At 37.5% G+C, this 141057-nt stretch overlaps 15 protein-coding genes, 1 long non-coding RNA gene and 3 pseudogenes across 19 annotated transcripts; 10 read left to right on the forward strand and 9 right to left on the reverse strand.

Annotated features, from left to right (window-relative positions):
- Window positions 1-3825, forward strand: part of LOC125585118 — a 10076-nt pseudogene extending 6251 nt beyond the window's left edge.
- Window positions 3826-6378: 2553 nt separating this feature from the next.
- Window positions 6379-7170, forward strand: LOC106453482. The gene has a single exon (XM_013895728.1). It carries the CDS (start codon window positions 6379-6381, stop codon window positions 7168-7170), a length of 792 nt encoding a protein of 263 aa, XP_013751182.1.
- Window positions 7171-8315: 1145 nt separating this feature from the next.
- On the reverse strand, window positions 8316-10532 carry LOC106454721. The gene is made up of 8 exons (XM_048755465.1): window positions 10347-10532; window positions 10204-10278; window positions 10044-10139; window positions 9867-9947; window positions 9690-9782; window positions 9185-9447; window positions 9033-9117; window positions 8316-8963 (listed from the first exon to the last, which is right to left on the reverse strand). The coding sequence occupies exons 1-8, from the start codon at window positions 10530-10532 to the stop codon at window positions 8316-8318; spliced, it is 1527 nt and encodes a 508-aa protein (XP_048611422.1).
- Window positions 10533-10586: 54 nt separating this feature from the next.
- Window positions 10587-12716, reverse strand: LOC106453480. Its single transcript, XM_048755466.1, has 3 exons — window positions 12674-12716; window positions 11513-12438; window positions 10587-11237 (listed from the first exon to the last, which is right to left on the reverse strand). Exons 1-3 carry the CDS (start codon window positions 12714-12716, stop codon window positions 10587-10589), a joined length of 1620 nt encoding a protein of 539 aa, XP_048611423.1.
- An 11300-nt stretch (window positions 12717-24016) lies between these two features.
- LOC125585790 lies at window positions 24017-26030 on the reverse strand. Its single transcript, XM_048755467.1, has 4 exons — window positions 25606-26030; window positions 25258-25442; window positions 24358-24849; window positions 24017-24105 (listed from the first exon to the last, which is right to left on the reverse strand). Exons 1-4 carry the CDS (start codon window positions 26028-26030, stop codon window positions 24017-24019), a joined length of 1191 nt encoding a protein of 396 aa, XP_048611424.1.
- Window positions 26031-26248: 218 nt separating this feature from the next.
- On the reverse strand, window positions 26249-32656 carry LOC125585119. Its single transcript, XM_048753631.1, has 2 exons — window positions 32062-32656; window positions 26249-31975 (listed from the first exon to the last, which is right to left on the reverse strand). Exon 2 carries the CDS (start codon window positions 28395-28397, stop codon window positions 26280-26282), a length of 2118 nt encoding a protein of 705 aa, XP_048609588.1. The 5' UTR covers window positions 28398-31975; window positions 32062-32656; the 3' UTR covers window positions 26249-26279.
- Window positions 28968-29067, forward strand: LOC125586724 (annotated as a pseudogene).
- Window positions 32657-43018: 10362 nt separating the features above from the next.
- Window positions 43019-43816, reverse strand: LOC106453478 (glutathione S-transferase T3-like). The gene has a single exon (XM_013895724.2). The coding sequence runs from the start codon at window positions 43814-43816 to the stop codon at window positions 43019-43021; it is 798 nt and encodes a 265-aa protein (XP_013751178.2).
- Window positions 43817-48502: 4686 nt separating this feature from the next.
- Window positions 48503-50113, forward strand: LOC106451148 (auxin-responsive protein IAA13). Of its 2 annotated transcripts, none has more exons than XM_013893011.3 (4): window positions 48503-48972; window positions 49175-49558; window positions 49632-49693; window positions 49784-50113. In XM_013893011.3, exons 1-4 carry the CDS (start codon window positions 48752-48754, stop codon window positions 49822-49824), a joined length of 708 nt encoding a protein of 235 aa, XP_013748465.1. In that variant the 5' UTR covers window positions 48503-48751; the 3' UTR covers window positions 49825-50113. The 2 variants fall into 2 exon arrangements, with proteins under 2 accessions (XP_013748465.1, XP_013748464.1); XM_013893010.3 differs by having other exon boundaries at window positions 48505-48972; window positions 49172-49558.
- Window positions 50114-52396: 2283 nt separating this feature from the next.
- Window positions 52397-55687, forward strand: LOC106453477 (receptor like protein 23-like). The gene has a single exon (XM_048753632.1). It carries the CDS (start codon window positions 52935-52937, stop codon window positions 55590-55592), a length of 2658 nt encoding a protein of 885 aa, XP_048609589.1. The 5' UTR covers window positions 52397-52934; the 3' UTR covers window positions 55593-55687.
- Window positions 55688-56527: 840 nt separating this feature from the next.
- On the reverse strand, window positions 56528-61866 carry LOC106454719 (histone-lysine N-methyltransferase family member SUVH2-like). Its single transcript, XM_048753633.1, has 2 exons — window positions 61064-61866; window positions 56528-60189 (listed from the first exon to the last, which is right to left on the reverse strand). The coding sequence occupies exons 1-2, from the start codon at window positions 61132-61134 to the stop codon at window positions 58359-58361; spliced, it is 1902 nt and encodes a 633-aa protein (XP_048609590.1). The 5' UTR covers window positions 61135-61866; the 3' UTR covers window positions 56528-58358.
- Window positions 61867-67210: 5344 nt separating this feature from the next.
- Window positions 67211-69092, forward strand: LOC106451147 (tyrosine-specific transport system 2). Its single transcript, XM_013893009.3, has 2 exons — window positions 67211-68865; window positions 68980-69092. The coding sequence occupies exons 1-2, from the start codon at window positions 67451-67453 to the stop codon at window positions 69056-69058; spliced, it is 1494 nt and encodes a 497-aa protein (XP_013748463.1). The 5' UTR covers window positions 67211-67450; the 3' UTR covers window positions 69059-69092.
- A 1690-nt stretch (window positions 69093-70782) lies between these two features.
- Window positions 70783-81110, forward strand: LOC106451145 (myosin-10). Of its 2 annotated transcripts, XM_013893007.3 has the most exons (42): window positions 70783-71729; window positions 71800-71925; window positions 72048-72191; window positions 72298-72443; window positions 72534-72690; window positions 72768-72826; window positions 72912-73071; window positions 73146-73295; window positions 73352-73488; window positions 73579-73725; window positions 73824-73925; window positions 74215-74272; window positions 74369-74470; window positions 74561-74598; window positions 74695-74821; window positions 74909-75079; window positions 75161-75292; window positions 75385-75494; window positions 75611-75671; window positions 75784-75961; window positions 76030-76235; window positions 76318-76437; window positions 76528-76626; window positions 76733-76945; window positions 77173-77325; window positions 77422-77571; window positions 77642-77812; window positions 77890-78029; window positions 78111-78228; window positions 78311-78331; window positions 78409-78483; window positions 78556-78726; window positions 78821-78973; window positions 79052-79228; window positions 79338-79691; window positions 79769-79839; window positions 79914-80010; window positions 80092-80148; window positions 80249-80305; window positions 80424-80504; window positions 80596-80672; window positions 80757-81110. In XM_013893007.3, exons 1-42 carry the CDS (start codon window positions 71727-71729, stop codon window positions 80869-80871), a joined length of 5184 nt encoding a protein of 1727 aa, XP_013748461.2. In that variant the 5' UTR covers window positions 70783-71726; the 3' UTR covers window positions 80872-81110. The 2 variants fall into 2 exon arrangements, with proteins under 2 accessions (XP_013748461.2, XP_048609591.1); XM_048753634.1 differs by lacking the exons at window positions 70783-71729; window positions 71800-71925; window positions 72048-72191; ... (6 more) ...; window positions 73579-73725; window positions 73824-73925 and having other exon boundaries at window positions 74561-74603.
- A 16634-nt stretch (window positions 81111-97744) lies between these two features.
- LOC106454718 (probable indole-3-pyruvate monooxygenase YUCCA7) lies at window positions 97745-101636 on the forward strand. The gene is made up of 3 exons (XM_013896834.3): window positions 97745-99423; window positions 99651-100022; window positions 100229-101636. The coding sequence occupies exons 1-3, from the start codon at window positions 98710-98712 to the stop codon at window positions 100451-100453; spliced, it is 1311 nt and encodes a 436-aa protein (XP_013752288.1). The 5' UTR covers window positions 97745-98709; the 3' UTR covers window positions 100454-101636.
- Window positions 101637-101750: 114 nt separating this feature from the next.
- On the forward strand, window positions 101751-105554 carry LOC106451144 (chaperonin CPN60-like 1, mitochondrial). The gene is made up of 17 exons (XM_013893005.3): window positions 101751-101976; window positions 102191-102215; window positions 102303-102434; window positions 102556-102715; window positions 102825-103096; window positions 103186-103290; window positions 103375-103461; window positions 103573-103662; window positions 103760-103840; window positions 103939-104007; window positions 104087-104164; window positions 104283-104378; window positions 104472-104571; window positions 104658-104761; window positions 104847-104952; window positions 105042-105120; window positions 105220-105554. The coding sequence occupies exons 1-17, from the start codon at window positions 101939-101941 to the stop codon at window positions 105356-105358; spliced, it is 1761 nt and encodes a 586-aa protein (XP_013748459.1). The 5' UTR covers window positions 101751-101938; the 3' UTR covers window positions 105359-105554.
- LOC106363314 (putative F-box protein At2g33190) lies at window positions 105417-108067 on the reverse strand. Its single transcript, XM_048753635.1, has one exon. It carries the CDS (start codon window positions 107523-107525, stop codon window positions 106407-106409), a length of 1119 nt encoding a protein of 372 aa, XP_048609592.1. The 5' UTR covers window positions 107526-108067; the 3' UTR covers window positions 105417-106406.
- Window positions 108068-115113: 7046 nt separating this feature from the next.
- On the forward strand, window positions 115114-116557 carry LOC106454717. 2 transcript variants are annotated; one of them, XR_007322011.1, is made up of 2 exons: window positions 115114-115943; window positions 116089-116557. It is a non-coding gene; the product is annotated as an uncharacterized LOC106454717 (long non-coding RNA). The 2 variants fall into 2 exon arrangements; XR_001290001.3 differs by having other exon boundaries at window positions 115114-115636.
- Window positions 116558-119397: 2840 nt separating this feature from the next.
- On the reverse strand, window positions 119398-121360 carry LOC106454716 (putative cysteine-rich repeat secretory protein 35). Its single transcript, XM_013896832.3, has 2 exons — window positions 120803-121360; window positions 119398-119861 (listed from the first exon to the last, which is right to left on the reverse strand). The coding sequence occupies exons 1-2, from the start codon at window positions 121133-121135 to the stop codon at window positions 119418-119420; spliced, it is 777 nt and encodes a 258-aa protein (XP_013752286.1). The 5' UTR covers window positions 121136-121360; the 3' UTR covers window positions 119398-119417.
- A 248-nt stretch (window positions 121361-121608) lies between these two features.
- LOC106453472 lies at window positions 121609-123602 on the reverse strand (annotated as a pseudogene).
- Between the last annotated feature and the right edge of the window lie 17455 nt (window positions 123603-141057).

Genomic DNA, 141057 nt, shown 5'->3' on the forward strand with positions numbered 1-141057 from the left:
CGTGTAACTCGTGATGGCAGGACAATCACATGTGGTAACTGTAGAAAGGTTGGACATAACCGTCTCACTTGTAAGAATGCGGCTTATGTGGTTGAAGGTCCAAAACGCAAACGTGGAAGACCGTGGAAGATATATGTGAGTATATAGTCAATATTTCCTTTGAATATGTACATGCTAGCACTTATGTTTCTTATTTAACATAACAGGCCGATGGAGAAACAAATCCAAAGCAACCAAAGAGACAAAAGAGAACACAATCCCAATCTTCCATCAACACACATGTTGTTACTTCTTCATGTCCTGAGGCATCAACAAGACCATCCTCGTCTATATCAACTGATGCAGCAACAAGACCACCTTCTACTGGTCGTGGCCGTGGACGTCCTCCAAGAAAAGGACAAGCACGTAGAGAGGTCGTTCCTAGGGGCCATGGAGTCTACATAAGTCCATTTACAAATAGAGTATTTGAAGTTTATGGAGAGATTTCAAGAGTTATAGGCTCTTCTTCTAAGGAATGAATGTGTAATTTCTACCTAAAGTCTTCTGTCTTTTGTAGACAAACACGTAGAGAAGTTGTTTTCGAATTTCACTCGTTGTCTTTTGTTTCAAAACTCTAGGTATCATGCTTTGTCTTCAGATGTTCACTTCTAATATATTTTTTGTGGTTAAACTTTGTCTGCTTTTACAAACACAAAACAAGAGAACAAATTCATATTATAACAAAGCGTATGAGTTATGACTAAGGACACAAACAAATAAGAGCAACAAGACAGACAACACTTATGACCAACAAAACAAACACAATACAAATTGTCGTAAAATTGTCTACTTCTCTTTTATAGCCACATGTTTTCAGTCTCAAGTTCTTGTCGCATCATCGTCTTCTTCTCTTTCATAGTTGCAAGTTGTTGCTAGTCTTCACAGAGTCACAGCTAAAATCTCTTGACAAAGGAAGAAGATAATTCTAATTCGTTATGCTTTCGCGAAGAGAAGATTTCAGAAATTAGGATTTTTAATTTGGGGAAATCACCATTCTAAATGACACCGTTTTAGACAAAGATTAGTTTTAACCATGGTTTAGAACTAAATGATTAATTTAACGTTTTGTTTACGGTGTTTATACTCTCGTTAATTGTATTAACCATTCCAAGTAAATTGATTACATGGGCTTTAGTAGATGTATTAAAAGACTAAAATAATTTAGATTATGTATTATTTTGGTCACTTTATAACTTCGTGTATTAAGTTGGAAATTATAATTAAAGTTGTGTATTAATATGGAATTTTCCCTAGTTAATTTACTTTTTAGATCTAATTGAACAAGACATTAGCCTCTGCTGTGTATCATATAAAGAGTTGTAATAATATCTCCAAGAATTGACAACTCGATCACAATCAACCCATTTGTCTCCTCCTAATATAGCAAACTCGTACAAATCACTACTCTCTCTGTTTCATAATACTTGATGTTTTGTTTTAGTGCACAAAGATTAAGAAAACTACATTTTTCTAAAAAAAATATTTTAAAGATATAATTTTAAAATATGTTAACCAATTGTAAAAAAGACTGTAAAATCTAATTGGTTGAACAGTTTTCAATAAAGTTAAAATTAACCTTAAAATCTGAAAACTTCATGTAAATTGAAACAAAATAATCCTTCTAAAACATCATCTATATTGAAGCGGAAGGAGTACTAAATAATATAACGCATGTTCCCTAATCTAATCTTCCTCTCTCACAATTTCTATACAGCAAACCCCAAAAATGGATCCTAGAAGTGACTTTTCTCCTCTCTCTGCTTCAAAGATTAATAAAAGCATTGAGGGAAAAAAAGAAAGAAAGATAAGAAGCAATGGCTAATACTTTAACCATACCATTCAGAGATTAGCCACCAAACGATAACAATCTAATGATCTATCCAATGGAGAACCCTTCACACCTTAGGGGTCTAACCAAGAACTCGTGATTCCAATTCCATATCCCTTTCAATTCTCCTGAAACTCCGACCAAGATTTCATCTAATGACTTAGAGAACACACGTTGATTGTTGTCCGCAAACAATGTCCATGTTTCCCTCGTTCCAATTACTAGAACTCAACATAATCTCCGCACAGGAACTAGCTCCCGTCTCCCGTAAAATGAAGACTTACGTAAACTCACCACGCGCGTCGACTACTCCGGCGGCGCGAACCCAACTTGGAACGACAAGTTCGTTTTCCGAGTCAGCGAGGATTTCCTCTACGCAGATACTTCAGCCGTGGTAGTCGAAATCTACACCTTGCATTGGTTCCGCGACGTTCACGTAGGCACAATCCGCGTCCTCATCAGCAACCTAATCCCGCCAAATCGTCGACCTGGATACCGTAGCAACGACGAGTATTGCCATACTCCACCTCTCGGGATGAGATTCGTGGCGCTTCAAGTTCGCCCTTCGCCGGCCATCTGCTCGTCCTCAGGGGATATTGAACATCGGTGTGGGCATCCTTGACGGATCTATGCGAAGTTTGCCGCTTTACACGCACATGGACTCGTCTGCGGTTGGTCCCAGAGACATGCTAGGTGAAGAGGATCCGCATTTGCAGCATATGCATCTTAACAGCTTCAAAGGGAGCTTCAAGAATCCGCAATCTCCGCCATCGAAACAGTACCAATCCGTAGTCTCGAAACCACCGTTGCTCCGCCGAACGAGGAGTGATACGAGTTCGATGGTTGTTTCCGATCTTTTGAGTAGAGCTGAGCGGAGCCGTGTGGCTTATACCAAACCTGTGAGCATCAATTCGGAAACTATGCCTACTACGTTGGGACACCACACGACGACGACGGATTCCGATGATAACAAGTCTTCTTATGAGACTCCTAACATTCCTAGGGAGAGATACGATTCGTTCGAGCTAGATTTCGTGGATCAATTAAGCGAGAACTACAATGTGATGCCGCCGAGAAGCGAGAGATACGACGAGTCGCCTTATCCATCGTATCATCATTCACGCAAAACTCCGAGAAGAACGCCAAAGCCGCCGCCGAGGGACTATGATCGTGGCAGCAATCGCGCTTCCCCGTATTTGTCGAGATCGAACATCGTCGCGTCTACTCCGATCAGATCTACCATGGTTTCATCTAGTCCTATGCGATCCACATGCGTTCGATCGACTCCAAGGAGATCTAACATCCTAGCGTCGACGCCGCTACGATCTAACATCGTCGGATCTACTCCGATCAGATCTAACATGGTTGCATCCAGTCCTATGCGATCTAATATCGTCGGATCGACTCCGATCAGATCTAACTACAGATCAACACCGATGAGATCTAATTTAGCAGGACGATTGATTTTAACCGAATCGGAGTTAGTTCCGTCATCTTCAGAAGTAGCGAATAAGAAGGCGAAAGAGAGATCGCAAGCCAACGACACCGAGAGTTCGATCCTCAGCGAGTGGAGCCTCGAAGACGATAGAAACATTGAAGGTCTCCGCTCGAAACTCGAGCGATGGCGGACGGAGCTTCCTCCACTTTATGATCTCGGATCAAGTCATCAGAGCAGCGATGTAGGGAGGGAGATTGTTCCTGTATCCGCAAACGGAGGCGGAGGAAAAAGCTCGAGGCGGAAAGCTCCGACGGTGAAGAAGAAGAAGAAGCATAACCGCCGTCACACCGAGGGAGGAAACGGTCTTTTCTCGTGTTTTAGTAATCTCTGCGGTGTTGAATGCACTTTTGTTTGTGGAGGCGGGTCGGATCATGACGGGTCGAAAAAGAAAGGTGGGTCCAAGCGTCTGCCTCCTCCGCTGATGATTTGAGTTATTTGTAAGAAAAATTTACACTCTAGGACACATTTCTATTTTTTATCTATATGGTGGGTCACTTTCCACTACAAACACACTTTCTCAACTAGCTTCTTCCTTTTTTGTTTCCTCCCAACCCCTTCCCAACTAACTTGTTTTCCAATTGGCGGGCTTTTCCCCCCAGCCACACATTTCCTCACATTGTCAACGGCTGAGATTAATTATTGGGAAAGCAGATCTAGACAAGACATTCACCTGCCTTGAATCAGGACCATTCGATGAGTGGGCTCTTTTCTGGACGGCTCAGATTAACCTCTCCTCTATCTCTCTTCTTCCTCCCACTTGTGCGTTTTTTTCTTCGGTTTGTTGTTCATCAGCCTTGATAAAAAAACTGTGCTAATCAACACGAACCCCCACTGATTATCACTCTATAAAACTCGGTTAGTTAACAAAACTTTGATTAACTCTTTCCTTTACTGCTAATTGACTTATTTGAAGATCCTATCTTCCATTGTAGGTATCTTCCATGGCGGACCACGTTATGGTTATCGCCGGCGAATGGAATATGTCCGACGATGGCAGTTGGACATTTTCTATCGACAAACATCACATGTCAAGGATCGTATCTCTCGCTCCCACAACGACAATTGAAGGAGTATTTCCCCAACATTGAAGCTCTCCCCTCCGCCTCTCTGAGTTATTGGCCGCCAAACACTAAAGAACTCGCTACCGGAATCTCAACCCCCCCGGTCATGCTGACACACGATGGGTCTATATTGTATTTCTACCGCCATTTTGAAGCACACAAGGGAATGAATCTGTTTGTTACTTTCAAAGTACACCCCGAACCAACTAATGCGAGCCAAGTAGCTGACAACCTTTTTCCCTTCACCACCCCAAACCAACCTATCCAAAAAAGCCATTACCTTTTCAACCGTTTTTCTAGCCCCCACCCTCCTTTGTCTTGTCCCTCCCCACCATCTACAGCCGCCTCAAAAATTCCATGTTTCTCTCTTTTCCCTGACGCTGATGTCCTCGAAGATATCCCTACCAAGCACACCAGCACACCAGCCCCATCTAAGAACTTTCGCTTTTCAGTTTTCGACGAAACTGTTTCATGTGGTGACGAGATGCTAGAAGAGATGTTCAACGAAGACCCAGATAACATTCCTGACAGCTGGAAGACCGATGAAGAGGAAGAGGAGAACGTTTCAGAGAGTGAACTGCCTCCTGACTTTGAAAATGTCCAACCTCGTGGCTACGATCACGACTTCTGGGACTCTTTGATCGACAAAGTCCTCGGCGGTTCTGATGTAGCTGAAGTCATGGCTGGCATCCATGTACCGAAAACTGCTCCACACATCATTCAAGGGACCAGCACTTCCGATTCGAAGTTTGAACCTAAAGAAACTGGCGTTCACAGTTTTCCACATGTACTACCCAATCCGTTGTACACGGGGACAACTTCGGACATTCCTTCTAAAGGCCCATCTGTACAACACCCCTATGCGTCCAGGTGTACAAACACCACAACGTCGGCGCACAAACGTCCACCTGTACAACAACCTTCTACGTCCAGGGGTACGCCATCCCTATTGTCCACCAACCCCCCCATCCCCCCCCATACCCCCTCCGACGCGCGAGACTAGGCCACTATCAGAGATCAGTGACGAGGAATTTGACACCCCCCACTCTTCGATGACCTTTCATATGAAGCCGAAGATGTGCCTGACTTGAATCTCGACGATAGTGATGACGAACCATTTGTTGGAAAACTCTATGCAACCAAGCAGGACTGTCAAATTGGCCTTGCTATCTACGCAATCAAGAAACAGTTTCATTTTAGGCAATCCCGCACCACCAGACGTTCCTTCGTTCTAAGCTGTTATCATACTCATTGCGATTGGCGCATACTAGCGAAAGAGCTTACAAATTGTGGCTACTACACTATAAAAAAGGCCCAGCTTAATCACTGCTGCACCATCGATACCCGCAACCTTTACAGGAAAAAAGCCACTTCAAAAGTTATCGCACATGTTTACCGTTCCCGCTACAGCGAACCCAACAACAGTTCTAAATCTATGCAGCTGCAGCTGCTTCTTTTGGAAGATCTCCGCATCTCTGCTTCCTATATGAAATGCCACAGGGCAAAGGGACAAGCTATTGATGATACTGTCGGGAACGCGGAGGATTCTTTTCTAAACCTTGAGTCCTATTTTGAGCGTCTCAAAGCTACCAATACCGGTACTGTTACTGCTATAGATACTGAGCAGGATATTGAAGGTAACAAACGCTTCCTATATGCCTTCCTCTCTTTCGCTGCATCTATTCAGGGGTTCCGCCGTCTACGCCATGTCTTCATTATTGACGGGACTCATCTATCCGGCAAATACAAGGGGGTACTACTCACTGCTAGCGGTCAAGACGCAAATTTTCAAGTGTTCCCTTTTGGCTTTCGCGGTTGTTGATGGTGAGACCGAGCACGCATGGACCTGGTTTCTTTCTAAGGTTGAAAGGATAATTGCTGACTCTACTGCTCTCTCCATTATCTCTGACCGCCATTCGTCCATTCTAAAAGCCCTGCGAGAAGTCTTCCCCATGTCCCATCACGGAGCTTGCATTGTCCATTTGATGCGGAATGTTGTGTCGCGATACGAGAACAAAGGCTTAGCAAAGATAGTTTGTGAGGCTACATTCTCTTACTGCCGCAAAGATTTCGTTCTCTGTTTTGGGAAGATCAGGCAAGCCAATGCAGCCTACGCCACTTACCTTGAAGGCATTGGTACGTCCAAATGGTCTAGGACTTACTTCCCCGACAATCGTTACAACCTTCTCACCAGCAACATTGCTGAGCAGCTCAACCATGCTCTTACCAAGTCTAGGCCTTCACCTATCATCGAGTTGTTCATGTTTATTCAGCGAATGTTAACTCATTGGTTCTCTGCGAGAAGAACAAAATCAGCTAAATGCCACGGTTTTGTCACACCGGAGGTCGAGAAGGTGATGCAGACACATATTAGGCTCACAAAAGGCAGCAAAATTGCAAACATCACCGATTGGAGCTATCAAGTTAGGGGGCTGTTCGGTCAAGCAAACACTGTCTCTCATGAAACAAAAGTCTGTACTTGCCAAGTGTTCCAGAAACTCAAAATCCCTTGCGGCCATGCTCTGTTAGCTGCGGACTACATTGGACTCTCCTATGCCCAACTGTTTGGAGATTGCTACAAGACACAGTCATGGATCGACACCTATGCAGGAGTCATATACCCTGAGGCCCCCTTGGGAGATCACCCAGTAGCTGATTCGATCACAATGCTCCCCCCCAGACTCGCCGACCATCTGGACGCCCCAAAGATAAGCGCGTTGCATCAACAGGAGAGATCCCGGTAATCTTTCTTTCCTATGCTTCCTATTGCATCAATCCTTGCCTTTCACTCATATAATACCCTTTCGCTTTGTCTTGCAGCCCCCAAAGAAGAAAAAACTTATTCCTAACAAATGTGGGCGATGTGGCCGTACCGGTCACAACAGAACCAACTGCATTATCCCCATCTGACTGGGGTGAATCCTATATCCACCGGAAATTACCTTTTGGATAGCGCATTCACCCCCCAAGAGGATCCTTTTTGTGGTTTTAGTTTTTGGGATGTAATAACAATTGAACATGTATTGAGTGTTTTGCGTTCGCTACAACTTTCACTACTTCTTTTCTAGTCCGCGCATTACTTAGTTCATCTGGGCTCTACACCTCAACACGATTTCATGTCCAACTGGATATCTATTAAATGTGTACACCACCTGCATCGCTTTACTACTTAAATTGCCTCATATTAAAAATCTGCATCGCTTTATACTTACTCCACCTGTACAACCAATGATAAGCCATAGCAACAAACCAGGTCCATGCGTGCTCGGTCTCACCATCAATGAACTTTGTAGAACTCAATTAGATTGCTAGTACAAAGCGCATCGGTTTTACCTGCCTACACGTTATCCACTTTCTTCATCCAGGGACTAGACCTCTACTGGTTACCCTATTATCCATGTGCACTTTCCTTAACTCAATACATGTCCACCTGGATATCTACTAGATGTGTACACACGTACCATTTACCCTACTATCCATCCGGATAACCGGAATTGTGCTAAATGTCTAACACTTGCCATCTTCACTTGGCATCTTCACCTGGCTAGACTTAATCCACCTGTACAACCCATGAAAAGGCATATTGGTAGACTCAATTTGATATGTTGATACATGTTAGCCTGTCTAAACTTAATCAACATGTACAACTTAATTTGCTTGCTACTACAAACGGCATTGGTTTTAGTTTAGACACCTTGTTCACATGTTCAATCAATGTCAAGGCACACCTGTACGACCACATACACCTCCAAACAAAACCAACAGAATAACCCAAATCCAACAAAATTATATAAATCCAACATTCAACATAATTATATAAATCCAACACGTACCCTTACACGTCCATATCATCCAACCAATAACAACAAAATATAACCAACCAAGCTTTTCAGTTCATCTCATCACCTATGTAAAGAGGAACAACCCAGTCCTTGTACAGGTCCATCGCAAACTGCTTCCTAATCAGGTCCACTAGATCATCCGTCAAGCCATCCATCCTTGGGTGTGGGTTTCCTAAAGCATGGAGCTCCATGAACTTTATAGCAACAGGCCCACAATCACCACTCCGCCTATTCTCGTAACTCCCCCCCATTCTTTCCACTAAAAAATGTTCATAATTGTATGCCCCTTCCACTGGTGGTGGACATACCTTCTCTACCAAATACGGAAGCATCTGTGCTACTGAATCCAACAAACCACGCACTGCTCCCATATCCTTCAGTTTGGGGTTAGGATCAAGCACCAGTACCCTCCAATCAGTCAAACTAATGCACAGCCCAACCCAATGGTTCCCATCCCAAATCATAGGAGTGTACAATGTGTCCACATCCTCTCTCCATCTCTTTCCTTCCTTTGTTAAGAAGGATGACAGCCTGCCATCACCAACCACCCTTCCTTTGTTGAACTTTGCAGCATTGAAAGAACGCGCTTTCCCTTGCAGATGGGCTACAAACCATGGCTTAAGGAAAATGCATCGCCTCTGTCTCAGCCTTTCGTCATGTCTCACCCCCACGTAATCTATCAATGCTTCCATATGCTGCAGCAAATCAACAAAATCATATTTGCCAAACATTTCACATAAACAAAAGCTACAATGATTTTATACCTCTGTTGACACCCATTTCCGAGGAGCCGCCAAGTCCAGAAAAAACTGATTTTCCAGATTATAACCCCCTGCATTAAGATGGAGCCTGCAAGAAGACACCTAAAAATTAGCAACATCATCCCGCTTTCAAATCAGATGGATATGTTACTTACACTTTAGGATTCAGAACCAAAACACTTTCAAAGAAAGCATAATCAGGATCCTCCACCTCAGGAACGAGTTTATCCATCGTAAATCGTTCCTTAGCCAACAAAAGGGATGCCAAGTCGGCTTCCTTCTCAACTGGCTTATGCTTCTCACTCCTAGGGCATGGAGAAGAATCACTTAACTCCACCAATGTTTCCTCTCTAGCCAACATCTTATCCTCAGCACTTTCACCCTCGTTTCCACCTTCAACCCCATCAGCCGCAGCCACCTAAACATAGCAACACCCAAACACATTTCAGTTATAAACTCAACAACACATACCTAACACTGTACACATGTACGCATATTAGACATGATCCACATGTACAACTACTACACCTTATCCACGTGTACACCTACTACACCTTAACCACACCTTCAATTATTTTACTGTGTTCCTTACGCAACCTAAAAAACTTTGTGCACTAGTATAGCCTATAAAGTTTACAACACAATCGTACTGAGGCTTACCTCGCATGTTGTCCCCGCAACATCTCCCTTCTCCTCAACAGCGACATTTACTAATCCCTCGCTCCCACCAACATTTTCAACACCCTGCAATGCCTGGCCCAAAAAAAAACTCAACAATCACAACAAAAGTTCAACTCCCCCATATTGTACACATATCCTCTTCCTGAGTTCACTTACACCATCCTCCTTCTCCTTAAAGCGCCCCTCCTTAACAGCTTCCTCCTCTACGGCTTCATCCTTCTCCTGATGAATTGTCACCTGCATCACACGTAAACAAAAAGATGAAGATCAACCACCAAATGTTCACCATTCGTATTCGTACAGATGTACACATTCATAACAAAATAATTTTACCTTCTCAACCTCCGTTTCTCCCACATCTCCCTTTTCTTCTGCAGCTAACTTCTCCTTAGATTCAGGCTCCTTTCCTGATGTCTGGTCCTCACACACCTACAAGTTATCGCACTTACATCCATATCTTAAAGTAAACCCCACACCAACTAACCAAACTCACCTTCTGAACAGGGGAAGTAATCAAAGCATCCCTTGTGATAACTCCCACGAGTTTATTTAGTTCACCAAAATCATGCTCAATAAAACACCCATTATTAGAACGACAAAACACTCCAACGATGACCTTAAAAACAATCAACTTACCACTTCAGTGCCAATCCCTCCACCATCCCCGTCATCTCCTCCTAAGGAACCAACATCATCATCCTGCTTAACATATGACAGTGGGTGAGCATTTGCTACAACTCCCTCCCCACATAAGGCTTTGTTATTCAATACCTCATCTTCAGTTACGTAGAAAGTGTTGCTCCCGCTCCCAAAAAATATCATTGTACCCTCTTTGTCAACACCCCCGGTGTATACCGCTTCTAGTGGAACAACATCTTATTCCTTCTTGCCAGGCGGGTCTGCCACCAATTCTGGTTCAATCCCCTCCAGGCCTGGGCCATCCTGCAAGGGAGCAGTATCCTTCAAACAGTCGTCTCCATCCTCATCGCTGCTACAATCAGAACCAACAGGAGGACTTCCGTCAAACAACTTTTTTGGCCCTGTGCCCCCACGCCTGCCCTCCCTCCTCTTCAATCCGAGACCACTCAATTTACTGGTAGAAAACTTGGATTTCCTCTTCGCCAATAGTTTCTTCAACAACCTACCCTGCTTCCCAACTACCTTCTCCAAACTCGCAAACCCTTTGCTTAATTGTTCAACTTTAGCCTGCAATTCTGCAACATCATGTCCTCCGCCAGGCACTTTTCTGCTGAAAAACCTACTAAGCCTCCGTTGCTTCAGCGCAGGACCTTCTTGTTCTCTGCTTGGATCCCTAGATGGCTTTCTCTTCTTGTCCTTTGTTGCTTCTTCGTGATTGTAGATTGGCTCCTCCGCGTCACCACCTACCCACTCGCCTTTGCTGAATTTATGCCTAGCCTTCACTAAGCCAACCATGTACGCCACTTTCCTGTCCAATATCTCACAGTCAAACTCCCCCCAACCGTCCTCTTTATCACCCCTAGGTTCATACATCGGCTGCACCGTTAGCTGTAACCAATCAAACATACAGACATTATACATAGTTGTTCATGGCAAAACACTAAACAAAGAAAAGTACATTTGTACAATTATACATAGTTGTCCATCCAAACATTATACATAGTTGTCCATACAGACGTTATCCAATAACCAAGCACACATGTACGCTTCTGCATACTATCCATTTCGTAATTCGTACTCAGTCGTACAGTCGTACAATTCACAAATACTATCCAACATCAGCGTCCACACAACCAACCAACAAATATTAACGAACCACTAACCTTTGGGTCATGCTCAGCGTGTAGCACATCCACCAAGCCCAACCCCGTGTGTTGAGGTAGCTTCTCCCCGTCATAAGTCAGCAATGTCTGCTCGTCATTCCCCCCAAGGCGAGCAATTAAGCCTGGTATCGCTTCAAATGCCCACAGCTGCAGTGCCCAAGGGAACCCGACCAGGACTTTGGTCTCCTGCCGAAGCTTCCTGCAGAATGCACCATTCGGATCGTCGCATTTACCAATCACCTTTGCTGGCGGAATCATGCTGCTTATAGTCCACCAAAATGACTCCCGGCCCCACTGAAATGAAAGGAATCGATCGAGCTTCTCTAGACGCTTAACATGCTTCACAGACGGCTTCGGTTCCTGATTTGTAGCCAGCAAAACTCCATCAACTATGATTATCAAACACAACTTCAGCTTCCGAGTCGGTGGCATCTCCTTATCACCTGCAACCATTGCAGCCACTTCTGCGATTGTTATGTCACGCCTACCTGCACCCAAAAGTCTGTCCCAGAAAACATAATCTCCTTTGGGTGGCCGCGCCTTGTCGTCAACCACGTACCCCTCTTCAAACTCTCCACACGGAAGACCCGTCACATGCCCAAATTCGGCCAGTGAAAATCTCATAGGGTCACCTCCAAAAACAGGCCACAACTCTAACATTTTCTTTGTTACAAGCTGCCTCGTTAGCAAACCGTGAACTAACTTCGCAGAGAAAGCACACCTCCTCACCGGCAACCTAAATAGAGATCCAAAGCAAGATCCTAGCAGCCTCTCCATTTCGTCGGTCCCTTCCAACACATCTCTAACCAGTAGAAGGTACTCCAGTGAAGCATTCAAATTGAAGCGTTTGCTCGGATATCTGTCAGTCGCAAATAATCGAGATGGTAACTTCTGATTCCCCACCACCTCTTCTGGATGCGCTATCTCTACAAAGAGACCACAAAAGCAAATGTCAGAAACCAAACGGTTAGAAGATGCAAAACAAGTAAAAACACAATCACACTCTAAAATTAACTCATTAACTAAAACAACCAAACCTATTAACACCAATGCACCTACTGATAACAACAGCCCGTAACAATTAGAAAATCTACTAAAATCGACCCAAATTAGAAACCCTAATCCCTAAAATCGAAGTCGCGGCTAGTCACAAAAAATTACCTTTTCCCCCAGACTTTGCAACCCTCTTCTTTCGCGACGACATCCTCCTCTAGATTTTCTGAACCCCGTTAGACCGCCCGCCGCAGAAAAACCAAATCGTTGCCTATCTCCGTCCTCGCCTTCGCGTTTTACTTTTACAGACGATACCGTGTAAAAAAACTAACCGGAAACCCTTGGTAAAATAACACGGGCCCGTAGGTTTCTACAAAAACTAAATTAACTTACGGTTCGCGTCCGGCCTCCACACTCCGTTTTTTTTTTAATTTCAAATTACAAACCAGACCAACCAGTTACTGAAAACATAATTACACAAATGTCCACGCTTGGTTACGCTTTTTTGAGGGCAGCAAAGTCTTCAACCTTGAAAAAGTGCCTCAGTAGCACTAAGTGCTCTCCCATGTAATAAAATCACACAATGTGACCATATATGTTAATAACTCTATTTGTAATTATTTTTACATTTTCAGATTTAGACCAATTAATATGTCAAAACAAAATAGACTGACCAATATCCTCTTGTTTTTGGGAAAGAATGTGAATGAAAAAAAATTGTGAAAATTTATTCAATGTTATTTTAAATGTCACAGACAAAATATTTTATGGTCATTTTTAAAATTCGTTTTAAAATAAATAATAGGAAGTGAGAATGTTCTTAGAATAATTTATGTATTTTAACTTAGCATCTAGACTTGATTGTGATAATATTTTAACAAACTTTAGTTAGTTAATTAAAATTCAATATTTTTTGAAAATGTGAACCATTTAAGTATAAATACATGTTAAAGGAAATTTTCAAAGACATCTGGAGTTTTTATTTGAAGTACTATTTACTGTTTCTTATATATTTTAATATTTTTTTTAACTGATGAGTTTTTTATTAGATATTTTGCATCTTATTTAAGACATAAATATTGATATGTCTTGATGAATTAAAAAAAAAACCTATCCACCAAAATGATTTGTGACTTAAATAAAAGACTAAACGGCGCCGTTAAAGTAAAAGGCGTGTGAAAAAAATATGTAGAAAGGGTGAGAAAGGCCATTTGTGTCTTGCACGCACTGAACGGGTTAAACATCCGGCCGGAGACCATCGAACAACGTGTCGTTTTAATAATAGAAGCTTTGGTTTCATCCACACGCCTTTGTCGTTTTGCCTCCCTAAAATGACACTCTTTTTCGTCTTTCACGGTAAATACTTCTATAATTTTTTTTTTGTTTTTTTTTACTTCTATACTTATATACTTACCGTTAATTCGTTACATAATGAGATCTCTTGCATAATTTCTCTATATGGATCTTGTAACTGGTAAAAGTTCAAGAATAGTGTTACAGTGAAATGATTCTACAGTCTTTATGGATTGAGTTACCCTTTCTTTTTTTTTTTTTTTTTTTTTTTTTTTTTTTTGTCACGGACGGTCTCCGGAATCCCAGAGGACTCGAACCCAGGTGCCTTGGGATCCAGTTCACTCTAGTGTTACCACTAGGCTATTCTGTCCCGGCGAGTTACCCTTTCCATTCAACTGTTTTATCGTATTGTCATTTCAGTAATATAACAGAATTGTCACTCTACTGTTTTGCAGTTAAATATTTTTTTTACGATTCTCAAATATTACTACCCTATAATCATGTTCCTTTCCTAGTTATGCATTTTATTTTATTTTACATTCCATCGTTCCATAATATTTTTTGTCAAAGAAAAAAATTAGGGAACGATGGAATGTAAAATAAAATAAAATGCATCAGTAGGAAAGGAGCATGATTATAGGGAACGAGTGTTTGGATCCATCTACCGTACAATTTCCTCAGTTGCCGGTGAGAAAATGAAACATGAGTATGAATGCGGTTTCTCAAAGGGTAAAAAAGAGCTTATATTCTTTAAACTCTCTGAAGATCACTAGAAGGGGATAATACTGGCTGGAGAAAGGTTGATACAACTATAGGCCCTGGTCAATAAGAGATATATGAGGCCTAATTAGTAATTAAATAGACTATATGGTGAGTTCATAAATGGTGGGAAAAGATTTTTGCGTTGTGGGTAGAAATTATCCGGGAGATGCATTGATGCGATAGAGAGAACTATATTCTTATAATTTTAATATATACTCCATCCGTTTTATAAAGTTACATATTAAACAGAAAACTTTTGTTTCAAAAAGATATATTTTTTGCATTTTCAATGTGTATTTTATTAACTAATTGCAAACTTTAAAAAATTTAATTGCATTTATTGAGTTTTTATTGGCTTAAAATTATGAAAAAAATAGGAAAAAAATTTCTCAGCTACACGAAGTATAAACTAATATGGTGGAAACTATCTCAAATATTGGAATATGTCAATAACAACATTAATACATGCCACATATACAAAGTAAAATTTATAATGGTGGCAACATCATAATCGGGTTTAATTGATTTTAAGATTAGTTAATAGGGTCATTTTGTAATTTGATAAACTTAAATCAGATTAACAAAATCCGACCCGACCTAACCCATAAACCCGAGAAGATTTTATCCCCAAATCGATTTCATTACATGTTAGGGTTCATATCGATTTTTAAAACAGAGAAAGACAGAGAGAAAGAGAGATGAAATTTGGTGGAGGATCAAGCAATAAGCGAAAAAACAAGGCAAATGAACATACAACCGAATAGAAACAATTTATCTACACTGAGATTGCGTCACTGTGAGCAATAAAATATCACAAGAACATGGTAAAATACATTTATTGACACTCTAACTTCGATAAAATCAAGTATACAAGCAAGGGTTATTAATTGACTGCTTCATCATGACCCTCTTTCTTCGATTCAACAATCTGCATATGTCTCTTAAATCTTAAATTGACTCTCTCTCTCTATCATTTTTACTTCATCGTGACCCTGGAATCGACTCCCTCTCTGTCTCATGAAGATCGATTTCCCTCTATCTCTCTCAATCTCTTTCTTTTCGAAACCCCTAATTTTTTTATTTGAACCCTAGGTAAATCAATTTGGGGAAAAATAATTATGTTGGGTCGGGTTTATGGGTTGGTGAAATGGACTTTTCAAGGGTCCAATAATCAAATCATCATAGTAATTGAGATGTCAATCCATTTCTAAGAGTTTTGAATCAAAGAGAATTCATGTTTTCAATTAAGCTAAATGCAATCAATAAGATGAGATGATTCAATCAACTAACAAGTTTCAAGAACAACTAACAAGAAACTTTCAATCAAATAGATAAAGGAGGAATCATGGGCATAAGATTTTGATTTCAGATGACTAAGATTTAATCTAAAATGACAAGGTTTCAATCAACACATTCCCCTAAGTCTAGATATCAATTCTAAGCAAGTTCTCTTCCAAGATAAAAGCTCATTTACTCTCATGATCAAACATCAAATTCCTTTGGTTTGTGTCAATCAAGCAATCTTTAAGAATGGATCATTCAATTTTCCTAACTCCCCTAACATCAAATCCCTTTGGTAGGGCAAGCTAAGAGCATGTTGAGTTGGCTCAGACATTTCATCGAACACCTTCCGGGCAATGAAATGTCTAGAGTTCTAAACCAGAATGGCCAACTCTAGCTTACCATTAAGATCACTCAATCAAGCAAGGAAACATATTAATCTACTCTAAACATTCTAGATCATCACTTAATCATCCTAACTCATGAATCCAAAGATGACTACTCACTCATTATCATGATAAACACTAGATCATTGGTTGATCAAAGTCTAAACATGATTAATGATCAAAGCAATCAAGTAAACACAAGAGAAATTGATCAAGATTAGATCTTTCACCTAAAGGTGGCTTTTTGATTAGATAGAAAACAAGATAAGATCCTCACATTAGGTTTAGAGAGTATTTATATGACTTCTAAAACCTAATGGGCTCAGTCAACAACCTGAAAGGCCCAAATAAAATAGAAATTTTTGATCAGAAGAAGAGAAACGCGCGCGGGTAGGTCAGGTTGCTCCGCCAGGTCGCTTTGCTTCCAGAGCGGGTGCTTCACCCTGCTGCAGGACGTCGCTCCAGATGTCAGCTTTGTTCCTTCGTTTTTACGCGCGGGCTGCAGACCTCGCTCCGTCTTGGTCGCTCCGACTCTCAAGAGTTGTCGACTGGGTGTTGGTTCGGAGCGGGTGCCGAACCCCGGTGCAAGAGGTCGCACTGGCTTCGTTTCGTCTGGAGCGGGTGTCGTAGGTCGCTCCCATTGCCCGCTCCGGTGCTCTACTCGCTTAAACAACACTTTCCAATCCCTTTTTGATCCCAAATGCTTACAAGTAACTCCAAGAACTCCAATGGACACTCCAACACCTGATAAAGACTTATACAATGCAAAAAGGAAACTAAAATGCACAATCACTAATCTAAATGATCAAAACATGCAAGAATGAAGAGTTAAAACAAAGCAAATGTGCAAGATATCAACTCCCCCACACTAGACCTTTACTTGTCCACAAGTAAACTTTCAAGAGCAAAAGGGAGAGAGGTTTGGAAATGGGAACTCATTACCAAAATGACACTTTCTAGCCATCAACTTATCATCCTAAGGAAAACATAGCAAATACCATGAGCAACTTTCTTATTGCACTATAGTTTCTCAAGGCCTATCAAGACTCTTTTATCTCTACACAAGGCACATTGTCATCCAACCAACAAGTTCCTTAGCCAACTCTCACATTCATTCACACACACACACAAGGTGAATTCTTGCAAATGAATATTTGATCTCAATCATTTGGTTTGGTGAGAAAAAGTGGTCTAATGTGAAGAAAAATGGGTTTCAATTGCATCATTTATAGTGGCTCACACTCAAGAATAGGAGCAAGATCATTATGCAAAATTTATCTAAGAAAAGGAGCAATTCATGCATACAATGCTTGTTCTCATCATTCTACCATTTTCCTAAGTAGCTTTAAGTTCTACCCTTCCTTTCTTTCTTTCCCAAACCCAAAATATTCTCACTTTCATCTCTGACCCAATGAACTCTCCTTTCTTTCCTTTGATTTAACCAACTAGGGACTTGTTCTTCTGAAATTAAACCTTAGACTTAGCTCTCTTCTTTTCTTTTCCCCACTTACTTATTGTTTCTTTGATTCTCTTTTCCTTTTTTTTTTTTTTTAGGAGGGGGTTCTTATTGATAATCTAGAGCTTTTCATTTCTAACTTTCTTTGTCCCTAGGGGTTTCTTACTTTAAACACTCTTTTTGGTTCATCACTTTCACTCAATCTCTCTCATTTCCAGGATCAAAAGAATTTAAGCTCACAAACCCAACAAACCATCCTAGAGGCTAACTCAAATGAGGTGCTAATGGTAGCCAAAGATGAGAATAACCCCATTGTCGCTGCTAATACTCTCAAGATTTTGCACATGACATGCTATCAATAAAAGGCCTCACTCAAGCAAATTAATGTTGGCTTCAAAGAATGGTGAGGGTTAATGGGTATGGAGTGTCATTTGGGTTAACGAAGATTTTTACAAATGAGAAAGATAACCCAAATGTGTATAATATCCATGATCAAGTATGCAAATGCCCATATGCAAGAGAGCTTAAGTTCATTAAGCCTTAGTTCATTTGGAGTTGGTTTCAAGAACAATGCCAATCATCAAATAAGCAACAAGTTTCAAGAAGAGTTTTCAAGGCTCGAAGCTTACAAGCTTTTTCAAGAGATGCTTAAGCTACTTGATATGTTTGGCTAGGATGTTAGATTGAGTTCTAGACATGTGTCCTTTACAAGTTATTTCAATCCTAGTTCCCAATGCAAATGAATGCAACCTATATGATCCTAGACATCTAATTTTTTTTTGGATTTTCTATGCAAATAGATGTATGCTCTAGACTCAATCTTAAAAATGCAACTACATGCTTCTTTTTGTTGTTTTTTTTTAATTTTTCAAAAAAAAAATTATTTTCTATGCAAATATGTATCTACAATGCATGTCATAAAACTATTTAAGATGATTAAATACTTGGTACCTCCCCCACACTTGAATCACACAGTCTCTGTGTGTCCAAGAGAGGAAGAGATACCGAAAAGAAAGTTAAATGAAAACAAAACTGGTATATACAATGGTGAGGTGATGGAGTACCTGTATATGCGTCCGGGAAAAAGGCTATGTCCTCATCTCCGGTGTCATCGGGGAAGGTAGTGAAGTATGATTAAGGCTCGCTGGCAACCTCCTCATTGTCGGTTTCGTCATCGGTTGAGGCAAGGGAAGGAGACTTATTCCCGGAGTTGGATTCATGAGCTTCGGGGTTTCGTGCCAGACGCAAGAGGTGGCGGGCAGTCAGGGGAGGTTCAAGGGCTAAAGACGGGTTTGTGACAGGGTCAAAGGGTTGGGGTTGAGGAAATGAGGTGTCTCTAGTGACAAAGTCTTCAGAACTACATCCTCCTACTCCTCCTCTAACCAAAAGATCAGCCACTTTCTTCATAAATTGAGCTGAAGTTTCAGCTTGCCTCTTCACTTTCTTTTTAAGCTCCTTGTACTTGGTCTTTAGCTTGAAGATTGTCATGTCCTGAGCCTTGTTCCATCTTTGAAGATTGCCAATGTGCTCATGAGCTTCACGGAGAGGGCCGTGGGGTAGAGCTATCGAGCACTGAGTAAAGTGGTAGCGAGGAGGGCCATAGATGGGGGTAGCAGATTCCCTTTATGTAGCAGCACTTGGTTCTGCTCGTACTCCACCTCTTACTCCACCCTTCTTTCTTCTAGGAGCAGTCACATGATCAATGGGGCCATGTGATCCAAAGAATTCTGATTCAGCTATGTTGAAGTGGATGATCCCCAGCTTCTCTATGCATGTGAGCTCTCTATTTGGAAGCATCAATTCAGCCATCTTTCCCTTGAGGAAGTATGTGTAGATAACTTTCTCATGGTACCTCCCACTAATGTAAGTAGAAATCCTCAAATAAGGAGCATCAATGAATGATGGTCCTTTGGAATCATTCCCCAAGTTCACACCTTAAGCTATCAGCAGTGGAGTTATCAAACCACCAATTCCAAGCTGAGGAGATGAATCACTTGTAGTCCAAACCCAATCCTTGTAGTACATGAGGCGCTCCACAAAGAGACCAACCATTCTGAAGTCTTCAAATATGTTAGTTGTGGGAAACGTCATCTCATCAATCTCCTCAAACTCTTCTAGTTGTTCAGGTGTGACATTATCTCTAACAGCTCGGTAGAATAACCTCAACTCTTCTTCATTGACTGTCCCCAACTCTTTTCGGGGGTAGAGTGAGTGGACGAGTATCCTGTGAAGATAGCGCACTGCTGGATGTCTGATGGCCGAGTTCTTGTCATGACCAGCAGCATGTGGATTTCCACTTATCACTCTCCAAACACCATTAGGGAGTTTGTTAAATCTTGGGAGAGTTGGGTCCTCATTGTCTTCAAGCCCCATCATTGCTCCTATGTCTTTGAAGCTCATGTAATGAGTATTTCCATTGACCTTAAACTTGATCTTGCCCCACCCTTGTCTCACATGCTCAACTTCATGGAAAGTAGCTTCAAGAGTTGCAAAGAACTGACATGAAACTTCCTTATAAGTAGGATAGACCATGGAATAGAAGCTCTCCATCTTCATGTGTTGAAGCATTGTCCTAATATCTGCTTCGATTCCTAGCTCTTCCATCATCTTGGTGTCAGGGAAGCACGTTGGAACCCACGAAACACCATTAAACAAGTGATGATAGAGCTCATCAGCTTTTGGTGTCTTGCTCTTGTCTCTATCAAGAGAATTCCCCTTTCCTTTAGACATCTTGGCTTTCTTTAAAGGAGCTGGCTCTTCTCCTCCTTCATCCCTAGCAGAAGATGCCACAGCTTTACCCTCTCTCTTCTCTCTTTCTTTTGCCTTCTTCTCAGCCAGAACTTGTTGCCTAGATGTTCTCTCTACTCCTCGTTGACTTGGCTCAGAAGGTTCTAGGGGCTTTCCCCTAAGTGCAGTTTCCCTCTTTGCAGCTGCTGCCTTCTTAGCCTCCATATCTGTTTTGTTTGTCTTTGTCATTGTACCTGTAACATTCAAACCTTGGTAGATTATTAGCAAGAGGTACAAAAGAAGAGTAAACGTGAAGTTATTAATGTGAATTCAATCAATTGAACAATCAGCCTTAGACAAAACTATCACATTGCAACATCAATAAAGAACTAGGTCTAAGTGATAGAGTTATAAACAAAGAATCTAGTTCCTCAATGTTCTAAAGCATGAAAATGACAATTAAGTGTGTTTTCATTGAACAATTGTGCTCGAAATTGAGAGGAATTCCTAAGCAAACTCTAAAACATCCAAATACCTCAATCCAAACAACATTCAAACTCAATGTGGGCAGTTTCGAAAATTTCCAAATCTCAAGAACCCTAATTTTTCAATTTCGGATTCAATTCAATTCTACCATGAAATTAGCAACCCAACATGATATATAAGCTTTCCATAGTTAGATTCACAAGAATCAAGCAAGAAATTAAGCTAAATTTGAGTTTTAATTTCTAGGGTTCATGAACCCATGAAATTCATCTTTGAATCTCCATACCTTGCTTGGATTAGAATGAAAAGATGAATTGATTCAAGAAAATAGATTATAGGGGCGAAAGCTTGATTTAGAAACAAGAATGGACGGATTTGGTTAAGATTTGAGTGAGTTATGGGGTTTTTGGAGTTGGGAAATTTGAGAGAGTGTGTTTGTGTTTGGGGGAAAAGAGAGGAAAACGGGAGAGAGAGAGACGGGAGCGGGGTAGGGTTAGGGAGAAGTCGGCTCGAGTCGTCGGGTATGGGTCGGGTCGTCGGGTATGGGTCGGGTCGTCGGGTTTCGGGTCAAGAATTCATACCTGGGCTGTGTTGGGGTCAAAATCGGTCACGGCGGAATCAATGTCTGAAAGTCCGTAATAATCGGCATGAACGTTTTTACGGAAAATAAATCTTAGAAAAAGATCTATTTTTACGAAGAATCTTGCGGAGAAAACACATTCACGAAAAATCAGAGAAAGACGAGAACAAGGTTGCCGCGTAGCAACCAGCGCAAAAGCTGGTCGCTACGTAGCGACCGATCTCTCACCAAAGCTCGGTCGCTACGTAGCGTGCTCGGTCGCTACGTAGCGTGATCGGTCGCTACGAAGCGTGCTCGGTCGCTACGTAGCGTGCTCGGTCGCTACGTAGCTTGCTCGGCCGCTACGTAGCTTGCTCGGCCCCTACGTAGCGTGCTCGGTCGCTACGTAGCGTGCTCGGTCGCTACGTAGCGTGCTCGGTCGCTACGTAGCGTGCTCGGTCGCTACGTAGCGTGCTCGGTCGCTACGTAGCGTGCTCGGTCGATACGTAGCGTGCTCGGTCGATACGTAGCGTGATCGGTCGCTACGTAGCGTGCTCGGTCGCTACGTACCGTGCTCGGTCGCTACGTAGCGTGCTCGGTCTCTACGTAGCGTGCTCGGTCGCTACGTAGCGTGCTCGGTCGCTACGTAGCGCATAGCGACCAAGCGATCGTCCCGCTCGGTCGCTACGTAGCGACCGAGCGCTCGTCCCGCTCGGTCGCTACGTAGCGACCGAGCGCTCATCCCGCTCGGTCGCTACGTAGCGGCCGAGCTCGAGCCGAAGCTCGGTCGCTACGTAGCGACCGAGCTCAAGCCAAAGCTCGGTCGCTACGTAGCGACCGAGCTCAAGCCAAAGCTCGGTCGCTACGTAGCGACCGAGCGCTACGTAGCAACTGAGCGCTCTTCCCGCTCGGTCGCTACGTAGCGACCGGGCTCGAACCAAAGTTCGGTCGCTACGCAGCGATCGAGCTCTTCCGAACATCGATGCGACACCAGTCCATGCATTCTCGCCAAACCTTCAAATGCTATCTCCCGAAGATCGTAGCAGGCTCAGTCCATGTTTTCCGCTATTCTAACTCATCGATCAAACTTTACGGATTAGAAACCGCGGAAAATTCGTTCATTATCAGAAGAAATCGTAGTAAACGTGTCGAGTCGGAAGACGGCCCAAAGGGACCTAAAACACGACTCGAGGCCTATCCTACGATTTTTTAACCAAAAGCCCGTAAACCACAGCACGGTTTACGCTTGGTCCACAAGGAAGGATAAATGTCAAGTTTCCGCGGATAAATATGGAAGTTTTGAAGATCGGGAAAATGGAATATCTCCATTTTATGCTATGACGGCTTAAGGGCAGAAGAGTAAAAGCGTAAACCGACCTTGGAGCTAGTATATAAGAAGTCCTAGGCGAGGAGCATGAGGGGGAACACTTTTAGACTCAGAACTCTCTACACTTAGAAACTTAGGCTTATTTCTCGACAAGTTCGGTTTCTATGACTGGCACTCAATCACTAGACGAACTCGCCTAGGCAGTTCGATCTCTTGTCCAGCTCTACCAATTGAACTACGTTCGGCTTGATCCTCGAAAGGGGTACGTAGGCAGCCTTTCATAAGGTTCAGTCCGAAATCAATCAAAGCCTTTTAGATATCTTTTTCGTCTTTTGTTATCGAGCTGCGACTCAGCTAGGATTAGGGTTTTATGTTGCTAGAACTAGGTAACTCGCTGACGGCCCCTGCGGCCAAAGCCTTTGCATCCTCTTGTAATGATCGCAACGCTCTTACGCGAATTCGAAATAAGATCTACTTTCTTTGTAAATTCGTTTTATCATGTTTTCTCATATTTTCCGCATTTATTTGGTTACTTGTCGTTGGCTCTCGCAGAGATCCGGGTCCTCTGGAAAATTAGGGTTTTCCTAAGTTTCCTTATTTTACGAAAATCGACAGTGTGAATTTCGGTTCCCACAGGCTGTCGTGGAGCGGCTTCGGTACCTTGCTGCCATGCCCCGCTCCAACTCCGTTTAAATTTTTGGATTTTAACGTGCGACTCCCGCGCCCCCTGCGTCTCCCCGTGCCGAATCGTTGCCTGAACCTTCGAGTCGTGGCGCGACGTCGAGACCCTGTTGCCATCACCTCGCTCCGAACTCGATTATAAACTTTGTTTTGACGCGCAAGTACCAGACCCCGCTGCCATCACCCCGCGCCAACTTTGGCTTCCATTTTTTAGTTTTGACGCGCGGTTTCATCACCTCGCAACACTAGCTCGCTCCAGGTAAGCTAGAGCTGTCGACACGCAGAGCGACCTCTAGACCTCGCTGCGTCACCCCGCGATGAGATGCTTCTAGTCGACCAGTTTACGGCGCGACGTGCTCACCCTCGCTCTAGTGCAATTTAACTTAAAATTGATCCTTCAACTTTCTGGAGACCGGTTTTACCCACAAAACTTGATATGAACTCGTCTCACTGATCAAAAAGTCCTAAAAAGAAATATGTACAAGGATAGTCATGGGATTTTCTCCCAAGTGAGCTTGTTTTAAGTCTCTAGCTTGACTTTGTTCCCTTTTGGCTAGGCGGAGATGGGGTCGGAGAGTGGAATTGAGATTCCTTCCTCCTCTGTTGTGGTTCCCATATAGAGCTTAATCCTCTGCCCATTCACTGTAAAGTCTCCACCATTTTTGTTTCATAACACAATTGCTCCATATGGCCTAACTTCCTTGATCTTGAAATGATCGGACCATCTAGACTTGAGATTTCCGGGAAACAACTTCAGTTTAGAGTTGTAGAGAAGCACTTGATCTTCAGCAATGAACTCTTTCTTCAAGATCTTCTTGTCATGAAAAGCTTTGGTTTTCTCGTTGTAGATCCTTGAGTTCTCAAAGGCATCCAGTCTAATCTCATCAAGCTCACTGAGTTGGAAAAGTCTTTTCTCCTTGGCACTCTTGATGTCAAAATTCAGCAACTTAACAGCCCACAATGCCTTGTACTCAAGCTCAACTGGTAGATGACAAGCTTTTCCATACACAAGGTTGAAAGGTGTGGTTCCCAAAGGAGTCTTGTAAGCTGTTCTATAAGCCCAAAGTGCATCATCAAGCTTGTCAGACCAGTCTTTCCTTTTAGTTCCCACAATCTTCTCTAGAATAGAGTTGATTTCCCTGTTGGAGATCTCAACTTGCCCACTTGTCTGAGGATGGTAAGGTGTTGCCACCTTGTGCTTCACACCTTTCTTCTTGAGAAGACCTTCAAACAGCTTGTTGATGAAGTGAGAACCTCCATCACTAATCACAACTCTTGGAACTCCAAACCTTGGAAAGATGATGCTTTTGAACATCTTGATCACCACTCTAAAATCATTGGTGGGACATGCTACAGCTTCCACCCACTTGGAGACATAGTCAACAACTACAAGGATGTACTTGTCGCCAAAAGAAGATGGGAATGGTCCCATGAAATCAATACCCCACACATCAAACACCTCCACTTCTAGAATTGGGTTTTGAGGCATCTGATTCCTTTTGGTGATGTTCCCTCTCCTTTGGCATGAATCACATTTAGAGACAAAGTCTTGAGTGTCTTTGAACATGTGAGGCCACCAAAACCCAGCTTGTAACAACTTTGAAACAGTCTTGAAAGTAACAAAATGACCTCCATAGGATGATCCATGACAGTGTGTAAGGATCCCATCAACTTCTTCTTTAGCTACTACTCTTCTATAGAGTTGATATCTACAAAGTATGTAGAGGTAAGGCTCATCCCAATAGTATCTCTTCACATCTTTGTAGAACTTCTTCTTGGCATATCCCTCAAGACCCAATGGCTCTCTTCCACAAGCTAAGTAGTTCACCAAATCATCATACCAAGGACCTTTCTCTTCAGTTGCCTTCACTTCTTCAAGCTTCTTTCCAGTTTCACAAACTGCTACTACTGCTCTAATAGCCATGATCTGTTCTTCTGGAAGCCCTTCATCAATGGGGATCCCACACTCAATCTTTAGTCTAGACAAGTGGTCAGCTACACCATTCTCAACTCATGGCTTGTCTTTGATCTCAAGATCAAACTCTTGTAGTAGCAAGATCCACCTCAACAGTCTTGGAAGCATCCTTCTTGGCCAAAAGGTGTCTCAATGCAGCATGATCAGTGTAGACTATGACTTTTAACCCAACCAAATAGCTTATGAACTTTTCAAAGGCATACACAATGGCTAACAGCTTCTTCTGAGTTGTAGCATACTTCATTTGGGCTTCATCGAGAGTTCTACTTGCATAGTAGATCACATGAGTCTTCTTCTCTCTCTTCTGACCAAGGATAGCTCCCACAACATAGTCACTAGCATCACACATGATCTCAAAGGGAAGATCCCAATCTGGTTGCTGCACAATGGGGGCACTAACCAGCTTATCCTTCAATGTATTGAATGCTCCAAGACACTCCACATCAAAGTTGAAAGCAGCCTCCTTGCATAGAAGCTTAGTCAATGGTATAGCTATCAAGGAAAAGTCTTTGATGAATCTTCTATAGAATCCGGCATGACCAAGGAAGCTTCTAATGTCTTCCACTGTCTTTGGAGGAGCTAACCCAACCATCACATCAATCTTGGCCTTGTCCACCTCAATCCCCTTCTCTGAAATCTTGTGTCCAAGCACAATCCCTTTCTTAACCATGAAGTGACACTTCTCCCATTTCAGCACAAGGTTGGTGTCCTCACATCATTTTAGGACCGTGCAAAGATTCGACAAACAAGCAGAAAACGAAGATCCGTAGACAGAGAAGTCATCCATGAACACCTCCACAACATCCTCTATAAGTTCAGAGAAAATAGACATCATGCATCTTTAGAAAATGGCTGGGGCATTACATAGCCCAAATGGCATCCTTCGATAAGCAAAGGTACCATAAGAGCATGTGAAAGTCGTTTTCTCTTGACCATTTGGATGTATGGGGATTTGGAAGAACCCTGAATACCCATCAAGAAAACAATAATAGGGATGATTGGCAAGTCTCTCTAGCATTTGATCAATGAATGGCAATGGAAAATGATTCTTTCTAGATGCTGAGTTAAGTTTTCTATAATCTATGTACACCATATGTCCCGTTATTGTTCTTGTTGGAATTAGTTCATTCTTATCATTTTTAACTACTGTTATTCCACCCTTCTTCGGGACAACATGCACGGGAGACACCCATTTGCTATCTGAAATAGGATAGATTACACCTGCATCTACGAGTTTTAGAATATCTTTCTTAACAACAACTTTCAAGTTGGGGTTCAACCTTCTTCGATGTTCTATAGAAGTCATAGATTCATCCTCTAGATGTATCCTATGCATGCATAAAGGAGGTGATATCCCTTTAATATTATCTAGTGAGTAGCCTATTGCTTTTCTATACTTTTTAAGTTCATTCAAAAGTTTAGCCAATTCGTTTTCATTCAGTTCACTGCTCACAATGACAGGATATGTCTCATTAGGTCCAAAAAATACATACCTTACACCAAGGGGGAGAGGTTTAAGCTCCACTTTTGGTGCTTTTAGTTCACTCCAATCATCTTCTTGGAGGTTCTCTTGTTGATCAACTGAAGCAGCATGATGAACTTCTTGTGGAAGCTCTATGAAGTTGTCTTCTCCACTTTTCTCCTTGTGGCAGTCTAGCATCCTCACATACCTTGCACTCTCCTCATCTTCAATCAATTGAGTCTCTCTATCAACTGTTAGGGCATGTTGAAGAGAGTTCTCAATAGCTAATTCCTCCAAATACTCTTCAGCTAAAGCTTCCATCTCCTCAATGTAGAATGCTTGGCTTTGGGTAGTGGGCTTCTTCATCACCTCCTTGATGTCAAAATGCAGGATGTTCCCTTTGCCAAGATGAAGATTAATCTTCCCTTCCTTAACATTCACAACAGCTCCTGCTGTAGCCAAGAAAGGTCTCCCCATCAAAGGATCTGTTGGTTCTTCATTCATCTCCAACACTACAAAATCTGTAGGAATTTCACAATTTCCAACCATAACAGGGAGATCTTCTAGGATACCAATGAGAATCTTCGCTGAGCGATCAGCTAGCACAAGAGAAAGTCTACACTTCTTGTATTGTGTAAACCCAAGCTTTTTAGCAGTGGAGAGAGGCATAAGGCTCACACTTGCTCCCAAATCACAAATACACTTCTCAAAAGCTAATTGCCCAATGGCACAAGGTAGAGTGAAGCTTCCTGGATCTTCAAGCTTCTTGGGGATGGTTAACCACTGTATAATGTCACTGCATTCATGGGTGAGAAGTACCATCCCTTCCATCTCTTTCTTCTTCTTGGTTACATCATCCTTGAGGAACTTGCTGCACTGAGGCACTAGCATGAAGGCATCAATAATGGGTATGGTGATCTGAACCTCACTCATTTGCTTCTCAAACAAGGCTTTGTATTGCTCCAAAAGCTGTCTCTTGAATCTACCAGGGAAGGGAATTTTTGCTTCATATGGAGGAGGAATGAATGGAGCTCCTTTTGATGAAGTAGCAGCTTCATTCTTGTTCACAATCTTCTTTTCTTCTCCAACCTTTCCTTTCCCTTTAGCTTCAACTATCTTCTCTAAGATTTCTTCATTGGTTTTCTCATCCACAATAACCACATCATCATCCCCATTGATGACCACCTCCCCATCTTGCTTCTCATTATCCCTAATGAGAGTTCTAGGAGGCAATTGTTTACCACTCCTTAGGGTGATGGATTTCATTGTCTCCTTGGGGTTTTGCTCAGAAGTTCCGGGAAGTGATTTCATAGGGCGTTTTGAGTTACTACTCATAGAGGCAAACTGGTTCTCCAAAACTTTGAAGTTGGAAGCAAGGTTTGAGAACTTGTTGTTGAGATCATTGTAGCTTCCATCAACTTTGGTGTGAAGGTTCTTCAGCTCATATCCAATGTGCTTCTCACTTCTAGTTTGAGACTCCAAGATTTGTTTCAGCATTGTATCAGTGCTACTCTCTTGTGTAGTAGAGGTAGAAGAGCTGGCTTGACCTTGTGTAGACTGATTTCCTTTGGAGGGGAAGCCTTGAGAGTAGTTTGTCTAACTTGGTAATCACCTTGTTGGTTGTTGTTGTAGAAAGGTTTTTGTTGGTAGTTGTTGTACTGAAAGTTAGGATCCTTCTTGTACCATGTCTCATTAGCATTCACAAAGCACAACTCTTCTTGACCTTCTAGACCATCAACTTCATTAAGCACAGCAGTCCCTTCTTGTTTTTTCTCACCAACAAAGTTCACCTTCTCTTGTTGAGCTCTATCCAAGAGAAGCATATCCATCTTTTCTTATAGAGCCTTTAACTTTCTCTTGGTGTTTGTATCATCACCTCCACTGCCTATGTTGCTTCTATCATGTTCATCACTGTAGACTGAATCACTCTTAGCCATGTTCTTTACAAGCTCCAAAGCATCTGCTTCACTTCTTCCCAAGAAGAAACCATTGCTAGGAGTATCAAGCTGGCTTCTAAACTTGAGAAAACCACCTCTGTAGAAAGTACTAATCAAACTCTTCATATTGAAGCCATGATGAGGACATTGAGAGATGTAGCTGTTGAACATTTCACATGCTTCTCCAAAGCCTTCAAGATTCCTTTGATGAAATCCATAGTGGTAAGTATTCTCGCCTATCACGTGGGTGACCCGGGTTCGATCCCCGGCAACGGCGCCAAATTTGAAATGGACTTTTCAAGGGTCCAATAATCAAATCATCATAGTATTTGAGATGTCAATCCATTTCTAAGATTTTTGAATCAAAGAGAATTCAGGTTTTCAATTAAGCTAAATGCAATCAATAAGATGAGGTGATTCAATCAAACTAACAAGTTTCAAGAACAACTAACAAACAACTTTCAATCAAATAGTCAAAAGGTATGGTATAGCAGCCTTTCCGAGCGAGCCTCTGGGAAGATAAAGGAGGAATCATGGGCATAGGATTTTGATTTCAGATGACTAAGATTTAATCTAAAATGGCAAGGTTTCAATCAACACATTCCCCTAAGTCTAGATATCAATTATAAGCAAGTTCTCTTCCAAGATAAAAGCTCATTTACTCTCATGATCAAACATCAAATTCCTTTGGTTTGTGTCAATCAAGCAATCTTTAAGAATGGATCATTCAATTTTCCTAACTCCCCTAACATCAAATCCCTTTGGTAGGGTAAGCTAAGAGCATGTTGAGTTGACTCAGATATTTCATCGAACACCTTCCGGGCAATGAAATGTCTAGAGTTCTAAACCAGAATGGACAACTCTAACTTAACATTAAGATCACTCAATCAAGCAAGGAAACATATTAATCTACTCTAAATATTCTAGATCATCACTTAATCATCCTAATCATCCTAACCCATGAATCCAAAGATGACTACTCACTCATTATCATGATAAACACTAGATCATTGGTTGATCTAAGTCTAAACATGATTAATGATCAAAGAAATCAAGTAAACACAAGAGAAATTGATCAAGATTAGATATTTCACTTAAAGGTGGCTTTTTGATTAGATAGAAAACAAGATAAGATCCTCACATTAGGTTTAGAGAGTATTTATATGACTTCTAAAACCTAATGAGCTCAGTCAACAACTTGAAATGCCCAAATAAAACATAAATTTTCGATCAGAAGAAGAGAAACGCGCGCGGGTAGGTCAGGTCGCTCTGCTTCCAGAGCGGGTGCTTCACCCCGCTGCGGGACGTCGCTCCAGATGTCAGCTTCGTTCCTTCGTTTTTGCGCGCGGGCTACAGACCTTGCTCCGTCTTGGTCGCTCCGACTCTCAAGAGTTGTCGACGGGGTGTTGGTTCGGAGCGGGTTCCGAACCCCGATGCAAGAGGTCGCGCTGGCTTCGTTTTGTCTGGAACGGGTGTCGTAGGTCGCTCCCATTGCCCGCTCCGGTGCTCTACTCGCTCAAACAACACTTTCCACTCCCTTTTTGATCCCAAATGCTTACAAGTAACTCCAAGAACTCCAATGGACACTCCAACACCTGATAAAGACTTATGCAATGCAAAAATGAAACTAAAATGCACAATCTCTAATCTAAATGATCAAAACATGCAAGAATGAAGAGTTAAAACAATGTAAATGTGCAAGATATCAACTGGATCGGGTCGGATTTTGTTAATCTGATTTAAGTTTATCAAATTACAAAATGATCCCATTAACTAATCCTAAAATCAATTAAATCCGATTATGATGTTGCCACCATATTAAATTTTACTTCGTATATGTGGCATGTATTAACATAAACATGGTGTAGTTATTGACATATTCCAAGACATGAGATGGTTTCCACCATATTAGTCTATACTTCGTGTTGCTAAGAAACTTTTTTCCAAAAGATAATCACAAATTTTTTTGCAAATTTAATGTGTTTTATTGAAATGCATAAAAAATCTAAAATATGTAATATTTTAAAACGGAGGAGCACTATATTTGGTAAATATGTAATATTTTAAAACGGAGGAGCACTTCATTGCGTGCTTCTTGCGTTTGGCTGCTTTGCTAGCCTTAACACGAGGAGGCCTAACATCTTCCTCGGCAGGCACCTCCTCCGCATGTTCCTTCCTTTTCTCCTTTGCACCATCTTTCGACAATGAGTGTGATCTCCATTTTTGATCAAACCTAAGCTCCCTCCAACAATGTTCAAGACTGAACTTGACATGATAGTCATTAAAGAAGATGTCATGGGCAGCCTTCATGACATCATTCTCATTTTGGCCACTCGCTTGCTCCTTCAAAGCGGCTTCATGGCTTCCCACAAACTTGCACACCTGCTCATTCACCCTTCCCCACCTCTGCTTACATTGACTCCACTCCCTAGGAATGGAGCCAATGAGCAGAGGGCTAGCATTGACATACTCCTCTATTCGCTTCCAAAACTTAGCTGCCTCTCATTACTCACGATTGGATCTTTGCTGGTGTTCAACCAAGCACTGATCAGCACAACGTCTTCCATGGTTGTCCACTTTCACTTTGACGCAGGTTTAGGAACCTCAGAACACCCTAAGTCTATTGTTTGACTGCTCTGGGAAGCTAGTAGGTTAACCAACCCGGGAGAGTTAAGGAAAAAATGATCCATTTTGATTTTCGATAAATGGGTTTAAAATTTGGTTTGTGTTTTCAAATGTGGATTGCCTATGATTTTAAACTAGTTTTAGCTTTGAAAGGACAAAAAATTAAACATACTCTAACTACCAACCATTGATTAAAGTTAATTAGAAAACAACTACTACACAGAGAGCATTCAATAAACATCAAATCAGTTTTTAAAACTCAACCATTCATTATGCTACCAACCAAAACAAAACTACACGGATTTGAAACTCAACCATTCATTAACATTCATTACGCAACTACCTAGTTCAGTTCAAGTTCAACTCTACCTAGCACTCGAACTAATTAAGCTTCAGTGTTACCTTTTGTTTTCAGTCGAAGCAGAGCTTCTCCAAGTCCGCGACCTGCACAGAGAGGTTATAAACCTGCCCAGTGAGGTTATCAACCTCCTGATTGAGGGCTTTAACCTCTGCCTGGACATGGAAACAACAACCTTCAGTTAATAAAAAATGAAGGAAAATATTACAAATTTAAAACAAAATTTTGGAAGTCACTTTACCTCCAGTCTCTCAATCTGATTATTGACCTCCGGCACCCACTTGATCACCAGCTCAACCTCCTCCACACGCTTAGTGAGGCGTTCGATATGCTCCTGTACACCAATCACCCAAGGCTGACGGTAATGAAACCCATCAGCCTTGTTAACAACAAAAACACATATGAGAATCTCGTTTGAAAACAAAAATAAATGGAAAGAATTTAAATGAGAAGAAGCGCTTACCTCGTACTTTTTGCAGGTGAAGAACCGCTTCCCAGGAAGGGTGTCGTAGTCGTCCTTCCCCCGAACCTCGTCAATGATTCTCCCACCACAGGGACACCTTGTCGGAATCCCGTATTCTGAATCAGCCACGTATCCTTGCATATTGATGAACTCCTTGTGCCTCTTTGTCTCTCTTCTCTCTTCTGCAGGATCCATCTGTACCAAAAAAGCTAAGATTAGAACACAATCAACGGTTAATCGAAACTAGAAACTCGATTTCAAACCCTAACTAGAAACCCCCAAATTGATTTCAAATCCCCGATAAACGAACCCTAAATGGAACCCGCATGAAGATTTCAAACCATAAACCAAAACCCTCGTATCGATTTCGAACCCTACATCGAAACCCCCAAATCGATTTTCAACCGAGAACGCTTTCGACCCCAAATCGATTCAATCAAACCGTCAAAGTAGTCGATACTGACCTGAGATCGTCTAGGAGAGAGTCCGATGTCGATTAGATCGAAAAAATATCCGGCTGTCGCGTCGCACGAGAAATCGCCTCCGAGAGAAAGAAACCCTAGCTTTCGAAAACAGAAGAGAAAATGATTCTTCTCACGCGAAACCCTATTTTTCTCGCATTCAACGCGATAACGCGTAGCCACTGCCTGTTCGACGCGTGGCTTGAACCCGTATCATACGGGTTTACTCGCAAGAGCCGGATCACCAATTTAAACCCATTAATTCTTTTCTTTCTAATTTCCGGACCTATGAACTCAAACCCATGAACCTCTTTAAAACCGCTGATGCGGATGCTCTATGTTGGGTCCCTCCTAGATGGAGAGAACCAAGTGGACATGAGACATAATAATAATTCTCATGACCCTTTGCACTGTAGACTCACAATAATAGAGTTTAGAGAGAGAGACAAAAGAGAGAAAGAAGAGAGAAGGAGGAGAAAACTCGTCAGGCTATTTCAAGACTAGTATTGGAGGATCAAACGGAACTTAATCGGGCTGATATTTTGTGGGAAGCGTCTTCAGTCAGTGGGTTAGAGATTCACCGAAGGGATTTGGATTTCAACGGTTGGATCTTCTGTTGTCTGGGTTTTAGTGAAGCTGGTCGTCACAGTTCTTCAGCGAGACAGTCTTGGGTGTTTGGTAAATCCGACGGTGAGATCTTCTCTTCTTGAGCTGAAATTTGGCGGAGGTATTTTTGACTTGTTTATCTTGGATATGTATGGTTGGATTAGTCTCTGGATGCCGGAATCCTTGTGAGCTGAGGTCGTTTGGTTGCTGCCGGTTTTGAAGCTTTGTGTTGCTCTCTTGTTGTTGTTGTTTGTGTTAGAGATAGCTCTTTGTAGCTAGACTCTCTGTTCTGTTCAGGCTGTTGAACAGGGAGGACGTGGTTGTACTCATACCATTTATATAGTGGATTTTTTTGAGTGGACTACGGTCCCGTGGTTTTTCCTTCTCACATCGAGGAGGTTTTCCACGTAAAAATTGTGTGTCTCATTTACGTTTTTCTGCATATTACATCCCGCCATCGTCGAAGTATTTTATTCACAGGTTCACACAAGGTCAGGGGAACACGACCATTAGTATTTCCGCTGCGCCGTGTGACTTTCCCCAACAGAGTGGTATCAGAGCTTCTGGTTTTAGAGCTTTGGTTTTGATAACTTTGGGTTGTTATTTGCTTGTGTGAAAGATGGAAAATATGAGCAGGATGATAGGCTTGAATGGTGCTAACTATCATCTATGGATGAGCAAGATGGAGGATTTGCTCTTTGTTAAAGAATTCCATGTTCCAGTCTTCGAGGAGCAGAAACCTGAGAAGAAGACGGATGAAGAGTGGAAGCTGCAGCATCGCCAAGTGTCTGGGTTGATAAGGCAGTTGGTAGATGATAATGTGTTGCATCACATTGAGACTGAGACAGATGCTCGTTCTTTGTGGAGAAGCTGGAGCAGTTATATGCTAGGAAGACCGGAAACAACAAGATGTACATGATCAAGAAGTTGATTGAGCTGAGGTATCAGGAGGGGACTCCGATGACAGATCACTTGAATGCGTTTCAGGGATTGCTCAACAAGTTGTCTGATATGGGCATCAAGTTTGATGATGAGATTCACGGTCTGTGGCTTCTCGGTACTTTACCGGACTCTTGGGAGGTTTTCAGGATGTCTCTTTGCAACTCCGCGTCGGAAGGTGTTATTTCGATGGATTCAGTGAAGAACAGTGTTCTTAATGAGGAAGCATGAAGGCAGTCGAATGCTAGAAGTTCGCGTTCAAATGTCTTTGTTACTGAGTCAAGGGGGAGAAGTACAAGTAGAGATCCCAAGAGAGACAAGAACAGGAGAAGGAGCAAGTCTAATAGATTTGCTAATATGGAGTGCTACTTCTGTCATAAGAAAGGGTACATGAAGAAGGATTGCTGGAAGTTGAAAAACAAGCAGCAAGGAAATCCAGAAGAAAATGTGGATCGGGTGACTCTCACCGAAGATCAGTTTCTCATTCTTCTTGAGGGTGATGCCATTAATGTCGCATGCCAGGAAACCAGTTGGGTGATTGACAGTGGAGCTACTACTCATGCTACATCACAGCGGGATTTGTTTTCTACCTATACTACGGGTAATTATGGTTCTGTGAAGATGGGGAATGATGCGATGGCTCAGGTTGCTGGCATTGGTGATGTTTGCTTGGAGACTAGTCTTGGTACTAGGCTGGTGCTTAAGGATGTTAAGTATGTTCCAGATATTAGGATGAATCTGATATCGACGGGAAGACTTGATGATGAGGGCTATTTCAGTTTGCACGGTGGTGGTAAATGGAAGCTCTCTCGCGGTTCCTTGATTGTGGCTTGAGGTGAGAAGTCTTCATCTTTCTATTAGATGCAGGCTAAGGTCTCCAAAGATGTTGTTAATGCGGTGGAGAATGATAATGCCATGGAGCTATGGCATAAGAGACTCGGTCACATGAGTGAGAAAGGAATGGTTGTGTTGTCTAAGAATGAGGTGATTCCAGGAATCTCTGGCTTGCACCTACAGAAGTGTTCGCATTGCTTTGCAGGAAAACAACACAGGGTATCTTTCAAGTCTTCCGCACCTTCTAGGAAATCCGAGGTACTGGATTTGGTACACTCAGATGTGTGTGGTCCAATGAAGACAAGATCTCTTGGCGGCGCATCATATTTTGTGACTTTTATTGATGATCATTCAAGGAAGTCGTGGGTATTTCCTATGAGGACAAAGGATCAGGTGCTGGGATATTTCAAGCACTTTGTGGCATTGGTTGAGAGACAAACGGGGAAGAAGCTGAAGTGTATCCGCAGTGATAATGGTGGAGAGTATCTTGGACCATTTGATGCTTATTGCAAAGAGCATGGAATAAGGCATCAGTTCACGCCACCTCATACTCCACAGTTGAATGGGTTGGCTGAAAGGATGAATCGGACGATTGTCGAGAGGATGAGATGTTTGATCTCACAATTAGGCTTATCGATGACTTTCTGGGCAGAAGCTTTGAACACGGTGGTTCATGTGCTGAATTTGTCACCAAGTGCTCCATTGGATGGTGATGTTCCAGAGAGGGTTTGGACTGGTAAGGATGTTTCTTACAGTCACTTGAGGGTCTTTGGGTGTAAGGCATTTGTTCATATTCCCAAGGTTGATAGATCGAAGCTTGATATGAAGTCGCGGCAGTGTGTGTTCATCGGTTATGGTCATGATGAGTTCGGGTACAGATTTTATGATCCCGTTGAGAGGAAGCTCGTAAGCATCAGAGATGTTGTGTTTATGGAAGATCAAACGATTAAGGACATTGACAAGTCCAAAAAGCCAACTCAGATTTTTGAGGGTTTGATCGATACAGAGGCTACTCCTTCTACATCGGTTGACGGTGAGGTTGAGGTTGAAGTTCAGGATAATACACCCAGTGCAGATGCTCCCGCACATGAAGATGGTAGTGGTGATCATGGTGACGATCATGGTGAGACACCAGCTGCTGAGAACCAACCTACTATTGTTAGAAGATCCGAGAGAGGTCTTAAACCGTCGACAAGGTATGATCCTAGTGAGTATGTATTACTTACTGATGGGGGAGAGCCTGAAAGCTATGATGAAGCTTTGGAGGATGAACACAAGGATAAGTGGTTTGGAGCCATGGATGAGGAGATGAATTCTTTTGAGGAGAACCATACTTTTGAGTTGGTGGAATTGCCTAAGGGCAAGAAGGCTCTGCTTAATAAGTGGGTGTACAGAATTAAGCATGAGGATGATAATTTGCCACATCGACACAAGGCTAGATTGGTTGTGAAAGGCTACAACCAAAAGAAGGGAATTGATTATGATGAAATCTTTTCTCCTGTTGTGAAGATGTCATCCATTCGGGTTGTACTTGGATTGGCAGCGAGCCTTGATCTAGAGGTTGAGAAAATGGACGTGAAGACTGCTTTCCTTCATGGTAATTTGGAGGAAGAGATCTACATGGAACAACCGGAAGGCTATGTGCAAAAGGGCAAAGAAAACTTGGTTTGCCGCTTGAAGAAAAGCCTTTATGGATTGAAGCAAGCACCAAGGCAGTGGTACATGAAGTTCAAGTCTGTTATGGGGGAGCATGGTTATGCAGAGACTGATTCAGACCATTGTGTATTTGTGAAGGTCTTCGGTGAGGATGATTTTATCATCTTGTTGATGTATGTCGATGATATGTTGATTGTGGGCATGAACATGGACAGAATTAAAGAGTTGAAAGAGCAGCTCAGTGAGTCTTTTGCCATGAAAGATATGGGTCCAGCGAAACAGATTCTTGGTATGAGAATTATTCGGGATAGAGGTGAGAAGCTGATTCACTTATCTCAGGAGAAGTACATTGAAAAAGTACTTAAGCGGTTTCACATGGACAAGTCTAAAGTGTTGAGTACTCCTCTTGCTCAACACTTAAGACTGAGCAGTCAACAAAGTCCGAAGACATATGCGGAGAAGGAAGATATGGCGAAGGTTCCATATGCTTCTGCAGTGGGTAGTTTGATGTATGCCATGGTCTGTACAAGACCGGATTTAGCCTACGCCGTTGGAGTTGTCAGCAGGTTTCTCTCCAATCCGGGAAGAGAACATTGGAATGTTGTGAAGTGGATTTTGAGATATCTCAGAGGGACTTCTAATTTGAAGATTACATTTGGAGGTAAGAAGTCATTGCTTGTCAGTTACACTGATTCTGACATGTCGGGAGATGCTGATTCTAGCAAATCTACTTCGGGTTACTTGGTAACATTTGCGGGTGGAGCTGTGGCATGGCAGTCAAGGTTGCAAAAGTGTGTTGCACTATCTACCACTGAGGCAGAGTCCATTGCTGCAGTTGATGCTTGTAAAGAGCTGTTGTGGATGAAGAACTTCTGTGAAGAGATCGGTTTCAAGCAAGAAAAGTATGTGTTGCTTTGTGATAGTCAAAGCGCTATTTGTCTCGGGAAGAATTCTACATTTCATTCGAAGTCAAAACACATTCAGAGGAGGTATCATTGGATACGTGATGTGGTTGCTTCTAAGGAAGTGGAACTTGAGAAAGTTCATACGGATGATAATGGAGCTGATATGATGACGAAGTCATTACCGGGGGGAAGCTTGAGGTATGCCGAGAGATAGCCGGAATGGCTGTTTCTTCCATCTAGTCGGAGGGGGAGTTTGTTGGGTCCCTCCTAGATGGAGAGAACCAAGTGGGCATGAGACATAATAATAATTCTCATGACCCTTTGCACTGTAGACTCACAATAATAGAGTTTAGAGAGAGAGACAAAAGAGAGAAAGAAGAGAGAAGGAGGAGAAAACTCGTCAGGCTATTTCAATACTGGTATTGGAGGATCAAACGGAACTTGATCGGGCTGATATTTTGTGAGAAGCGTCTTCAGTCAGTGAGTTAGAGATTCACCGAAGGGATTTGGATTTCAACGGTTGGATCTTCTGTTGTCTGGGTTTTAGTGAAGCTGGTCGTCACAGTTCTTCAGCGGGACAGTCTTGGGTGTTTGGTAAATCCGACGGTGAGATCTTCTCTTCTTGAGCTGAAATTTGGCGGAGGTATTGTTGACTTGTTTATCTTGGATATGTATGGTTGGATTAATCTCTGGATGCCGGAATCCTTGTGAGCTGAGGTCGTTTGGTTGCTGCCGGTTTTGAAGCTTTGTGTTGCTCTCTTGTTGTTGTTGTTTGTGTTGGAGATAGCTCTTTGTAGCTAGACTCTCTGTTCTGTTCAGGCTGTTGAACAGGGAGGACGTGCTTGTACTCATACCATTTATATAGTGGATTTTTTGAGTGGACTACGGTCCCGTGGTTTTTCCTTCTCACATCGAGGAGGTTTTCCACGTAAAAATTGTGTGTTTCATTTACGTTTTTCTGCATATTACATCCCGCCATCGTCGAAATATTTTCTTCACAGGTTCAGACAAAGTCAGGGGAACACGACCATTAGTATTTCCGCTGCGCCGTGTGACTTTCCCCAACATTCTAAGCATCTGATTCAGTGTGAAAGTTGAAACATTAATAAAACACGTAATAAGAAGGTGTCGTCAATTTGTTCGAGAAAACTTGTTTACGTGTTGTAGTCAGATTGGCAGCTGGAAAAACACTTCCTATAATATCTTTACAATAAGTTCAGCTTACATGTCTTCGAGTTATTTATTATTTCCGTCGTCATATATATTACACACATTTTCTTTTTACTACAGTGATTATCGATTATATGCTTTTTTTTTTTTTTTTTTTTTTTTGATCAAATCGATTATATTCTTTAATCTTTGAATCGTGACTACGAAGTTTCTTCAAAATCATGATATTCGCTCGGATGATATACAATATACTAAGCAAAAGTGCATTTTCTGATAAAAGAACAAGACTAATTTTTATGCATATTTTATTCTATAAAATGGTTTCACATCAAATTATTAACAACCTATAACTTTCTAAAATGATGAGTACTAGTGCTTAATCTTACTTTACAGTATACATGTCCTTTTACAATCTCAATACGTTATCAGATAGTTTTTTCTTTGATAACTTACAGTTTTTCTTAGAATAATATATAAGGTTACAAACTTACAATAGGAATGTTACAAACAATCCAATTGTTTTTTTTTTTTTTTTGCTTAAATACAAACAATCCAATTGTTTGTACGATAAATTATATCAAACACACGTATATACATAGATGCATGAAAGCATGCATGAAGTCTGGAATATATATGGTACATTTCGAATGTTTATACTTTTATCACACACACACACACACATATATATATATATTTACAAGCGTGAACTCTTCATCATTTATCCTGAACATTTGATTACAAATTCTATATCGTGAATCTTTTTTTTTTGAAAATCTATATCGTGAATCTTCTTTTGTCTTTTCCTTATGATTCCAAATTATATTAACTTCAAGTTGCGCATGCATGTTCCAGGAGACAAACACAATTCACGGTACATTTGATCGATTATAATTCGTCAGATATAGAAACTTGATTAGTTAAAACTTAAAAGATACACGAACGCTAGATAATGTTGATAAAGCTTTACAGAATACTGTTTCAAAATAAAACGTTTTCTTGTAGTTACCTTATCGATTGCTTCACTCTATTTTCTTTTCACCAGCACTTCGTACAAAGGATCACAACACATTATATATACATGGTGAAACATAAGTTCGCAATCCTTGAATAAAGACTACAAGAAATAGTTCACATTTTGACCACTATATCCGATAACAAACGGTCAGAAACACACTATTTTGTCCAATTTCTAACCATTTACAATCGTCAGAAAAGCTCCGTCAGAAATGAGCTTTAGTTAGAAAGTGGTCAATAATTTTTGACCACATAGATGGTCACGACAAGTCGCAAAAATGTTACCAGTAAGTGGTCACAATGTCCCTGGCCATTTCCTGACCAATTTATGATAATTCTAACCACTTATTAATAAATTTATCTAGTTATTTCAGTTAAATTTATTAATCAATAAAACTGCATTTAAAATACAAATGACTAAATCAAATATAGTTTAGATTTCAAACCTAAATCATTAACTAAATCATTAACATTGAAATAGTTTTAACATAGTACTTACATAAGGTTTAAAACCAACAAATAAAGCTACAAAACGCAAGCATAATAATGTATGCATCTGCATCAAGCAATTCTGACAATTTACTCACAACCTTATGTGCCATAACAATCTTCTCATCTACTTGTCTTCTGTTTGTAATCCGTAATTGTGCTTCTTGGTCTTATACATGAAACTAGCTGAAGGTACTTGTCCTGGGTCTGTCATTGTTCCAATCCAAAACGGTGACCTTTAATTATATGGTTTTCCTATAAATGAGAAGCATAAAAGAAAGAATAAACAAATTTGATAACTATGAAAACTAATTTACCATGAAAACTAGAGTGTTGATTTTTGCCTGGGTAAGAAAAAATTCAATCTTACCTGAATGAAAATTTACTTAAAAAATTCTTTATAATACATAAACCTATAAGTCATTGCAAATCAACCAATTATATAGAAGAAACATTTACATGTTGCGCTCGAGTAGTCATCATCTGAGACTCAGTGTGGATAGAGAGCTTTGCGCCGCTGAAGGTGAGAAGAAACACTAAAAGAAAGCGTAAATTAGGTTAAAGATATCTGATTTTATTAATCCAACCTACTACACGTTTTTTTACCATTTTCTGACCACTACACAAAATGGAAGAAATGGTTAAATTTTATTCAAAATATCTGACCACTTTCTGATCTTTTTCTGATCATTTTTCTGACGATATTAAAGTAGTCAAAACTTGGTCACACATTACTGACCATTTTTGTAACCAGTTTGGTTCGTCGGTAGTTTCTGACCACATTTTGTCCATTTTGTTTAATCATCATAAAATGGTTAGTTCGTGGTCAGAAATAATTTTGACAACCTTATATGGTCAGAAATTTGGTTAGAATAAGCTATGCTTTCTTGTAGTGAAAGATTCACCTGCGTTACACCAAAAAAAAAAGATTCACCTGCGTTTCTAGTAAATTTATGCAATAAAAGGTAAATTCAGGGCCGTCTCTGGCCTAAAACTAGTAAAACTAGGGGTTTACCAATTTAAGGGCATTGATAACGTAAATATCGCTTATAGTCCAGTGGTAAGAGCATGTTTATTGGTAAACCCCACTTAAGGCCCTTAGTGATTTTTTTATTATTTAAGTGAAGTTAAGTTACTTTGTTAAGGGATCCTTAATGTTAGTGGTTTATTGGTAGTATCTTAATTAAGGATTCTTAAAAAAAAAATATTATTAAACATGATTTTATTTAAAAAAAAACAAAGTTAAGTATATTATTTGATACATAAATTTTAAAATAAAACATTAAAACATTAAAACATTAAAACAAAATTACTAAATAAAGATAATACTTTGAAAGAGCCATCGAAACTTAGTTGTTGTCTTGATCACGTCCAAATTTTCTCCAAATATGTTCAACCAAATCACGTTTCAATTGTTGATGCGCTTGTTTATCACGAATTCTTGTTCGAACACCCATCTGATTGGCGATATTTGTAGGGATATCTGTTGAATATGTGAGATCGACATGTGAACTTCCGCTGTCTTCTCCTTGTTGAAAACTGGAAAGATCAAATTGAGTGTGTTGATCTCGTTCATTTTCGACTATCATATTATGGAGTATGATACATGCTCTCATAATCTTCCCGATCTTGACTTTATCCCAACAAAGTGCTGGATTTTTAACAATGGCAAATCGAGCTTGCAAGACTCCGAAAGCACGCTCGACATCTTTTCTGACAGCTTCTTGACATTGAGCAAATAAAGCCGCTTTCGGGCCTTGTGGTAGTTGAATAGATTGGATAAAAGTTGCCCATTTCGGATAAATACCATCGGTGAGATAGTAAGCCAACGAATAAGGATTTCCGTTCACCGAGAAATTCACATGCGGAGCTTGACCATTGATTATGTCATCAAAAACAGGTGAGCGATCAAGAACATTGATATCATTTAATGTACCCGAAGGTCCAAAAAACGCATGCCATATCCAGAGATCATATGAAGCAACCGCCTCTAAAACGATTGTGGGTTTTCCAGAACCACGAGAATATTGGCCTTTCCAAGCGGTGGGACAATTCTTCCACTCCCAGTGCATACAGTCGATGCTTCCTATCATCCCGGGAAATCCACGTACCTCTCCAATATGAAATAGACGCTGAAGATCATCCGGTGTTGGTCTTCTTAGGTACTCATCGCCGAACAAATTTATTATTGCTTCCACAAAATTTTCCACACATAACCGAGTAGTGGTTGCACCGAGCCTGAGGTATTCGTCGACCGCATCAAGCGCAGAACCATATGCCAACACACTGCACTCAGTGACACAAAACAACAACAACAGACACTGCACTCGTGAAACAACACAACAAGAACTGTCCCGACACATATCTTGTGACAATCTTCCACGCTTCTACTCGTGACACAAAACAACAACCTGCATCACAACAACAAGAACATTTAATTAAAAACAGAACATAACATTTCAAGCTTAAACAGAACATCACATTTCAAGCTTAAACAGAACATAACATTTCTAACAGAACAAGAACATTTAAAGTTCAAACAGAACAAGAACAGTTAAACTAAAAAAAGTAAAACAGAACAAGAACAACAACAGTTAAACTAAAAAAAGTACAAATACATTTAGCATAACAAGAACAAGAACGACATTGACCACAACTCGTCTATGACCACAACTCATCTATGAGCTTCTTCTTCAGTGTTTCTTCATAATCTGCTAGAGGCTCTGTTTTTCCTATTAGGCTCTCAAGCATTATCATCTTAGACAACCTCTCTTTCGCGGCTATGTCCTTCTCTCTGATCGTCCACATTGACTGAAACTCATCCAGATTTTTTTCTATTACCACCTTCTTCTTACCACTTGCCTTTGCGGCCTTCACACCAGGGGGACGCTTGCTCTCCGTTGACTGAAACCCATCCACTTCCTCTTCTTCCTCACCCTTCCTCTTCTTCGAGCTCCCTTTAGCAGTAGCAACATCACACCACTTCTGGTCGTTGCGTAGTTCTTTCCAAGCGTGTTCCAGATTGAATCTCTTCTTGTGGTTGTTGTAAAAAATTGTATGTGCAAGCTTCAGAACATCGTTCTCGTTCTGGCCGCTAGCTTTCTCCCTAGTAGCAGCTTCATAAGCACCACAGAACTTGCACACAAGTTCGTTTATCCTATGCCATCGCTGCTTGCAATGTTTAGCCTCCCTCTCTTCGCAGCCAGCAACCAGAGGACTTGCCGCAAAAAATGCGGCAATTCTTGTCCAAAAAGCTACAGATTTTTGCTCGTTACCAACCACAGGATCTTTGCTCGTGTTTAACCACGAGCTGATCAGGACAATATCATCATTTGGAGTCCATTTCCGACGTACACTTTTCCTTGCAGTCGTGGCTCCATCAAAGTTTGAGGCTTCTGTTCCTGGACTATCTTCATAGTTACTAAACGAAACAGTATGTTGACTGTTATAAGGATCCATAACAGAAGGACGCTAAAGAAAGAGAGGAAGTGGGAAGAGATAGAAGAGAACAGAAGTTTTTTGAAGAAAGAGGAGAAACAAGTCGTATGAAGAAAGAGGAGAAAGTAATTTTTTTTATAGAGTATCGAATTAAAGCAAGCATTGATCACAGCCAAAGCTGTCCGAGTGGACTGTTATCTAACACAATAAACACACCATTCATTCCTATCTAACCATCACCTAATCTATTTATTACGTAAACATCAATATGCAAACAACAACCAAAGCAATTTATTACTTAACCTAACACTAACAGAGGATTAAATTCATTTAAAACCACCATCAAGGTACAATGATTTATCAAACTTTAACGGAGGAAAGATTTGGGTGTTACCTGTATGAACAATCTATGGACCTTTGTCTGATGAACTAGTGTGAAGCCTCTTGATCAATTCCATATGTTAACAAAAAAATAACGAAACATATCAAAACTAAGAGCAGGTTTATACACTATCTATGACGATGAACAAAGACCAAAATATACCTAGTTATTAACCGGCACAATCTACCTCAGACAGCCTCTTCATCATTCCACCTAAAGACAAAACAGTGTGAAACAAATCAAAAAAATGACAGGAATGTGTTTATCAAATTGACGATGAAGAAGGAATGAATCTACCAGGATCATGCATCTTGATTAATCCACCTATAGACACAACAAAACAAAAAAACAAAACAATTCAGAGGATTTATTTAGAAAGATTCTCGATGAAGAATCTAAGACATGCAAACTTCAAAGATTGAAACTTAAACATATATATTTGCAGTTATACCTTTCGATTCGTCTCAGCCGCAACAGTCACCGCTTTCCGTCGTCTCACAGAACAACCGATGGAGAGAGATGTCGCCGATTTGCTGCGACGAGAAGAACCTCCGAAGGAGAGAGATGTCGCCGATTTTCTTCAACGCGGAGACGCACCGCTAGAGCCGTCGCCGTTTTCTCGAGCAGAGACACCGAGATGAAGAGATTCGCCATCGAATCGCCTTTCGCGATGAGAGAATACAAACAGAAACGAGAAAGGAGAAAATGAAAACACGGGTCTCGTGACCCCGAAACCGTGCCTCTCTCCAATAGTTTTTCGACACGTGCACGCTAAGGGCCGTGCTTTCGCGAGCTTAATTAAGGGACGCTCCTTCCTTAAATCTCTCTTTTTCTTTATTTTTAATCCCCCTTTAAGCTAACAAACCCACTTAAGCTACCCCAATAAACCTGCTCTAAGGTACCACTTTCTTGGTTGAAAGTTCTCACTTCAATTCCATATATAGGAGCGCGCCAATCTTTATTTTTTGCTTTGGGCAAAAAAATTTACTGGACATGCTTGGGGGGTAATACTTTGAAAAGAATTAACAGACAAGTAAACAATATTTTGAAAGGTATTCCCACACCATTTTTTTCTCAAATTTCAACTCATTCACATGATTGAGTATTTGTTTCTTGTTTCGTACGTATCTGCATATGGTTTGCTTTTACATATGCATGTGGTCTTAGCTTAATACGCTTCTCCCATTTTCTAGTATCATGCATCGTCCTATACTTTGTGGACTCAACCAATAAATGATACATCAATTCTTTTTATATGTTTCATATGATACATCGATATTACTATGCACTAATGGCAGTTTTTAGAATTTAACCCGATACATTCACTTTCTCTCTAATTTTTCAAATATATAAAATGCTAATGCAGAATCGCGGATTATGAATAAAGAAATGTTTCTTTCAATCTATTTTCTTAATTACCTATATATCTAGCAAACCCCACAGCCCACTTGGGTTTCGACTTTATAGCTAACGCAATGTTCGTGCCTTTTGTCCTATAAAGGAACGACACAGATAGCCAAAGAAGCGAAGAAAATTGCAAAAGGAGGAATGAATAAATCGCAAATTTTAAAACTACACGGAATTCTAGAACAAACGTATAATGTGATATATCTTGAAAACATAGAATCAAATATCTGATATTGACTAACTGATGGTTCTTGTAACTGAGAGAATACGTTCGCTTTGAAGATATATGCAGGTGTCCTATAATTCCTAAGAAAAAGACCACATGTGTAACTTTTTTTTTGTTAAAATACAATTGTAAATATGATATCGACATTTTCAAATTTTAACATTTTGTGATTACTAATTTAACATTTACAACGTACGCATGTTATAGTTAGCTTCCAATTTTGATTAAAATGTTACTAGAATGATGATCAAATTTGTTAGAAATGTAAGAGGAGAGTAATTATGATTTAGTAAAGAAAACCATGGAACTAAATTATAAATACGCAACATCTATGTAGTTATTTTCCTAAGGCTCGATCGATTGTCGTTTAGGTGGATTTACGCTATGTTTCAGTATTACCAACTGTGGCTTGGGGAAATTAGTCTAGATTAAGGTTCGGATCACCTACGGTTAGCCAAAAAAATATCTATATATATTTATTTATTTTTTATTTTTTTCAAAATAGACAATCTTACTAAAAAAATACAATATAAAAATAAGAAATATAATATAGACAAATCTCCAAAATAGCACATTTCTAAGTTTATGTCACAAAAATAGCCCTCAAAAACTAAAATGACCAAAATAGCATTTTATCCTTTGAAAAATTTAAATTTTTCTTATTTTTCAAAATCTAAATCCTAAACCCCAAACCATAAACCATAAACCCAAAACCCAACTCCCCAACTCTAAACCCTAAACCCTAAATCCTAAACCCTAAACCCTAAATCCTAAACCCCACCCCTTAACTCTAAACCCTAAACCCTAACCCCACCCCTAAATTCTAAACCTTAAACCCTAAACTCTAAACCCTAAACCCTAAACTCCACTCCTTAACTTTAAACCTTAATGTCTAAATTAATTTACCGTTGGGGTATAAGTGTATATTTATCTCTTTTGATAAAACATTAAGTACTATTTTGGTCATTTTTATTTTTAGAGGTTATATTTGTGACAAAAAAAATTTTTAGTGGTCATTTTTTCATATAATAAAGCTATACTCATTTAGGAGAAAAAGGCTTATGTCAAGATAAGAGTAATTTGCTACTAGATTTATATTTATGGAATTTTGTATTGTTTTTGTATTCTTGAAAACCAAAAAAGTCTATCTTTTATATTGTCCTTTTTTCTTTCTTCAGAATATTTGTTTAGTTGTTCATATTGCGACGGTCATGTTTTAGACCATCGAAATTATTAATTATATTTTCAAAATGTTCAAATTATTAAAGAAAACTAAATTCCCTTTTTCTAACAAATCCATCAATTAGAGTATAAAATATATGTGCTCATTATGTCACTTAGTCATGATTTTGATTGAAAGAGGAATTTTCACACATCAATTGCGATTGAAAAAGTTTTCAAAGGATCATCATAGCATATCAAGAAACATGATGATGCCTAATCTCATCACTACTATTTATTTAATAATTCCTATTATGGAACCAATTTTTTTATTTTCTCACTTTATTTGCTAACGAAACATAAATAAATAAGCAAGGGGAATATACATGATCTAATGACAACTTTTTTATTTTGTTAAAAACAAATACATGGGTATTAAAATGAAACTCAATTGATTAGTGAAGAAAACATATCATATCATTATCACTTGATACAAAATATATAGGTATGCATAAGCATATCAATCTTTAAATTCAAAGATGCTAGAATGACTAAAGACTAAAATGATTAGTCATTCCAATTAGATTTTAACAGATGTATCTCCACTATCTGTATATAGATTGCATTATTGATCCTAATTAAACTTTTCAAAACTGGTTAGCTATGCATGTTCATATATCTGGCAGTTTTGCTTTTAATGAATATGATAAAGCATAACTACCAAATAAGATTTGTATGAATACAAATAAACGATCCATATATGATCATCAAAACGAATACAAATTCTTGCAAAAATAGGAAAAGAAAGAGTGATGTTTTTTTTTTGTTCAAAGAAAGAGTGATGTTTAAACAAAGCTTTCCACAAATTATACAAGAAACAAACAACTGTTTTTCATACTATATAGTTTTAAAGTTTTTATTTCATTTATAAACAAAACAATTAACGGCAACGGGAGCACGACAAGTATGATAATGTCGGGAAGAAAAGTTAAACGGCAAATCTCCAAAATAGCACATTTCTAAGTTTATATCACAAAAATAGCACTCAAAAACTAAAATGACCAAAATAGTACTTTTCTAATTTTATCTTTTGAAAATTTTAATTTTTTTATTTTTCAAAATTTGAAATCTTAACCCCAAAACCTCATTTCTAAACTCTAAACCCTAAACCCTAAACCCTAAACCCTAAACTCTAAACCGTAAACACTAAACTCTAAACCCTAAACCCTAAACTCTAAACCCTAAACCCTAAAATTTAAACCGTAAACCCTAAACCCTAAACCCTAAACCCTAAATCCTAAACCCCACCATTTAACTCTAAACTTTAAGTTTGTGACTTTTGATAAAACATTAAGTGCTATTTTTGTGACTTTTGACCTTGACTGCTAATTTGGGAACAAAAACTTGATTTAGTGCTATTTTTGTTTTTTTTTCAAAGTTAAAATCTTTACTAATAAAATAAAAATAAAAAAGTAAGAAAAGGACTTAAAAGAAGAAAGAATGGCTTTGTTGTTGGTATGGCCAATGGCCACTACCAGACATATGGGTCCCCTTTCTCATCACTCTCTCCACCACCTAATCTCCTTTCTTCTCCTTGAAAACTCTCTCCAGATTTCAAGAAACCCTTAAAATCCTCTCTCTGTCTCTTTCTGTGTTGTTTGTTTTCTTGTTTCCTTCTCTCCTCTTTCTTTGTCTCCTTTGCACGCTCTCAGGTTGTTTTCTTTTCTTAAGTTCTTGACTTGTAAAGTCTCTTTTGGGTTTTGTTGTTGTTGTTGTCTAAATGATTTCTGAGCTTGAGATGGGGAAAGCTGAGAGTGAGCTAGAACTTGGTCTAGGGCTCAGTCTTGGCGGTGGAACGGCGGCCAAGATTGGTAAACCAGGCGGCGGCGGCGCGTGGGGAGAGCGTGGGAGGCTCTTGACTGCAAAAGATTTTCCTTCTGTTGGCTCTAAACGAGCTGCTGACTCGGCTTCTCACGCTGGTGCATCTCCTCCTCGTTCAAGGTTCGTCTTTTGTCATAAAAGTTCAATCCTTTCCTAGCTAAAGATTCTTAGTGTTCGACTATTGCTAGAGCTAGCTCAGTTAACTTACGTAGGAAGAAATGCTCTGTTTCAAATTAGGAGTCTTGTTGTTGAGGAAATAGCTCTTGATTCATTTTGGTATTCACAAGTACTGAGCAGTGATGTTTGCTTTGTGTTTTAGCAGTCAAGTTGTGGGATGGCCACCTATTGGATCTCACAGGATGAACAGTTTAGCTGCAAAGTCGGCGAGGGAAGAAGAGGAAGCTGGTAAGAAGAAAGTGAAAGATGATGAGCCTAAAGATGTGAACAAGAAAGTGCAAGTTGGGTTTATTAAGGTGAACATGGACGGAGTTGCTATAGGAAGGAAAGTGGATTTGAATGCTCATTCTTCTTACGAGAATCTGGCGCAGACACTGGAAGATATGTTCTTTCGCGGTAACCCGGGTACTATCGGGTTAACGGGTCAGTTCACCAAGCCGCTGAGGCTTTTAGATGGATCTTCTGAGTTTGTACTTACTTATGAAGACAAGGAAGGTGACTGGATGCTTGTTGGTGATGTCCCATGGAGGTGAAACATCTTAAAACTTTGAGTCTGATGAATGTTTTATAATGATCTAATTTGTTTTTTTTTTTGTTTTTAGAATGTTCATCACTTCGGTGAAAAGGCTTAGGGTGATGAAAACCTCTGAAGCTAATGGACTCGGTATGTAGACCATCTCGTCTTGGTGTCTCTTATTGTTTTGTTGAAACATGTGATAAAAATCATGGACGAAAACATCTTTGTTATATGCAGCTGCAAGACATCAAGAATCGAACGAGAGACAAAGAAAGTGACAGGTTTAGCTCTCTTTTCCACATTACGTTGTTACAGGTTTTTATTTTGTGGGGTTTTTGAAGCAAGCATAAGGAAGAAACAGAAGCTAGATTGATCATTATCAAGGTTGTGTATGTTTCTTGGTTCTTCTAATGGTTTTTCCTAGTTTTTTCTTTAGGTTTTTTTTTTAATCTTTTATTGCTGTCTTTTATTTTGCTGTTGAGATTTCATCATATACTATGGAAGAGAATGCTCTTTATTTCTTTTACCACACTGTAAATATTTGAAACTTATCTAATATCGTTGTTATGGGTTTTGTAACAAAAGTTATGTTTTATGAGTTCGCTCTTATTGATCCGAGAACCGAGTCTATATCCACATGACATCAAATGGGTTAAAAATAAGCAACACGAAAATCACTCCAAAATTCAAATAAAATGTCAAAGATACTGTCCATTTTAGATAAACATTAGGCTTGTTTTTTTTATTCTGTTTTTTTTTTTGTTTTTGTTTTGGTTCTAAAGACATGCATCGTTCAGCTACTTATGAAACTCAATTCAGTTTTCAGTTTAATTTTTTATTTAATTCAAGTATGTTAGGAACCAACTTATATACGAAAAATTTTTGGTTTCAATTTGGTTATGGTTATGTTTTGGTTTTTCAAAAAAAAAATCGGTGATTTGGGTAATAAATAAATCATGGGTTTAGCTTTTTCCGGATCAAATATTAGATAATTCGGTACATTTTAATATTTGAAATAAAAATTCTTCAAATAATTAAAGTAATTTTAAATATTTTGTATTCAATATATTTGGATAATTCAGTTTTTTCTGGAAATTTTGATTTATAAGTAATATTTTTTTATAATATTTAGTAATTTTAAAACTAAATATAATTACTAGTTTTAGTTTAACTATGTTTTATATATTTATTACCTATTTGGTTCGTGGTTCGATTTCAATTTGGTTTTGTTTTTTTATTTAAAATATATTAGCACCATTGAGATATTTGTGAATGTCGTTTTTGTTTTTGATTCCGGATTTTTGGTTTGTTTCCGCTTTGGTTCTTCGTTCTCGGTTTATCGGTTTCAGACCTTGAATCCATGCAACGTCATTTTTAAACGGAAACTAGATTTGACCCGCACGTCTGTGGGGATATTTTTTATTTTATAAATGCATTTGATATTATTATAAATGTTTTAAATATATAAATTTTATTTTAGTGCTATATATTGCGTTACTCTATAATATTATTGTTTATATTTTTTATTTGGCATTATTAATATATAGTGATTTTAATACATTTTACTTTGTTATTATTTTTATTACTTACGAATATATTTTTGACTTAGGTACAATAAAATAAAAATCTGAAATAATCAAATAGAGAACCGCGTCCAAAATATGTTTTCTCTTTAATTTATACAATTTTAACATAATAATTTTTAAAAATTTAGTTATTTATATTATAGAAATATATATATATATATTTAAGATAATTTATATTTACATGTGTGTTTAAACATATATACTTTAACATATATCATTTTAGTATTTTACGGAATTTATAAGTAAAAACATTATTTTGTTTGAATAATATAGTCCTATTATTTAAGTAAATTTTATATATAGTAGCATCCATCATATCATTTTAGTAAATTTTATTGATATAGTTTTTTTGGGATGTTATGATATTAAGCTTTTTTTAATTAAGATTTCAAAATATCAGTTTACTTTAATTTTTACAACATATATAGTTTATTTTTTTTTGTGGTGCATTGCATTTCAAAAACTTAATTTTTTATTAGCTATGATTTTATCTTTTGTAAAGTTTGAAATATTATCATTTTGAGTTTGAATATTTATTTTCAAAGTTGTATATTTTGTCAAGAAAATTTTAGAAAATTATGCAACTATTTTTGAGTTTGAAAGATTACATGAATTTTGAATTTGTTTTTGCTACTACATTAATACATTATTTTATAAAAAATATTCGAACTTTTGGTAATATTTTCTAAATCTATCTCAATAAATTTTGTTATAATTAAAATAAAAAAATAAATTTATAATTAAAATTTGATTTGTCATTAATATTTTAAATGAATTATTAAAATTTTATAGTTTTCTAATAACATATTTTAAATAGTATATGAACTAAGGGCTATTATATACTATTATATTTTGAATATAATTATTTTTAAGCAATATATTGTTGAGAGTTTCAAAAAAAAAAAAAAAATAACATATAGTTGTAGATATAAGAGTTTAACCTATGTTGATAAAATTATTTTTGTTTTAAAATATTATATAGTTTACTAATTTTAACCCATTTTAATGATGAGTGATAATTTATTCAAATAAAACAATTTTAGTTTTTTTATTTACCTATTTAATATAATTTTGTCATATTTATTCATAAATCACTTCTATTTTTATATAATACAGAATATAATTATAAGATTTATAAAAAATAGTATAGAATTTTATTTTCTTGTTTTAGAGTAAATTTTAATTAGCATTGATTTATAATAATATTATATTACTAATTACGAAATTTATTAATGTGTTATTTTATAAAAATATTTAAATTTTTAGTAAAATTTTGGTTAGATTATTTTTCAACAAATTTTGTTATAGTTAAAATAATAATAGTTTTAATTTATAGTTAGTTTATTATTAATGTAAATAATCAAATATTTCTTATTAACTAGTTCTTTAAGTGGTCTTATTATTACTTGTTAATAGTAGATAAAAAATAAAATTCAAAAAATAAAAAATAGTAGATAAAAAGTAGGATATTAGATATGGAAAGATTTTTAGAATTTAATTCAGCACAAGTCCAGGTCCAAAAGAATGTGTCAAACTGTCCAGCTCCTCACTTTGCCACGTCGGTAGCTTTGAGATTTGTCGAATATACTTGGACCAATTAAGCGTGATTAGTGCCTACTCTCTTTACTTAATACGTTATTAGTGATATGAGACTGATTGGCTCAAAATTTTCTCTAGTTCCCACTACGAAGACTTGAAGAAGACTTGGAGAAGACTCTTTTGCTATAAGTTTGAAGTTTGCGGTGAACCCATGTTATGTGTCTCTTTGCTTAAAACAATATTATTCTTACTCCAAGACAACCATGTCGCATTCGCGTCTTTGTTTACTCTCAGCACTCTTACTCTGTTGTGTCTTTGAAACAAGCTTCTTAACTATAGATGCTCTGCTTGTTACTGGTTTTTCTGCTTGTCGTCCCGATCAGATTGAAGCCCTCGTGCAATTCAAGGAGGAGTTTGATTCCCGTGGTTGCAACCACAACGACTATGTCAATGGTGTCCGGTGCAACAACGTTACGGGTGCGGTCAAGAAATTACACCTCCCAAGTGGCTGTCTCAGTGGAACTCTGAAGCCTAACAGTAGCCTCTTCCGATTGCAACATCTCCGTTACCTCAACCTCTCTAACAACGACTTCACTTCATCTCCACTCCCTTCCGCTTTCGGCAATCTCAACAGACTAGAGGTTTTATTTCTTTCCTCTAATGGTTTCGTAGGTCAAGTTCCTTCCTCATTTAGTAACCTAAGCCAACTTTCCCTTTTAGACCTATCCTGGAACGAGCTCACTGGTGATTTTCCACCACCTCTAGGCAATCTAAGCAAGCTAACTCGACTAAGCCTTTCCGATAATGAGTTCTCAGGAGCTTTGGATCCCAACAACAGCCTCTTTGGGTTGCATAATCTCCGTGGCCTTAGTCTTGCTTACAACTACTTCACCACCTCCTCCTCTTCATTCTTTTCCGGATTCGAAAAACTAAATAGATTAGAGATCTTGTTTCTTGCCTCTAATGACTTCCATGGCCAAATACCTTCCTCCATTAGTAACCTCACCCAACTTTCCATTCTAGGTCTTGATGATAACAGGCTCACTGGTAGTATCCTACCTCTACAGAATCTAACCAATCTCTCAGTGTTAGGGCTTGTCGATAATAACTTCACTGGACCCCTCCCTTCTTATATACTCACTATGCCTTTCATGTCATATCTTGATCTACGTGGAAACCATTTCACCGGCCCCATTGAAGTTTCAAACTCCTCTTTGTCTTCTTCTAGGCTAGAGCATCTGCTCCTTGGGTATAACCAATTTGAAGGTCAGATCCTAGACACTGTCTCAAAGCTTACCACCCTAATAGATATCAACCTTTCTTTCCTAAACATAAGCTACCCAATTGACTTTAGAATCTTCTCGTCTCTCAAATCTTTGTTGAAGCTTGATCTTTCAGGTAATAGTATATCACCAGCTAGTTTAAGTTCAGATTCAAACATCCCACTGCCCCTAAGATACTTAGTATTGAGAGACTGCAACATCGGACGGTTCCCAAAATTATTAAATTCTCTCCAAGACTTGGAAATATTAGACATTTCCAAGAATAGAATCAAAGGGAAGGTCCCTGAATGGTTATGGAAGAATCTTCCTCGTCTCAGCTTCGTGAAGCTTGCTAAAAATCTTTTCGATGGATTTGAAGGTTCAGCAGAAGTTTTAGTAAATTCATCAGTGAACATATTAGACTTGTCCTTAAACCGTTTTGAAGGAGCAATGCCAATTCTACCACTCTCTATCAAAATATTGGGAGCACGGTACAATCATTTCACAGGAAACATACCTCTTTCAATATGCAGCCGAAGCTCCTCTCTTGAGGTTCTTGATCTAGCCTACAACAACGTCACCGGTGCAATTCCTCAGTGTCTAAGCAACCTTCGGGTAGTGAAACTTCGAAAAAACAACTTGGAAGGAAGCCTTCCGGACATGTTCTCAGTGGGTGCCACGTTGCGCACACTTGATGTTGGCTACAACCAACTAACGGGGAAGCTTCCAAGATCTCTTCTAAATTGCTCCTTTATCAAGTTCATAAGTGTTGACAACAACAGAATCGAAGACACGTTTCCTTTCTGGCTCAAGGCTTCACGAGATTTGCAAGTCCTTACTCTCAGTTCAAATAGATTTTATGGTCATATCTCTCCTCCAGATCAAGGTCCCTTAGGGTTTCCTCAGCTACGAATACTTGAGGTATCGGATAACAACTTCACTGGAAACTTGCCAGCAAACTACTTTGTGAACTGGAAAGCACCATCACTCAAGACGAATATATTTGGGAGGATGTATATGACAGACTACGAGAATGGTGACTTTGCTGATGAAGACACGATAGACTTGCGATACAAAGGTCTACACATGGAGCAACAGATGGCCCTTACTTCCTACACAACCATTGACTTTTCTGGAAACAAACTTGAAGGACAGATTCCTGAATCTGTTGGTCTCTTGAAGACACTTATTGCACTCAACTTATCCAACAACGCCTTCACAGGACACATTCCTATGTCTTTGTCAAATGTTTCCAAGCTCGAGTCACTCGACCTTTCAAGAAACCAACTCACAGGGACTATTCCTAATGGACTTGGAAGCCTCTCGTTTTTGGCGTTCATAGATGTGTCTTATAACCAACTCAAAGGTGAAATACCACAAGGAACTCAATTTAACGGGCAAGCTGAATCATCATTTGAAGGGAATGCAGGTCTCTGTGGTCTTCCTCTACAGGAGAGTTGCTTCCACCCAAGTGTGCCACCGATGCAACACCCAAATCAAGAAGAAGAAGAAGAAGGAGTGGGTTTAAACTGGAAAGGAGTGGCTATAGGATATGCTCCTGGAGTGTTGTTAGGATTTGTGATAGGTCAAGTCGTTGCTTCATACAAACCAGAATGGCTTGTCAACATAATTGGTACAAACATACTCAGAACCCGTTAGATTTTGTTTATGTTTTGCATTTTATCTTTAAACGTTTGTCAAAGTAGTTCATGTTTGTGTAATAAAGCACCAAGTATCAATAAAGACTTCAAACATACCTAAAGTATTATATCAGTCCAAGTTGCTACAGACTTGAGTTTGGTGTTCTTAACCGAATATGAATATTATTGCCTATGAAAGAAAAACAAAGACGTGACTCTTTACCAAATACAATGACAATCTGGTTGGCTCAGTAAAAAAAATTCTCCTTAACTTTGAATTTACAAAAAAGATCCTTTTAAATTCGCAGAACCAGAAGAAAAAAAAACTTCAGTTCACTTAATAATCATTGAAGATATCTTAGAACATCCATATATATTGAGGAGCTCTTAAGAGCAGTGTCATCCACAGTATCAATCAATATCTAAAGCAATAGAAAAATAAAAGAAAGACAAATATTGTATCTCATTTTGGGACTTCTAAAAAGCTTTTCAGAATCTCGTTTAGAGAATTCTAAGAAACTCTTCGGAACTTCGTAATGAGTCACTCAACATTAAACAAATAAAAAGTAATCAAAATAAATAAGAGAGGATGAGAAGGAGCGGATTTAAAAAATAATATAATGTGTGGTACAATAAAAAATATAATTAAAATATTAAATAATTTAGTGAATTGGACTTTATTATTTCTTTTAAAAAAATTTACATTAGTCACTAAAGTGTTACATCTTATTTTAAATGAACCATACAAATAAATAATAATTCTCATATTTATGATAATTAATTTTCATAGTTACAACCTTTATTCCTTTTAGTTTTATTAATCTAAGTATTGAAAATTTTAAAATAATAGTAATAATTGTTAGAGTGAAATTAAAATAAATTATAGTTTTTATTATGAAAAATTTAGTATTCAAAAGAAAAAAAAAAGTTTGTAAAAAAAAAAGAATAGTTTTATGTAACAAAAACAAAAGAAAATAAAGAGGAAAATTATTGTATGAAATGATAACAAAAGTGTGTAGAAAATTAAGAAAACAAAAAGAAGAAGAAACAGAAAGAGAGTAGGACGGTTTTAAGGGGCTTCGAACTTGGAATCATCTGGGGCACATGAAACCACTTAAACTAAAAGGGCTAGATATCTTTTTCTGTTTTTAAAATCACAAGAAAGTTATATAATCAGTAAGTGGCACGTGCCATACCTCTTCTTAAAGTGGGTCTGTCCGAGAGGATGAGATGAGAATAGTATCCAAGTGAGAATTTATTTATTTTCCGGAAAAATTCAAATGACACATGACTTTCTATCAATGATTTACATTTTTTTCTTAGCTTAAAAACTAAAAAAATAATTAGCTTATATGAAAAATAAAATAAATATATTAGTGAGATATCCATGGGTCTCTCGCCAATTATAATGTTGTGATAGTATCTTCACTCTATCTTTATTCTGACTCTAAACACATTTTAGAATAAAAAAATTGTCAATATCATTTTATATTTCATTCTAAAAATAGAGAAATGATAATCTGTACAAAAAGTGGAAACAAACCTTTTAATTTCTCTATTTATAGAATAAAATATTTTTATTTTCAAAATTAGTTTTGGTATACAGACTTTGACTATTGACTCTAAGAACATTTCCAACCTATAGTAAAACTTAAAATTTGAAGTTTACTATTCACAACTTCAAAACTATCTTTTTTTTTTGTCTTTACAGTTATTTTTTTCGGTTTTTACAGTTATTTTTTTCATAAATACATATACTAAATTTAATTTAGAATAACTTAAGTAAACAAAAATAAAATAAAATAAGATAAATATTAAGTAACATTAAAATTTGACTCATTCAACCTTATTTGCCAGATATTTCCACCGCAACTCCTCCGGTCAAATTTTGAAAATATCTTGATTGTAGACTTGTAGTCTATCCATGGATGTCCAATCCCATAAATTTCACAGTTCAGATATTTAATTGTGAGTGTATTAGAATGTTCCACTTTGAAACTTTTAGTGAATTGTAGACTATTTAAGTATATGACAATTCTTCAATCTTGAGGTTGATTATGAATGTGAGTTAAGACTTTTTAGTGATGAAAGTGAGTGAAGCTCATCAGTTGTTCCACAGTGATTTCCTTCCACGAGTTAAATGAACCAAATGTAGTATTTGTCTAAATTCTGACATACGAAAACTCTTTGAATTGGCAGAACCAGAAGAGAAACACATTTAGTTCACTTGAACAATCAAACAAAGATAGAGTACACTAATCTGTCCAGATAAATGTCTTTGTTTTGCAGCCAAGAAACAGATGATATGAGAGGCAAAAGCAGAGGAAGCTTTTGATTTGACTTTGATGAGACTTGACTTAAGGCGGAAAGTTTTCAATAGAGGTTTTATCCTTATAAAATGCTCTGATTGATTCAGAGTATTAAACACTCATTCTATCAACAATAATGTGTAGTGGAGAAGGGTTTCACTTTCCTCAAATCAACCAAAATCAGTAATGTTTAGAATCTTAATCACTCTAAAGTTGACTTGATATAAGGACAGTATGTCTACTGAATGTCTTGGTCATGAAAGTGAAATCATACTCTTATGACTTTTTCATACGCTTCAGAAAATAATAAATAATACTCAAAAATATCAGATCAGATGAGATAATACAAAAAATAGTATGACACATTAACTTGCAGAAAGATATAGGAAAATCTGGAGAAACAAATTCAAAAGCTTTTGTTTGTAAGACACAAAAAAAAAAAAAAAAAAAATACAGAAACAAGCTTTGGAAACTACTCAGCCACCGATGGCGAGTCTCTCGTCCACTTCATCGACCACCACATAGTCCAGGCTTAGCTCGGTTAACGGTGAGATGTTCTCCAGTGCAAAAAGCATGACGCGAGGAAACTTCAAGTTGTTATGGTCATGGAACACAAACTGAGCCATCACATTTGGTTCTCTGCTGTGACGAATGAAAGCAGCCACGCTTCTCAGCCTCGACACATCCATTGCATAATCAATTGGTGGGAGAGTAGGATAACTCGGCTGGACGTTATCCGGGTAAACATCAGATAAATCACCCCACAACTTCCAGTTTCCAGCAAACCGTCCCGGATAGACCAGACTCTCCCCGTTCGTCGACAAAATCTCCCCTAGCTCTTTTGTGACCATAATACCAGCATACTCACAGATAAACTCGCCCGCGTGAATCAAATCCAGCGACCTAACACCCCAACCAGCTTCCCTGGTTCGGAAAACCTCCATCTTCTTCCTCAGCCCCCTTTGCGCGACACGGTTGGCGCAACCAGAAGTGCACTTGCAAGTAACCCCGCATTCGAAAATAACGGGTTTCCCTCTCAACAAATATCCATAAGGGCTGTAAGGAAGCTCACCACCATTCTTCCTTACGCATATACAATCATCAGTGCATGAGAGTTTACAATTGCATCCACCGTTGTTCCCTCCTTGAGCAGAAATCACACTACTAATGTCAGATTGCGAGATGTAGCCATAGTTCAGCGGTGAGCGGTTATAGTCAATGTCATTATACAGATACACCGGGACACCCTCGTTTTTACCATAAAGGTTAAAGCTTATATACCCAGCAGGCATCGCAGCCAATGGTGTGTTTCTAAGTGTTAGCGCACGCTTCAGTCTTGCACTCCCCATCTCGGGCTGTCCTTGGATTCTAACAAGTGTAAACTTGAAGATATCAAACCCTGACTTTCTAACAAGGCTGCAATCTGTGATCCTGTACAGGCCGTCGTACACGAACACCTTCGAGCGGACTTCGCTTTTGTACTCTAGCCCGCGAATGACGCGTACCGCGACACCGTGTTGCATGCTGTGTACCATAGCAAGATTCCCACCTTCTAGCTTCTGGTGACGTTGCTGCCCGGATTTGTCCCGACCACCCTGGCCCGAATAAACCAGTTCATCTCCTCTGTCTTCATCGTCCTCGTAGCCACTCGATACGATGATGCTGGTTGCTATAGGCACGCCAAAGGAGCTTCGCTGAGCCGTTGTATAGTCAATTCCGGCTTGTGACTGGCGGTGGAAGCCGAACATGCAAAGCTCCATACGGTAAAAGAATATGTCCCCGATCTCAACCCCGGGGACTGAACCTACCAAGTGTTGGCCCTTGTTCAGCCACAACTCACGTTCTTTCATCAGCCTCCAAGCCTTGACATTGACGGCTCTGCTGGGTTTAGGTCCCTCCACAGTGAGATGAATCAGGAGAGAGTCGTAGATCATTCGAGTCCGTTTTAAGACATACCGGTCAAGTCCCTGGTCGTCCTGGTCGAGCGTTTGAACCACCAGAGCCTGGTGGTTTTCGTGATCCGGTACGGGGACGATCGCGAGGGAGTTCGAACCCTTGTCCGCTTCAACATCTAGTGTCGGAGCAAATGACCATCCAGCGGTGGAGGAGGTTTCGGGGGGTGGGGAATCCGGCATGAGATTAAGGTCGGGGAACGGGACTAGATAAGTCATTCTCCCAAGCGAAGCGGAGAGAGGCAGAGCAGCACCTGGGCTTCGCGTCCGGAAAGAACTTGGGCCACGATCCGAATCAGACCATGCATCATTTCCAGGTGCGTTCAAGTTGTTCAAGGAGTTGTTGTTGTGGTTCCTGTTACGCAGAGATTACAGTGACAACATCCAGATGTTACAACCAGACGAAGGAGGTTACGATTCTTCTAAGGATTTAATAATATATATTCAGATTTTGAGATATTTGGATTATAAAAAAGTAAAAAAGTAAAAAAGTAAAAAAATAATTTAAAATATCAAAAATTATAATATAATAAATTTTAAAATACTTTAAAATATCAAGAATGGAAAAAAATCTATTTATAAGAACATATATATATATATATATGAGTTGTCAAAAAGAAAAAAGAAAGAACAGATATGTATGTTTTAATATCCATAAAATTCCATCAAAAGAACTCTAATGTTCTTCGTAATTTTTAGTTTTCTTACATAATCTAAATATTTTATATTCTATTTATAATATTTAGGTATTATTAATTTAATTATTTTGAGCTATTTTGACAAATCCCAATATCGAGACCACATACCTTGTCATATGGATATGAGTATCAATGTTAAGACATGTTAAACATTTCAATGATTGAATATGCATCCATATTGTATCAGTTGCAAAGGATAAATTTAGATCTTTGAAAGTTTAAATATTTTTTGAGATCTAGAGTTCTTTACATAATATTGAAAAAAATACTTCAGTTTAACATCAGTTCTATTTATAAGGATTCCAAAACTTGGAGTTCTTCTACAACTAGAGTTTGAATAAATGATAAGTCCAATAAGCAAGGATTTAAGATAATTTTTACAAACACTAGATCTAATAAGATGAGATTTGGGAAAATTTTGAAATCGCACCAAACTATCAATCCAACAAGCCCTCCTAAGACGCGTGGTAGCTTGTAGCCACAATTGATTATGAAAATAAAGAGAATCAAAATTAAAGGTTTACTGAATACCTCATTTCTTGAGAAGATGCAAAGCTTCGATTGATTTTTTTTCTTCTCAAGTAAGATTCACGACGGTTCATAAGTATATATAGATTGCATATCTAGTTTTTACTAATTTTTTAATAAGTAGTCAAATTAAAGTAAACACGCGTCGTGTAAATTTTGAAACATTAATGGGCATTTAAATTTACAAAGAAAACAAAAATGTAAATAGTATTTACTAAAGAAATTAAAAAAAAATAGAAAATTAGTATTTAATAAAAATGTAGTTGATATAAAAAATAAAATGTGATTTACTGAGAAAATAAAACTTCAACGATTTATATACTTAGATTCACGACGTTTCATAAGCATATATAGATGAGACATCTATTTTTTACTAAAACTTTTAATAAGTAGTCAAAGTAAAGTAAACACATGTCGGGTATTTTTTAAATGTTAATGGAAATTTAAATTCATATATAAAACAAAAAAATTAATAGTATTTAATAAAGAAATTAAAAAATAGAAAATTAGGAAATTAGTATTTAATAGAAAATAGTTGATAAAAAAATAAAAATAATTTATTAAGGAAAGAAATATTTAAATAAAATTAGTTACATTGTATCTAATATTTATTGACTAATAGGAAAAATAAAATGTAGTGATCAAGTTTTGGTTTTTCATTTCTTACGAACAGTAAATTTTTAAAGGTATTTGTCGAATATGTTGAATCGTCCTGATGTTTCATTAGATGATTTCTTACTGAAAGTTTAAAATGTAGTTAAATTAAAAATGTGTCATGTTTTTCTTAATAAATATCAATAAAATAATTAAACTAATAGAAGAAAATATGTAAACAATATTTTAAAAAGAAATTAGCATATAAAAATGCCAATTTTTTAAAAATATACAAAATGGAGAGTAGTATTTAATTATCTGATTATGGAAAGGATGGGAGGCGCTGAAAACGTGGATATGTACAATATATACGCAGCAGCTTAGGGTTCTTTTAATTGTATTTAAATGAGATAATTAGATTTATGTGCATTCTCAATTTCTCATGTATCCAATAGTAACAGAATCCATAATATTAGAGTGTTAAAATAAGACTGAAGACCACTGGTAGGATAAATAAAGATTGGATCAAACTTGATGAACGTATCCATGGCCTTGAATTTTACACAGAAATAAAGTTGCACAAACACGAAGATTATAAGAACTTCTCTTGTTATTAGATTTAGAAACTCTCTCAAAACTAAATCTTTCAATGTGTTTCTCTTGATGGAACATCTCTCTATGAGAACTCTTTATATAGGAAGAAGCTACATCTTTTCCTAATGGCGAAGCTACATCTTTTCCTAATAATAATAAGAATAATAAGGAAACATTCCTAAGCTCGATATGTTTTCCTTTTTCCTTAACCCATCATACTTCACTTTAATGAGTTAACTTGTTCCTCAAGTTAATTAGAATTATCCAACATTCCCCCCCTTAATTCCAACTTGAATCTTAGGTATGTTGATCTTCTGAACTCCGATGAACTTGCGTAGACCGTTAATAGGTGCATCGCATTTCTTCGATACGATGTTGCATCAGAACGTGAGTATAGATGCTTCACTGCTTCTCTATGACTCTCTCTCTTAAGCATCCTATGGTGCTTCGATACAATGTTGCATCAATCTCAGGCTCCTCCTCTGCCTTCGAAATTTTCAAACTCATGTGCATTGGAACGTGAGTATAGTTACATGACTCCATCTTCGTCTTGACAAGTATACCTTGCGCGTATCCTCCTTGCTTGATTCGAATGCTATCAGCTCCTTGCGTTACTTCTATACCAAGATAGTATGTAAGCATCCCGAGGTCTAACATCTCAAATCTTCTTGACATATCATCTTTGAATTGCTTGATAACGTTGAGCGAACTCCCTGTTATAAACAAGTCATCAACGTATATAGCTATGATCAGAAGCTCCCCCTTCTGTTTCTTTTGATATACCGCAGGTTCCTTGGTGCACTTCGTGAACTCCATCTCCTTGAGAACACGGTCGAGTTTGATGTTCCAAGCTCTCAGAGAAACTGGTGCAAACACTTCGTTGAAGTCTATGCCTTGTTGTTGCACATAGCCTTTTGCAACTAGCTTTGCTTTGTATTTGATCACCGTTCCATCTATATTCCTCTTGATCTTATAAATCGATTTCACACCTGCCGGCTTCTTGACGAGCTTCCAGGTCTTGTTTTTGATGATAGATTCGATCTTTGCCTTCATTGCATTGATCCAAGCTTGTATCACTGCAGCTTCGATGTAACTTTCTGGTTCACCATCGATGCTCAGCAAGGGTCTGCCACCTTCAACTTCAGCAAGTAGGATGTAATCATCGAACCGCTTTGGTTTTCTGATGTTACGACCATATCTTGATGTTATATGTGGGTCTTGGTTTGCATCGTTGTTCTCTGCTACTTCATGGTGTTGGTGATCTTGATGATCATCACCATCTCCTTCTTCTGTACATCAATATGAGGAAGCTTTAATGATCCTGGTTCTTCGTCCACGTTTGTTGATAGTGTATACGATGCGGTGAGATGTCTAGTTACATCGTTTTCTTCACAAAAATGAACGAACTCAGAGGATGTGAACTCTCCTCCTCTATCGGTGCGAAAAGTCTTGAGTTGTAGCTTCGTTTGATTCTCCATGTACTCCTTGAACTTTTTAAACCGATCGAACGCTTCACTCTTCTCTCTTAGCAGCATCGTCCACATATATCTTGAGTAATCATCAATTAAAACGAATACATATCTATTGTTTGCTGGTGTTGATGGTGTTGATGGTGATATCGGACCGCACAAGTCACCATGTACCAACTCCAATGCGTGTGATGCTCGATACTTTGCTTTAGGCGGGAAATACTTCCGAGTTTGCTTCCCAACTAAGCAGGCTTTGCACACATCTTTCTCGTGTATCACCTGAGGCATCCCTACTACCATCTCTTTGTCTACCATATTCTTCATGACTCCAAAGTTCACATGTCCTAGCCGTGCATGCCACGTCCATGTAACATCAGTTTCTTGTATTTGAAGACACTTCAGATATTCAACCTCCATTGGCGTCTTGTACAATCGGTTTGGTTGCCTTGCGACTTGTACTAATAGCCTTCCACGAGGATCTTTCAGCATCAGTAAGTCTTCTTTCATATTAACCTCACAACCCATCTCGGTTGCTTGTCCAAGACTTATGATATTGTGTTTAAGACTTGGGATGTAGTAGATATCTTTGAGTGCTCTTCTCTCCCCTGTTTTTCCGATGAACGTGATCGAACCTTTCCCAACAATCTCGATGTTTGATCCATCACCGAATTTGACTTTGCCTTTGATGCTATCATCTAGGTTTGAGAAGAACTCTCTCTTGCTTGTCATATGGTTACTTGCACCATTGTCAAGGTACCATATACTCGTATTTCCATCGCATTCATCAAACCTCTTAGGAAACACTCTCTCTTCGTTGAGGAATACTACTTCATGCATATATAATGCATCCGCTTCTTGTGTTTCCGTTAGGTTAGCTTCTTCTCTTGGTCGTGTAGGACAATGTGACACGAAGTGCCCCATCTTGTCGCATCGCCAACATCTAACCTTAGAGTAGTCCTTCTTGGTCTTGTCTGAAGCTTCTCCTCCTTTGTTATGACCATCAGAAACATTAGACCTTCCTTGTCCTCTTCCTCTTCCACCATAACCTCTACCTATGCCTCTTCCTCGCGAGTTGTTATGGCTTCCACTACCTTGCATATCATTCTTTCCAAACATGAGCTTCGATTGAGCTTCGATTGACCTTCATCTTGGGTTTCTTCTTTGATGTGTTCTTCGAAAGCTTTCAATCTCCCAACAATGTCTTCGAATCCCGTTGAATTTAGATCCAGCACTTGTTCTAACGAAGCTACGATGTGAATGAACTTCGTTCTTGGAAGTCCCTTCAGAAACTTCTTTACCAGCTTCGATGCTTCCATTATCTCTCCTAACGCGGCTTCTCTCGATGCTAAGCCTGAAAGTTTTCCTGCGTAGTCATCCACCGTGTCTGTGTCTGTCATCTTCAGTTTGTCGAACTCAGACATCAAAGTTTGTAACCTTGCTTCTCTCACGCGATCAGCACCTAGGTTACGGGATTTGATAGCTTCCCAAATCTTCTTCGATGTATAATGTTCTCCAATCTGAAGTATTAGCGCCTCCGGGACTGATTGAAAGATTAGAGCAATCGCCATATTGTTCTTCTTTGCATCGTTACTCCATGGATCAATTGTATCCCAAACTTCGTATAAACGAAACATCACTTTCATTCGCATCGACCATACGGTGTAGTTGGTCGATGTTAGCATCAGACATCGTATGTCCTTCTTCATCTCAAGACCTTTATCACGTGCTTGAGAATCGTCTCCCATGTTTTGATCGAAGTTACAACTCCTCTTGTAAACGACCTTCGAAACATGGAGCTCTGATACCAATTAAAGTTGCACAAACACAAAGATTATAAGAACTTCTCTTCTTATTAGATTTAGAAACTCTCTCAAAACTAAACCTTTCAATGTGTTTCTCTTGATGGAACATTTCTCCATGAGAACTCTTTATATAGGAAGAAGCTACATCTTTTCCTAAGGGCGAAGCTACATCTTTTCCTAATAATAATAAGGAAACATTCCTAAGCTCGATATGTTTTCCTTTTTCCTTAACCCATCAAACTTCACTTTAATGAGTTAACTTGTTCTTCAAGTTAATTGGAATTATCCAACAAGAACAAGAACTTGTTCCTAAGAAAACTTGTCACATCCTAAGAGAGAGAGAGAGAGAGAGAGAGAGAGAGAGAGAGAGAGAGAGAGAGAGAGAGAGAGAGAGAGAGAGAGAGAGAGAGAGAGAGAGAGAGAGAGAGAGAGAGAGAGAGAGAGAGAGAGGAACTGTCTCGACAAATGTGGTGAGAGGATCCTCAAGGTTCTCGTCTACTTTTCTTTCGTTGGTTAGTTTTTTTTTGAGACAAAATCTTGAAAAAAGTTTAACCAACAAGAGGAACTTGATGATCCTTTCACCACACTTCTCGAGACAGGTTTTCCTTATATTCTTCGAATTCTAATTTGCCAAATCGATATCTCATAGATCGATAATGGCAATGTTAGCGGATTAGGGTGGAGTTTAAAAGTTCAGATGGACACTGAAACTTTCGAACTATGGACGTGCAACAAAAGCCTCTTGGTCTTACTTGTTGAGATAGAAGGATTACTATGGACAATTGCATGAGAGACTTGAGAGTCTTTTTTTTTTGCTAAATGGTAAATATCATTTCAGAAATGAATTGTTGAAGCTTACAATATGTGATAAACAAACTATAAGACTTCTAAAAATAAACTTCTATGGCAAAAAATGATAAAAACATGGAAGCAGAATCAATCGAACTTGAAACCATTCTGCTTTGGAGCGAACATGACATCAAATATTGATACAAACTTGTATTAACCGGAAGGAACTGTCTCGACAAATGTGGTGAGAGAATCATCAAGGTTTTCGTCTACTTTTCTTTTGTTGGTTAGTTTTTTTTTAGACAGAATCTTGAAAAAAGTTTAACCAACAAGAGGAACCTGATGATCCTTTCACCACACTTGTCGATACAGCTTTTCCTTAGATTCTCCGAGTTCTAATGTGCCAAATCGATATCTCATAGATCGATAATGGCAATGTTAGCGGATTGGGGTGGAGTTTAAAAGTTCATATGGACACTGAAACTTTCGAACTATGGACGTGCAACAAAAGCTTCTTGGTCTTACTTGTTGAAATAGAAGGATTACTATGGACAATTGCATGAGAGACTTGAGAATATTTTTTTCTTGTTAAATGGTAAATATCATTTCAGAAATGAATTGTTAAAGCTTACAATATGTGATAAACAAACTATAAGACCTCTAAAAACATACTTCCATGGCAAAAAAGGATAAAAACATGGAAGCAAAATCAATCGAACTTGAAACCGTTCTGCTTTGGAGCAAACATGACATCAAATATCGATACAAACCGGAAGTAACTGTCTCGACAAATGCGGTGAGAGAATCATCAAGGTTTTCGTCTACTTTTCGTTTGTTGGTTAGTTCTTTTTTGAGACAGAATCTTGAAAAAAGTTTAACCAACAAGAGGAACCTGATGATCCTTTCACCACACTTGTCGATCGGATTGAAATGCTCTGTTGAGAAACGTCACTTCTAACCAGAATTTGGTATAGAAAAGGACCCGAAACAAAAAAAAAATTAGACCAAACCCCTCATGTCTGGTTTATGAGACAAAAGCCCTAAAGAGTCAACTAAACCTTCCAAACTCTAAACAGAAACACTTGACAACAAAACCAAACCAGCTCAGGTCCACTTGACAGAGAATCTCCCACATCACATCAATGGCTCTTCCTCTTCGTCAGCATTGCCTAACCCCCACAAAATCTCGTCTTTCTCCCCAAAATGCCCTCCCTCACCGGAGTTTTCTCAAGCTCTCCGACCGTCGTGATACTCAAACTTCCCCTCCACCGCAGCTCACCATAAAAGAACAGAAACCCATTTCTCAGAATGTCTCTCTCTACTCACCTTTACTCGTCAGATGCAGCACAGACCACGACGATACTCAGTCAACGCACAACGAAAAGATCCAAACTTTACCGAAACCCAAGAACGGGAAGAGCTTCTGGGCCGCCGTTAGTTTAATCATCGGAACCGCCGTGGGACCCGGAATGCTCGGCCTCCCAGCTGCAACCATCAGATCTGGCTCGATCCCATCGACGGTCGCTTTACTCTGCTCTTGGGTCTACGTCATCTCCTCTATCCTCCTCGTGGCCGAGCTCAGCTTCGCAGCTATGGAAGAAGACAACGCGTCAGAGGCCAGCTTCACAGGCCTTGCAACTAAATCATTTGGGGATAAATTCGGAGTCTTTGTGGCTTTTGTCTATGCTTCGCTGAGTTTCGCTTTGATGGTTGCTTGCGTGTCTGGGATTGGCTCTATTGTCTCTCAATGGTTTCCTACAATGAATCCGTTATTAGCCAATGCTATCTTCCCTCTAGTCTCCGGAGTCTTGATCGGTTTCTTCCCGTTCAATGCTATTGACGTCACCAACAGGTGTCTCTGCTTCCTCATGCTCTTCTCTATAACTTCGCTCGTTGCTATAGGTTTATCCGTGGCTAGGTCCAACGTGTTGGCTTCCTTTGGTCAGTCTTGTTGGAAGGTTTCGGCGGTTTTGCCTGCGGTTCCCGTTATGGTGCTGACGCTGGGGTTCCATGTCATCACTCCTTTCATATGCAACCTTGCTGGGGACTCGGTTTCGGATGCTCGGAGAGCTGTGCTTGTGGGTGGTGTTGTGCCGTTTGTTATGGTGTTGTCGTGGAACCTCATTGTTTTGGGGCTCGCGAGGATCAAAGTCCCTGTGGGTTCTTCTTCGGCCATTGACCCTATCTCGCTTCTTCTGTCTGTGAACCCTTCTGCTTTGTCTGCTGTTCAGGGTTTTGCTTTCTCGGCGTTGGCCACCAGTTTGATCGGATACGCTGTTAGCTTCCCGAAGCAGCTCCTTGATACATGGAAGCTTGTGTCTAAACAGTCAAAGGGAACTGATGGGAGAGTTTCAGACAGTGAAGCGGCGAGAGGTCGTGATGGATTTGAAGCGGTAGTGATGCTGTTTGTGCTTGGTGTTCCGGCTCTCATTGCAACGTACTTTCCTTCAACGTTTTCGAGGGCTTTGGATTTTGCAGGTGTTTATGCGAACTGTTTTCTCTTTGGTGTACTGCCTCCTGCAATGGCTTATATTCAGCAGTCTAGGAAGAAGCTCAGGTATCTTCTTCACCCAACAATATACAACTTTGTTTATAGTCCTTTGTTTCAGTTCTTTATGTCAATTGTCTTTGCAAGAATGATATGAAACCAAAAGGTTTTTGATATTTGCAGGTCATGGGTTCTTCCCGGAGGCAACTTTACTTTGTTGATCTTATTTGTAGTCGCTGTGATACTGGGAATATGGCATTAGATAGCCATCAAACAGAAATGTAATGTTTGGATCATTCTACGGACATGTGACATGATCTGACTGTGCTAACCAGGCTTAGATAAGTAAAAGGCGACATTCACAAAGAAAAATGCGTTTTCTGGTTAGCACAGAGAAGTCTTTTACCACATAGCAAATTCAAATTTGACTCTGGATGAAAAAATACGAGACTTGAGATGATACCAGAGAATTGAAGGGTGTGACCGGTAACTATCATAAGAACAATAGAAACGGAGACGGTAACTATCATAAGAACAATAGGAACAGAGAGGAAATGAATGAGTAGGAATAAAATTTTAGTAATGTTGAGGAATGATGGTTCCTTATCAAAATTAATGAGGAATTGATTTGTTCTATAATTTTATACAAATAAAGGAATGAGAAGGAAAACCTATTCTTCGTGAACGGTAAAAAGTTTAAGGAATATTAAGGAACATAGTGTTCCTCCTCATTTCCTTGGTCACCAATCACACTCGAAATCTTGAATTAACTAGATAACTATGTGCGCAACATAAGATGGCAGGTGAATAGAACTCCGTTTTTTTTTAATTATATATTAAAAGAGAAGTCACAACCTTGATACACGTGTGATTTTTTTTAAAATGGACATATTCATAGAAAGTCATGTTACATTTAATCTCTAATCTTATCATTTAAATTTTAGGTTTACCAAAAATTTTAATTGGGCTATCAATAATTGAATTTAAACAATAGATGATCCATTGGATTTATAGATAGTATAAATTAAATAGATGTAATTTAATGTTGTAATACTACCTCCATATGTTAAATATTTAAATATTTGTCGATGTTAACTTTTAAAATTATAAAAAACAATTTAGATAACAAAAATCATACTCCCGATGTTTTACTCCAATGCACAAATATTAATAAAAACTATTGTTTATCAAAAGTGTCATTAAATTACAATATAAAATTATAAAAAACAATTTAGATAACAAAAATCATACTCCCTCGGTTTCTTATTACTTGATGTTTTACTCCAATGCACAAATATTAATAAAAACTATTGTTTATCAAAAGTGTCATTAAATTACAATATAAAATTATAAAAAACAATTTAGATAACAAAAATCATACTCCCTCGGTTTCTTATTACTTGATGTTTTACTCCAATGCACAAATATTAATAAAAACTATTGTTTATCAAAAGTGTCATTAAATTACAATATAAAATTAGTTTATTTAATTATAAATAAAAATAATAAAAATCTAATTGGTTACATAGTTTTTGGTAAAGTTAAAATTACATAGATTTGTGCAAACTTCATCTATTATGAAACAACAAAACTTTTCTAAAACATCAAGTATATTGAAACGGATGGAGTATTATTTAACAATGATTAATCTTTATTACCTTAAACCAATGAAAAAATAATTTAAACTATATTTTATTTTAAAAATTAAACAAAAACTAAATGTTTTATTATTTACTCGATAATATAAATCTATGAAACGAAAAGTTTAATTTTTTAAAATTTTTATAAATTTGTGAAATGTTACAATAACTTTGAATATGACAATAAAACAATATTTTACTAATCTTTATATATATAGTTATGATTTTAATAATGAAATAATAATCCGAAAATATATATATAGAAAAAGATACAAATACATGTGAAAGTTTGAAACAATCTATTCGATGAAAAAAAAATATACCTAAACTTATTATGTTTTAAAAATTGATAAACATATATACCAATTTAGAATTGAAAACAAAATTTTTATACAAAAACAAATGAAAACAAAAATCCGTGCCGGGCCTGTGCTGAGTAGGAGATTGTACCTTCAAAATCCAAACACTATCTACAGTTTCTTCTAAAAGAGATCTTCGACATATCAAATTCACCACTACCACCAACATTATCATCGTCTCGTCTTCAACAATACACTCCAGTTTCCTCCCCCTTTCCGCCCTTCCATATCCACCGGTTTACCCGTGAAGGCACAGATTTTATAGCATAATCTCCGGCGGTTCAGCGGAATTAACTTCACCGAAGCTACTGCAAAGCGTGGGGAAGAAGAGAGATCGAGGAGATGCGGGGGAAAATCTAGGTTTTAGTCTCGGCAACAGGGGACGAATTACTCTGTCCGCCATTAACGTCTGGCGAAGCGAGAGAGCAAGGGACATATCCTGCTCCATAAAATCGAATACCACTAACCGAACAACCCGGTTTGATGATAGGGTAAATTTGGAATCACAAAGCTAAATGTCTTACGTGACACGCCTACGTGGATTTTTATGCTCTCTCTTTTCAGAGATGAAGCATCAAACGAGGAAACAAAAACAACCGGGAGAGAAAATCCGAGGGAAAACGCGAGAAAATTTCTTAGTTTCTGCGAAATTTTTGTTGCTTTTATTCTCTCTGGGAAGAGCTTTAAGGGGTTTAAGGTCTCTGCGGTTGCTTGGTCCGCAAAACGTGCTTTTCTACGTCGATCAGACTTGGAGAGAGAGAGAGAGAGAGAGAGAGAGGATACGTTCTTGAAACATCTCCTGTCTGATTAATCGTTAGATCCATGGTGGAGAAACACCTTTTGATTGGGTTCTCACGGAGTTTTTTCTAATGTTTCTCCCGTTTGGAAATCTTCATTCGCTAGGAAAATATAACAAGATTTAGCCGTGAAAATGGTAGAGTCTTTCTTCTGCAACCTGCATTGTGATTTCTTCGGGTTGCTCATTTTTTTTACCTTGTGATCAGGCTGCTTCAGTAAAGGTAGCTTTGGGGTCGTACGTCTGGGTAGAAGATACAGATGAAGCCTGGCTTGACGGAGAAGTTGTCGAAGCTAACGACGTTGAGGTCAAAGTAAAATGCGAAACCAAGACGGTTAGTCCCCCTTTTAAATCAAAAGTCAATCCGTTAGAAAAATGAGATTTGCTTGGCTCTCAAGCTACATGACGATGATGATGGGTAGTAGTGAACATTAAGTGCTCATGTTTGTTATGTAGGTTACAGCAAAGGTAAATGCTGTCCACCCCAAGGATCCGGAGTTTCCTGAACTTGGCGTCGACGACATGACAAAGCTTGCCTATTTGCATGAACCTGGGCTTCTTCTTAATCTTAAGTCCCGGTACAATGCAAATGAAATTTATGTAAGCATATAACCCTAACATTTGTTTCTTGCATTAATTACACTAGTTCACTATCATTCATTCTATGTTATGATTACTGCACAATTTGTTATTCAAATTGTTACAGACATACACAGGGAATATACTGATAGCTGTGAACCCCTTTAAAAGATTACCCCACCTATACGGAAATGAGATCATGGAACGGTATAAAGGCTCAGATTTTGGCGACTTAAGCCCACATCCTTTCGCAGTTGCTGATTCTGCATACAGGTAATCTTCTTGTCTCCTAGATGAAAACTTTTTAACTACCAATTTTATTGTTGTTTGAGCCTCACAATCATCAAGAATGTTAAAATTTAGAAAAATGATCAACGAAGGAGTGAGCCAGGCGATCTTGGTGAGTGGAGAGAGCGGTGCTGGGAAGACTGAGAGCACAAAGATGCTCATGCAGTATCTTGCATACATGGGTGGTAAAGCTGAGAGTGAAGGCCGATCTGTAGAGCAGCAAGTTTTGGAGGTAGCTACCACTCCTGAGTCCCCACTCTCTGGAGATGTTTTGTTATTCTTCTCACATTACATTTTCTGTTTCTCCAGTCAAATCCAGTTTTAGAAGCTTTTGGCAATGCAAAAACAGTCAGAAACAATAATTCAAGGTGGAATGTCTTTCACATTTCTTGATTTTTTCCAGTTTATGTATTTGTTGAAGCCAAAACTTGACACATTAATCTCATGTTGCAGTCGTTTTGGTAAATTTGTGGAGATTCAGTTCAATCAAATGGGTAGAATCTCAGGAGCTGCTATTAGGACGTATTTGCTCGAGAGGTCACGAGTTTGTCAGGTTTCTGATCCTGAGAGAAACTATCATTGCTTTTACATGCTCTGCGCTGCGCCAGAACAGGTAACTATGGTCCCTTCCATGCGTAAATGTGATATTCATACTGACAAAACTGAGCTTATGTTATGAGATTTCAGGAAATTGAGCGGTATAAATTAGGGAAACCCAGCACATTCCACTACCTAAATCAATCGAATTGCCATGCATTGAGTGCATTTGATGATTCCAAGGAGTACCTAGATACGAGGAAAGCTATGGACGTTGTTGGGATCACTTCTGAAGAACAGGTACTTTCTAGTATTCAGTAGTGAGGACAACTCTTCTTACATTTTTAACTTTGTAGGATGCAATATTCCGGGTAGTGGCTGCTATTCTTCATCTAGGAAACATTGAGTTTGTTAAGGGAGAAGAGTCAGATGCTGCAGAACCCAAGGACGATAAATCCCGCTTCCATCTGAAAGTGGCTGCAGAACTTTTCATGTACATTCTTTCAATATTATGTGTTCTTGAATAACAGTTCTCTTGTGTGCTGGAGTTAGAACCCTTACCCTGATAGTTCTTTGTTGGCAGGTGTGATGAGAAAGCTTTAGAGGACTCCTTGTGCAAAAGGGTAATGGTGACTCGTGGTGAAAGCATTACAAAGTCGCTTGATCCTGGTAGTGCAGCTCTAAGCAGAGATGCTCTTGCCAAGATTGTCTATTCTAAATTGTTTGATTGGTAGGTTAGCAATACTTGAATCCGCTCTTTCCGAAGGGCTTAGTATGCTTCTTGGGATTTTAATTTTTTTAAAGATGTTACAAACTTATTGCTCTCAGGCTTGTGACAACGATCAACAATTCTATTGGCCAAGACCCCAGTTCAAAATACATTATTGGAGTCCTGGATATATATGGATTCGAGAGTTTTAAGACAAACAGGTGCTTAACCGGTACGCTCTTATATTCTTTAATTGTTAAATATCGTTTTCAGATTTGAATATATGCTCCGTCAATATTATGTTTCAAACAATGAGCTGATGGTGTATTGCTGAATACCACAGCTTTCAGTTACTTAGCTAGATCTCTCTTTTTTCTTGTGGTTTCCGACAATATTGAAATTATCATTAATTCATTATGCATCGTTCCTTCAGTGGTTTAGTTGATAGCAGTAATAATGCTTTTGTTACAATTCCAACGTTGACTTTCTATTTTCACAAACATTTTGTAGCTTTGAACAGTTTTGTATAAACCTGACAAACGAGAAGCTGCAACAACATTTCAACCAGGTTGGGAACTGATGTGCTTCTCAGAGTATTGATTCTTGATTGATGTGATTTAATGTTATATCCATATTCATGCATGTGCTATTTTCTCTTTTACAGCATGTATTCAAAATGGAGCAAGAAGAGTATACTAAAGAAGAGATTGACTGGAGTTACATAGAGTTCATTGATAATCAGGATGTCCTTGATCTTATAGAAAAGGTAAGTAGTAGCACAATAGTTGGTGTTGAAACCTATGATCCGTTTACATATATGCTGTTTAGTTTCTAATATCAAATTGTTTCATGTCAGAAACCTGGCGGCATTATTGCCCTTATCGATGAGGCGTGGTAATGTATCAAACCGTCATTTACTTTCTTTCTTCATTTATTCCTTTTTTTACTTTCTTGACTAAGTGTCTGAGTTTGTGTTTGCCTGATCTACAGCATGTTTCCAAGATCGACACATGAAACACTTGCGCAAAAGCTATACCAGACATTTAACAGCCACAAGCGTTTTACCAAACCAAAATTAGCTCGTACAGACTTTACCATCTGCCATTATGCTGGTGATGTTAGTCATCTTATACATGTCTGTCTTGGAAGTTATTGTCAAAACATGTAAACTCGGTGTGATGATTGTATCCTTGTTCAATTTCAGGTAACTTATCAGACTGAACTGTTTTTGGACAAGAACAAAGATTATGTTGTTGGAGAACATCAATCTCTCATGAACTCTTCAGAATGTTCCTTTGTCTCTTCTTTGTTTCCAAAACCGCGAGAGGAATCCTCAAAATCATCTAAGTTCTCATCAATAGGCTCTCAGTTCAAGGTCTGATGATAATGGATACATTAAAAAAATTCCACTTATACATATATTTTACTGTGATTCTCATCATGCACTAAAATACAGCAACAACTACAATCTTTGCTCGAGACGTTGAGCACCACAGAGCCGCACTACGTACGCTGTGTTAAACCAAATAACGTTCTTAAGCCAGATATTTTTGAGAATCTTAACGTTCTACATCAACTTAGGTGTGGGGTAAGCTTAATGTCGCAAAGAACCTTATATTTTCATCTTTCTAACTGTAACCATTTTACATGATTTCGTGAAACATCCTTGCCTGGCCTCAGGGAGTCATGGAAGCCATTAGAATTAGCTGTGCTGGATATCCTACTAGAAAGTCTTTCAGTGAGTTTTTAACTAGGTTCCGAATTTTGGGACCAGAGGCTACAAATAAAAGGTAGATTCACCTTTACTAACTTCTGCAGTTAACCTTTCAAATTCTTAGTATATTGCTAATAGAAGTTATGGTTTTAGACCCATAAAAAGATTTTTTGCCTCTGTATATGTTTAAAGCTTTGACGAAGTTAATGCTTGCAAAAAGCTACTAGCAAAAGTGGACCTAAAAGGTTTCCAGGTGCGTTTTCATTATCTCGCAGTTTTCTAGATTGATGATTTTATTGTGACCAGAAAAAAAAAAGAAAGGAATCTGATCAATTCTTTTATTACATTTATCTTTCAACCCACAGATAGGGAAGACAAAGGTGTTTCTTAGGGCAGGTCAGATGGCAGAGCTGGATGCTCACCGAGCTGAAGCTCTTGGCCATTCAGCAAGGATCATACAGAGGAAAGTCCTTTCTTATCAGTCTCGTAAAAAATATTTGATGTTACAGTCCGCTTCAACTGAGATCCAAGCCTTTTGTAGAGGTAATAAATGTCTGCTTAATTTTTTGGCTTCAGAGTTGGTTTCAGGTCTCATTAGTCTTCTCCCACAGGACATGTTGCACGCCTTCAGTTTAAGTCCATGAGAAGAGAAGCAGCTTCTCTGAGAATTCAGAAGCAGGCCAGGACTTATATATGCCAGACAGCCTATAAAAGGCTGTGTGTTTCAGCTATTTATGTTCAGACTGGGTTGCGCGCAATGGCTGCTCGAGTCGAACTTCAGTACAGGATGAAGAGAAGAGCGGCAATCATCATTCAAGCAAGTTTAAAACCTCATTTTGATGACAGTGATTTTTCATTTGTTTTGAGCATCAATAACATGTAAGTTGCTGATTCCACAGAGTCAGACCCGAAGATTTTTGTGTCGGAGGCGGTTTTTGAGAATGAGGAAAGCAGCTATTACCACTCAATGTGGCTGGAGAGTGAAAATTGCACGCCGAGAATTGCTGAAGCTTAAAATGGTTTCTTTACTAACTTTTACGATCCTAACTTCCATGAGATGTTATGAGTCTTCAACATGTTTGTCAATAAATGGTTTCTTTGTCTTCCAGGCTGCTAAGGAAACAGGAGCCCTCCAAGACGCGAAGAATAAGTTAGAAAAGGAGTTGGAAGAACTCACTTCATGCTTAGAGCTTGAGAAACTGATGAGGGTACTAAAGTTACACATAACTTTCCACGCTGAATAATTTGTTTTCTTAAACCATATTACTAGATTGTGTTGTTGTTTCTCTACATCTGATAAGTATACTGATGCAGATGAAGCTTGAGGAAGCCAAAACTCAAGAAGTTGAAGAGTTGAAAGCAGCTTTGGATGATATGAAACTCCAGCTCGGGGAAACTCAAGAAACCAAAAGTGAGGAGATCTTGAAGTTGCAGTCCGCTTTACAAGACATGCAATTAGAATTTGAAGAACTTTCTAAGGATCTGGAGATGACGCATGATCTCGCTTCAGAAAATGAACATCTCAAGGTAAGGCTATAAAGGTCACTTTTTTTTTTTTTTTTGAATTGAATGTTAAATTTAATTCAAAAGAAAAAAATCTTGTTACAAGAGTTGTATACTTTTCCTATAATGAAAGCAAACTTTTTATGAGACTCCTATTTTAAAATGCATCAAATTCTATCATATATAAAGGTCACTTCTAAATATATGCTTATGGTTGCTCTGTTTTACTCTGTTTCCTTATAACTCTTAAGGAGTTGGTGAGCTCATTGCAAAGTAAAACTGATGGATCCGAGACCAAATATGAAGAAACAAGTAAGCTAAGTGAAGGCCAAATAAAACAGGAGGTTCCCGTCATTGACCATGATGTAATCATCAAACTCGAAGCTGAAAATGAACAATTGAAGGTAGAATCTCATGATACTGGTTTTGAAGGTTCCTCTGAGATTTCTATGTTTCCTCTTAGAAGATCTATATCTCATTAAGAACACTCCATTTGTTAGACGTTGGTCAGTTCATTGGAAAAGAAAATCGATGCCTTAGACCGAAAACACGAGGAAACAAGCTCAAACATCACAGAGCAGTTGAAGGAGAGTGCATCATCTGATTATGAGATTGTGAGTGATCTTTCAGCTGAGAATGAACGTCTCAAGGTAAATTTCTAAAGATGCCTTTTAGTATTTTCAGATTTGTTTTTCTCATCTGATGTATGATACTTCTTAGGCACTGGTGAGTTCGTTAGAGAAAAAAAGTAATGAAAACGATGGGAGTGATTCACCAAACGAGCAAAAGGAGGGGACACACATGCTGAAAGAAGAAGATAGCATAACTGATGATGTTTCAGTTGATAATGAAATGACCAACAAGCTTGCTGCTGAAAACAAAGAGTTATATGTAAGTTTTTGTAATAGATTTATCCTTCTCCATTACAAGTTTATGGCTCTTAAATTTACTGTTTTTTTTTTCCACAGGATCTGGTAGATTTGTTGGAAAAGAAAGTACAAGAAACAGAGAAGAAGTATGAGGAAGCAAGTAAACTTTGTGAAGAGAGGCTTCAGCAGGTTGTAGACGCAGAGACAAAACTAATCGGGTTAAAAACATCTATGCAAATGTAATCAATTTGCATTCTCTCTTTACTCCAAAGGTAACAGTTACTACATATGCATTACTTATCTAGTCTTCTTATCTTTAGGCTTGAAGAAAAGGTCTCTGACATGGAAGCAGAAGAAAAAATTCTACGGCAGCAAGCACTGATGATTAACTCAGCTTCCAAGAAAATGTCACCCCAGGTGTCTTTTTCAGGACCTCCGGTAAAAAAAATACCTCTATGAAATTTCTAAGAATATTTTCAAGAAATGTGTTAACTTCTTTGGTTTCACCTACATCTTGCAGCCAATGGAGAATGGACATCATGTAAGTGGTCTAATATTTAAAATCTGGATGAACTATTCTTACATACACGCTTCAATCATTTTTGCTCTTTGTTACAGGTATCATTGGCTCCTATACCTTCAGGAAAGTTTGGGGCAATGTCGTTTAAACGAACTCTCGAACAACAACCACATGTATGTAACTAACATTGTGATACTTCTTTGCATTTGGTTAATTCATGTTCATATTTTTTTTTAATGATGCAGGAATACGTTGACGTCCTTCTCAGTTTTGTTTCTCAAAATATCGGTTTCAGCCATGGGAAGCCTGTTGCAGCGTTTACAATATACAAATGTCTCATACACTGGAAACTATTTGAAGCAGAGAAAACCAGTATATTTGATCGTATTGTTCCTCTCTTTCGTTCCGCTATAGAGGTAAACATGAAGTCTGCATTAATGTATAGTGTCTTAGAGAAACAGCTTAGCCTTGAAGTTGACATCATGCTTATGCATTCTTTCCATTTAACAGAATCCGGAAGATAATGATAATTTGACGTATTGGCTAACAAACACATCTACGCTACTGTTCTTGCTTCAAAGAAGCTTGAAAACTCATGGCACAAATGGTGCAAGTGCGAATAAACCTCCTCAGCCGACTTCATTTTTTGGGAGAATGACACAGGTAACAAACAACATCTTTACTGACTCCAGAAACATATTAATATGGCCATAATGTGGAACATGGCTGGCTATGTCTCAGGGTTTCCGTTCTACCTCTTCGGAAAGCCTTTCAGGTGACGTAGTGCAACAAGTAGATGCTCGAGTTCCAGCTTTGCTTTTCAGGCAGCAGCTCACAGCCTACGTTGAAACGATATTTGGGATATTTCAAGAGAATGTGAAGAGAGAACTAGAGCCTGTGCTTTCCTCATGCATTCAGGTAGACCTATATATCTATTGGTTTACTGAAAAAAGCTAATCAAATTTTGAAGATCATGATCTCTGCAAGATAGGTCATCTCACTTGTTAATTCTCAACTAATGGCTCAGGGACTGAAAGATTCATCACATGAGCCCTCTGCAGAAAATTTACCAGCTGAGTCATCTGAACAGAATTCACCAGCAAAGCCATCTGAAGAGATTCCACCGGAAAAGCTGTCTGAAGGTGATTCACCAGCAAAGCCATCTAAAGAGAGTCCACAGGCAAAGACACCTGAAGAGAATCCACAGGCAAAGACATCTGAAGAGAGTCCACAGACAAAGCCATCTGAAGAAAATACAGAGGCAAAGACATCTGAAGAGAATCCATCGGCAACGCCATCCGCAGAGAATACACCAGCGGAAAGTTGGCAAGGCATTACAGATCTTTTGAATCGGCTTCTCGGCACATTGAAGAAAAATTACGTAAGAACCTTTCTGTGTTCAAGGGTAATATGATTGTATATACTCAATGTCCTCTCTGACAAAACTTCTTGTTACAGGTTCCTATGTTTCTTGCTCAGAAGATATTCAGCCAAACATTCCAAGGCATCAACGTTCAAGTCTTTAACAGGTAAATTATTGGAGAGTAGTTTAGATACCCCACCATCAAGTAGTAAACCGAAAGCTGTAACATAACTAATGCAGCCTTCTGGAGAGGGAATGCTGTACATACCACATGGGCAAAAAGGTGAATGCTTGGTTTAATGAACTAGAGGCATGGTGTAGCCAAGCAACTGAAGAGGTAAATTCATTTGTCTAAAATGAGCTTACTAACCATTAACATTTCAGTCTCTTGATTGCAATTAAACTCTCCTGAGTGCAGTTTGTAGGGTCTTCATGGGATGAACTCAAACACACAAGACAAGCTGTGGTGCTCCTGGTCTGTCTTTTAAGAACCAAATTTACAGAAACTTTAAGTAGCATTACAACATTCTCTCTTCTTTCTTTGATCTGAATATATCTCCTGATTCCTCTTCCAGGTTACAGAACAAAAGTCCAAAATTACATATGATGATCTTACCTCTAACCTCTGCCCGGTAACTACTCTCTCCTTCTCTGATCTAAAACATTCCTTTCAAGATTAAAAAAAAAGTAGAAACATGCTTGGAGCATGCTAATAGTCACACCCTCTTCACTCTTTCTTTAATCTCTCAGGCTCTTAGTACTCAGCAACTGTATAGAATATGTACCTTCTGCAAAATTGATGACAACGAGGATCGGAATGTATCTCCAGGCGTATGTTTCTTCTCTACACCTCTCAAGCAAACTATAGAATCTCCATATATCATTTCATTACCTGGTTCAATGTTCTCTATCGATGATGCAGGTGATTTCCAACTTGAAACTTCTAATAACAGATGAAGACGAAGACAGCCGTTCGTTCTTGTTAGACAATGATTCCAGGTATCAAAACATATTAAGAAGACGATTGAATATCTCCAGTTATTCAGACCATAACCTCATGAACATTGTCTTTGTGAAACTCAGTGTCCCCTTTGCAGCCGATGAAATCTCCAACTGTATGGAAGAGAAAGAATTCGCCAATGTAAAGCCAGCGGTTGCACTCGCTGATAACCCTAACTTCCACTTCTTAAAGGGCTGAGACCTATTTTTCTTACCAAATTGTACAGTAGTCCCTTGCACAGATTTACGGTATTTAGAATCCCATAGGGTGGTTAGGTTTAAAGCCAGCGAGTACTCTACTTGTAAGGAAATAAACTCTTTTTTGTAGAGCAAACTGTGTAGCGTTTGGTGTTGGAGAATTGTAGACACCATTAGTGAGTAAAAGATTCACAGAATATGTGTCTTGTAATATTTTTGAGTTTGGATGATGTTTTTCCATTTTTCTGAAAGTCTAAAACGACGTATCAAGACATCAATCAAAATTTCAATCATCCAATCATCACAAATTTCAAATCCGTATACGGTGTTTACACAAAGGCGAAGACAAATTCAATGAACGTTCTCACTTCTTAGTTATACTCTCTCCATTCCAAAATGTACAATATTTTGATATCTTTATATTAATTTTAACTTTATTGATTATTGTGAAACAATTGGTGTTTTATAAATTTTTGATAATTAGTTGAATTAGTTTTTATTTATATTTTAATACTTTTTTAAGAAAAAAATGTATGTCTTGTGCTTTTAATCAATTTTCTAAAGAGAAGATTTTTATAGTTATGATTTTTGGAAGAGTAGTTAAGAATTTTTATTTCATAATACTCTTAATTATTACTTACAAAATATGAGTCTGCTGCAATGCAACTGGTTTTTGTTTGATGTTTTAATTTAATAAAAACCATAAAATAATAAATTATTTTATTATAGTATTATGATTGTTTTTTGCATATGTTGTTTGAGATTTATTTTATAATTAAAACATTTTCACACATAAGTTCAAGTTAATATTTGTATTTTATAATCATGGTGCATAGATGAGTTGTTATAAACTTTACACTAAGGATTAGAAAAAATACTATACATAAACATTTAAACTGAACACAATCCAAAATAAAAAATAAAAAGTAAAAACGAAATGAAAGTTAAGTACACCAATCAAATCAATGACAACATTATACATGCTCTTATGTACTAATTTAATTTTTTATTAAATAAGTCTTTAAAATTTTATTTTGCTAGGATTTTTTAAAAAAAGGAAAACATTCTATTTTATAAATCTCCTTTTTATTTACAATTAAAAAAATATTAAATACTCTTTTACAATTTTGTTTAAGATTTTAGAAAAGGTAAATTACTGTCATATAACCTATTACAATTATCTTCTCTTTAGAATTTCATAAAAAATATATTGCTATCAAATGATTATTTTTAGTTATTAATAAATATTTTTAAAATTGCTATTTATCAGTTCGTATCGATACTAATTTTACACTTCTTTTATTAATTAAATAATTTTTAGTATCATGTGCATCATCAAACACTCTATTAAAAATAATCTCAAATAAAGTTTTACAATTCTTTTTTGGTTAGGACTTAAAAATATTATACAAATTTCTTTTGTTTAGGATTTTTTTTATAAAAAAAAGAAAACAACTATCAAATATTCTTTTACAGTTTTGTAGGATTTTAGAAAATGAAATTAATATTACATAATCTTTTACTATTATATTTTGTCTAGGATTTAAAAAAAATAAATTCTGTCAAATAACTATTTCCAGTTAATATTAACTATTTTTAAATATTGCAATTTTCAAAATTCGTTTTTTTCAATATCATTAATATTTTTACATTTTTCTTGTAAATTGAATAATTGTTACTATCATGTTTATCATTAAATTTTTGAAGTAAAAATTACTATTAAATAAAATTTTACAATTCTCTCTAGTCACGATTTAAAAAAAGAAATTTTTTTAATTGGTTAAGATTAGAAAAGAATTTTATTTTATTTAAGATTTTAGGAAAAGAAGAAGTTATTTTCTCATAAAAGAAGTTTTATTGACACATTCATAATCTGATTTTTTAATTGACATATATCACAATCATATCATTTGAAATATTTGAAGTTAATTTTGGTTTACATTTTTAACACAAAATTATTAAAAAGTTAAGTTAGTTAATTATAAGAAAAATAAGATTATATTTACGTTTTTATTTTATTTAGACTTTTAAAAAGCAAATGAATTATTTTATTTCTTTTAGATTTTTATACAACTATTTTATTTTTAATAGAAAAAATCTGTTTAATTATTTATATATTTTGTCTTATACATATAAACACATATTTATCATATGCACACATACTCATGTACGACAATAACATCAAAATTAGAAGTTATGCTAGCATCATAAAATGTAATAAGGATAATAAAAAGTTGAGTTGTATCAAGAAATTAAAAGAAAATACTCAGGTAATACTTTTCATGTAAATACTATTGTGTTTTGTAAAAATAATATGTGGAAGCTTAACCTAAATATTGATGTGAAATATTTGTAGCTATCTTTTGTCATAATTGTTTAACATACAATTTATCTATTAAAAATTAATGTTTTGCAATTATCTTTTGATTAGGATTTAAAAATAGGAAAATTACTATTAAATAATACATATAATAATATTTTTAATAAAATTTTTTTTGTTAATATCTTTGTATACATATTTTTAATTATGAGATAGATTAACACATGTCACAATTTTAAATATATAATTGCTATGTGTCGCGATTATGTTGATTAGCAACTTTGAAAAACCAAGATTTATATAATAAGATATTATATATATTTTAATCATTATATATTTAAACAACTGTCACAATATTAGAAGGAAAATTATTATTAAATAATATTTTTCAATTATCTTTTGATTAGGATTTAAAAAATTAAAATTACTATTAAATAATATATAATAAGGTTTTTTAATAAAACTCATTTTTGTTAATATCAAAGTATATACTCCTTCTGTTTTTTATGCAGGTAGTTTTAGGTGAATGCACAAATATTAAGAAAGTTATTAATTTTTCCAAAAATAGCATTTAATATATGAATTAGGTGTAGTTAAACCAATCATATATAAGTATATATTATTTGATTGGTCACACTATACCCAATAAAAATAAAAGTTACTTTGAATTATGAAAACTACTTATATTTTGAAAAAAAACAAATTTTACTTAAACTACTTACAATAAAAAACAGAGGGAGTATATTTTTAATTATGAAATAAATTAACACATGTCACAATCTTAAATATATAATTGTTCTGTGTCACGATCATGTTAATTAGTAACTTTGAAAAATCAATATTTATATAATAAGATTAGTAATTAAAAATAGTGGGAAGAGATTAATTACCAACGGTGAAATCACCTGAGGGCCGAGACTGAGAAGGCATGAAAGCGGACCAATAAAATCCGGAAAACATGAGAATCTGAGCACATGGAATTCCCATGCCCTTACAGTTATTATAGTTATGGTATGGAGTTAGTTTGCATTTATCACTTACCCTTCTTCTTTTGTCCCTTGCTCCCATTCCATAATATACATGCACTATATGTATGTGTGTGCAATGACTTATTATTTGCTAATATCTTATCTTATCATCAGAGCCAACTCAGAACACAAGCCACCAAAACCGTTGATTACGAAGATATTTTTATTTTACTTTTTATTAGTGTTTTTAAATAAATAAACTAGTAAAAAAATTTAGTTAGAATAATATTTGTTAGGAATTTTTAGTCAAAACAGTTTAAAAGATATATATTTTTTTTGGATTTTGTTTGATTTAAAAGACTAACATATGCAAATGAAAACACTTTGAGAACATCGTATTTGAGTCTTCAAACTTCTTTACAAAATGGTATTCATTTAAACGTAGTTGGTGATTATTTGTTTATGTAATTAAAGATTATCCAACAACTAATACTAATAGAAATCGAAAGCCTATTGAAATGCTTGATTTTTTTTTAAATAGAGAAATGTTATCAAAACATAAATATTTCTTATCACATATTGGTAACCCTTCCGGTATTAGTCATTTTTAAATAGAGAAATGTTATCAAAACATAAATATTTCTTATCACATATTGGTAACCCTTCCGGTATTAGTCACTACTCACCACAGTCGAAAACGTAACTACATGAGTTTAATAGGTGATTTTATAGAAAAATGCAAGAATAGCTTTATTTCAACATTAACTATTTTAAATTTCCTTGTTTTTACAAACAGTTTCTTTGTATTTTGAAAATTTAAATATTATTTTTGTGATCTTGGATACTCTAATATAAATAAAAGAGCATAGTTTTAAATTCGTTTTATCAAACCGTTACTTCATTACTTTAAAACAGTCTTACAAACTAGACATAGAGTTTTTAGCAGTAAACAGAGCTTCTTTCGCGAATCCATCAGCCGCTGCGTTGCATTGAATTCCCGAATGTGGGATACTTTATCTCTAATAAGAGATAAAATAAAAAGAAATAGACGATAGGGTAGAACTCAGCACGGCGATGTCATGGAATATCCTTTTGAAAGCAATCACAGACTTGTTTCCTATGATAAGATTGATGAAACTTTTAGAGTCAGAGTAGCAGATCACTTCCTTGATCCCTTTGGCCACAACCGCTTCCAGTCCTGCCTTCAGTGCATTTGCTTCAGCAACTAAAACAGAGGCTACAACATAACTTGACGACGAGTTTTCAATTCGTTTAGAGTAGTGTAAAACGTTATACCGGTACTGCTTATCATATGGTGACTATAATTTTGGAACATAGGTGACTATATTTATAATGCAGCCACATATATTTATGTGTCTGCATTATTCATCTAATATATATATATATATATACACACACATATACACATATACATCACTATGCATTTATATTCTCTCGTCTTTTGTCTTTAGTCTTTCAGTATCAATGTTCTAGAAAAGTTGATGAGTGTACTTATGAGTTGGTCAGCTAAATGAATGTTTTAAGTATTTAAAATCTTACAAGATGATATACTAAAGAGAGATACAATATCGTGTTTTTAGTTTAAGTATATATGTGTGTGTCATGTGTGTGTACTTTAGAATTGCATTTTAGATTTTTGTTGATGATCATTCTACATTGTCTAAACGGAAAATGAGATATGCTCCAATACTATTAAAACTTATCACAGTTACTACCAATTTACATATTTTTTATAGGGCTTTTTGCAAAATTGACCTACAACTTAAAGTCAAACACAAAACTAACCTGTTTTTTTTTTTAAATTGGTTTTGCCCTATTCACCCCATAAGTTCATATAATTTACGAAAATGCCATCAATTTTTTTTTTTTTTCGAAAATGACATCTTTACTCTCTCACCCTCATCATCTTCAAGTAATTACAAGATTGTCATTCTCATCAATACCACAACCACCATGAACAACCAATTTGAAGCTCTTAATGCTCCCAAAATCGATTTACCCTTCTTATTTTTCCATTCTTGTGAACTAAACACAACATATCTTTCACTTTCTCTCCACAATGAGCTAAAAAAACCCAAGATTTTGATTCTAAAATTTTTATGGTTCATAGAGCCATAGAAGCTAACGATTCTGGGTGGGTGACTTTCGTTTGTGATTCTGTGTGCTTGGAGAAGCCTTATGTATGCTAAGGAACTTATCTCACCAATTTAAGGTATGACATCGAGTTTTTTTCCAGATCTGTTCGTCAGACGACTTACTTGGGAAGTCGTCTGGCTGTAGACGACTTACCTGGAAGTCGTCTGGCTGTAGACGACTTACCTGGAAGTCGTCTGGTCAACGCAAAGGTTATTTTTTCAATTGACTTTGAAATCTGTAACCTGAGACGACTGAAAGTTAAGTCGTCTACTATTGTTTGGTTTCAAAAAAATTTCCAAAGAACCTAGACGACTTACATTTCAGTCGTCATAGGTTAGTTTTGCATTTGACTGGATAATTACAGAAGTTTGACTTCCCCAGACGACTTACATTTCAGTCGTCTGTCGAAAATTAAAATAATAATATTTTTTTAAAAGTAAACGACTTACAATTAAGTAGTCATAGGTTAGTTTTGCAATTGAAAAAAAAACTTCAAGATTTAATTATACACAGACGAGTTATAATTCAGTCGTCCACCAGACGACTTACTTGTAAGTCGTCGAAGATTTTTTTCCGAGATTCTGGTCAAACCTCGTAAATCCTGGACAACTTACATTTCAGTCGTCTGTATATAATTAAATCTTGAAGTTTTTTTTTTCAATTCCAAAACTAACCTATGACGACTTAACTGTAAGTCGTCTACTTTTAAAAAAATATTATAATTTTAATTTTTACTAGACGACTGAAATGTAAGTCGTCCAGAAAAGTCAAACTTCTGAAATAATCCAGTCAAATGCAAAACTAACCTATGAACACTGAAATGTAAGTCGTCTAGCTTTTTTGGAGTTTTTTTGAACCAAACAATAGTAGACGACGTATTTTTCAGTCGTCTGAAATAACAGATTTCAAAGTCAATTGCAAAAATAACCTCTGCGTTGACCAGACGACGTATAGTTTAGTCGTCTGGACAACTTTGATTGAAGTCGTCCGCGTCTTCTCCGCTAGTTTTTAAGTCTTCTACGTTAGTTTTTGAATAACTTGTATTTTAAAGAGTGATAAGTAACTTCAAGATATGTAAAACTCATATTTACAAAATATGTTCTCTCCCTTAGTTTTACTAAATTTGACTAAGTTTTTCAACGCAAACTTATAAAAAAATATGATATGCTTTGACTAGTTACTATTGTTTATTTCCATCGCTTAAGTATTATTGTTATAGACAATAATGATGACTATTGTTATGAGTTGGAAGAAGAGTTAAATGCTTCTTAAAATGTTGTATCAATATGAAGCTACCAACATTCTTGTTTATTAAGATGAGAAAAGGCCATTGGAGTTTATTATTGCATATGAGAGATCCAAAGATAAGAAAAAGGCTACTGAAGTCTATTATTTCATTGATTTGTAAATGTGTAAACACATTGTTAGCACATTTAATACATCTTGGAAAACATTATTACTGATTTTACAAAAAATTCACAACTAAAAGAGTAGACATGCAATTCACAAAACAGACCACAAACAAAACTATTATAGATCATTCCTCTACAAAGACAAGCTTGGATTCCACTTGAGTAGTCAAGACCAGACGACTTTTAAGAAGTCCAGACGACTTCTAAGAAGTCCAGACGACTTCCAGGAAGTTCAGACGACTTTGTCAGAAGACTTTTAGGAAGTTCAGACGACTTCCAGACGACTTTACAGGAAGTCCAGACGACTTTTAGGAAGTCCAGACGACTTTTAGGAAGTCCAGACGACTTTCAGACGACTTCCAGACGACTTCCAGACGACTAACAAGTAAGTCGTCCCAGAAGTCTTCCAGATCTGAAAAACCTGCATATTAAATCCAGATCTGAAAAACCTGCATATTCAAAAACGTTCAAATGGCTTAAAAACAGAAAAAATGAGTGGAAGATTAGATAAATCTACCTTTACAGAACACACAAAAATACATATCTAAAAATAATAGATCTACCTTTAAATTAGTGGAAGATGAGTACCATCTAATTAAAAACCTGCAAAAAAGATAGATTAGTAAGAAAGACATGAGACAAAACTGAAAAATTCATATAAAGTTTGGTGTTTTCAAGTTAAAGAGATTAGAGTGGGTTTGGAGAGTTTTAGTTTGGGAAAAAAGTAAGAACTTTATACAACAAGAAGTTACCAAATGAAGAAAAATCAGACATAAGAACTTACCAAAACGCTCAGAAAAATCCAGACGACTTCCTGGAAGTCCAGATGACTTCCTGGAAGTCCAGACGACTTCCTGGAAGTCAAGACGACTTCCTGGAAGTCAAGACGACTTCCTGGAAGTCAAGACGACTTCCTGGAAGTCCAGACGACTTCCTGGAAGTCCAGACGACTTCCTGGAAGTCCAGACGACTTTGTTAGAAGACTTCCAAGAAGTCCAGACGACTAACAAGTAAGTCGTCTCAGAAGTCTTCCAGATCTGAAAAACCTGCATATCAAATCCAGATCTGAAAAACCTGCATATCCAAAAACGTTCAAATGACTTAAAAATAGAGAAAATGAGTGGAAGATTAGATAAATCTACATTTATAGAACACACAAAAATACATATCTAAAATTAATAGATCTACCTTTAAATTAGTGGAAGATGAGTACCATTTGATTAAAAACCTGCAAAAGAGATAGATTAGTAAGAAATACATGAGACAAAACTGAAAAATTCATATAAAGTTTGGTGTTTTCAAGTCAAAGAGATTAGAGAGAGGTTGGAGAGTTTTAGAATGATGAACATTACATTTTTGTTGCAGCCATTTGAAAGGAGGAGAGAGAATGTGTAAATTTTCCTTTATATAGGGAGACAAAAAATCCAATTAGGTTAAATATTTTTGACTCAGACGACTTCCTAGACGACTTACATTTCAGTCGTCTGTTGAAGAAATTAAAACAGACGACTTACATGTAAGTCGTCCAAAAGAGTTTAATATTTTTAGTGGGAAATTAAATATTTTTAGCGGGAAACTAAAGTAGAAGACTTTCCAGACGACTTACAAGTAAGTCGTCTGGTTTAAATTATTTAAGCGGGAAAATAATTTTTTTAAAAAAATTTAGGCGGGAATATTTGGACGACTTACATGTAAGTCGTCTGTTTTAATTTCTTCACCAGACGACTGAAATGTAAGTCGTCCGAGTAAAATGATCCGGTTAGGTTAAAACGTACATTGGTAAAATTAAAGGTTCGGTACGATGTGGACGACTGAAATATACGTCGTCCGGGTAAATTTTTCAACAGACGACTGAAATATAAGTCGTCCACACCATAAACATAACCCCTAAACTTAATTATCTAATTAAACACTTCATAAAACCAAATCAAACTTGAAAAGTGTTTACTATACACAGAAATAAACACATATAGGTGAAAACTAATTTTTGAAAAAAATATTTTAGTTTTCCAAAATCTAACCCTAACAATACATACAATACTACAACATATGTTTGCCAAACTCCTAAACCAAAGTATTTCATGATTCACTACTTCCACTCATCTATCTTCAAAACAAGTCAATTTTATCATATCTTAATTTATATCACTTAAAATTGTTTATAATTACATGATTTTTATTTTTCACGCATCAAAATATTTTTTTACAAGATTTATAAATTATTTTTAAAATAAACTGGTACCAGACGACTTACACTTCAGTCGTCCAGACGACTTACACTTCAGTCGTCCAGACGACTTACACTTCAGTCGTCCAGACGACTTCCAACATCTCAGACGACTCAGACGATTTACTGGGGCTATATTCGTAAAAATGGTTTCTGTTTTTTTGTTTGGTCACAAGGGGTTGAACTGTAATTTCACTAGGCTTTTAGGTTAGTTTTGCATTTGATTCAAGTTTGGGTATATGTTTGGGATTAAAATTAAGTTGTGGGTTAGTTTTGGCAAAAACCCCTTGTTTATATTGCATTTTCACCAATTCCGTAATGCTAAACATAATCTATACCCAATCAATAATATTTTGGTCAAACAAGCCGTAAACCATAAACAGAGAAACTACGAGAACCGCTAGTTTCGGAATATTTTCATGTTACCCATTAGATACTCCAAACATTTAAAATCAGTAGAGAAATATTTATCGTGTTATGATAGTGCATGAAATCGGGTTGCTATTAGTAGCTTTCAAATAACAGCAACTCATTTCCTTAGTTATATTACTTCAAAAATAAAAATAGAACTATTTATGGATCGTATAAATAGTTTCGTCATCCCAGGAGAGCCACAAGAGCACCTCCAATAGTAATATGGGTTTTGGCTCTCATAATTAAGTAGAATTACTTAATCAAGATACTTTTTTTTTTTGGGTAAAAATTTAATCAAGATACTTGATTAAGAGAAGCTGACTATCACCAAGATCTGATTATTGTCAGAAAATCTAAAAAATGGTGGGTATTATATAAAAATGTTTCGGAAATTCTTTTTCGCAATCATTAATTCTTTGGCGCCAAAACTCCGATATAATAGTACTAGTTTTTCTGTTTCAATGATTGGCTATAATCTAATGGAGTAAATATTTAAGTTGGAGTCAGATTTACGACTAATTATTTTTTTTCCTAAAACGGTATATTGTAAGTTGTTTATATACATAACGCATTACGATCACACAATAATTTTCAAGTAATAATTTGTCAAATTTCGTCAAAAATTTCCGATGCATCACGTTTTTATTAAATTTAAAACTGTTTACTAGATCTTAGAGCCACAAGAGCACCTCCAACAATAAGTTCTAGAGGAGTCCTAAACATTAAAAAAAAAATATATAGGAAAGAAAATGGCCAAAAATTCTAATGTTAGTTTTTTAGAAACTCTTCTCACACTAACAAAACACATGTCACTCACCAAAGCTAAAGTGGTGCTTTTATTGATTTAAAAATAATAAAACAAATTTAAGTAATTATAATAATAATTTCTTTTCCTTTTAGAAACTTAAAGTGGTGCTTTTATTGATTTAAAAATAATAAAACAAATTTAAGTAATTATAATAATAATTTCTTTTCCTTTTAGAAACTTCTGTGGTGTTTAACCATTGGAGTTGTTCTAAGTGTATAAAGTAACAAAACCTAAAGTTCATCTATGTAAGTAAGTCTGAGCATTTTATCCGGATCAGGAAAACCAACCTCATCCTATTCGTATTAACTGGATCAAAACTCTGAAATAGCCAAATCAGAATAAAAAAAAAGGGACAAATACCTGAATATATATAAATATTAATTTTGACCAAAAAATATAAATATTAATTATAGATATACATATAAAATAACTAAATTTATTAATATAATTTTAAATATACTTACATATCAAAAAGTATTTGAAAAAGCAAATTATACAAAGTATCCAAAATTATCCAAAAAAATGTCTAGATATTTTTATCCAAAATATCTGAAATAATCTGAATTATCTTAAAATATAATCCAAAATCATACAAATTACGCGATATTTTACCAGAATATCTGATATTTTATCTGAATTACCTAAAATAATTGAATCGAACAGAACTATTTGATATCCAAAAATTTGCCGGTTATTTTTTGATATTAAAATAACTATCCAAATCAACTTAAACCCAAAACTATCCAAATATATCTGAACCAAAAAAATTGATCATTTCTATATGGATCCTCTAATCTCCTTTCCGAACTATTTGATATGATCTAAAATAGCCGAGCCCAATCCCGAATTGCGGAGGGTTAGTGTAAGTGTGAAACTATTATTCAGGGACATCATATGCATGCATCTACATACCTTTTCCTTAGATTTAACTTAAGAATGCTAGATTTTTGCGAGAAAAAACGGTTCCCGATTCAGCTCCACTATGTCACTCACAAATCGAGGTTTCCTCCTGAGTAAATCTTCTTTCCTAATTCATGCATGATGATTAATTTCTTATGCAAAACAATTCTTAATTATCGATGTGAATAATTTAAATAATTTATAATAGGATAGATTGGAGAGTATTTACAATTTCCGAACTGAATCTTAATCGTAATATGTGAACTCAAGAATTCCATCAGAATCTATTGTTTTCAATTTTCATTACGACGATAAAGTTAACAGTATCCCAATATCAAAAGTTAGTTAGCAGAACTAATCTTTTTCATCTAAAATTATGTACTATATAAACTTATTTTCGTTTGTCTTCTACAGTTCACACATGCACACTGTAAGTTTTTTTTATTTTGATTTTGGGGGTATTCGAATCCAAAGGTCTCACAAACTTTTTGGGGACCAGTCCACCAATGATAGGTAAGTTCGGTTGCTCTTTATGAGAGTTAGTATCCACGTTGTGTAACCACAAATATGGATAAATCTAAGTGGTATGTTTCAAATTCGAGACATTTAGCATCTTTCTGGGTCTCTTGTATCACCCGATCACATCCGCATGATATTTTTAGTATGAGTTGCTAAGAGAATTTCTAATGGTACACAAAATTTTTCAATATATCTATTCTATTAAAACAGAAGTACAATTAGTATTTAAACCTTATTTTTCCTTAATATTTACGAAAGGATGCCATTGAGTTTATATACACAGTCGTTTTTAACTTACCAAACCATGCCTAATAAATTAATGTGCACTTAAAACGAGACTCGGTTTAATATCTGACCCACACGCTTCACTTAAAACCGAGTTAAATATGATTCAGTATAATTTTGACCCGTTATATGGCTTCACTTAAAACTGAGTTAAATATACCACCAAATATATACGACTCGGTTTAATTTTGTCTGCAGAAGAAATCAAAATAGACATGTTGGCCCGAATTATTATCCAACATTTTGTATATACATAGTTATGTTCACTACATAAAAAAAATTCTCTAAATACTTAACCATGGTAAAACAAATGCCTCGGTTTAGTTTGGTCTGCAGAAATAAAAAACAAACATGTTTCGGTACAAAATATTCATTGGTTTAGTTACAAAAAAAAAAAAAATCATTGGTTATATGTTGATCTACAGAATCAACCAAATATATTATTAGATATTACCGGTGCACTAAATCAAAACAAATTGACCTTTTTTGATTCCTAACATTGATAATATTCTTAAACAGTTTCCTATTATTATGCAATCTAAGAATATAACTAACACTCTACATACGAACTTGCAAAAGAATATTCTGATAATTATGATGATTTGATCTAAAAGGGATAAGTAATTAAGTATTACTTAATTCAAATACCTATATTCTCAACTGATAATCGAGTTGCTCATAATATCCTATTTAACCTAGGCTATCTCGGAAATAAACTATATATACCAATGTTCAAGAAATCTCTAGGCGGTAACTAGGCGTTTTATTGAGAACTAACACCTTGGCGGATTATTCGGGGTCTAGGCGAGGCCTAAGCGTTAACGAATTATTGATTTATTTTATATTTATATGAAATAATTAGTTTTTGATTTTTAATTATAAAATTATTGTGATAAATTATTAAAAATAGATATACAAAACAAAATAAATTAGAAAGTTCTGTTGATTTATACTAACATTATTGTTTAATTTAACATTTTAGACCAATTTAGGTCGATTTTAACCGCTTTAGAACAACTTAAACTGATATAATTCATATAAATCGTATTTTTGAAAAATCGTTTCGGATAGGACCGAGTTACCGCCTAGGCGGGGGCCTAGGCGCCGCCTAGACCGATTTTTAGAACCTTGATATATACCTCCTCTCTATTGCGTGAAAGGAACAAAATTTAACGCAGAAAAACCTAAGCATGTCTAAGATGACAAGTTCTACTCTTCTCATAAAACTCATACCTTTTAAAAACTCAAGGCGAGTTCAAGTCGTCATTGTCCCCTCACTCCAAATAATCAACCGGGTCAAATCTTACCTAAGACAAGCATCGACCATTAACTCAAAAGCTACAACTAGCCTGTTTGATGAAAAATCATAACACGGCACAAAAGATTGAACGAAACAAAATTTCTTCTAGCTGGTGACATGATAAATAATAATCATACGACCATAAGCATAAATTAAAAAAAATGGAAAACAGAATCAAAGACAAACCCTGCAGCTCTCTTTCTATAGAAAGTAAAATATACGTAATTTTTTTCTAGATTCTGTACAGTTTACTTTCTATACAAATTTATAAGTATTTGATTTTGCTTTCTGTACAAATTTATATTTGATTTTTATTTCAGTTAAAAATAACTGCATATATATATAAAATACATAGATGCAATTTTAGGTTGAGACAATCTTCTTAAAAAAATTATGTTCACATGGTATATTAATACATAGTTAGATTTTTTATAAAAAAAATACTATTATCTAACTGATCCAACGCACATCCCAAAATAAAAAAATATATAACACAATAACAAAATATATGGTCTGAACAATAAAATAAAGTATCACAAATGAAACCATAAAATAAAACCATTGAATTATTGGGTTTTAAATGTATTTGTAATTATCGAAAAATTACAACCGCGCGGGCGCGCGGATCAGAATCTAGTTTTACTTTAAAATAGAGTAAGTACTTTATTATAGAGTTGGATTTACTCCAATGGTTCACTCTATAATAAAGTTACTCTGTAATAGAGTGGAATATAGAGTAAGACCATCTCCAATGGTACACAAATTTTTCTCTATATTTCACTATAGAGTAACTCCATTATAGAGTTGAATTTGTTCTAATGGTTCACTCTATAATATAGTGGAATATAGAGTAATGCTATTTTTTTACTCTATATTTGGAGTAAAAAAACAACATTACTCTATATTTCACTCTATTATAGAGTGATGAACCATTGGAACAAATCCAACTCTATAATAGAGTTACTCTATTTTAAAGTGAAATATGTAGATAATTTTTGTGTGTAATTGAAGATGCCCTAATGTTATTTTTTACTCTATATTTGGAGTAAAAAAACAACATTACTCTATATTTCAATCTATTATAGAATGAACCATTTGAACAAATCCAACTTTATAATAGAGTTACTCTATTTTAGAATGAAATATAATAGAGTTACTCTATTTTATAGTTAAATATAGAAATAATTTTTGTGTGTCATTGGAGATGCCTAACAACAAAGATTTATATGAAATTCGATCTCTAACTTTTCCATCAATGGGCTGCTAATTGTTTTACCATAATAATACTAATAATTGTTTTGTTTCGATATACGTAAAATTAAATCAAATTGCAACCATTTTGATACGCCCAAAACGGGATCACTCTTTCGGTAAGGTTGATATGAACTCAGATCCGAGAGGATTGAGAACTGATGGATCGAGGGGTGACACTAAGGGTTGCGGAATAGCCCAAAGATACTACCAGACTTCGATCGTTGCCGGATGTGACGCACCGGTCCAACAAAAGAAGGATCGAAACTTGGAGATAACCTCACCAAGAAACTAAGAAGTGTTCTAAACAAAGAACAATGAGAGAAACTCATAAAAAAGGAAAAACAATCTCTTTTATTTCGTGGCTCTAAGGCCTTATTTATAGGATTACAAGTTGTAGAGATCCAAAGAAAAATGTGCTAAAAACAAGACATTGGAAATAGAAACAAAGACTTGACTAAATAAAGTCTTTGACTGAAACCTTGACTACCTCTTCATATAGCCACGACCAGGACTTTGAAAGGTGAAGAATATAATCCTTATATGGGCCAAGACATGTCCCTTTGAGGCCTGGTCGAAATCCATCTTTTCCCTTAGCCAATATTTTATCGGTTTCTCCATTTGGCCCAAACAAGCTCGTTTTTGAATCTTTTTGAAAAACATCAAGCCCAATGCTTTCATGAACATTTAGAACATGAATAATAACCTTTGTCATGATTGGATTGACCGTTGGTTCATCAGAAAGAAGGTTAGCCATTTCGAGCTTCTCAGGTGGTCTGAATTCGCGAGAACTGAAGATCACCTGATTTGTAAATAGCATAACTATCACATATGAACTCTGTTTGATCTGATTCTTCTTCAAGGAGCTCCGTAATTGAGTTGAGTACATTCTCCAAGTGATTTCATGCGTACAAGCCTCGTGTTTTGGAAGATATGAGTCAAACAATGAACATATATCTTTACTGCTTTCCATGATCAAGCCATGCATGTCTGTTTTGCCCGGTGCGCTACCCCACGGCACATCATGCATGCATGCACCAGTATTTGGGGTCTTGAAATCTCGAGAGCATAACCTCGAATGGTGAAATGAGTTAAGAGGTGTTATCTACTGCATAATTATCACAGTGCTATATATTTAACCATTGTTACTGTCTTTCACTGATATTGGGGGAAATTTTCACCATTTTGGGTGGATTCAAATGCATGTTGTCATATATATATATATATAAGCAAATATAGATTTTGTATGGATGATGGTATAAATATAAGTCAAAGTGTTAATTTTACTTTTATGAGGGGAACACTAACAGAAACAAACAAGCTTCTTTTTTGGTAAAATGTTAAATGAAAGCAGCTTCTTCTAATCATTGTGCTGAGTTATTGTATCATCATGATGCATTATTATGACATTTCATTGCAGCATTGAAAGAGGAATTGACCAAATTAAATAAATATTAACATTAATGAAGACCCATATTTTAGACTACGTCACATGTATATATCTCATCTTTCTCTTTCAGTTTCATACGTATCTAATCTAACCCTAGATTTGGTTTATGCACTGATCTGTGTAGATATTCTTAAAACATTCCAAATTTATAATTTTGTAACAGATTACACAGGGAAATGTCATAACTTTAGTATGATTTTCTTCCGACCAAACACTTAACGTCTAATGGCCGGATTTAAACGCTCAGTTGTGTAAGTTGTTAGAAGCATAAGAGAAGTCTTTTTTTATGAAAATAAAACAATGGCCAACTCAAATGGATCGGACCCTTTCATGATCTTCTCTTTTTCCCTTCTTTACATATTTTAGACTTGACTCGAATCCTTACATTATAGAAAAATGAGAGGTGAAATATTCATTCTAAATATTGGTGGCTCAACTAGTGAAAGACGTTATTTTACAGTTGTCGATTATAAAATCAATTTATTTTTTTGGTATTACATAGGTTTGCTTCTTATTAAACCGTTGTCTATAGTAAAAATAAGAAAACATCGATCTCCAATCTACTACATTCGAAATGTCTCTCTAAAGTTTTAGTTGCAAACCCACACAATCAGAAAAATATCTAAGGGAAAATAAGACGCGAAAACTAAGCTTCTTACATCATCTCAAGAGAAAAACTATGTTTACAAATTTTTTAAAAGAAAATAACCATAAAAACCTTAAACTTTCAAATTAAAACAAAAAAAACTTTGAACTCACGTGTGAACAAAAAATGCTTCAACTTTTAAATATTAGTTTTAACTCTCATTTTTTTGTTGACTAGACCATTTTAGAAACTTGAAAAATCAACTGTTAAACCCGTAAACGTATGTTAACTCGCTAAACGACGTCGTTTTAAAAACCGATTAAACATTAATGAAATGATGTCGTTTTACATCTGTAAACATTTAAATCATCCCCGCTTTCACGAAACCTAAATTTTCTAATTTTTTAATTCCTCAGTCTTCTCAAAACTGATAGCCATTGATAATGCAAAAGATGGCTAGAAAGATGGGGTATTTCGGGTTCGTCGTAGTGAGAGATCTTAAGTGGAAAATGTTAGGGAAGCTACAATTTAATAAAGTCGGTGAAGAAGGTGATAATGAAAATGATAGTGAGACTAATGAGAATAATAATGAGACTGAGAATAATAATGAGGCTGAGAATAATGGTATTGGTGTCGAAGACAAATTTTAAGTAGTAACTAGTAAATTAACAAACGTTTATGGTTTAATAGTTGACTTTCCGAGTTTTTAAAATGGTTGAGTCAACAAAAAATGAGTGTTAAAATGACCAACATTTAAAAATTGGAGTTTTTTTTGGGTTCAAACACGAGTTGAAGGACCTTTTGCTTTAATTTGAAAGTTGAGGATTTTATTGGCTGTTTTCTCCTCTTTTTGATAAAAAATTGTGACATGAATAATCAACCATACAGTATTATTATAAGTTGATCTCAAACGAGATTCTATAAAAGTTGAAAGGAACCGAAATAATTCAGTAAGGAAATGGCAACAACCTCAATGTAATAGTTTTCTATGAATTTCATTCTTAAGCCGCTGCAAGCTTATCATTTGAAGATTTTTGAAGTTAAACTAAAAGACTATACTAATCAAGTTTTTTTTTTATTTGTATATTCGAATACAAAAGGCCAAATTGCTTGAAACTCTCCTCTATTTAAACTCTTTATCCTCAATCCAAATAGACACAAACCAAATCCACATCTTTTCTTGCCCTAAAACTCGTCCCCCAAACAAGACAAGTATATATAACACTAAACACTCCCAAAAAGATGTGTACTAACCAGAACACAAATTGTGTCAGCATCTCAAGTATGCTTCCAAACTTCACCCCGAAGGAAGACGACATGTTCTCCCGGCGTTGCATCTGGGTTAACGGGCCGGTAATCGTCGGGGCCGGTCCATCGGGCCTAGCTGTTGCCGCCAGCCTAAAACGCCAAGAAGTTCCTTATATAATCCTCGAGCGAGCTAACTGCATAGCCTCTCTGTCGCAAAACAGAACATATGATCGTCTCAAGCTTCATCTTCCCAAACAATTCTGTCAATTACCCAATCTACCCTTCCCCGATGACTTCCCGGAATATCCAACGAAGTATCAGTTTATTCAGTACCTTGAGTCATATGCTACCCACTTTGATATCCAACCTAAGTTCAACGAGACTGTACAGTCAGCTAAATACGACAAGAGGTTTGGGCTGTGGAGGGTCAAGACTGTTTCGAGGAAGGGGCTGCTTAGTTCTTGTGAGTTCGAGTATATTTGCAGGTGGCTGGTGGTGGCAACGGGAGAAAATGCTGAGAAAGTGGTTCCAGAGTTTGAGGGTTTAGAGGATTTTTGTGGTGATGTTCTTCACGCTAGTGATTATAAATCCGGCGAAATGTACCGTGGAAAACGAGTTCTGGTTGTTGGATGTGGAAACTCCGGCATGGAGGTCTCTCTTGATCTATACAACCACGATGCAAGTCCATCAATGGTCGTTCGTAGCTCTGTAAGTAAAAATAAAATAAAAATCAGTAAATAAAACCTCTAGACCATGCACATCTAATTTATACTATTTATCAAAAATAATAATATTTTAATATAATTTTTGAAACACATGTTTTATCAAAATATTATTATTTTGTTGAGAAATTTTAGCTGAGAGATTTCCAACATAGATGCAAGTTGGCTCTCACTTCTCAGTATTTACTCTGTTGTTTTTATCTGATGGAATAGGTCCATGTGTTGCCGAGAGAGATTCTTGGAAAGTCTACATTTGAAATAGGTGTAACAATGATGAAATGGATGCCGGTTTGGCTCGTGGATAAGACTCTGCTCCTTGTCACCAGGTTAAGTCTGGGGAATACGGATAAGTACGGCCTTAAGAGGCCGGAACTTGGACCGTTAGAGCTGAAGAACACCGTTGGTAAAACTCCAGTTCTAGATGTCGGAGCCTTTTCTAAAATCAAATCAGGAAAGATCAAAATCGTTCCGGGAATCGTCAAGTTTGAGCCCGGGAAGGTTGAGCTAGTGGATGGCCGAGTTTTGGGGATAGATTCAGTCGTTCTTGCGACTGGTTACAGAAGCAATGTCCCTTCATGGCTTAAGGTAGACAAAACATAAACATTATATTTTCTAAAAAAAACATAAACATTATATTATTCTAAGTTTGTCCCAAAAGATTAAAATGTTTGGAATGTTATATGATTAATATGTTCATGGGAGAAAATTACCGTTAGTGACAGCTGAGAGACGTTTGATTGGTATGGAATATTTTAAATACTAAAAGTGTTGTTTGGTGTATTGTTATGAAGGAGAACGACTTGGCGGAGATTGGGATAGAGAAAAACTCGTTTCCAAAAGGGTGGAAAGGGGAGGCTGGATTGTATGCGGTGGGGTTCACGAGAAGAGGACTCTCAGGTGCGTCGCTTGATGCCATAAGTGTGGCTCATGATATTGCTAATGCGTGGAAAGAAGAAACTAAGCAACAGATTAAATCTGTGGCTGCTCGTCACCGTCGTTGTATCTCACAGTTTTGAATTTTAACCAATTAAGAGGTTAAAAATGGGAGAAAAGAGACAGCTGAAAGTGTTTTCTGATGTAAAAAAAAAGGAAAAAAAAGAAGATAATTGCTAAAGCCCACTCCCTGGAAGAAACCCACACCAAAATAAATAATTGTAAAAACATCGCATTTTGGGGGGTTTCTTTTGTTGTAAGGAAGATGTGGCTTCTCATTTCTATATTGTTTTTTTTTTTGAACGACCTCATTTCTATATTGTATTTCTATATTGTATACTCTTACATTTCGACTTATCTTCTGTTGGTAATGTGTTTGATTAGTTGTTATCATATTTGCAGATATAAAAGTCCCTTTTATTTGAAAACATTTCTACCGTTGGAGTCTTTGAGAGTACTGTCCTAGAAAGTATTAAAACTTGATTAGATAATATGAACAAGATCCATGCCAAAATTCAGTTTGGCCATTGACAAAGAGATATAAATAAAGGCAGGTGTGAATGAAACAAAACAAGAATACATTCCTCAATACATGAAATGTGTATGCATCATTTTTCTTAGTATACAATGAGAAGTAACATAGATAAAAAGAAGAGTTCTAAGACCATGATTAACGCCGTTCCTTATAGGGTTCTTAATGTATTTTTTTTTTTAAATTAGAGAATAATAGAGGAGACGTTTCTTAGTTAGGAGTTACAAGAAACGTCTCTTATGAGTCTCTTCTTCCTCCATTGAAGCTTGCTTCCGATTCGATTTGAAACCATGGCCGCTGTATCCTCGCAATCTCTTCCCCAATTTAGCTTCTTCCTCATCAGTCGATTCAGCTCCAGAGAGATGTCACCGAGATCCAAAAGGACAGGGATCATCGCAGTCAAGTGCGGGATGACGACGCTCTGGGATAAATGGGGAGCTAGGGTTCCGGTTTCGATCCTCTGGGTTGATGACAACATCGTCTCTCAGGTCAAAACCGTTGAGAAAGAATCAACATCTTCAACATCTTCTGGTAAATGACAATTCTCATAAATAGACAATTTTCAAGTTTTGGTCACAAAAGTAGACCACAAGGAAGAAAGTGACCAAAATGTTTTATTTAATAGGTAAAAAAATCCTTATACCCTAAAAAAAAAAATTATAGTTTTAGATTATACGCTTTCAAATTCGAATTTTTTTATAAATTTTTTTTTTCGATTTTTTTTTAATTGTTGTTTCAAACTTTCATTTTTTAATTCGAAAATACTTTTTGATTTTTTAATATACTTTAGTACTGGGCCTCAAAAGCCGCCTCAAAAGGCCCACAAAAATTCGAGCCGGATCCAAATCGGATGCTAAAGCTCTCGTGTCAATGAGCTTGGAGAAAACGCAAAACCCTAAACCCTAGTCTACTTCTAGAATCTTCGCTCTACTTAATTTCTCCTCCTTTCTGCGAGTTGCGAATTGTCAATTTAGCTCCTTTCCGATCTGTTCTGAAGCCACTGTAATCCTCTCTGATTGATTGACAATCTATCACCATGTATAGGCTCGTCTCCAGCGTTGCTTCGAAAGCTAGGTCAGATCTATTCGCCTCATTGAATTCGATTTAAATGCTGTTTATTTTTTGAATTTTGTTTCCTGTTCGTTTCTCGGAGATCCGATCATTGCGAGTTTAGTTCTGATTTTCCGATTTTCGATCAAATTGTTACCAGAACTCGCATTAAATTGAATTTATTAAAGTTAGTTTCATTTTATTGATATGGTTTATTTATCTTCCTTTCATTTAACAGAGTCGCCAGAAACTGTACAACTCAGGTTCGTATTCTTCGTTCCGTATCTAGTTATGCTGTTCTAGCTAGTCGTGGGTTTGTATGTATTGATGTGTGTTCTGTGTGATGTTAGATTGGAAGCAGACTCAGTGCCACTAGGAACTATGCAGCAAAAGACATAAAGTTCGGTGTTGAAGGTCGTGCTTTGATGCTTAGAGGTGTCGAGGAGCTTGCTGATGCTGTTCAAGTCACTATGGGACCCAAGGTATACACTTTTTTTTTACTTGTTTTAGATCTAAATTCAATATAACACCCTTGTGTATCGTGAATTGTCTGTTTTTGATTACCCCTCGATGGTGTTTAATATAAAAGTTTTATCCTTTAAGGGTCGTAATGTCATCATCGAACAAAGCTGGGGTGCGCCAAAGGTGACCAAGGATGGTGTTACTGTCGCCAAGAGCATTGAGTTCAAGGACAGAGTCAAGAACGTTGGTGCTAGTCTTGTCAAACAGGTTGCTAACGCCACAAATGATGTAGCTGGTGATGGTAAGTGTGAACTATTCATTGTATTTGAAAATACGTTTTTTTTTTTGTTAGTCTCATATTATAAGTCTCATATTAATTGTTGTTTTTTGTATTCCGAAAAAAAAAACAGGAACAACCTGTGCTACGGTTCTTACTCGAGCTATCTTCACGGAAGGTTGTAAATCGGTTGCTGCTGGAATGAATGCAATGGACCTAAGGCGTGGAATCAAATTGGCTGTTGATACTGTCGTCACGAACTTGAAGAGCCGAGCACGCATGATTAGCACTTCTGAGGAAATCGCTCAAGTTGGGACAATATCAGCTAATGGAGATAGAGAAATTGGTGAACTGATTGCAAAGGCTATGGAAAGTGTTGGCAAAGAGGGAGTGATCACAATTCAGGTGAGCTAATTTTTGATTCTTAAATGTTTTTAAAACTAGTTTGCTTATTTCTTATTGTGACTGACTTATGCTATCATCTCTTGATACAGGATGGAAAGACCTTGTTTAACGAGCTTGAGGTTGTTGAGGGTATGAAGATCGACAGGGGGTACATTTCCCCGTACTTTATTACAAACCAGAAGAACCAAAAATGTGTAAGAATCCCGATCTTACCCTGTTGCTTTATCAATATAAATGAACTTCGGAATTGATTTGTTGTGCATGGATATGTCTTGCAGGAACTTGAAGATCCTCTCATTCTCATCCACGAGAAGAAAATCTCTAATTTAAATTCTATTGTGAAGGTCTTAGAACTGGCTCTCAAGGTATAAACGATTTGGTCATTTCTTGAATGTTAATTACATTTGCTGATATACTCATTAAAGTTAGTTTTGTATCTAAAGATCTATATCTATTTTCTCTTCCTTTGTTTTTAGAAGCAAAGGCCATTGCTGATTGTTGCGGAGGATTTGGATAGCGAGGCTCTTGCCGTGCTAATTCTAAACAAACTTCGTGCTGGAATCAAGGTTTTCATTTTCAGCCTTTTGTCATGTCTTTTTTTTCTTACTATGTATTATTACATTTTCATTTGCTTGGATTGATGTAAATGCCATTACATTATAGGTCTGTGCTGTGAAGGCCCCTGGTTTTGGAGAAAACCGAAAGGCCAACTTACAGGATCTAGCTATCCTCACCGGAGCCCAGGCAAGCACATATTTACTATTTTACTACATGCGTAGACAAACACTGCTCAAACTAATTGCATGAGGTATAAAATTCCTTTGATGATTTTAATTTCACAGGTAATTACAGAAGAGCTAGGTATGAATCTCGAGAAAGTGGACCTCAGCATGTTTGGAAACTGCAAAAAGGTTTGTTTGGCCCAATTCCCTTTGGCTTGTTCTCCTTTTCCATTTATATCATACGGATTTTGCATTTGTTTGTGAACAGATAACTGTATCCAAAGACGACACTGTTTTCCTTGATGGTGCTGGTGACAAGAAATCAATTAGCGAACGATGTGAACAGGTTGGTTTACACTTCTCGTATGTTTTATCATGCAGGAGAGTCAGGGATCTTCCTTGACTCTTTTCCCCAACTGGTAAGGATGTTATATGTATGTACTAACTCTAAATAAATCACACAGATACGATCCATGGTTGAAGCTAGCGAATCTGACTATGACAAGGAGAAGTTACAAGAAAGGTTGGCTAAGCTTTCTGGAGGTGTTGCTGTACTAAAGGTAACGAAACTGTTCTCTTAACGTTTCTGTTGAGAGCACACTAATGGACTGAATATTTACTGGTCGGATGAATTTTATATGGTGGGCTTGTAGATTGGAGGAGCGAGTGAGTCAGAAGTTGGCGAAAAGAAGGATAGAGTAACTGATGCTCTAAATGCCACCAAAGCAGCGGTAGAAGAGGGTATTGTTCCAGGTAAAAAAATCATTCTGAATCCTATAAGATAAACTTTGTTTAAGTTCGTGAGACATAAATTACATTACTTTTGTGTGGAATTACAGGTGGTGGTGTTGCTCTTTTGTACGCGTCAAAAGAGCTCGAGAAGCTTTCCACAGCTAACTTTGATCAGAAAATCGGTGTCCAAATCATCCAAAACGCTCTCAAGGTTTTTCTCTCACCATAATTTTCTTAATCTCCAGTATAAACAGCTTCCAGAATCTTAAAACATACAAAATCTTTCTTTGATGCAGACACCTGTTTACACGATTGCATCCAACGCTGGAGTAGAGGGTGCAGTCGTCGTAGGCAAGCTTTTGGAATCAGATGATCCCGACCTCGGTTACGATGCTGCTAAAGGTCTCACAGTTTATAAGCATTTTCTACTTGCTTGGTCTCCACCTTGTTATTTCGCTATATACTCAACTATCTTGTATTTTATATTCCAGGAGAGTACGTTGATATGGTGAAGTCTGGTATTATCGACCCTGTGAAAGTGATCAGAACCGCATTGGTTGATGCTGCAAGGTACACCAAGTTTGAGAATTTATAGTCAACTTTTGAGTTAGTTGCAATGTTTTTTTTTTCTCTTTCTAATCTTTGTTATTGGTTTGTTCTATTGGTTAGTGTCGCATCTTTGTTGACAACGACGGAAGCAGTTGTGACTGATATTCCAACTAAAGAGGATGCGTCTCCAGCTATGGGCGGTGGTGGCGGCATGGGCGGTATGGGAGGTATGGGCGGTATGGGAGGAATGGGTTTCTGATGAGAAACAAACATGCTAGCTTTAGGTTACTTTTGGAAAATGTTGTGAGATTATATGATTGCTTCATCCACGAGCCAATAGTGGATCCTTTTTTCTATCATGATTGGAAGAGAGAGAGAGACCTTAAGATTCTTACATGATTTCTTGATTCCCGATTAACAATCAATTTATAAAATAAAATAAAATTTTAAATTAAGTTGTTTGATGATATAGATTCATAATAGTCTTTTGTTTGATCATAAGCTTGTAGTAGTCTTTTGTTTGGTCAACACGTCACCCCAAGAGTATCTAGTGTGTTAGTAATCGCTACAATTTCTTCCACGCATGTTTCGCATCCAGGATCTCATTAGCGGAATCTCTACGTAAATCAATAATCTCAACGTAATAATCAGATGTATACGCATAAAGCTTGTTGACCTACACCGTGTGCTTTCAAGATTACACCATTAGTCATCTCCTTTCCCGTATGAGAAATGTTGTTTGCAACTCCAGGCTACAACATAATCTCCTGTTCAGAACAAGCAAATCAGCTGTCCAAGAAGCTGTGAAGATGGGGTAAGTATATAAACTGATGATCTTTGCAGTGGTTATAGTCACTGTCCCGCGGGCTGCCAGATTAACCGCTAAGAACATGCGGGGCGGGCATGGACAATTGAATTTGATGACAGCAGCGGGATGGGCCACCTGGACGCGGGATGGCCCGTTTGACATCTTTCTCTCGTTCATACCGAACACAAGCCGATATAATGGAGAAGAGGTTACACTACTACGCTCGCTAAAACGTTCCCACTGGTCTTTACTTTGGAAGCTAGCTTGACAAAGAAGCAATAACTATATCGATGAAAGGTTGATCCTTTCGCGAGTAACACATTCAAATGCTACAAATCTAAACAATAATCAACAATAAAGAGCCAATTGCCACAACTATCCATAATAAAACATACTTAAGGTCAAATTTTCGATAAACCTTAAAACCAAAGACTTGATGATAAAAAGAGAAAAGAGAGTTATATGGACTTGAGTTACACGTAAAGTCGATAATTAAAGACTAAGTTTGTCCTGGAACAAACCAGTAAATCTTGGAAGACCAATCATCTAATCTTGTATGCCAAGTGATTGTTCTTGTTGCAAGATCAAACACACCAGAACTTGCTTCCCTCCTCGTCCCAAGATAATTATCAGACAAATGATCATCATCAAGAAAACATATTGAACCACTCTTGATTCCTCTATCTTTAACCGGTCCTCTTATTGTAACCCCATGACCAAAAATCAACATCTCATCACCCAAAGACTCTACTCTTTCCCATTCTCCAACCTCAAGATTCAGCTTACAAATGCAAAACTTTCTGTTTAACTCTTTCAAGCTCAGAACGATCAGAACCTCTCCTGAGTTTGCTATAACAATCCTCATCTTATATATCGTATCAACGAAGGGAAAAGGATGATTAAGATAATGGTTTCCTTCTATGGTATCTTTAGGACAATCTCCAGAGAAATCAAGAACGTTGATGTAATGATCAAAGGTGTAGACATAAAGCTTGTTGTCTTTATAAGCCATGTCTTCACACTGTGTGCATGTAATACGCCATCCTTTATCACCATCATTTGCTATTTTCTTGTATGAGAAAATATAGAACTGTTTGATAGCCCATGCGACGACGAAATCTCCATTTTTCTCGTTTATCCACAAGACAGCCGTCTTTGAGAACTTAAAATCGTCCCAACTCACAAGAAACTTGGTGCCGTAGAGCTCAAGGAAGCATTCAAATAGATCGTTTCGTACGAATCTATAAGGACTATCACCAAGTGATGAATCTAATGAAGGAACACTGATTGTTTCGCTAGTAAACACATTCAAGAGATGGAAATGTAGACAAGGATTTACGAGTAGAAGCCAGTTGCTGTAACTGGCGAGACAATGGACTTCGGACAAGTCGATTCCAAGAAGGTTTTTGTGGTAGACTTTATCTTGAATGGGATCATACAAAAGAGAGTTCTGACCTTGTAATACGATTCGCCATGGATAGAGAGGACACGTTCTTGAAACGGCGTACCAGTTTGAGCAAACGGTTTTGGCTCGATGAAAATCCAAAGAGCTCAAGCTTTCGAAGATTGATCGTAATAGATCAGGGCAGAGCTTAGACCAATCAACGTTTCTAGACATTATTGTGTATTGGATATTCTGGAGGCTGCGGCTAACTTAGGGCTTTTGTTTCTTGTGTGAACTAATGGATTCATACATGTTCGGAGATTCTGTTTCAATAAGATCTTTGACTTACCCTATATAGGACACTCATACTACCACTTTTTTACACTAACTACTTTTACCATCATTTTTAACGAAGGATAAAAGACACTTATGTAGGATTCACTAATTTAGACTTAGTTTTCCCGCTACCACCCGCAAACGCAGCTTTTGCGGTTGGTAGCGGTTGTTGGGGTTTTGCAATAATCGCTTAAACCGCTCCAAACCGCTCCAAACCTCATAAATTTAAAAGTTGGTTCCAGCTAACGTTTGCGGTTGCGGGCGGTTGTGGGAGGATATTTTTTTTCCTTTTTCTAAAAACAATATAAATACATAAATAAAAATAAAAATAAAAAATTTAAAATAGAATTATAAAAATACTAAAATATATCTATTATATTTTATTAATATTATATATTTTTAAAATAAAAATATTTTCTATAATTTTTAAAAATTTAAAACTAAAACTTTCTAAATATAATTTTTAAATTTATTATAATATTATGATTTTTGATATTTTTATAATTATATAAATTGTAAATATTGTTAATTTATTATTTAACTACTGCTGCATTTGATAGTTAACCAGTCATAAGTATCCCGCAAACGCAATAATTTTTAATCGCAGAACTAGTCATACAAATCTCTTAAAACCGCTAGAAACCGCAACTACTCGCACCCGCAAACTTCCGCAATCACAACCGCAACCGCTGCGTTTGAACCAGTCAAGCCCTTAGGGCCTGACTTGTAGGGCTTGACTTGTTTTCTCGCTACGACCCGCAGACGCAGTTTTCGGTTGGTAGCGGTTGAAAGCGTTTCGAAACAATCATACAAACCGCTACAAATCGCTCCAAACCGCTCCGAACCTCTTAAAATCAAAAGCTGGTTCCAGCTAGCGTTTGCGGTTGGAACGGTTGCGGGTGGAAAAATAAATATAAAACTATTTTCAAACATATTTTAAAATTTTAAAATAGAAATATTATAAATAAAAATATATACATATTTTATATATTAATTAAAATTCACAAACAATATCATAATTTGTTTTATAAGAACTTTAAACTAACTATTAATTAGAATTTTTAAACATTTATATACACACATATATAAAGATATACACATATATAAAACGAAATAAAATATTTTTTAATATAAATTTTCAAAACAAATTTAATTAAAATTATAATTTTCAACTAATTTAAAATTTTCATAAATAAAAATAATATTTGTATTAATCATATTATATTTATAATTATTATATTTTATTACAATAGTATGTTTTTTATATTTTTATAATGTTATAATATGTTAATATAGGTAATTTATTATTAAAACGCTGCAATACCTTATAATCAACCAGTCACAAATATTCCGCAAACGCAACAATTTTCAAATGTTGTACCAGTCATACAAAACACTTAATAACGCTTGAAATCGCAACCACCCGCATCCGCAAACTCCTGCACCCGCAACCGTAACCGCTGCGTTTAAACCAGTCAGACCCTTTGAATTTAGAGTTGAATGGTGAGGTAGGATTTTTGGAATGTAGAATTTAGGATTCTAATAAATATATAAATAAATACATATAAAAATATAAAAAAAATTTGTAAAACAGTTTCAAACATAAATTTCGAATTTCAAAAATAAATTTTGAAAAAAATAGAAAATAAATTTCAAAAAAAAAAAATTATAAAAAAGTTCGAATTTGAAAAAGCATAATTTGAAAATATAAAAAAAATATCATTTTTTATTTTTATTTATTTAAATAATGATTTATTATATATATATATATATAAAAGAGTATTTTTCCACTTAATGAAAAATGTATTTTTGAAAATGTCATTTTAGTGGTGGTAAAGATGAAAAGTGGTACCATAAAAGTGGTAAACATGAAATTTTTCCTATATTTCTTCATTTTTGCAGTTTTGCTTATCAATTTTGGACTATATTGTTTATTCTTCCTATAAACACTTCTTAACATAAGAAAAATAATTAAAGGGTGAACATAATTACAATTTTATTTTTTTATTTTATTTTCCAAATTGAGTTCATTAGAAAAATACAACAGTTTATATATTATTTAGCTTAATTCATTTTTATTTTCATTTTATTGGAGTAAAATTTGATTTAGTTTGAAAACTATATATTATTTAACTTATATTTTTTATTGAAATACAGTAGAACCTCTATAAATTAATAATGTTGAGACTTTGAAATTTTATTAGTTTATAGAGATATTACTTTACAAAAGTTTTCTTATTTAGATTTTTTATTTTAAGATATATCTATTCTAAGATAAGAAAAATATTTGATTTTAGTGTATAGATATTAATTGTTATTTTTTGAAATTAAATGTGATTTTCGATATAATATTAATAAATCTTATCAAAAATATACTAAGTGTTAAGAAAATATAAAGATAATTTCATTGTGAATATAAAACAAACAATATAATAATAGGTACTTAGTTATATAAAATATGTATACATATAAATTATTTATTTATAATTTTAATGAGACCATATATTTACATAGAATTTTCTAAAAAAATATTATCTTATTATTTTATCGATTTGTGTGAAATTTTGAACTGGTCCAAGTGGGGACCGATAAAATTTATTAATTTATAGAGATTATTAATTTATCGAGTATTAATTTATTAAGGTTCTACTGTATATTGAGTTTTACTCATGGGTTGTTGGCTAATTGTATATCATGATAATAACAAATAAGTTAACAAATAATTTTTGGGGTTAAATTTAACAGTATTTTGTTAACAAATACTATTGAAAGCAAATTTTATTTATTTTAAATTGGGCTTCGGTAATGCAGGAATTGTTTTTTTTTTTATAATGGATCCATTTAGGTCAAGCAAACAGATGTACAATTGCTCAACCGTCCATGTAAACAAGATTTATGGGTCCCGACTCCCAATAATATAGGAACTAATGGGGGCGGGGGGGAGGTTACCATTAATATTCGATAATAGGTAGAAATATGTAAGATTAACGGTGTTATAAACCATCTAGCGATCGACCAATTTATCAGCCCGTGTAACAAGACAGGCCAAACCTATCTGCAAGATCATACTGGCGCCTATCTACTCTTGTGTTTATCTACATTATAGTTGGTGTTTATCTTACGTATTACTAGTCATTATCTAGTTAATGATAAGTACGATCTCATGTTGATCCAGTACTTAGACTGTCATTACCATATGTATATAAAGACCAGTTGGTCGACCTAATAATACACACAAGTTCCCCTCTTCATTCACAACACGTTATCAGCACGACCTTGTCTCTAAACCCTTCCAAAAATCCACCACCCATAAATCAGAAACCAAACGATATCTTGCTATTTTCCGGCGACTCCTAAAGCTCTTCCAGTCGCCTCCTTTTCTCTCTGTCAGCAACCAGCAGCAGCTCTCTCTCCTCACAGACCGTTCAACTCATCACAAAAGGTTCAGGTATCTTCAGAAAACTCAAAACAAAACCAAAAAGGATTTAAACCCTCAGCCGCATACATACAGCTACATCTAGCCGTATGTCTTTGCAGAATAAAATCTAAAACCCTAATCTATTTTCAAAGCTTAAATCTCGTCTTGTTTCACCCTGTTTAAGCTTGTTTGATTTTTTTTTTAATCTTCCTGATGTGAGTTAATTGCTAGAACTTTTTAGGTTGACAATTACACCAATTTTTTTTTACATATTCGACTGCTGCATCAACTTAATCTGACTGTTTGCTTGCATTAGAAACTTGTTCTTGAATGTTTAAAGTCTTTCTCTAATATTTTGAAATCGACTAGAACCTGTCTCAAATTTGAAAGAATTTTTTTTAATATTTTTAAGATAAATCCAATTTTTCTTATAGATAAATCTGAAAATTTTAAAGATAAATCCGATTTTTTTGATAAATCCGACTGAAAACAATATATTATATATTTTAATTCGATTTTCCTATTTTTTTAAAAAAAACCTTATATCTTTATCTTAAATAAAAAAATAGGATTTTCAGCATTTATCAGAAAATATCGATTTATTTTTTTCCTAATCCTACTAGGAATAGGAATTTCTAGTATTTATCTGAAAATAAATAAATTTCGGATTATTACTGATATACTAGCATTATCAAATCATTATATTTAATCTGATAAATATCGAAAACAAATAAAAGTAAGAAATGATTGCATTTTTTTTTAAAATGTATACTAATCTGATTTCATGCATGGATTTTACTTTATCTCGATTTTGTATAGGTTTAACTTTACCTTCCTGCATATCACATGAAATCATCTGATTAGGATAGATCATTCATACTGATTAGTTTACTTTCATGTCGAAAATTGATAAAACTGATCAGATTTCATGCAATGGATTTAACTTTATCCTAGATGTATAGGTTTAACTTTACCTTCCTGCATATACATGAAATCGTTTGGATCATTGAAAAAAAAATATTGTTATTTACTTGCATTGCTTGTATCCGACTGAAAGAGTATGTGAATGATCCGATTATTTTCTTACTAATGAGCATTCTGTAGCACATGTCCATACTCAGAATGGCCTGGCTGAATCCTTTATAAAACGGATCCAGCTGATTGCCCGGCCACCCTTAATGAATACCAAACTCCCAGTATCAGCTTGGGGACATGCAGTACTACATGCAGCTGAGCTAATTCGCATCAGGCCATCTAGTGAGCACAAATACTCGCCATCCCAACTACTAACGGGTCATGAGCCAGATATATCCCATCTAAGAGTTTTTGGATGTGCCGTCCAAGTGCCTATAGAACCACCACAGAGAACAAAGATGGGACCTCAGAGGAGGATGGGAGTATATGTTGGATACAATTCCCCTTCTATTATTAAGTACCTAGAGCCAACAACAGGTGATTTGTTTAAGGCCAGGTTCGCGGATTGTCATTTTGATGAATCCCAGTATCCAGCATTAGGGGGAGATTATGGTAAGCTGGTACATGATATAAAATGGAATCAAACATCCTTAACATGGCAGGATCCTCGGACTAGAGATTGTGATCTAGAAGTCCGGAAGATTATATATCTTCAAGAGCTAGCTAACAAATTGCCAGATTCCTTTGCTGACCCAAATAGAGTAACCAAGTCATACATACCAGCTGCAAATGCACCAATAAGACTTGATGTCCGTGATGGACATAATCAGGCTGCTACTACGTCTAAACCACAATTGAAACGTGGTAGACCAGTAGGTTCCAAAGACAAAGAAGTTCGGAAAAGAAAGAGTGCAAAGAAATCCGACAAAGTGGAAACTCTAGACATGGAAAAGGAAACTCATGTACCACCAAAAGATACTTGGGACGCTAAGAATCAAGGTAATGAAGTTCCTGACAATAATGAGATCTCAATAAATTATATCATGTCTGGAAGGAAATGGAACAGAAAACATGTCGACATGAATGATATATTTGCTTATAATGTAGCAGTCGAATTGATGGATAATAAGGATCTAGAACCCACATCTATACTAGAATGTATGCAACGACCAGATTGGTTGAAATGGAAAGAAGCCATTAATGTGGAGTTAGAATCACTGAAAAAGAGAGGAGTGTTTGGACAGATCATCCGGACACCTCACAACATAAAACCAGTGGGATACAAATGGGTTTTTGTGAGAAAAAGAAATGAGAAAGGAGAAGTTGTGAGATATAAAGTACGACTTGTTGCACAAGGATTCTCACAAAGACCAGGAATAGATTATGAGGAAACTTATTCCCCTGTGGTGGATGCTACGACCTTAAGATTTCTAATAAGTCTGGCTGTAAGAGAAGGTCTTGATATGCGGTTAATGGATGTTGTAACTGCCTACTTATATGGTCCACTGGATAATGAGATATACATGAAAATTCCAGATGGTATTGAATTGAAAAACAAAGAGAGTTCTCGAGAACAACATTGTATCAGATTGAACAAGTCTCTTTATGGATTAAAGCAATCAGGTCGAATGTGGTACAATAGACTGTCTGAATATCTTCTGAAAGAAGGATACAAAAACGACCAGATCTGCCCATGCATATTCATAAAGAAGTTCAATAAGGGTTTTGTAATCATTGCAGTATATGTAGATGATTTAAATATCCTAGGAACCTCTTGAGAAATTTCCCAAACTGTTGAATATCTCAAGAAAGAATTTGAGATGAAAGATCTTGGAATAACAAAGTTTTGTTTGGGATTGCAACTTGAGTATATGAAAGATGGAATTCTTGTGCATCAAAAGGCATATACAGAAAAAGTACTCAAAAGATTTAATATGGACCAGTCTCACCCATTGACTAGCCCCATGGTTGTGAGAAGTCTTGGTCCGGAAACTGACCCATTTGGTCCGGACACTGACCCATTTGGTCCGAAGAAGAAAACTGAGGAAGTCCTTGGTCCCGAAGTGCCTTATCTCAGTGCCATAGGAGCTCTGATGTATTTAGCTGGCCACACACGACCAGACATCAGCTTTGCTGTGAACTTACTTTCTTGGTTCAGCTCCTGTCCGACCCAAAGGCACTGGAACGGGATTAAACATATACTTCGTTACCTACAAGGAACGAAAGACTTGGGTCTTATGTTTACTGACAAATCCAAGGAAGATTTAGTTGGTTTTGCTGATGCAGGTTATCTCTCTGATCCACATTATGCTAGATCTCAGACTGGTTATGTTTTTACACACGGTGGGACAGCTATATCCTGGCGGTCCATGAAGCAGACCATGGCAGCCACATCCTCTAACCACGCAGAAATATTAGCCATGCATGAAGCCAGCCGTGAGAGTGATGAGATCCATGACACAGCATATTCGTACCACTTGTGGTATGATCAAAGGAAAGGATCCACCGACCATCCTATACGAGGATAACACAGCATGCATCGCACAGCTTAAGGATGGATACATTAAAGGAGATAGGACAAAACATATTCTTCCTAAGTTCTTCTTTACACACGAGCTTCAGAAGGCAGGAGAGGTCCAAGTATTGCAAGTCCGTTCGAGTGAGAATTCATCCGACCTCTTCACCAAGTCACTACCAACCTCAACGTTCAAGAAGCTCATATGGAAGATAGGCATGCGTCGACTGAAGGATCTTCGGTGATGCATTCATCAGGGGGAGTTCATGTGTTGTACTCTTTTTCCTGTCTTGTTTTTCCTTTTACAACATTGGGTTTTGGGTTTGTCAAGAGAGGTTTTAATGAGGCAACATCCAAAGCATGAATGAACCTTGACCGGATGTGTCGATCAAGGGGGAGTGTTATAAACCATTTAGTGATCGACCCATTTATCAGCCCGTGTAGCAAGACAGGCCAAGCCCATCCGCAGGATCATACTGGCGCCTATTTACTCTTGTGTTTATCTACATTATAGTTGGTATTTATCTTACGTATTGCTGGTCATTATCTAGTTAAGGATAAGTACGATCTCATGTCGATCCAGTACTTAGACCGTCATTACCATATGTATATAAAGACCAGTTGGTCGACCTAATAATACACACAAGTTTCCCTCCTCATTCACAACAAACGACAGTTAGTTTATGTAAAAAATAAGTCTTTTTTTTAACACTGGATAATTATGCTATTAAAAAAATATTACAGACGATTCTACAGCCAACAATTCTACCTGCCGTATAAAAATTTATGTCTGACTGTATCACCTGAACCGTTCTATGAGATCCGCGCTTGACGGTACTCTTTGCGACATACTGCAGATCTCTTGTCAGCCTCATGTAAAAAATAAGTCTAATGGCAAAAAAAATAGAGAAATTACATATAATAACTCTAATCATATATGTAATTACTAGATTAACTCTTATATTTTTGTAATTACTAGAATAATACAGCTATCAAGCAAAAAGACATAAAAATCCTTTAGCCATTGAAAATCATTAATATAATACATGTTTTCATAAAAATAAAATAAAAATCCTTTTGTTTGTGAAAAACAGTTTTCGCCGTCCAAGACCACGAACGCTAAATCACCTTCATGCGACTTCTCCGTCATCTCTACCCAAGGTTGTAAACTTCTTCTCCGTCAAAGTGAATATCAAACCTCACAATCATCATCGGAGTTCTCTTGATTCCTTTCCAATATAACACTAACCATAAATCCTGAATCTCTACTAATCAAAGTTTTTATCCTTAGTTCACTACATCTATCGTTTGATTTCATGTTTGATTTCGAAAACCCTAATTACATAATCCATTATTCTGCCAAGAGGCTCGATTGCAACTTTCTCAGGTGTTCTTAGGTTTTCAATTGCACAGAGGCGGTATCTAGATTTGAATTGATCCTGCAAAGCCGGAAGACAAGGAAACAAATGTGATCATTTTATTTTTGAGACACTCTCTGGATCTTCTAGTTCATAACGTCAGCAGCATCTTGCTTTGGGATCTTGCTTTTTGCTTGAAGTTTCTTGTGTGTTCTTCTTTATGGAAATTTTATAATTCAGCTACTTTGGTCTCAGATTCCACTTTTTGGTGTTGAAGATGATAGAGTCAGTTTGCTTCCACCCAAGAAATTCAAGACAAAACAGGAAGGATATAAAATCAGATTTTGATTATGAGGCCAAGGTTAAGACATAGGGGATCAAATTCTCAATTTCTCTCGTGTGGGTGAAACAGACTCAAGACAGGACATGAGAAAGAGACTAAAACAAGCTCAAGACGGGACATGAGCAGGAGTGTGTTGAGATGGGGATTGAGTTTCTTCTCTATTGTAGTTGCACGGCTTGTAACATTCAAATCTTTCGCATCTTGAAATGAACAAAGGAAATCAGATACCTTATTGTTCCTAAAAGTTTATTGGCATTGTAAAAAGTTTAAATTGTAGATCTCATCAACGTCCTCTTTTGAGCACACAGTTGGTATAATAGATCACATCTGCATCTTTTTTTGTTGACACCAACGGAAAAAACAAATGCAATGTTTTTGGCTAAGCTATGATGCATTGTGATTTCTATCATTGTGAGTGGAAGAGATAGTAGGAGAAAAAACCGGTTCATTCTTTGTAGTTTTTAACTTGGGATAAAGATGACTGATGTTAATCTCTCCCACTTCTAATAATAATTTCGTATTGTAAGGATGGATGGGTTAGAAATTAATGAAAATAATGTTTTTTCGTCTTGAACAGACTAGAAATTAATGAAAAATAATGTTATTCTTTGTAGAAATTTATGGTCTAATAATCATTAAACCAAGGTTAGAAATTGTTTAAACCGGTGGTTTAAATTAAATAAACCAAAAATAAATTGATTTAAACCAATTTTCAAAATTAATTCAAACCAAAGTTAATCTAAACCGAAACCAATTTAAACTAAACCGAAATCTATGTGAACTTAACCAGAATTTCGAGTGGATATGTCTGCTACAAGTAGTGTGTCCCAATCTAGTAATTAAAATTTAATTTAAAAGTCTGCCGTCAAAGGTGGCAATTTAAAAAGTCTGCCACCAAATAAAAACAACAGTCAATTAGAAATTTAAATCGGATAAACATATTTGTCATAGAAAATAACATCTATTATCCATTGAAAGTCGGTCGTACGTAATTTTAAATCGATCTTTAAAATCTAACAATTCCGAAATAAAATTGACAATTTAAAAAAATCGGCTACTTCATGCGACAAGTTAAAAAAGATAAATCTGGTGACAACGTTAAATCGGCCAGATAAATCAGCCACCTCAAAAATATCTGTCGTGACTTAAAAATCTGCCACTAAATACATGGCAAATGTAAATATAACGACAGTTTCAATTAACAGATTTATATCTGGATAGATTTATTTTATGTGAAATAAATCTGTCGTCGACGATTTTTTTCAAAATTTAAATGACACTTTCGTAATATACGTATTTGGTCACAACTGTTAATAGGGGCATTTTCGTCCATAAAAATATTTTAGTAGTCTTAAATTTTTATGCGTTACTCTATTAATAACTGAACTAATTTGAATCATTTTAGTAAATTTCCTAAAAAAATAATATGCCAAATAGTTGTAGGGACAAATGTTAACAATGATCTTATTTAATAATATTGATAATTCGTCTGTTTGATGCTGACAAAAAAAAATATTGATAATTCAGCTATCTTAAAAAAAGTTTACATAAAATATTTTATGGTCATGTTTACTTGGACTTGACTTTGCTTTGGCGTCTACTAGTTTTCTTTTTAGGTCTTTGTTTCTGATGGTTTTGACGGTGTTCATCATCACCTACTTCATAATTTGGATTTACTTCCTCAAACCTGACCGGTTTAATTATGACCCCAGTCTTTTTCAAAACCTACACACACACAAATGGTCAAAACAAGTACAAAAATTAGCGACACGCGTTTAAATGAAAGTTTGACAAAGTAATCAAGACTAACCTCTGGTTGGTTTAGTTCCCCAATAATGGTCTAGGGATTAAACTCGGGAGGTAGGCATACGCATACTATGCTCGAAAAGTTCCTTTGATTTATGAGGGAATTGTAGAGTCGTTGTATAAAGTTTCTCAGTCTGTCAAAAAAAAACAGATAACATGGTATTCGAGATTGAATGGTTTATCAACAAATTAAAGCTAGAATGAGACACTACTGACCTTTTTATCAACTTTCTCGGATATGATAACTTGTTTAAGACAAGCGTCTTTCCTTGTTTTGAGACCTCTCTCCCTCTCTCTCTCTCTCTCTAGATTCGTATTCCATAACCATCCCTGGAATACCTCTCTTTCTTTGTATATAGATCCAATCTCCCCAAGCAGGAAGTAGAACTGGTTTTTCGGGTTTAGGAACTTCCTGATTTAGGACCTCTTCCTTAACCTTGTCAAATTCATCTAACACATCATCACCAGCAAAAGCCCGGTTTATAAGCTCTGCTTGAGAAGGAATCTCAAAGGTTTCCTTTACCACAGATGCCAAAACTCCGTCCACCATTTGCTCTGCTTCATTCTCTGAATCCTCACTTTCTTCATCTCTTGATCCCTTACAAAATCTTCCAATTTGTGATCTACTAACATTCCTTTAGTGCTTTTTTGTCAACTAAACATATGGAAATATCCTGCATCATCGTATGTTGACATTCTTTTATTCTTTGAAGCGTGTGTCACACACCATTCTTCGTGTGTAACACAAGGACAAGAACCAAAGCTCTACCACTGCAGCAACCTATCAAGCTCCAAGTTCTTGAGCTTACACTAAGTACCAGCAGCCTCATCACTTGTAAGAGAGTTCGCAAACATCATTCATAATTATTTCAGCAATCGGCTGAAGTCGCTAAAAGCAAAGCTATCAGAAACTGAGGATAAAAAAGAAGTATGTTTAGTATTAGCCTCAACTAAGCCAGCTCAAAAACATTGAGGGTGATTGGTTGGACTTTAAAATGTGATTTTAGCTTTAATTTTTATCTATAGTCTTTAAATTATCAATCATTATTTATCTTGGTTTTAAATGCTACAGTAAAAAAAACAAAAAAAAGCTGTAGAACTCTTCTTTTCTTAAGCCCTATCTTTTTGGCTGTAGACAATATATTTATGTAGCAATCAATTTTAAAGCTACATCTTTTATAGCTATAAAAAAACCTTACTGCCTAAATTCTACAGTAAAGTTTCTACAGTTACATTTCAACCAATCAACCCCATTGTTTAACAAAAAAAAAAATTATTCCATTTTAATCTTCTAAATAATTTCGTTTTATATGTTTTTGTGAACATTATTTATTAAAATATGAATATTACATTTCAGAAAAAATAAAGAAAAACAAACTAAAACATAATTGGAAAAAAATGAAGAGGATGTATTCATCACCACTATAAAAAATGCTTAACTCCTAAGAAAAGGGTATATCTCATATCTTACATCACAGTTCATACCCAAAACTCTTCCTCCTTCTCTGATGTCACCATTCTTGAAAAGCTTTGTTATACTCCATGCCAAACAACTTTTACAATCTATTGTTAGGCTTACACACTGCACCATAGCATACAATGTATTTTTCCCTAGCTTCTTTTCCCCTGCCGCGTAAAGTATGATGATGGAGCCGGCCTCGGTGTTTTTCTTGACTTTAAGTGTTAGCTCAGAAAAAAAATCCATCGCCCTCTTGGCGAACAATTTTGCACCCCATCTCACATTATTTGGGTTGTACATAGAAAAAATATTCTTGTAATTAGTTTTGATTGACATTGATTCACCGATCTCACTAACCCAAAGAAAACATTGGTCGTACCATATTATACCTCCTTTGTTCCTCGGACATCTCTTACGAAACTGAAATATAAAACCATATCTGTTTTGTACCATTTTAAATAATGAATTAATATTTTAGTGAAAGCTTTCTTCTCCTAGTTATTTGTATAATAAGTGATTATCTTGATGATTAGGAAAAATGTTTAAAGTTAAGGATTTAAAGAAACCATCATATAAAAATAGTTTGTAACCTTTATTAACATAGTTGCATTTAATGAAAACCATCGTCATTATAATCCCGTTTCTATAAAACATTTATGATAAATTGTGATATTTAAATAACCAGGGTTGAGAGGGGTTTTGGATATCTAGAAATTCCAGGGCATTCGGATCTGTTAGATCCATGTTATGACTATCCATATTTAGGTCTGTGATTTTTGGATATCCAGAAACTGGGTATTTATCTAAAATGAAAAAAATATTTTAAATATAATATTTTAGAAAATAAAAGTAATAATACAAAATAATTCAAAAATAAAACTGATGTATAAATTTAATGTATCTTTTATAAGTTATTTAAAATATATTTTAATATATTTACAAACTTTGGAGATCTACTGATCCGAGATACTATCACGCAGATACGATCTTACAAGTATATGGATATTTAGAGTGGATCTAGAGCGAATTTCGTATCTATTTTTTTTCTAGTTAACTCTAGTCTTATTTTTGTTTCATGTTATCATTTCTCTTTTGGCTCAAAGATAAGGTTTATTTCCGGGATAAGAGCATCATTATCCCAGAAATCCCATTTGGGCTTTCTTAATCTTTTTTTTTTTTTTACTTTTTCGAATTTAGAAAAAAAAATTTAAAAACGAACCAATCGCGGATCGCCACGTGTCAGTGGAGCCCGCAAATAGTGTAAAAAACCCTTAAGGACCCCTCTGGTATCCTTGGATAAAGATGTTCTTAACACCTCAAAAACCTAATCTTTATATTTAAATTTATGACAGCTCATTTACCCCAGCGACTGCAGTGTCAGCGCATGTACGGCATTTAGATCCATAAGAGTCACCACGACACTGGAACATGACGGTGACAGAATCAGAAGCAGGGCCCTTAGTTAGGTGCATGAAACCGGTCCGAGCATAATCATCAGTACGAACTTTACGAAAGAGAATGTTGAGGCTGTCCTCGTACTCACTTCCAGAATTATATATCCCTTGATTAAGGAAACATTTGTGGTTGAGATACTCATTGGTAATGTTCAGTGATGAAACACTATGTATTATGAGGAATTGGATGGCCAAATTAGGGAAAACAAATCGTTTGGATAAAGAATATGAAAATTTCATTGTGTAGTTTATATTGTTTTTCAGTAGAAGGTGATTTTGATAATTAATGTGTTGAGGTAGACAATTTTATATAGGAGATTCAAAAGGATATTAAATGATTGGCTTCTGGATAGAAAAGAAAAGTGTTTGCATTTTTTGGCGGCGGAAACAGAGGGACAGAGAAAAAGTCCAAATTCAAAATGTTTTACCAAGTTTAAATTCCTAAAAATAAAATCAAACTGATACCATAGTTTTCCTGCACCACTCATGAACTAAATGGGCTTTGTAATATGTTCTAATTTTGTAAGCATAATAAGAATTTGCCGAGAGACCTAGCTTGACCACGGGTCTTGGCTCTTTTCTTTAGAAGCTAGCTTGACCAAGAACTCAAGAAGCAATGACTTCATAGCTGGAAGATTGATCCTCCAGCGAGTAAACACATGGAAAAGATACAAATCTAAACGAGAATCAACAATAAAAGCCAATGGCTACAACTAGCCATAATAAAAAATACTTGGATCAAATTTTCCATAAACCCTAAACTCAGAGGCAGATGATGATACAAAAGAGAGGATAGTTATGTGGTTGTCCTGGAACACCAAGATGAGACAGAAGAGATTCCGAAGACTCATCTTGGATTGTAAATGATGAAACTGATGCCGAGGAATTTTGGTGCTAATCCCACAGTAAATCTTGGAAGACCAATCATCTAATCCTGTACACCATGTGATTGTACTTGTTGCAAGATCAACACACCACACTTTGCTTCTTTCCTCGCCGCATATAATTACGAGACATATGATCATCATCAATAAACATATTGAATCACTCTTGATTCCTCTATCTTTAACCGGTCCTCTAATTGTAACCCCATGACCAAAAATCAACAACTGATCTCCCAAAGACCCCACTCTACCAACTTGAAGATTCAGCTCACAAATACAAAACTTTCTGTTTAACTCATTCAAGCTCAGAAAGATCATAACCTCTCCTGAGTTTGCTATAGCAATCATCATCTTATATATCGTAGTATCTACGAAGGGAAAAGGATGATTAAGATAATGGTTTCCTTCAAGAGTTTCTTTAGGACAATTTCCTGAGAAATCAAGAACGTTGATGTAATGATCATATGTATAGACATAAAGCTTGTTGTCTTTATAAGCCATGTCTTCACACCGTGTGCATGTAATACTCCATCCTTTATCACCATCATTTGTTATTTTCTTGTATGAGAAGATATAGAACTGTTTGATAGCCCATGCGACGACAAAATCTCCATTTCTCTCGTTTATCCACAAGACAGCCATCTTTACGAACTTGAAATCGTCCTAAGTCACTAGAAACTTGGTGCCGTAGAGCTCACGGAAGCATTCAAATAGGTCGTTTCTATAAGGACTGTCACCAAGTGATGACTTTAATGAAGGGATATAACACGTTCAAGAGATGGAAATGTAGAAAATAATCTACTATTAGAAGCCAGTTGCTGTAACTAGCTAGACAATGGACTTTGTCGTAGTTCTTGTCTTGAACGGGATCATACAAGAGAGAGTTCTGATCTTGTAATACGATTCGCCATGGATAGAGAGGAAAACGGTATACTAGTTTGAGCAAACGGTTTTTGGCTCAATGAAAATCCAAAGAGCTCAAGCTTTCGAAGATTGATCGTAATAGATCAGGGCAGAGCTTAGACCAATCAACGTTTCTAGACATTATTGTGTATTGGATATTCTGGAGGCTGCGGCTAACTTAGGGTTTTTGTTTCAAAGATTGATCGTAACAGATCAGGCAGATCAGGGCAGAGCTTAGACCAATATACGTTTCTAGACATTCTTGTGTATTGGATACTCTGGAGGCTTGCGGCTAACTTAGCGCTTTTGTTATGACCAAAGGGTTCTGTTGTAACGGACGTGAGAAGGAACAGATGCGGAAACAGATGAATAAAAACGATGTAACTACGACACAAATATTTAACGTGGTTCACTCTTAGGGCTGTCCACGGACAAGGAAAGATCTTATTATTGGAAGCTATATTGAACTTACAGAGTGCAAGTTTAGGGTTACTTCAAATACAAGATATAAATAGTAGCATCTCGCATCTAAAACCCTAGACTATACGGACTCATGGGCCTAAGCCCACGATCAGATGTAACATCCATAATAATTTGATGCAACGCTTTTGATGCAACCGAGTCGGTATGATGTACGTGATGTAACATCCATCGCCTAGATGTAACATACAGATTCAAGACATATCAACAAATCTCCACCTTGACTTGAATCCTCCCAATAACAGATGTACCAGATGCACTTTCAAGTGCCAGATGTACTAGATGCGTTTCTCTGCGCCAGATGTACCAGATGCGCCATCAGCGCCAGATGTACAATATGCACTTTCAAGTGCCAGATGCGCCATTAACACCAAATGTACCAGATGCGTTCTTCAACGCCAAATGTACCATCACTCTCTTTGCCTCAGATGTCCCTTCGGGCCAGATGTGTTGCTATGACCAACCAGACGCCCTTTAACAGCCAGATGCTCAACTAGAACCAGACGTTCGTCATCAGCCGGATGTCCCAACGGACCAGACGCCCCAACGGGCCAGATGTCCCAATGGACCAAACGTCCCAACAGACTAGATGCCCCAACGGGCCGGATGTCCCAACGGACTAGACGTCCCAACGGACCAGATATCCTTGCGGACCAGATGCCCCAACGGGCCAGATGTCCATGCGGACCAGATGCCCCAACGGGCCGATCGCCCCAACGGGCCAGATGCCCCAACGGGCCAGATGCCTCCAACGGACCAGAAGCCCCCCCGGGCTAGATGCCCCAACGGGCCTGAAGTCCCAACGGGCTAAACCATATACATGGTGAGATGAACATTTGCAGTGCACGAAATACTGATAGGTTCACTTGAAGATATCACAAACGTTGTCAACACCTCATTAATGTAGGCCTTTTGTGACAAGAACAACTGCTTCTCCCTATCTCTGAAGACTTCCATCCCTAAAATCTTCTTTGTTGCACTCAAGTCTTTCATCTCAACTTCAGAACCCAGAAGCTCCAGCTTCTCGATTTCACACTTCTCCTCAGCTATCATCATGTCATCCACATCGAGTACCAAACAGATGAACGTCGCATCCTTAAACTTACTCACGTAAACACACCAATCAAAAGGACTTATGATGTAGCCCAACTTGATTATATAGCTATTGAATCTCTTGTACCATCGTCTGAGAGACTGCTTAAATCCACAAAGTGACTTCGGAAGCGTACACACATAGTCATCCTTTCCAGGAACTCGACAACCATTGTTGGGGTCGAAAACGGTTACGACAAAGTTAATGTCCAAATACCCGAAGAAGAAAACGAAAAACCTTCTTCGATAAATACTTTTTCGAAATAGATTATTCTTTACGAAAAGTTTTGCGGAGGAAACGCGAGTCATCGGACAAGAGCTCAAAAAGGATCGCTACGCAGCGACCGAACACGTGCTCCGCTCGGTCGCTACGTAGCGACCGAGCTCGAACCGAAGTATTTTCCGAAACGTCGATACGATATCAGTCCATGCATTCTCGTCTACCCTTCGATGCTATCTCCCGAAGACCGTAGTGAACCCATTTCACGTTCCCCGCCATTCTAAGTTATCGATCAAACTTTACCGTAAAAACCGCGGAAAGTTCGTTCTTTATCGAAAGAAGCAGTAATAAACGCTTCGAGTCGGAAGACGGTCCAAAGGGACCTAAGACATGACTCGAGGCCCAACTTACAATTTTTTTAACCAATAGCCCGTTTGGGGAACAAGATTTATCAAGTAGCAAGCCGTGTTAACTGCTTCAGCCCAAAACCGCTTCTCCAAACCAGCACTCCAGAGCATGCAAATCGCTCTCTCTAGCATTATCTGGTTTATGCATTTTGCAACACCATCCCGCTGTGGTGTTCCCCTGTCTTTAAGATGCTTGGCAGATGTTGCATCCTCACAAAACTGTTTAAAATCTTCCGAGCAGAGTTCCAAACCAATATCAGAATGAAGCATATCTTGCTTTGACAGATGTTGCATCTTACGCTCACCCATATGTCCAAGCCTCATATGCCATAGATTAGTCATATCTTCTTCTGGGATCTCATGCGATGCAACATTTTCTGAACCAGTAACCGTTGTACCCTTCAGCAAATATAGAGTACCGTTCATGGAACCCTTCAGAATCACATCAGAACCCCTGTAGACATTCAAAACTCCATCGCCACCCGAATATTTGAACCCTTTCCTGTCTAGTAGGCTCACGGATATCAAATTCTTCGTCATTGATGGAACATGCCTAACCTTGTTCAATGTGCAGAATCTACCATCATGTGTCATGAGCTTGATTGAGCCGATCCCAACAATCTTACAGACAAAGTCGTTTGCCATCTTAATCTTGCTGTCAAGTACCTCTGTGTACTCTAAAAACCACTCTCTCCTCGGTGTCATATGGTAGGATGCTCCTGATGCGCCTTAGTCCATGGATCAGCACATGGAACCAAACCAGAATGGAGATCAGACCGTTCAGAACAGCTCAGCCGAGGTTCGCCTTCCTAGCCGTACCCACCAGGATGATCGAGCCGTGTACCGCCTCGACCCACTTACATCCGGAATGAAGCTTCGACCAAGTCCACGTCCTGAAGACCGATCTGACCGAACCAGTACGCGTCCTTCCCAACCATCTCGACAAGCCAGAGTTAACAGCCGAGCCAGACTTGACTTGGATCATGCCAGACTTGACGTGGATCATGCCAGACTTGACGTGGATCATGCCAGACTCGATGAGGATCATGCCAGATTTGATTTGGATTATGCAATACTTGACTTGGATCGTGAGGTTTCCCAAAATGATCAAGACTTCTCTCTCTTGGTCCGTTTGGCACGAACCGACTGTTCCAATGATCGAGCCAATGGACTAACCCTCATGTCTGACTCCCTCTTGGACTTCTATCATTCAGATTTCTCCAAGGCACGAATCATCCAACTATCTGAAGACTTAGGCCGCATCAGTACACTGCTTGATCAGGCCACATACTGTCCAGACCGTCCCGCGTTCGTCCAGCTCCTTACCGTGGCGACTTCAACTTGATCGAATGAATCTAGACATCAGCCGAAGAGTCACATCGACCAGATCTGAAGCTGAAGAGTTTCTTGACTGACCTTCCACATTCTCAGTCAATTTTGTTATTTCCTAAGTGTTTTTATTAATGTCTTTCATTTACCACAAGTACTATAAATATGTAAACTCTTCTTCATTATGAATCAATCGATTTTCTTTCAAAGTTTATGAGTTTATCTCTTTGTTCTTCGTTTAGAACAGTCTTGTTTCTTGTCGAGTGATTCTCCAAGTAAACATATCTTCCCTTGTTGGTCTTGACGTAACATTCCAAACCACAATCGAAGCCGGTAGTATCATAAGGTCTTTCCGCAACCTTGTGTGTTGCCTTTCAAACCACCCAGTTCTCCCATCTTTGGCGAGTTCATATCCAAATCCCGTTGAGTATCCTTGTCCGAATCCAGGACGTATCAAAGTGGTATCAGAGCCACCCAACCGGTATCATCTTTTCATCTTCTCATCTTCCATTTTCTAAATCTGTTCATCTTCTTCTATCTATCTCAAATCCGGGCCATCTCTTTACCAGCCACTAGATCTATATAAAAAAAAAAGAAAAGAGAAAAAAGAGATCTATCTATAAAAAAAAAAGAATCGAAAAGTTCGATTAGTGGCTAGGTGGTGGAAGAGAAATCCTGCTGGCTGAAGAGAAATCGAGCCTTAGAGTGGTTAATACGGATTTCAAACCCAAAAATTTCTTATCTTTCTATCTAACTACCCCCGATTTCTTGGAGATCCTAACTTGTTACTAGTCTTGTTCTCTTAGAACTTTGAGAGACAACTTATTGAGTGACCATCCCAAATCCCGAGAGAAACACTAAGAGTGGACGAGATCAAACACTTGAGTGAGTGAGGAATTTTGTTGTTTAAACTAATCTCTTGTGTTAAGCTTTTCAGGAACTATGGAGAGTGAAGAAGATATGAACCAAACCGGGAATTCTTATGCTGGTTTATCTTACTTGCAGATGAGAGCTCTCAATGATTCCATGACTAACCTTATGAATGCAGGTTTGGAACAGATCCATCTCAAACTAGATGAGATCCAAGGTAGCCAACCGGCCAGATCTAGAACCAGGCGAGATCGCCCACGGAGGAACAACCGGCCGAAAGAAGAAGTCGGAGAGGATGAGAACCAAGACGATCGTTCCATCAACCGCCCTAGGAGAGGAACCCAAAACCGTGACCCAGGTGATGTTAATCCTTTTGCTAGAACTGATCAAACTAATGAGGGATTAGGAGGAGTGAAACTTAAGATCCCAACTTTTGATGGTAAAAACGATCCAGATGCTTTCCTTGAATGAGAAATAAAAATTGAAGTTGTTTTTGATTGTCAAAACTTCTCTGAAATGAAAAAGGTTAGATTGGCCGCTGCTGAGTTTGTTGGCTATGCTATTAACTGGTATGATCAAGTGTTGACTCACAGGAGGAGGAATGGCGGAGCACCAATCTTTACTTGGGACGAGCTCTCGGCCATGATGAGGAGACGTTTTGTTCTTGAACATTATCACCGGGAACTCCATCAAAAACTCAGACGGTTGCTTCAAGGAACCAAATCCGTGGAGGACTATCACCAAGAGATGGAGATCTTGATGCTAAAGGCGGATGTGGACGAGCCCCTAGACGCCACTATGGCCAGATTCCTATCCAGTCTCAACCGAGAAATTCAAGATCAAATGGAGCTTCAGGAGTATGTCAGTATTGAACAAATGCTACACAACGCCATTCTGATCGAACAACAAGTCAAGAGAAAGGGCTACTCTAAACTGGCCTTTGCTCCCAAGCCTAGCCATCAAGACAAAGGTAAGGCTCGTGTTGACAAAGGCAAATCAGATGAGACCAATAACCGGGCAAGAGACATTCGGTGTTATAGATGTCAAGGCCTTGGCCACTATGCCAGCAAGTGTCCGAACCAGAAAGTGATGATCCTCATGGAGAATGGCGAGGTTGAGTCCGATGATGATCAGGACGATCTAGAGGACAAGGGCGACCACGGTCCTATCTTTGATGAGGACATAGAGTCCTTCGACTACCCACACCAAGGGCCACTTCTAGTTGCCAGGAGAGCCATGGATGAAGGCCTTGCTCCGATCTGTGAAGAACATTCAGACAATGATCTAGAACCGGCCTTTGATGAGACACTTGAGCCGATCTATGATGATGATGATGGACATCTCGACTACCCAGCTTACGGTCCACTTCTTGTTACCAGAAGAACATTAAGTGTTCAACCCAAAACCAATGAACAAAAACAAAGGGAGAATCTTTTTCATTCTCGATGCTTAGTTTCAGAAAAAGTTTGTTCTTTGATTATTGATGGTGGTAGTTGCACTAATGTTGCTAGTGAGTCTCTTGTCAGGAAGTTAGGACTCGTGACCAAACCACTTTCCCGACCTTTCAGATTGGAGTGGTTGAACGACACTGGAGAACAGTACGTCCGGGAACAGGTCGCGGTCCTTCTTACTATTGGACGATATGAGGACGAGGTCCTTTGCAACAATCTGCCCATGGACGCATGCCATATTCTGTTAGGACGACCATGGCAGTTTGACAAAAAGACTATACATGACGGATACACCAACCGCCACTCCTTTGATCATAAGGGAAAGAAGATCACCTTGGTTCCCCTCTCACCGGCCGAAGTCCATCAAGACCAGCTCCAGCTGAAGAAGAGCCGAGACAAAGAGCCAAAGCCATCCGAACCTGAGTTATCTCCTAGGAACTCTAAATTCTTTATCAAAGGAAGCCAGGTAAAGAAACCCTTATGCTCAGAACAGCCGTTTCTTTTGCTCGTTTATAAAGAAACTCTAATGGCTTCCTCCTCTAACATTGCACCGAAAATTCCGAGTGATCTTACAGATGTGTTGCAGGAATACTCTGATGTGTTTCCAGATGAGAATCCTAAGGGATTGCCACCAGTCCGAGGCATTGAACATCAGATTGATTTCGTTCCAGGTGCATCTCTTCCAAACCGGCCAGCTTACCGAACCAATCCAGTGGAGACAAAGGAACTTCAAAGACAGATTGGAGAGCTTCTTGAGAAGGGATACATCCGGGAGAGCCTCAGACCTTTTGTTGTTCCTGTTCTCCTTATTCCCAAAAAGGACGGATCTTGGCGCATGTGCGTGGACTGCCGAGCCATCAACAACATAACGGTAAAGTATAGGCATCCAATCCCTAGGCTTGATGACATGCTAGATGAGTTGCATGGTTCCTCTGTGTTTTCTAAAATTGATTTGAAAAGTGGTTATCACCAAATTCGCATGAAGGAAGGTGATGAATGGAAAACTGCATTCAAAACTAAACTAGGATTGTATGAATGGCTTGTCATGCCATTTGGCCTTAACAATGCACCTAGTACATTCATGCGTTTGATGAATCATATCTTGCGGTCCTTTATTGGTCATTTTGTTGTTGTCTACTTTGATGACATTCTCATTTACAGAAAGAATCTTGATGATCATAAATTACATTTGAAATCTGTTCTTGAAGTTCTTAGAAGAGAACATTTGTTTGCTAATCTTGGTAAGTGTTCTTTTGGGACAGATCACGTGGTCTTCTTAGGCTCTATTGTAGGTGCAGATGGACTCAGAGTGGACGAGGAAAAGATCAAGGCCATTCGAGATTGGCCTAGTCCAACGACCGTGGGCGAGGTGAGAAGCTTTCACGGCCTGGCCGGGTTCTATCGAAGGTTCGTCCAGAACTTCAGCTCTATAGCCACCCCTCTTACCGAAGTAATCAAAAAGAACATTGGGTTCAAGTGGGAACAAACCCAGGAAGAGGCGTTCCAGATCCTCAAAGGGAAGTTGACTCAAGCCCCATTACTTGTTCTTCCTGATTTCTCTAAAACTTTCAAAATCCAGTCTTTGAAACATCTTAAGGGCCAGCAGAAGTTGAACAAAAGACATGCCCGTTGGGTCGAGTTCATTGAGACCTTTTCTTATGTGATCAAGAACAAGCAAGGCAAGAAAAACGTGGTGGCTGATACCTTGTCCAGAAGGTATGTTCTTCTGTCCACTCTTGAGACCAAGTTGCTTGGGTTTGAGTTTATCAAAGACTTGTATGCAACTGATCCAGACAAAATTTTCAGAAAATGTTCCAAGGTTGCATATGGGAAGTATTATCAAATTTCTGATTTCTTATTCTTTGATAACCGTCTTTGTGTTCCCCAATGTTCTTTGAGGGAGTTGTTTGTCAGGGAATCTCATGGAGGAGGCTTGATGGGACATTTCAGGATCAAGAAAACCTACAAGGTGATTTATGATCACTTCTATTGGCCGAGTCTGATGAAAGATGTGGAGAGGATATGCAACCGCTGTGTAGTGTGCAAGAAGGCCTAGTCCAAAATGAAAAACCAAGGTTTGTACTCAGCTTTACCGATTCCATCTCATCCTTGGGTAGATATCTCTATGGATTTCGTGCTTGGCTTACCTAAGACTAAGGCCGGACGAGACTCTATCTTTGTGGTAGTTGATAGGTTCTCAAAAATAGCTCATTTCATACCTTGTCATAAAACTGATGATGCTGTGCATGTTGCTGAACCATTCTTTAGAGATGTTGTCCGCTTGCATGGCATGCCTAGAACAATTGTGTCTGATCGAGATGCTAAGTTCCTTAGCTATTTCTGGAAGACTTTGTGGTCTAAGCTAGGAACTAGACTTTTCTCGACCACTTGTCATCCTCAGACCGATGGTCAAACTTAGGTTGTGAACCGAACTTTGTCTGCATTTCGTAGGTCTTTGGTTAATAAGTATCTTAGACTTTGGGAAGAATGTTTGCCACATGTTGAGTTTGCATACAATCATTCTGTGCATTCTGCTACTAAGTTCTCTCCATTTGAAATTGTTTATGGTTTCAACCCTATGTCTCCACTTGATCTTTTGCCTTTTCCTTTGAGTGAAAGAGTTAGTACAGATGGGAAGAAGAAAGCCGAGTCCATCCGGAAGTTGCATGAGCAAGTATGTGCCAACATCACGACCAAGACAAAGATCTATGAGAGAAAGGCAAATAAGAAAAGAAGCAAGGTCGTTTTTGAGGAGGGTGATCTTGTTTGGGTTCATTTGAGAAAGGAACGCTTTCCGGAGGAAAGGAAGTCCAAACTCTTGCCTAGGGTCGATGGACCATTCCAGATCCTTAAGAAAACCAGTGACAATGCGTATCAATTGGATCTGAAAGGTAAGTATGATATTTTTCCAAGTTTCAATGTTTATGATCTATCTCCTTTATTTGCAGATGATCCATATTTGTGGACAAATCTTTTTGAAGAGAGAGGAAATGATGCGCCTCAATCCATGGATCAGTACATGGAACCAAACCAGAATGGAGATCAGACCGTTTAGAACAGCTCAGCCGAGGTTCGCCTTCCTAGCCGTACCACCCAGGATGATCGAGCCGTGTACCACCTCGACCCACTTACATCCGGAATGAAGCTTCGACCAAGTCCACGTCCTGAAGACCGATCTGACCGAACCAGTGCGCGTCCTTCCCAACCATCTCGACAGGCCAGAGTTAAAAGCCGAGCCAGACTTGATTTGGATCATGTCAGACTTGACGTGGATCATGCCAGACTTGATGAGGATCATGCCAGACTTGACTTGGATCGTGAGGTTTCCCAAAATGATCGAGACTTCTCTCTCTTTGTCCGTTTGGCACGAACCAACTGTTCAAATGATAGAGCCAATGGACTAACCCTCATGTCCGACTCCCTCTTGGACTTCTATCATTCAAATTTCTCTAAGGCACAGATCATCCAACTATCTGAAGACTTAGGCCGCATCAGTACACTGCTTGATCAGGCCACAGACTGTCCAGACCGTCCCGCGTTTGTCCAGCTCCTTACCGCGGCGACTTCAACTTGATCGAATGAATCTAGACATCACCCGAAGAGTCACATCGACCAGATCTGAAGCTGAAGAGTTTCTTGACTGACCTTCCACATTCTCAGCCAATTTTGTTATTTCCCAAGTGTTTTTATTAATGTCTTTCATTTACCACAAGTACTATAAATATGTAAACTCTTCTTCATTATGAATCAATCGATTTTCTTTCAAAGTTTATGAGTTTATCTCTTTGTTCTTCGTTTAGAACAGTCTTGTTTCATGTCGAGTGATTCTCCAAGTAAACATATCTTCGTTTGTTGCTCTTGACGTAACATTCCAAACCACAATCGAAGCCGGTAGTATCATAAGGTCTTTCCGCAACCTTGTGTGTCGCCTTTCAAACCACCCAGTTCTCCCATCTTTGGCGAGTTCATATCCAAATCCCGTTGAGTGATCCTTGTCTGAATCCAGGACGTATCAGCTCCCGTATCAAGAACCCACACATCAGAAGAGTGTGTGTGTCCGTGCACAACAAGAGCGATGTCGTCGTCAGACTTGGTTTCATCCTCGGCTACTGCAACATACCCAAACTGCTGCTCCTTCATCTTGGGACAGTCTGACTTCCAATGTCCCTTCTCTTTGCAATAGTTGCAAATATCAGATGCTTTAGGACCCCTTGGAAACGATTTCCTATCTTTCGAAGTCCTTCTGTTCCCATGTCCCTTCACACCACTGACAAACAACCCTGATGCTTGATTGTCTGTCCCTGAGCTGGATGCCTTATGGCGCAATTCCCGGCTATGAAGCGCCGACCTAACTTCTTCCAGTTTCACTGTATCTTTGCCAACAATGAACGATTGCACGAAGTTCTCGAAGGAGTTCGGCAGAGATACCAACATGATTTATGCCGCGTCTTCATCCTCCACCTTAACATCGATGTTACGCAGCTCCAGTAATATCAAATTTAGCTTGTCAAGATGGTCGTGAAGCTCAATACCTTCTTGCATACGTAAGGCGAAGAGGCGTTGCTTCAGAAGTAGCTTATTCATCAGAGATTTTGTCATGTACAAACTCTCCAACTTCTGCCACAAACTAGCAGCCGTTTTCTCATCCGACACTTCGATGATAATCTCGTCTGCTAGACACAACAAAATTGTTGAGAACGCTTTCTCTTCCAGAGCCTCCAAATCAGCTGCTTTAGATTTTTTCCCTGGCAATGGTCCCCAGATGCCTTGTTACTTCAACAACGCCTGCATCTTAATCTGCCAAAGACTGAAGCTATTTCTCCCATCAAACTTGTCGATCTTCGCGTTTATTCTAGACATCTTCTCACCAGATCACCAACCCCGAGCTCTGATACCAGTTTGTTGTAACGGACGTGAGAAGGAACAGATGTGGAAACAGATGAATAAAAATGATGTAACTACGACACAAATATTTAACGTGGTTCATCTCGGATATTTAACGTGGTTCATCCCTAGGGCTACGTCCACGGGCAAAGAGAGATCTTATTATTGGAGGCGATATTGAGCTTACAGAGTGCAAGTTTAGGGTTATTTCGAATACAAGATATAAATAGTAGCATCTCGCATCTAAAACCCTAGACTATACGGACTCATGGGCCTAAGCCCACGATCAGATGTAACATCCATAATAACTTGATGCAATGCTTTGGTGCAACCGAGTCGGTATGATGTACGTGATGTAATATTCATCGCCTAGATGTAACATACAGATTCAAGGCATATCAACAGGTTCATATATGTTCGGGATAGATTCTGTTTCAGTAAGATCTTTGGTTTACCCTATATAGTCTATATATTTCTTCGTTTTACATGCAATTTTGCTAATCAATTTTAATTTATATTGTTTATTCTTCCTTTTTTTGATCAAAGAAACATTGCATTACTAGCAGGAGCCTAACCTCCTGAAACAGGGTTTGTTATAGACATAGCAAGGGCTGATTTTGCCACAGAATCAGCCTCGGAATTGAAATTACGAGAAATAAAGTGAAAAGAAATTACATCAAAGAGAGAGATAAAGTGATAGATATCAAACATGATACCGAACAGTTCAGATTGATACTCTCCCGTCTTCAACAAGTTGATTAGAGGTAGAGAATCAGATAGAACCGCAAGGGATCAGATGTTTGAAAATACGGCCAATGATACCGCGCGATGGACAGCGATGGCTTCTGCCATTAAAGCTGATGAAACATGGCTGAAGGATTCAGCTACGGTGGGTAGAGAACGCACAACCTCTCCAGTGAATACCCCTCCTATCCCGCATCGGCCAGAGTTAGCATCCCACGCCGCATCTACTTTAACTACAAGACTCCCAGGCTGGAACGTCGGAGGAGAGTAGGCCGCACGCTGGTGAGACCTGTTTTGATCGAGACTTAGTGGAGTTACCGTCTTGTTGTTAGGTTGAGCATCATTCCACTCTTTAGCATCCTTAATGCTCTTGAGAGCAATCTCTCGAGCTGTGAAGGCTTTATTCTCAAAACCAAGTTTATTTCTGGCTTTCCATAGGTTCCACATCACTCAGGGCCAGAGAGGACGTTCAAACCAACCGGAGGCAGAGGAACGAAGTTCCTTCCCTGTTTGATTAAATCCGAAACAGAGACAGTAGTGTTAGGTGGTCTCTGGTCTGTCGGGGTGAGGTCCCAGACTTCCTCCTCCAACGGGCAGGTGAGAAATACATGTAGATCATCTTCGTGGGCACCGCACTTTTTGCAGTTAAATCGTGGAAGACCTCTCCTCTCGAGATTAGCACTAACCGGGATGGCCTTTTTCACTACTCTCCACAGGAAGTCTTTTAACTTTGGGATTGTTTTGATGTTCCAAATGTGTTGCAGCCAGTTCACCGGGTCATTCTCATGGTTCAACTGTCTGGTAGTTGTTATTCCAATCCCATACCCCGTCTTTGTAGAGTAAGAACCTGATTTTTCTGGGAGCCAGAGAGGTGTGTCCGGTGAAGCTGTTGAACTCGTTTTTATTCTCAAAATAGCATCCTCATACTGAGGTATAAATCTTCTTATTTTCTCCAGGTCCTATTTGTTGGAGAGAGGGCATAACAGCTCGCTAACCTTCATGAGGCTAGAATCAAGAGTAGAAGGACCTATCGGTTGAGTTGGTGTTGTGAAGGAGAGCCATGGATCGTCCCAGACTTGAATATTTTCACCATTGCCTACTGCCAAGCTGAGACCTTTCCTAAGAATGTCTCTTCCGGCCAGAGCACTTCGCCATCCATGGGAAGCTGTTGATGGGGTTGGGAAGTCCATGAATGAGGAGTTCCGATAATACTTGCCCTTAAGGACTCGAGCCAGAAGTGACTGTGGTTCTGTAATTAATCTCCACCCCACCTTCGCTAGTAGGGCGTCGTTAAAAGTCTCGATATCCCGGAACCCAAGTCAACCGGCGTATTTCGGCAGTGTCAAAGTATCCCAAGAGACCCAACACATCTTTTTCTTCTCGGGGTTTGCATCCCACCAATATCGAGTCAAGAGGGATTGAATTTGTTTACACAAGGATATTGGCAATTTAAAGCATGACATCGCATAGCATGGCATCGCAGCGAGGACAGATTTGAGCATAATCTGCTTGCCTGCCCCGGATAGAAATTTTGCAGTCCAACTATGTGCCTTTTGTGGGATTCTGTCCAGAATAGATGCAAAGATGTCTCGTTTTCTCCGTCCGAATCTCTCGGGCAGTCCGAGATACTTTCCTATCCCTCCTTCTGTGACTATCGCCATTGCTTCCTTAACTCTATCTTTGACGCAAGCCGGTGTTTTTGCAGATAACGTAATGGCTAATTTTTGAGGATTAATCTTCTGTCCCGAGACCGTCTCATAGGTTGATAGAATATTCATTAGAGCTGAGACGCAAGATGCCTTGGATTGATAGAAGAACATGGTATCATCGGCGAAAAGAAGGTGATTGATGGGTGGACTGTGGCGAGAAACCCGAATTTCGGGGAGAGAGCCGTCTGCTTGTCCCTTCTCGCACAAGGCAGAGAGGACTTCAGTGCACAATATGAAAATGTGGGGTGATAACGGATCGCCTTGGTGGAGGCCTCGGAATGGTATCACTGATCCCTGCGGAGCTCCATTTATCAAGAAGGAATATGATATTGATTCGATGCATGCCATTACCCATTGAATCCATATTGGATCAAACCGATCAGCCTTAGGACCTCTCTAACAAACGACCACTCGATCCTATTGTACGCCTTGCTCATGTCCGTTTTCACGGCCATAGAGAAATACTTCTTCGCCTCAGAAGTTCGCAGGTAGTGGAGCGTTTCATGGGTGATGATTACGTTGTCCGTGATCACTCGTCCCGCTACAAAGGCAGATTGTGTACTGGAGATGAGGCATGGTAGTAGCGGTTTGAGTCTTCGGGTAAGGATCTTGGCAATAATCTTGTAATGGGTGTTGCATAAAGCAATTGGTCGATAATCCGCGACCGATCGAGGACCGGTGATCTTAGGAATAAGCCTAATGTGGGTTTCGTTCTGATGGGTATGAAGCTGTCCCGTGGAGAAGAAGCTCTTAACATCTTTTGTTACATCCGGTCCCACTATGTGCCAATAGGATTGGTAGAAAGTGGCCGAGAACCCGTCCGGTCCCGGTACTTTGCCCCCGTTAGTAGACTTCACTGCCTCTAAAATTTCCGAATCGCTCGGTATCATTATCAACCTTTCATTCATCTCGGGTGTCACCTTCTTAGTGAGTAAGCCTTGCATCAGCTAGAAGTCCTCGTTACCATTCGTTGTGAAAATTTGAGTGAAGTACTCAGATATCACTCTTGCAATATCAGCTTCCTCATAGACAACTCCTCCTTGTGTGTCTTCAATGATAGGGATCGAGTTAATGGTTCTCCTCGTTCTGGTCACTGCGTGGAAGAAGCCCGTGTTCCGGTCTCCTTGCTTGAGCCATTGGATTCTGCTTCTCTATAAACAATTCTTAATATAAGAAAAAAGGGTGAACATAATTTTTATTTTATTTTCCAAATTGAGTTCATTAGCAAAATACAACAGTTTTAAGGACTTTTCATTTGAGATGATAAATCTGGGTATCTGTAACAAAATAGCCAAAAAAAAAAAAATGTGAATCTTTATAAAGCAGATGCAATTGTAGGTTATATAATTGTCTATTTAATTTTTCAAAATTTCATTTTTAATCATGAAGTTGGCAAAAATTTGCTCTTTAAACATTAAAGCTCAACTGCTAAAACTTTAAACATGTAAACTTGTTTCAGTAATATATTAAACATCAAAACTAACTTACTTGTTTCACATGTCAAACTTGTGACTGGTACTATCCATTAGTAAGTCAAAATAGGTGACATGGCGATTTTTTCCTTTTTTAAAAAATAATTTTAATAATTTTAATTAATAAAAAAAATTAAATTAAATTAAATTTAAAATAAATTCTATAAATCTAAAAATTGATAAAAATCCGATAATTAGAAAAATTTAAAAAATATGGAAAACTAATAAAATTCAAAAATTCAAAAAAATTAAAAGTTGAAAATGAAAAGGTACTTGCACCCATATCTCGTTGGTGTTTATGTAGACCTGGGCGTTTGGGTTTCTAGGTCAGGTTCGGATCCTTCGGATCCTAGAGATTTGAACCCAACAAAGCACTTGAAATTTTTTGGTTCGGGTTCGAGATGGCAGTGATGGTGAAAAATTTAATCATATCACTATAAAAAGATATTACGAGATATATTAGGATTTTTTTAACATTTTATTGAAGGTTAAAATTGAAAAATATTTAAAATTATAATTATAATTTTTATTTTTTATAAACTATTTTTCATTTTCACTTTTTCATTTTTTTAAAAAGGTTTCCTATTTTTTTTCCTATTTGTTATCAATTTTTAACAATTTTTTTTTATTATTATTTGTTTTTAATTATAATTTTTTTTTGTTTTCTTGTTTTTTTCCTGAATTTGTTTCAATTTTTAGAATTTATTTTGAATTTTTATCTAACTTTATTTGTTTTTATTAATAAAAATAATTAAATATATTTTAAAAAATAATAAACCGTGACATCACCTATTTTGACTTATTAGTGAACGGTGCCAGTCATAATTTTGACTTATCAAACAAGTAAGTTATATAACCAAGTGGCGTAGGCCTAGTGGTAAAGGGCGCACTGAGTGCCACCCGGGGCGTCTTAAGTGGTAAGAAAACGTGGATCCTGCGGGCTTCGTAGTGATTAGTCATTGGACGTAGAAAACCTCTGTGATCACACTACGGTTATCAAAAAAAAAAAAAACAAGTAAGTTACTTTTAATGTTTAATATGTTTTTTTTTGACGAAATGTTTAATATGTTATTAAAACAAGTTTCCATGTTTAAAGTTTTAGTAGTTAAACTTTAAAGTTTAAAATGTAAACTTTTGCAAACTTCGTGATTTAAAATGCAATTTTCCCTTTTAAAAGTATTAACGCCAATTACTGACATTATTAGAGATATACAAGTTGGGAGTTCCATCAAGGATAACGATGCAATCATCACCGGTTGCGATAGTGACGATGGAAATATCAATATGCATATCTTAGATGATTTAAGTTCATATCTACAGATCTTGATTCCGTTGGTGATAGGGCTATCTCCAGCCTCCAGGAGCAGTGACAGTGACATGACAGTGACACGAGTAATGTTAAAATCCTCGACCGAGAAGAAGTTGAAGTGTCCCATTTTTCTGTCGACTACGAGTGTCTAACGAACGCAAACCCGATGTTCATGGCTAGTGTACGACAATTAATGAGGGGCCAAGAGTAGGATCCTTGACCGTCCTCTGCTGGTAATGGTACGGTTATTGACGTACTTAAAAATGATCCATTCTTGTTGTTTGATGGTGTCATGATCCCGTAATAAAACTTTTTCAAGGACCAGTGAACATCACTTGACAGAGAAAAGAATATTCCGACAGGAGTATAGACCGTTGATTTTACACTACTATCCAAGCTTTTTGGTAAACGCAAAAGCGTTCTCTTTGGCCATCGCCGCGAGCACCGTAATTTCTGACGTCGAAGACCTTTTCCCCTCTGTAATGTCCATTCGGGGGAGCTCTTGAGACGGCTAAGAAGAAGACCATATCGACCGATCTCATTTCTTTCTTTCGTTCTTAACCTACTGATAAGTTGAGGTAAAGTGAAGCGTTTTGAGCTTCTTATTTATATGTAACAATCAGTTTTTTTTTTTTTTTTTTTTTTTTTTTTTTTTTTTGATAAAAGGTTTTCAATTAAAAGCATAAGAGAGCAAATTCTACAAGCAGAGCTTAGTAGACTAAGTAGCCTTTACATTTAAAATAACCCAACCTAAATTTGTAATGCCCAAAAGAAGAGAGAGCCCAAAGATGGAGTAGTTTCAGAGCCCAAGAGTTGGAGCCCAAGTCTTAACACCAGTGAAATTTGGAAGTAACGGAGTGGTCGACGATCAAGTTGAGATCACTGGAGGGGGAGAGACGACGAAAACCAGAGGGTAAGCATGTCGGATGAGAGATGAGGGTCGTCATGTCTGATGCTGGCAATCCTTCTTCTGATCATTTTATCTATGTCGGAGGTTAGAGATGAGGCTGATCGGTAGTTGTTACGGTGAAGCCTGTGATTCCTTTCTGTCCAGAGAGCATAGATTGTCGCCTGCCATGTGAGCAATAAAAGGTACCTCTCTGCTTTAGTTCCAGCAAAGTTATGGAGGAAGTCAAGAATCTCAAGCCACGAGCGAGGGGATTGGTGTTGCATACAGTGGAAGAGGGAAGACCAGATATCCCAAGAGAAGCTGCAATCAAAGAAAAGGTGAGATCTTGTCTCCAATGAAGAATTGCAAAATAAGCAGGCTCCGTCTGTGATAAGTCCCCAGTTCATAAGTCTATCTCGGGTTGGAGACCGATTTAGCACCATCAGCCAAGTGAGGAACCGATGCTTGGGGATTCCCTTTGAGAACCAAACCTCTTTATACCACGAAACCTGAGGGAGTTGTTCCCGCAGCAAGTTGTAGACTTGTCTAGTGGAGTATCGTGTTTTTTGTGAGCCACCAGGACACCAGACATAAACATCAGCTTCCCCTGTGATGGTGAGTTGAAGCAGAAACGTGTATATTCTAACTTGGTTATCGGACCTTGCAGGTGGGAGGACCCAATGATCAATTTCCCATAGCTCTGCCAGTGTGGCTGTTGAAGGAATACCCGTTCTAGAAGAAGGCTCATCCCTCAGATATGATGATAATCTGCCGTAGGGTGACCAATTACAGGACCAGAAGTAAGTAGTTTCTCCATTTCCAATACCTCTTTTGATCCAGCTGTAGACATGCTCTCTTAGTAGAATAAGTTGATTTGCTTGCCATGAATTTTTCTGCTTTGTATTTATGACCCAAAAATTGTTGAGATCACCATTTAACACTTCTCTTGTGAACCAGTTGGACCAGATCGATTCCTGCTTGAAGAATAATATCCAGATCAGCTTTAGTACAGATGCCAGATTCCACAAGTGCAAGTTTTTGAGTCCTAATCCTCCTTCTTTCTTTGGGGTGGAGACTGATGACCATGACACTTTTGCTGAGTAAGGACCCTCTGTTTTGCCCTTCCACAGAAACTTGGCACAAATTGAATCAATTTCGGCGAGGCAGCCCTTCGGGAGGATGAAAGCGCATGACCAGAAATTTGTTATGCCAGCAATAACAGTAGCTAAGAGTTGTAGCCGACCCCCAAAAGATAAAGCACGAGTTGTCCAAGCCAAGAGTTTCGACTTGATCGATTGCAGCAGTGGTGCACAATTTGTCATCGTCAGCTTCTTTGTACACAGAGGGACTCCCAGGTATCTTACCGGAAGAGTGCCTTCAGTTAGTCCTGTTGCTCCTTTAATCTGGTCTAACTCGTGTGGTTTGATACCTGCAGCAAAGAGAGAAGTTTTTGTGATGCTTACAGCTAGGCCAGACCTTTGTTCAAATTCTTGGAGGATGTCTAGGATAGCTTGAACCG

Source organism: Brassica napus, chromosome C4, assembly GCF_020379485.1.
Source record: "Brassica napus cultivar Da-Ae chromosome C4, Da-Ae, whole genome shotgun sequence".
NCBI lineage: Eukaryota > Viridiplantae > Streptophyta > Magnoliopsida > Brassicales > Brassicaceae > Brassica > Brassica napus.

What these genes read in the sequence shown, in the direction of transcription:
- LOC106451148 (XM_013893010.3), top strand. Translation starts at nt 48,752, where the DNA reads ATGATTTCTGAGCTTGAGATGGGGAAAGCTGAGAGTGAGCTAGAACTT. An exon ending in GCATCTCCTCCTCGTTCAAG is followed by an intron (nt 48,973 to 49,171) that starts GTTCGTCTTTTG and finishes TTTGTGTTTTAG; the next exon opens with CAGTCAAGTTGTGGGATGGC. An exon ending in CTCTGAAGCTAATGGACTCG is followed by an intron (nt 49,694 to 49,783) that starts GTATGTAGACCA and finishes TGTTATATGCAG; the next exon opens with CTGCAAGACATCAAGAATCG.
- LOC106453477 (XM_048753632.1), top strand. Translation starts at nt 52,935, where the DNA reads ATGTCGCATTCGCGTCTTTGTTTACTCTCAGCACTCTTACTCTGTTGT.
- LOC106454719 (XM_048753633.1), bottom strand. Translation starts at nt 61,134, where the DNA reads ATGAACCGTCGTGAATCTTACTTGAGAAGAAAAAAAATCAATCGAAGC. An exon ending in GCATCTTCTCAAGAAATGAG is followed by an intron (nt 60,190 to 61,063) that starts GTATTCAGTAAA and finishes TCTGCGTAACAG; the next exon opens with GAACCACAACAACAACTCCT.
- LOC106453478 (XM_013895724.2), bottom strand. Translation starts at nt 43,816, where the DNA reads ATGGATCCTTATAACAGTCAACATACTGTTTCGTTTAGTAACTATGAA.
- LOC106453482 (XM_013895728.1), top strand. Translation starts at nt 6,379, where the DNA reads ATGTCCCATCACGGAGCTTGCATTGTCCATTTGATGCGGAATGTTGTG.
- LOC125585119 (XM_048753631.1), bottom strand. Translation starts at nt 28,397, where the DNA reads ATGCTGAAACAAATCTTGGAGTCTCAAACTAGAAGTGAGAAGCACATT.
- LOC125585790 (XM_048755467.1), bottom strand. Translation starts at nt 26,030, where the DNA reads ATGGTTGGGTTAGCTCCTCCAAAGACAGTGGAAGACATTAGAAGCTTC. An exon ending in TTGTGGAAGAGAGCCATTGG is followed by an intron (nt 24,850 to 25,257) that starts GTCTTGAGGGAT and finishes ACATCCTTGTAG; the next exon opens with TTGTTGACTATGTCTCCAAG. An exon ending in GAAAAGACTTTTCCAACTCA is followed by an intron (nt 24,106 to 24,357) that starts GTGAGCTTGATG and finishes GAGACTTTACAG; the next exon opens with TGAATGGGCAGAGGATTAAG.
- LOC106451145 (XM_013893007.3), top strand. An exon ending in GTAGCCAAGCAACTGAAGAG is followed by an intron (nt 80,011 to 80,091) that starts GTAAATTCATTT and finishes TCCTGAGTGCAG; the next exon opens with TTTGTAGGGTCTTCATGGGA. An exon ending in TTGTTAGACAATGATTCCAG is followed by an intron (nt 80,673 to 80,756) that starts GTATCAAAACAT and finishes TGTGAAACTCAG; the next exon opens with TGTCCCCTTTGCAGCCGATG.
- LOC106454718 (XM_013896834.3), top strand. Translation starts at nt 98,710, where the DNA reads ATGTGTACTAACCAGAACACAAATTGTGTCAGCATCTCAAGTATGCTT. An exon ending in CAATGGTCGTTCGTAGCTCT is followed by an intron (nt 99,424 to 99,650) that starts GTAAGTAAAAAT and finishes CTGATGGAATAG; the next exon opens with GTCCATGTGTTGCCGAGAGA. An exon ending in ATGTCCCTTCATGGCTTAAG is followed by an intron (nt 100,023 to 100,228) that starts GTAGACAAAACA and finishes ATTGTTATGAAG; the next exon opens with GAGAACGACTTGGCGGAGAT.
- LOC106453480 (XM_048755466.1), bottom strand. Translation starts at nt 12,716, where the DNA reads ATGTCGTCGCGAAAGAAGAGGGTTGCAAAGTCTGGGGGAAAAG. An exon ending in TGCAAAGTCTGGGGGAAAAG is followed by an intron (nt 12,439 to 12,673) that starts GTAATTTTTTGT and finishes GTCTCTTTGTAG; the next exon opens with AGATAGCGCATCCAGAAGAG. An exon ending in ACGCTGAGCATGACCCAAAG is followed by an intron (nt 11,238 to 11,512) that starts GTTAGTGGTTCG and finishes GATTGGTTACAG; the next exon opens with CTAACGGTGCAGCCGATGTA.
- LOC106454721 (XM_048755465.1), bottom strand. Translation starts at nt 10,532, where the DNA reads ATGATATTTTTTGGGAGCGGGAGCAACACTTTCTACGTAACTGAAGAT. An exon ending in GAGGGATTGGCACTGAAGTG is followed by an intron (nt 10,279 to 10,346) that starts GTAAGTTGATTG and finishes TGTTTTATTGAG; the next exon opens with CATGATTTTGGTGAACTAAA. An exon ending in TTAAGGAGAAGGAGGATGGT is followed by an intron (nt 9,783 to 9,866) that starts GTAAGTGAACTC and finishes TTTTTGGGCCAG; the next exon opens with GCATTGCAGGGTGTTGAAAA.
- LOC106454716 (XM_013896832.3), bottom strand. Translation starts at nt 121,135, where the DNA reads ATGAAATTTTCATATTCTTTATCCAAACGATTTGTTTTCCCTAATTTG. An exon ending in CTGACACTGCAGTCGCTGGG is followed by an intron (nt 119,862 to 120,802) that starts GTAAATGAGCTG and finishes TTTATATTTCAG; the next exon opens with TTTCGTAAGAGATGTCCGAG.
- LOC106363314 (XM_048753635.1), bottom strand. Translation starts at nt 107,525, where the DNA reads ATGTCTAGAAACGTTGATTGGTCTAAGCTCTGCCCTGATCTATTACGA.
- LOC106451147 (XM_013893009.3), top strand. Translation starts at nt 67,451, where the DNA reads ATGGCTCTTCCTCTTCGTCAGCATTGCCTAACCCCCACAAAATCTCGT. An exon ending in CAGTCTAGGAAGAAGCTCAG is followed by an intron (nt 68,866 to 68,979) that starts GTATCTTCTTCA and finishes TGATATTTGCAG; the next exon opens with GTCATGGGTTCTTCCCGGAG.
- LOC106451144 (XM_013893005.3), top strand. Translation starts at nt 101,939, where the DNA reads ATGTATAGGCTCGTCTCCAGCGTTGCTTCGAAAGCTAG. An exon ending in AAGTCACTATGGGACCCAAG is followed by an intron (nt 102,435 to 102,555) that starts GTATACACTTTT and finishes TTATCCTTTAAG; the next exon opens with GGTCGTAATGTCATCATCGA. An exon ending in GAGGTGTTGCTGTACTAAAG is followed by an intron (nt 104,379 to 104,471) that starts GTAACGAAACTG and finishes GTGGGCTTGTAG; the next exon opens with ATTGGAGGAGCGAGTGAGTC.